The 129851-nt window shown below is 39.0% G+C and overlaps 6 protein-coding genes and 1 pseudogene across 17 annotated transcripts; 3 read left to right on the top strand and 4 right to left on the bottom strand.

The window, feature by feature from the left end:
* The first annotated feature begins 10826 nt into the window (after positions 1 to 10826).
* On the top strand, positions 10827 to 35690 carry LOC133854458 (snRNA-activating protein complex subunit-like). Of its 5 annotated transcripts, none has more exons than XM_062290679.1 (13): positions 10827 to 10967; positions 12159 to 12228; positions 15870 to 16110; positions 16227 to 16285; positions 16375 to 16441; positions 16526 to 16587; positions 23191 to 23311; positions 24006 to 24094; positions 24171 to 24261; positions 34418 to 34513; positions 34660 to 34785; positions 34870 to 35133; positions 35346 to 35690. In XM_062290679.1, the coding sequence occupies exons 3-13, from the start codon at positions 15880 to 15882 to the stop codon at positions 35628 to 35630; spliced, it is 1491 nt and encodes a 496-aa protein (XP_062146663.1). In that variant the 5' UTR covers positions 10827 to 10967; positions 12159 to 12228; positions 15870 to 15879; the 3' UTR covers positions 35631 to 35690. The 5 variants fall into 5 exon arrangements, with proteins under 5 accessions (XP_062146663.1, XP_062146664.1, XP_062146662.1 ...); XM_062290680.1 differs by lacking the exon at positions 10827 to 10967 and adding an exon at positions 14077 to 14147 and having other exon boundaries at positions 12156 to 12228; positions 16529 to 16587; XM_062290678.1 differs by lacking the exon at positions 10827 to 10967 and adding an exon at positions 14077 to 14147 and having other exon boundaries at positions 12156 to 12228.
* Positions 35691 to 36035: 345 nt separating this feature from the next.
* LOC133854017 (uncharacterized) lies at positions 36036 to 38957 on the bottom strand (annotated as a pseudogene).
* A 6580-nt stretch (positions 38958 to 45537) lies between these two features.
* On the top strand, positions 45538 to 64075 carry LOC133854401 (lysine-specific demethylase JMJ32). Of its 4 annotated transcripts, XR_009896812.1 has the most exons (5): positions 45540 to 46640; positions 46759 to 46934; positions 56247 to 56346; positions 56521 to 56619; positions 63277 to 63347. XR_009896812.1 is itself a non-coding variant. In XM_062290597.1 (4 exons), exons 1-4 carry the CDS (start codon positions 45960 to 45962, stop codon positions 63565 to 63567), a joined length of 1056 nt encoding a protein of 351 aa, XP_062146581.1. In that variant the 5' UTR covers positions 45805 to 45959; the 3' UTR covers positions 63568 to 64075. The 4 variants fall into 4 exon arrangements, 2 of the variants coding, with proteins under 2 accessions (XP_062146582.1, XP_062146581.1); XR_009896813.1 differs by lacking the exon at positions 56521 to 56619 and having other exon boundaries at positions 63277 to 63336; XM_062290597.1 differs by lacking the exons at positions 56247 to 56346; positions 56521 to 56619 and adding an exon at positions 63440 to 64075 and having other exon boundaries at positions 45805 to 46640.
* Positions 64076 to 73311: 9236 nt separating this feature from the next.
* Positions 73312 to 75335, top strand: LOC133853634 (probable carotenoid cleavage dioxygenase 4, chloroplastic). The gene has a single exon (XM_062289629.1). It carries the CDS (start codon positions 73382 to 73384, stop codon positions 75224 to 75226), a length of 1845 nt encoding a protein of 614 aa, XP_062145613.1. The 5' UTR covers positions 73312 to 73381; the 3' UTR covers positions 75227 to 75335.
* Positions 75336 to 79155: 3820 nt separating this feature from the next.
* On the bottom strand, positions 79156 to 86200 carry LOC133853633 (probable apyrase 7). 4 transcript variants are annotated; one of them, XM_062289627.1, is made up of 4 exons: positions 85931 to 86200; positions 83633 to 85787; positions 80353 to 80681; positions 79156 to 79566 (listed from the first exon to the last, which is right to left on the bottom strand). In XM_062289627.1, the coding sequence occupies exons 2-3, from the start codon at positions 85635 to 85637 to the stop codon at positions 80377 to 80379; spliced, it is 2310 nt and encodes a 769-aa protein (XP_062145611.1). In that variant the 5' UTR covers positions 85638 to 85787; positions 85931 to 86200; the 3' UTR covers positions 79156 to 79566; positions 80353 to 80376. The 4 variants fall into 4 exon arrangements, with proteins under 4 accessions (XP_062145611.1, XP_062145610.1, XP_062145609.1 ...); XM_062289626.1 differs by having other exon boundaries at positions 79156 to 79635; positions 85985 to 86200; XM_062289625.1 differs by having other exon boundaries at positions 85985 to 86200.
* A 1287-nt stretch (positions 86201 to 87487) lies between these two features.
* Positions 87488 to 96792, bottom strand: LOC133854367 (WAT1-related protein At4g19185). 2 transcript variants are annotated; one of them, XM_062290541.1, is made up of 7 exons: positions 96467 to 96785; positions 95945 to 96007; positions 95736 to 95852; positions 95297 to 95582; positions 93937 to 94092; positions 88592 to 88743; positions 87488 to 88244 (listed from the first exon to the last, which is right to left on the bottom strand). In XM_062290541.1, the coding sequence occupies exons 1-7, from the start codon at positions 96670 to 96672 to the stop codon at positions 88031 to 88033; spliced, it is 1194 nt and encodes a 397-aa protein (XP_062146525.1). In that variant the 5' UTR covers positions 96673 to 96785; the 3' UTR covers positions 87488 to 88030. The 2 variants fall into 2 exon arrangements, with proteins under 2 accessions (XP_062146525.1, XP_062146526.1); XM_062290542.1 differs by lacking the exon at positions 87488 to 88244 and adding an exon at positions 93560 to 93612 and having other exon boundaries at positions 88607 to 88743; positions 96467 to 96792.
* Positions 96793 to 101724: 4932 nt separating this feature from the next.
* LOC133854638 (conserved oligomeric Golgi complex subunit 6) lies at positions 101725 to 110636 on the bottom strand. Its single transcript, XM_062290882.1, has 10 exons — positions 110328 to 110636; positions 110103 to 110250; positions 109917 to 110024; positions 109418 to 109485; positions 108461 to 108584; positions 108211 to 108357; positions 107822 to 108085; positions 107469 to 107744; positions 106734 to 106880; positions 101725 to 102879 (listed from the first exon to the last, which is right to left on the bottom strand). The coding sequence occupies exons 1-10, from the start codon at positions 110603 to 110605 to the stop codon at positions 102358 to 102360; spliced, it is 2082 nt and encodes a 693-aa protein (XP_062146866.1). The 5' UTR covers positions 110606 to 110636; the 3' UTR covers positions 101725 to 102357.
* Positions 110637 to 129851: the final 19215 nt, after the last annotated feature.

Genomic DNA, 129851 nt, shown 5'->3' with positions numbered 1-129851 from the left:
TTGGGGGTAAATTGAACTCGTCATTCAGAGTTCGTTTCGCGGCCCCCAACCACAATTGTTTGCTTCCGAAGGCCAACATTTTTTGGCAAATCCAAAACCCCGGTTCTTGAGAAAAAGATCACAGAACGCTTCAAAAATTTACGAGGTCGTCCCCGCCGACAATATCTACCTCGGGGCAAAATTTTTTGCCGATCGGAAATTGCAAAAAAAACCTGCTATTTTTAGAAAGTGGGGTCCGATCTTGACCGTTTGCCACAAATCAGGGTATTCCGCTCACCCTTTTGGAACAAAATTTTTCGAGCACATAGATACAGTGAAGGTGATCACGTGGACTCACTGAACTCGTCATTCAGATTTCGTTTCGCGGCCCCCGACCTCAATTGTTCACTTCCGAAGGCCAACATTTTTTGACAAGTCCGGAACCCTGGATTTTGAGAAATAGGTCACAGAACGCTTCGAAAATTTACGAGGACTTTCCCGCCGACAATATCTACCCCGTGGCAAAATTTTACGGCAATCCGAAACTGCAAAAAAACCTGCTATTTTTAGAAAGTGGAGTCCGATCTTGACCGTTTGCCACAAATCAGGGTATTCCGCTCACCCGTTTGGAATGAAATTTTACGAGCACGTAGATACAGTCAAGGCGATCACATGGACTCACTGAACTCGCATTCAGAGTTCATTTCGCGGCCCCCAACACCAATTGTTCGCTTCCGAAGGCCAACATTTTTTGGCTAGTCTGGACCGCCAGATTTTGAGAAAAATATCACAGAACACTTTGAAAATTTACTAGGGCGTCTACGCCGACAATATCTACCCCGAGAAAAAATTTTACACCGATCCGAAACTACAAAAAAACCTGCTATTTTTAGAAAGTGGGGTCCGATCTTGACCGTTTGCCACAAATCATGGTATTCCTCTCACCCGTATGGAACGAAATTTTACGAGCACGTAGATACAGTTAAGGCGATCACGTGGACTCATTGAACTCGTCATTCAGAGTTCGCTTCGTGGCCCCCGACCCCAATTGTTCGTTTCCGAAGGCCAACATTTTTTGACAATTTCGGAACCCCGGATTTGGAGAAAAAGGTCACAGAACGCTTCAAAAATTTACGAGGACGTCCCCGCCGACAATATCTACACCGTGGCAAAATTTTATGCCGATCCGAAACTGCAAAAAAAAAAAACCTGCTATTTTTAGAAGGTGGGGTCCGATCTTGACCGTTTGCCACAAATCAGGGTATTCCACTCACCCGTTTGGAATGAAATGTTAAGAGCACGTAGATACAGTCAAGGCGATCACGTGGACTCACTGAACTCGTCATTCAGAGTTCGTTTCACGACCCCCAACCCCAATTGTTTGCTTCCGAGGGCCAACATTTTTTGGCAAATCCGAAACCCCGATTCTTGAGAAAAATATCACAGAACGCTTCGAAAATTTACGAGGGCGTCCCCGTCGACAATATCTACCCCGGAGCAAAATTTTACGCCGATCTGAAATTGCAAAAAAAAACCTGCTATTTTTAGAATGTGGGGTCCGATCTTGACCATTTGCCACAAATCAGGGTATTCCGCTCACCATTTTGGAACGAAATTTTTCGAGCACGTAGATACAGTCAAGGCGATCACGTGGACTCACTGAACTTGTCATTCAGATTTCGTTTCGCGGCCCCCGACCCCAATTGTTCGCTTCTGAAGGTCAACAATTTTTGACAAGTCCGTAGCCCCGGATTTTGAGAAAAAGGTCACAGAACACTTCGAAAATTTACGTGGTCGTCCCTGCCGACAATATCTACCCCGTGGCAAAATTTTACTCCGATCCGAAACTGTAAAAATACCTGTTATTTTTAGAAGGTCGGGTCCGATCTTAACTATTTGCCACAAATCAGGGTATTCCGCTCACCCGTTTAGAACGAAATTTTACGAGCACGTAGATACAGTCAAGGCGATCACGTGGACTCACTGAACTCGTCATTCAGAGTTCGTTTCGCGGCCCCCAACCCCAATTGTTTGCTTCCGAAGGCCATCATTTTTTGGCAAATCCGAAACCCCGGTTCCTTAGAAAAAGATTACAGAACGCTTCGAAAATTTACGAGGTCGTCCCCGCTGACAATATCTACCCCGGGGCAAAATTTTACGCCGATCAGAAATTGCAAAAAAACCTGCTATTTTTAGAAAGTGGGGTCCGATCTTGACCGTTTGCCACAAATCAAGGTATTCCGTTCACCCTTTTGGAACGAAATTTTACGAGCACGTAGATACAGTCAAGGCGATCACGTGGACTCACTGAACTCGTCATTCAGATTTCGTTTTGCGGCCCCCGACCTCAATTGTTCGCTTCCGAAGGCCAACATTTTTTTACAAGTCCGGAACCCCGGATTTTGAGAAATAGGTCACAGAACGCTTCGAAAATTTACGAGGACGTTCCCGCCGACAATATGTACCCCGTGGCAAAATTTCATGGCGATCCGAAACTGCAAAAAAACCTTCTATTTTTAGAAGGTTCGGTCCAATCTTGACCGTTTGCCACAAATCAAGGTATTCCGCTTACCCGTTTGGAACGAAATTTTACGAGCACGTAGATACAGTCAAGGCGATCACATGGACTCACTGAACTCGCATTCAGAGTTCATTTCGTGGCCCCCGACCCCAATTGTTCGATTCCGAAGGCCAACATTTTTTCGAAAGTCCGGACCGCCAGATTTTGAGAAAAAGGTCACAGAATGCTTCAAAAATTTATGATGACGTCCTCGTCGAAAATATCTACCCCGGGGCTAAATTTTACGCCAATTTGAAACTGCAAAAAAACTGTTATTTTTAGAAAGTTGGGTCCGATCTTGACCGTTTACCACAAATCAGCGTATTCTGCTCACCCGTTTGGAATGAAATTTTACGAGCACGTAGATACAGTCAAGGCGATCATGTGGACTCACTGAACTCGTCATTCAGAGTTCGTTTCGTGGCCCCCAACACCAATTGTTCGCTTCCGAAGGCCAACATTTTTTGGCCAGTCCGGAACCCTGGATTTTGAGAAAAATATCACAGAACGCTTCGAAAATTTACTAGGGCGTCCACGCCGACAATATCTACCCCGGGAAAAAATTTTACACCGATCCGAAACTACAAAAAAAACCTGCTATTTTTAGAAAGTGGGGTCCGATCTTGACCGTTTGCCACAAATCATGGTATTCCTCTCACCCGTATGGAACGAAATTTTACGAGCACGTAGATACAGTTAAGGCGATCACGTGGACTCATTAAACTCATCATTCAGAGTTCACTTCGCGGCCCCCGACCCCAATTGTTCGCTTCCGAAGGCCAACATTTTTTGACAATTCTGGAACCCCGAATTTGGAGAAAAAGGTCACAGAACGCTTCAAATATTTACGAGGACGTCCCCGCCGACAATATCTACGCCGTGGCAAAATTTTACGCCGATCCGAAACTGCAAAAAAAACCTGCTATTTTTATAAGGTCGGGTCCGATCTTGACCGTTTGCCACAAATCAAGGTATTCTGCTCACCCATTTGGAACGAAATTTTACGAGCACGTAGATACAGTCAAGGCAATCACGTGGACTCACTGAACTCGCATTCAGAGTTCGTTTCGCGGCCCCCGCCCCAATTTTTCGCTTCCTATGGCCAACATTTTTTGGCAAGTCCGTAACCTCGGTTCTTAAGAAAAAGATTACCGAACGCTTCGAAAATTTGCGAGGGCGTCCACACCGACAATATCTACCCCGGGAAAAAATTTTGCACCGATCCAAAAACTGCTATTTTTAGAAAGTGGGGTCCGATCTTGACCGTTTGCCACAAATTAGGGTATTCCGCTCACCCGTATGGAACGAAATTTTAGAAACACGTAGATACAGTCAAGGCGATCACGTGGACTCACTGAACTCGTCATTCAGAGTTCGTTTCACAGCCCCCGACCCCAATTGTTCGCTTCCGAAGGCCAACATTTTTTGACAAGTCCGTAGCCGCGGATTTCGAGAAAAAGGTCACAGAACGCTTCGAAAATTTACGAGGTCGTCCCTGCCAACAATATCTACCCCGTGGCAAAATTTTACGCCGATCCGAAACTATAAAAATACCTATTATTTTTAGAAGGTCGGGTCCGATCTTAACCGTTTGCCACAAATCAGGGTATTCCGCTCACCCGTTTGGAACGAAATTTTACGAGCACGTAGATACAGTGAAGGCGATCACGTGGACTCACTGAACTCGTCATTCAGAGTTCGTTTCGTGGCCCCCAACCCCAATTGTTTGCTTCCGAAGGCAACATTTTTTGGCAAATCCAAAACCCCGGTTCTTGAGAAAAAGATCACAGAACGCTTCGAAAATTTACGAGGGCGTCCCCGCCGACAATATCTACCCCAGGGCAAAATTTTACGCCGATCCGAAATTGCAAAAAAACCTGCTATTTTTAGAAAGTGGGGTCCGATCTTGACTGTTTGCCACAAATCAGGGTATTCCGCTCACCCTTTTGGAACAAAATTTTACGAGCACGTAGATACAGTCAAGGCGATCACGTGGACTCACTGAACTCGTCATTCAGATTTCGTTTTGCGGCCCCCGACCCCAATTGCTCGCTTCCGAAGGCCAACATTTTTTGACAAGTCCGAAACCCCGGATTTTGAGAAATAGGTCACAGAACGCTTCGAAAATTTACGAGGACGTCCCCGCCGACAATATCTACCCCGTGGCAAAATTTTACGGCGATCCGAAACTGCAAAAAAACCTGCTATTTTTAGAAGGTGGGGTCCGATCTTGACCGTTTGCCACAAATCAGGGTATTCCGCTCACCCGTTTGGAACGAAATTTTACGAGCACGTAGATACAGTCAAGGCGATCACAAGGATTCACTGAACTCGCATTCAGAGTTCATTTCGCAGCCCCCGACCCCAATTGTTCGCTTCCGAAGGCCAACATTTTTTCGAAAGTCCGGACAGCCGGATTTTGAGAAAAAGGTCACAGAATGCTTCAAAAATTTATGATGACGTCCTTGTCGACAATATCTACCATGGGGCTAAATTTTACCCCAATCCGAAACTGCAAAAAAACTTGCTATTTTTAGAAAGTTGGGTCCAATCTTGATCGTTTGCCACAAATCAGGGTATTCCGCTCACCCGTTTGGAATGAAATTTTACGAGCACGTAGATACAGTCAAGGCGATCACGTGGACTCACTGAACTCGTCATTCAGAGTTTGTTTCGCGGCCCCCAACACCAATTGTTCGCTTCCGAAGGCCAACATTTTTTGGCAAGTTCGGAACCCTGGATTTTGAGAAAAATATCACAGAACGCTTCGAAAATTTACCAGGGCGTCCACGCCGATAATATCTACCCCGGGAAAAAATTTTACACCGATCCAAAACTACAAAAAAACCTGCTATTTTTAGAAAGTGGGGTCTGATCTTGACCGTTTTCCACAAATCATGGTATTCCGCTCACCCGTATGGAACTAAATTTTACTAGCATGTAGATACAGTTAAGGCGATCACGTGGACTCACTGAACTCGTCATTCGGAGTTCGTTTCGCGGCCCCCGACCCCAATTGTTTGCTTCCTAAGGCCAACATTTTTTGGCCAGTCCGGAACCCTGGATTTTGAGAAAAATATCACAGAACGCTTCGAAAATTTACTAGGGCGTCCACGCCGACAATATCTACCCCGGGAAAAAATTTTACACCGATCCGAAACTACAAAAAAAACCTGCTATTTTTAGAAAGTGGGGTCCGATCTTGACCGTTTGCCACAAATCATGGTATTCCTCTCACCCGTATGGAACGAAATTTTACGAGCACGTAGATACAGTTAAGGCGATCACGTGGACTCATTAAACTCATCATTCAGAGTTCACTTCGCGGCCCCCGACCCCAATTGTTCGCTTCCGAAGGCCAACATTTTTTGACAATTCTGGAACCCCGAATTTGGAGAAAAAGGTCACAGAACGCTTCAAATATTTACGAGGACGTCCCCGCCGACAATATCTACGCCGTGGCAAAATTTTACGCCGATCCGAAACTGCAAAAAAAACCTGCTATTTTTATAAGGTCGGGTCCGATCTTGACCGTTTGCCACAAATCAAGGTATTCTGCTCACCCATTTGGAACGAAATTTTACGAGCACGTAGATACAGTCAAGGCAATCACGTGGACTCACTGAACTCGCATTCAGAGTTCGTTTCGCGGCCCCCGCCCCAATTTTTCGCTTCCTATGGCCAACATTTTTTGGCAAGTCCGTAACCTCGGTTCTTAAGAAAAAGATTACCGAACGCTTCGAAAATTTGGGAGGGCGTCCACACCGACAATATCTACCCCGGGAAAAAATTTTGCACCGATCCAAAAACTGCTATTTTTAGAAAGTGGGGTCCGATCTTGACCGTTTGCCACAAATTAGGGTATTCCGCTCACCCGTATGGAACGAAATTTTAGAAACACGTAGATACAGTCAAGGCGATCACGTGGACTCACTGAACTCGTCATTCAGAGTTCGTTTCACAGCCCCCGACCCCAATTGTTCGCTTCCGATGGCCAACATTTTTTGACAAGTCCGTAGCCGCGGATTTCGAGAAAAAGGTCACAGAACGCTTCGAAAATTTACGAGGTCGTCCCTGCCAACAATATCTACCCCGTGGCAAAATTTTACGCCGATCCGAAACTATAAAAATACCTATTATTTTTAGAAGGTCGGGTCCGATCTTAACCGTTTGCCACAAATCAGGGTATTCCGCTCACCCGTTTGGAACGAAATTTTACGAGCACGTAGATACAGTGAAGGCGATCACGTGGACTCACTGAACTCGTCATTCAGAGTTCGTTTCGTGGCCCCCAACCCCAATTGTTTGCTTCCGAAGGCAACATTTTTTGGCAAATCCAAAACCCCGGTTCTTGAGAAAAAGATCACAGAACGCTTCAAAAATTTACGAGGGCGTCCCCGCCGACAATATCTACCCCAGGGCAAAATTTTACGCCGATCCGAAATTGCAAAAAAACCTGCTATTTTTAGAAAGTGGGGTCCGATCTTGACCGTTTGCCACAAATCAGGGTATTCCGCTCACCCTTTTAGAACAAAATTTTACGAGCACGTAGATACAGTCAAGGCGATCACGTGGACTCACTGAACTCGTCATTCAGATTTCGTTTTGCGGCCCCCGACCCCAATTGCTCGCTTCCGAAGGCCAACATTTTTTGACAAGTCCGAAACCCCGGATTTTGAGAAATAGGTCACAGAACGCTTCGAAAATTTACGAGGACGTCCCCGCCGACAATATCTACCCCGTGGCAAAATTTTACGGCGATCCGAAACTGCAAAAAAACCTGCTATTTTTAGAAGGTGGGGTCCGATCTTGACCGTTTGCCACAAATCAGGGTATTCCGCTCACCCGTTTGGAACGAAATTTTACGAGCACGTAGATACAGTCAAGGCGATCACAAGGATTCACTGAACTCGCATTCAGAGTTCATTTCGCAGCCCCCGACCCCAATTGTTCGCTTCCGAAGGCCAACATTTTTTCGAAAGTCCGGACAGCCGGATTTTGAGAAAAAGGTCACAGAATGCTTCAAAAATTTATGATGACGTCCTTGTCGACAATATCTACCATGGGGCTAAATTTTACCCCAATCCGAAACTGCAAAAAAACTTGCTATTTTTAGAAAGTTGGGTCCGATCTTGATCGTTTGCCACAAATCAGGGTATTCCGCTCACCCGTTTGGAATGAAATTTTACGAGCACGTAGATACAGTCAAGGCGATCACGTGGACTCACTGAACTCGTCATTCAGAGTTCGTTTCGCGGCCCCCAACACCAATTGTTCGCTTCCGAAGGCCAACATTTTTTGGCAAGTTCGGAACCCTGGATTTTGAGAAAAATATCACAGAACGCTTCGAAAATTTACCAGGGCGTCCACGCCGATAATATCTACCCCGGGAAAAAATTTTACACCGATCCAAAACTACAAAAAAACCTGCTATTTTTAGAAAGTGGGGTCTGATCTTGACCGTTTTCCACAAATCATGGTATTCCGCTCACCCGTATGGAACTAAATTTTACTAGCATGTAGATACAGTTAAGGCGATCACGTGGACTCACTGAACTCGTCATTCGGAGTTCGTTTCGCGGCCCCCGACCCCAATTGTTTGCTTCCTAAGGCCAACATTTTTTGACAAGTCCGTAACCCCGGTTCTTGTGAAAAAGATTACCGAACGCTTCGAAAATTTACGAGGGCGTCCACGCCGACAATATTTACCCTGAGAAAAAATTTTACACCGATCCGAAACTGCAAAAAACTGCTATTTTTAGAAAGTGGGGTCCGATCTTGACCGTTTGCCACAAATTAGGGTATTCTGCTCACCCGTATGGAACGAAATTTTACAAGCACGTAGATACAGTCAAGGCGATCACGTGGACTCACTGAACTCGTCATTCAGAGTTCGTTTCACAGCCCCCGCCCCCAATTGTTCGCTTCTGAAGGCCAACATTTTTTGGCAAGTCCGGAACCCCAGTTTTTGAGAAAAAGATCACAGAACGCTTCGAAAATTTACGAGGGAGTCCCCGCCGACAAAATCTACCACAGGGCAAAATTTTACTCCGATCCGAAATTGCAAAAAAACTTGGTTTTTTTAGAAAGTGGGTTTTGATCTTGACCATTTGCTACAAATCAGGGTATTCCGCTCACCCGTTTGGAACGAAATTTTACGAGCACGTCGATACGATCAAAGAACCCTAAACCCTAAAACCCTAAAAAAAGAACTTATGGTGCGTTTGGGTATTGAATTTTTAGAATTAGAATTGAATTCTTATTCTAATTGCGAAGTTCGAGGCAAAAAGTTGTATTTAGGTGTTGAATTTTTAGATTAAAAAATATTATTTTTAATAGTAAGAAATGATTGGAAGTTTGAAAAGTTGTGTATAATGATTGGTATTTGTGAAAAGTTATGTGAAATAATGATTTAAATAATAATTATTTAATTAAAAAATAAATATTTTTTCTTTTTAAAAGAAAAAACAAAATTAAAATTAAAATTAAAAAAAAAAAAATAGAAGCAAGGGGTGGCGGCCGGTTGGCAGCCACCCCAGTTGTCAGGGGAGGCCGCGCGGCCACCCCCAGTTGTCGGGGATGGCCGCGCGGCCTTCCCCAGTGGTCGGGGGAGGCCGCGCGGCCTTCCCCAAGTGGTTGGGGAAGGCGCACTGCCACCCCCGGCAACCTCAGGGGGTGGCGCTAGGCCAACCCCTAGATTTAAAGGTGGCCGCGCGGCCACCCCCCAGTGGTCGGGGATGGCCGCGCGACCACCCCCAGTTGTCGGGGGAGGCCGCGCGGCCACCCCCAGTGGTCGGGGGAGGCCGCGCGGCCTTCCCCAAGTGGTTGGGGGTGGCGCGCTGCCACCCCCGGCAACCTCAGGGGGTGGCGCGAGGCCAACCCCTAGATTTAATGGTGGCCGCGCGGCCACCCCCGAGGTCGGGGGAGGCCGCGCAGCCTTCCCCAAGTGTCGGGGGTGGCGCCCCCGGCCACCTATGGTGGTGGCAGTGCGCCACCCCCTTTGAGGGGTGGCTACCAACCGGCAGCCACCCTGCCTTTTTTTTTTTTTTTTTTTTAAAAAAAAAGTTATTATTTTTTTAAAAAAATTAAAAAAAAAAATTATTATTATTATTTTTTTAAAAAAATAATTTATTATTATTTTTTTTTAAAAAAAATAATTTATTATTATTTTATTAAGTAAATGCGGGACCCACGCACTGTGCATGAGTCCCAGTGATCATTGAAGGTAGAATTGGATTCAGAATAGAATTTAAATTCTATTCTGAATCCAAACAGATCATTACAGCGTAAATATGGCCCAGAAGATGAATGGCATGGGCCATTGGTCCTCATAAGTAACGCCCTCTTCCGCAGCCTGTTCAGAATACACGAGAATAGATTGAGCAGATTACAGTAGTACAACTTCAGTTAATTGTTTTTGGATGGTTTAGCCTATAAAAGACAGGTTCCATTGGGCCTTAAAAATAAGGAATGAGTTATCCACTTTCAGGCGAGGATCAATGAGTTGTCCACTTTCGAGCCAATCCCATTTGCTATTAAATTTTACGGTTCTGGTATTATTTCCTTTTTTCTAATTGAGGTTTTCGAGTAAATCCTGTTTTGCAACAATGGGTTTTGGTGTTTTTGTTCTTCTATGAGTGGGGGTCTTAGTTGTATTCAGGATTTCATCTGTGGGATGGTATATTGCAGAAACAGTGCGCGGTTTCTCTGGAAATCAATACCTTCTCCAATTAGGAGAACGAACCCGAATTGGTTGCAGCCTGGAATTGGTCAGAAGCTATGGACACGAGACTACGGGGCTGTGCATGAGGCTATTCATGGTTTTGATTGGAGTGAAGAAATTCAAGGTCTTGTTTCTGCATTCTCAGGCAAGTATTTTAAATTACATTTTACAAAATAGCGCTGTTAGTATCTACATATATGTAGGCTACTATTTGAAATTGTATCTTGCGCAATGGTACTGATTAGTATCTATACGTTTATTTGTTTGTTTATAATTTTTTTGGGGGGAAAATAGTGAAATACACTTTACCCCCCCAAATAAAGTGTATTTTTTTTTTTTGGGGGGGGGGGGGAATTATATTGATTTATTTGTGAGTCAGGAATGTAACAATCCAAGAACATAAATTTGGATTTTATGGTTCTACTTGGTTTCTAAGAACTTGTCGAGGAAATGAAGGGAGTTTTGAATCTTTCTGAGTTTTTGTTTTTTTATCTAGATTACTTGTTCTTGGCAATTAAGTGGAACACATTTGATAGTGTTTGGACTTGGAATTTTTGGTTTTTGTTTTTGTAGACAATAATTGGCTGATATTTGCGTTGTGGCTTCTGTAATGCATTGGCTGTGGGGACTCCTGATTACTAAAAATATCGGGACTACTTGGACTTGATGACCATAAGCCATTTTTGCTGTGCATTTGAAAGTGGAAAGAGTACTTGAAGATTAGAATACTGCATGCTTAATTAGTGGATTATTATGGTGCTTCCTCCACTTTTTTAACCCAAGCATAGGCATATATATATATATATATACATATGTTACTGCATTAGGGAATGACTTCTAATCTTATTCATTTCACTTTTTCTCTCACGTGCTTGGCTTATTTTTCAGGAAAAGTCTGGTTGCAAACTTAGATTAATTACTAATATGAAACCTCTTAGTTGTTATATATTTAACACTTTCCTGGTGTGCAAGACAGTATTACTGTATATAAATTGCAACCTCAATAAAGAATCAAGTACTGAAGAACATTTTTTTTTTCTCTTTAATTGGGCTTTAACATCTATTGTTTATTATCTGTCATTATAAAATGTATTGACATACTGATGTACTAATTACTTCTCTATGGACCACATGCTAGCATCATTAAAGCATTTCATTTCTTATTTACAAATCTAATACTAAAATCATAAAAACAATTTAAAACTTTAAAAGATAAAAAATGTGGTCTAATTATTTCAATTACTTTTTTAGCATTTAGAAGGACAATGACAGTGTGCTCAGCGTTCAATGTAATTAGACGTAGGACAAGTTCCGTTAAAGGAAGCTCGAGACATGTGATCAAAAGTATCACCAATATATTCTTCCCTAGCTTAATTCTTTTGCTTTTCTTTTTTTTTTTTTCATGTACGTGTAACCATCCATGAAAATGTTGGTCATCAATTGAAGTTGTTCATGTATCCACATTATCTTTATATATACAGATAATCATGAGATCAGAGTCAAATTGTTGTGGTCAAGCCATGATTCCCACCCGTCTTCCCCAAGTAAAAAACGAGAATAAAACATCACCCACTTTCTATGGTGCATGCAGTTGTTGCGTTTTCATTTATGGATTACAAGACATCCATGCCTCCATAGGGAGAATTTAATTTTACTTCTCTCTTCTAGCTAGAAAGAATTTGTTCAAAAGAACTGACATTATTCATTTTTTTATTGGCATTTAAAAATTATCATTTCTGTGGCCTCGGCAGCAATTTAATATTGTTAACAACTAACATTATTGATTTTATTTTTAATAGAATCTTTGTTTTGTATTCAATATGTTATTATCTACTTCTGATGTCTGAATTATTTTATTTTATTTTGATTTTTATGTTTACATCTCTTTGTATGCAGTGTCACACTTTGCTAGATCATTTCCATTTTCTTCCATCAACTAAGTGCAACAACTAGATGGAGGACTGGGGTAATTTCTTCTGCTCTCAATTCTTATCATGCATGAGATCAATTTGGTGTGCAATAGCTATTGGAAGCTTTTTAAACCTTGGGATTGGGCAAGCTTACTTTTCAATTCATGAGAATTGTGATCTATTAGTGGTTCTGTTTTACTAATTACTAGGGTTATTCTTTTGGTCAACATCATGCTCATCTTCTTTTCTTTATGATGTGGTATGGATCGAGCAGTTTGCCATTATCCCATTGATTCCATGGTGTCAATGGTTGTTAATTTCTTAGTGGTTCTCTTAATTCAATTTATCTAAATATTTTACTTTATTTTTATCTTCACAAGTTGTAGAATGACAGAGAAGGATCAATATATATTTATAAGTTTATAACAACAACAATTGCAGCGAGGTATAATTGTTGTCAGTTTATTATTATTTATTTTTGTGGTGGTTGTTTCTATTCCTTCTGAATTTTTTTTCCCATTATTTGGCTATTGAGAGATAAATGATTGAATACTTGGTTGATGGACAAGTACGCCCAGGCTCACTATATTCCCCCCTGCCCCTTAGTGCCCCCTTTCCCAAAAAAAAAAAAATAGAAATAGAACTTACTAATCCTAAGTCCAAGGGGGTCCAGAAACTCAAAGCGACTACTTCACTGTAGTTTAATGACTTGGAGTGAGGCCTTTCTTAAGCAAAGATTGTATTGTAATAACTCCTTGATAGATTGGATTATTGCAAATGTGCTCATATTTATGTTGGAGGATGCTGTGGTAGAATCAAACAACTTTGCCTACTAGATATAGCTTGTTGAATGCCATAACTCCAATTGCCTACCTATTTGTTTAGGGACTTTTTCTGGTCTCGAAATGTTCGTCTCTTTCAATTTGGAATTGAGGGGAAAATAGTATAATCTCTGAACTTTCTGTGGTTCATCATGTGTTTACTTAGAAATACAAATTTTGTAATGTGCAAATATTTGTTTAATTTGAATGCATTAATTGAGTGCATGTTCACGTATTGATGCAGTTATGTATCTATCATAATGTTTGAGAAAAGGCTATGTTATGGCATGTTCTTAATTAGAAATTTAGAGTCATTCTTTTGGTATTTCACATAAGATAGCAGCTTTGGAATTTTCAAGTGATCTTTCTATTCTAGGACAATATAAAATTCAGGAGATGGAGCAAACTATATCTAAAGATTTAATCTCATAGTCACATTTGATTACTTAAAATTATTTTCAAGAAAAATATTTTAACGGGTTTTGCCCTAGATATTTTTTTCCTTGTCAAGTTAATAACTGGTTTAGACATTTTATCTTTATAGATGCACTTAGAGGCTAAGCGAAAGATTTTGTGTTTCACTCCATATTTCAGAAATAACGACTTTGTTTTAAATAGCTGGAATTCTATCCATACATGTTCATAGATAGGGGTTAAAAAAAAAAAGGGAGCTTCATGTTTTGAAAAAAAAAAAAAAAAAAAAAAGGAAGGTAACTTTATGATGGTTGTTAAATAGTTCTTGAAACTTCTCACGACATACAATTTTTCTCTTTTTGTGCTAAACAAGGTCTCACGGTAAAAATACTTTATTTTCAAGTGATCTTATTGATCTTGTACAATGTTTCTTAGTATAATAAGTACCAAACATGGTTTTTGAGAATTAGGAAGCATGGGTTTGGCACTATGTCCATACGAAAATGTCTTTAAAATATATAAGGTGCTATGAAGTTCTTTTTATGATACTCTTTCCGGTGATAATTACTACTTGGTACATTTGCTTATTGATACAATTGCTTATTATATATTTCTCCTCATCATAAATAAATGTATTATTTATATGTTTTGTTCTACTTATTTTCCCAGGTTCACATAAAATTGAAAGTCTCCAATTGTTATCGATGATATAATCTACATTGCCTTTGTTACCTTTTAAGGTAGATTTACTTAATCTGTTTTTCGCTTACATTATTGTTTTGCTATCTAATTTAAAAAATATCCATATACCACATGCTTGGCCTCAGAGAGCTCATATTATCTTAAATTTTGCCAACTTTGCCTTTAAGTGATGGTTCATGTTTTCCTTCGTGGTTTTACTTCTCTTTCCTTTCTTTTTCTGGTGGGTCTCATTTTTCACTTTGTAGTTGCTCATGCAAGTGCGGTAATATTTGTGAGAAAAATTCATATGTTTGTGGGTCAGGAATGTAAACAATCCAAGAACATAAATTTGGATTTTATTGTTTGTAAGTTTCTTTTGACTAAAAATGTTGGGAGTATGAGGTCCTATAGAGACTTTTCACTTATGTATGACATGTTATTATTTACAAGATGGAATTAGAGTGATATCATTAGTACTGCTAGACGGTCTTTGTGATATACACCTCTACTATACCATTTTCTTCCCCTTTTTTTTCGATAAGTAAGTAAAATTTTATTAATGAAAGTGTAAGGTGCCCCTAAGTACACAGGAGCAACCAAGACTAACCCGCAAAATCCCAACAAAACCCCTAGAGCCTAAACCCTGGAACCCAAAAAAGAACACTCAAAAACAACCCACAAAAGGACCCAACCAAAAACACAGGGAAAAAAACCCAAGGATCCGAAAGATAACCCACAAAACCCATCAAGGCACACAAACCAACATCATGTGAGCCTTGCCTTTCCTATGCCTAGAGAAAGCTAAAACGTTGCCATAATTGATGGAGCTTTGCAAATTCAGGAACTCCCTCTTGCCTTTGGTCTTCTGGCGCGCTATCATCTTGTGTCGCTAAAATTCTTCTACCATGGCATCCCGAATTGACAAGGCCTCCTCCCCAAAATCACCATCCACTGCCCAATCTAAGGGCAAACCATCCCAAAAATCAACGTCCTCCTCCCAAACCACAATCTCCCTGTTATGATCGAAACTGACAGGCCAATCCCGAGATTGGGCGAATCCATTTCCCTCAACAGATGAAGGAATTATGCAACCTCTCAGAGGGGAGGAAGGTCCTACCACCCCGACCTCGTTGATCTCCCGAGGCGAAACGGGAGATACTGACAGAGTCTTGCGAGAGTTACTGACACCACTACCTCCAAAATTTGACAGATTTAGCGTGGTTATGTAGATTTATCGCCGACTCCACATTTTCATTATGTAAGAGGAACCACGCTGAACTAGTTCTACAGTGTTGTCCTTGACATAGATAGAGAACATTCATATCTTTGCTAATTAAACAAAAGAAGCTGAATATTCCTTAAAAAAAGAAAAGAACGGAAAGAAAGAAAGAAATAGGGATTGTTGCTTAAGACTATAAAACTGTGTTTGGGAATTGAGAAATGAGATCTTAAATACCAATCTTATTTTGACAAGTTTCCAACTCATTCGCTTTGGTTATGTTTTATATATGAACGAGGATAGGTTATGGAGTAATTTGATTTGGAATAGATTGTGCAGTATTACCATATTTCTTTTTGTTGTTGATTGTTATTTAAAAAATGTTCATCATGTAAGTGTAGAACAAGTGCCATGGTTCTCTTAGGTATACTGCATTGAAACTGTAACAACCTATGAAAAGTACTAACCACATTTGTGCACACACTCCAAAATGACTAATCAATTTGGAGCTTCACTATAATCACTTATAAAAACCTCCTTCACCGTTTAAAACCCTTAACAGAGATTAGGACATGGAGAAAGATTGTAGTAATTCTAATATTGAAGAAGAGGAAGACGAAGAAGAAGGGAGAAGAAGAATGGAGACGAGAGAGGAGCGGGGTGTTAGCTTACGAGGAGAGGCAGAGGAGGAAGATGTTGAAAACCTTTCAATCCCAAGGGGTGGACCCATTTACGTTCCGAATCTGGTGGGTCCCCTCTCATCGGTTCCCCATTTTAAGGCTTCTCTTCTCCATCAACTTCAGGTAGCTATTTTTGGAGTTTTTTTTTTTTGGTCTTTCCAAACACTTTATCAATATAGTTTCATGATTCTCCTAAAAGAATAAAATTGTTGGGACGTTGTTTTTATCATTCTATGCAGAATCTAGAAGCGGAACTATGTTGTTCTAATCCATCTCAACAGTGTGATGAAGATATTTCGTACGTACGCAACATCCTTGTGTTTTATCTACACACTTAATCCCTTTTCAGCTACTACTCTAACTAAATATTTTAGTTAATAAATGCAGGGTCGATGAGCTTAAAATTTTGAGTGAAGAAGAATTAGTGGATATGGCTATGAAGGAAGCATTTCAGGTACCCTGCTGTTTTTATTTTTTATTTTTTATTTTTATTTTCATCAAACTCAAAAAGTTATTTTTCTAATTTGTAATGTTGCAGCAGGACAAAGAGGACCTTGAAAATCCTTTGCAACCTACCGAAGAGCTGTCTTCCGCTGCAGAGTGAGTCATATATGTTATATGCATTTCTTTTTCACATGACCTTGTTTTGAACCTTTTACTGTAGACATTTGATTTTCCTTTAGATGTTCCTATGACCCCAATTCATTTCATTGCAGGGTCCTTATGATATCTCTCGTCTATGGTTGTTTTGACAATATCAAAATATGATCAGATAGCTTTCTATTCTCATCTATATGCATCTATTTGTTCCATTTATCTTACTTTCTTGACACACTGCTTAACAACCTTTGTATAACAACGCCTTTTAGCCAAGTACTTGGGAAAGTTCCAGCCTTTGGAGTATGCCTATCTTAAAAATTGGTTTTGGCATTGACCATCTGAAGGGAATAAAAAATAAAATAAGGAAATTTTCTGCAGGTTTTATCTTAAAACTAGGTATTGTTAATAAAAAAATCAGGAAAGCCCGGTGAAATCTCATACCCAATGCCAAGCAAAGCCCTAGAGCCTGTTTGGCAACCTATTTTGGAAACAATTTTTTGTTTCCAAAACAGAAAATCGTGTTTGAAAACAAATTACATCTGTTTGGCAACTTGTTTTTAAAACAAAAAGGACGAAAACAATTTTGACCTGAAACATGTTTTAAGGAAACAGGTCTAAGTTGTTTTTGGAAACAATTTTCTTGTTTCTAAAGAAAACACGCTGAACCCATTCCCCAACTTAAGTGCACAGTAGAGGACTCGGTTGCAGATTTCAGCTTTGAGGCTTCACATGAATTAATTTTTCATCCATCATCTGCAACTCTCCCCATAATTTGTCATCCATCATCTGCACGCTGTTTCTTCCTCTCCATTCCTCCATCATCTGCAACTCTCTCTCTCTCTCTCTCTCTCTCTCTCTCTCTCGCGTCCACTATCCTTCACTCTTGTTGGATTGGCTACGCCTACGAACTTAGGTGTGATCGAGTAGGTTGGTGAAGGATTAGGCGTGATCAAGAGGGATCGTGAAGGACTCTAGGACGGTGAGAGAGATAGAGTGTGACCTTTGACGAACTCTTCAAGTTCGGAGGGATGAAGTGAAGCGATGTTGATGGGGTTTTACGCGTAGAGGCGGTTGTCTTCGTGCTCTTCTTCTAGTGCTCTGAGAGTCTGGGGAAAGAAGAAGTGAGGAGCCAACACCTTATCGGATTTGGATTTTGCAGTTCAGTTGTGGGTAATCATATTCATAATCTGTATGTGGGTATTCATATTCAGAATTTGAATGTGAAATCTCAAGATTTGGATTATGCATAGAAGTTGTTCGATGAAATTTCTAAAAGAGATGTTCGTCCGTGGACAACTCTTATATATCGGGCTATGCACGAATTGGGGATTTTAGAATGGCGTTGGACCTCTTCAAAGATATGTGAATGGTGGGTTTTCGTGGGAACCAATTTACACGATCAAGTGTTTTAAAGTGTGAAAAGGAAGTAGCCACTAATTTTTATGTTCAAAGTTCATTTACACTTGTCTAGTGTGATAGAAGAAAGAAATTTACTTGAACTTTGTTCTAATAATTGTTACGTATAAAATGATAAAACATAACTTTTGTTGTGTTATGCTTGAACAAGCTTGTTCTCTTATTCGTTGTTTGCTTTGAGCGCTGCTTTTGTCCTTCACTCCTTTCTACCTTTGGTATTTATTTCTTGTCATAGATATTGGTTAACTATGCTGCATCATTTTGGTATTTACTTCTTGTCATAGATATTGGTTAACTATGTTGCACTATTAACACAACTCCAATAACAACTACAACTCAAGACTCCAAATCCACTTATGAGTCTTGTGCGGCACTACATAATCCAAAGATTATTGAGTAGAGGTCTAATCCTATCTGGAGTCCTAATCTGAAGATAGAGTTCTAATCTGATGAGAGAGTTCTAAGATAAATTGTATTCTAGTTATTTGAGAGCTAGAGAAGTCCTAGATCAATTATGTATAGGAGTCCTTGTATATGTTTATCTCCTGTAATACTCCTATATATATTCAATGAAAGCTCATCTATAGAGCACGGTTTTACAGCCTAATACATTAGTTCTATCATGGTATCAGAGCCAGGTCACCGACCAACGTCTTGATCCATGGCTTCCGACTCCGAATACTCTGCCACATCGGCAGCTTCTCATGCTTCACGGCATCCCCCACCACCCGCCCAACCCTCTGTTATCTTTTCAGTCTCAAACATGAATCATAACCTCAGCATCAAACTTACCAAAGGTAACTTCATGGCCTGGCGAACTCAGATTCTTGCGTATATCAAAGGTCAAGACGCTTATGGCTTCCTTGATGGTTCTTCTCTTCCGCCTGCCCAAACGATTCCAAATCCGAGCACTGCTACTGGAGCACCCGCCACCATCGTCAACCCAGACTTCCTCGCCTGGAATCAACGGGATCAGATGATCCTTAGTATTTTAATTTCTACACTGTCCGAGCCCTATGCCGTCCATGCAGTCGGCTCTCCCTCGGCTTCCTCTCTCTGGAACACGCTGCTCACCATGTTCGCTTCTCAGGCCCGTGCTCGGGTCATGCAAATTTACTTCCAGCTCGCAACGGTCAAGAAAGGCACCAACTCGATCACCGAATATTTTCAGACTATAAAGACGCTCAGTGATACTCTTGCTGCCGCCGGACAGCCTTTCAACGATTTTGAGAGTGTTTCTTTTCTTCTCAAAGGGCTCGGCTCCGAATACGATCCATTTGTGACTTCGGTCACAACCAGAGTCGACCCACTGTCCATTGATGAACTTTACGGCCACCTCCTTGCTCACGAAATGCGACTGGAACAACAAATTCCGAGCATTGATGTTCACCCACCCGCTGCGAACATCACCACCCGCACGTCCAACTTTCGTGGTCGAGGTTTCCGTGGTCGTGGCGGCCGATCCTCCAACCGGGGACGTGGATCTTTCAACAACAGAGGACGCGGTTCCTATTTCTCCACAGATGCAGCCTCTTCTCGACCTATCTGCCAAATTTGTGGCAAGCCCGGACATACAGCAGTCCGTTGCTACTATCGACAGGACCAATCTGAGTCGTCTCAACCGCCCGAGCCGTACCAGCCCTCCAATCCCCAAGGTTATTACTCCACACCTACCTTGCCAGCTGAAGAACTGTGGTATCCTGACACCGGTGCAACTCACCATCTCACTGGCCACCTTCCGAATCTCAACTTAGCTCAAGAAGAATATCACGGCCAGGACCAAATCCGCATAGGGGATGGAACAGGTTTGAATATTTCTCATACTGGTACTGCTTCCCTTCCTTTGTCTCGTCGTAAGTTCATCTTACAGCAAATTCTTCATGTCCCCTCTATTTGTAAAAATCTTCTGTCTGTTAGAAAATTTGCCCTTGACAATTCTGTTTTCTTTGAATTTCACGCCTCTTATTTTTTGATCAGGGACAAACACACCGGGCTCCTCCTTCATCACGGGCACCTTAAAGATGGCCTTTATCAGTTGCTTCCGTCTTCTTCTAGTTCGTCATCATCAATAAATCAAGCTCTTGTTGGGGAACGCACCACTCCAGTCTCCTGGCACAAGCGCTTAGGTCATCCCGCTTTTCGCATTGTCCATCGTGTCCTATCTCAGTTTAAGCTTCCTGTTATTTCCAATAAGGCTGATCCGTTTTGCTCAGCTTGTGCTCAAGCAAAGGGACATCAATTGCCATTTTATCCCTCTATTTCTACTCATAATCGAGTGTGACGCATCCGGCTTCGGCATTGGGGCAGTTCTGATGCAAGCCCGACGTCCCATCGCATACTTCAGCCAAGCTCTCCATGGGCGTAACCTGGTCCTTTCCACCTATGAAAAGGAGATGCTCGCATTGGTCACCGCTGTCCAAAAATGGCGCCCATACCTCCTAGGCCACAGGTTTGTAGTGCGGACTGACCACCGCAATTTGAAGTTTTTATGGGACCAAACAATAGCCACAGAGGCGCAGCAGAGGTGGCTAATTAAACTTATGGGGTATGACTTTGTCATAGAGTACTAAAGGGGCTATGACAACCGTGCGGCTGATGCTCTCTCTCGACAGCAAGAAGGAGCTCTTTTGGCCGTGTCCGCACCAGTCCCTAGCTGGATCGAACCCATCCAGCAAGAAGTCCAGCACGAACCTGATCTTATAACTCTGTCCGAGAAAATCCAGCAGCAAAACATCAAGGGCCCGTGGCGAGTGCAGGCAGGACTCATTTACTTCAAGAATCGGATTTACCTTAAGTTGGCATCCCCCATTGCAGCAACCATCATCGCAAAATTTCACAACAACACTCGCGAGGGGTATCACAAGGGCCTCAAACGTATTAGGTCAGTTTTTTATTGGTCCCAAATGAAGCAACAACTCCGCAATTTTATAAAAAATTGCGATATCTGCCAACGCCACAAAGCTGCCAACACCAAGCCCGCTGGATTGCTGCAGCCCTTGCCCATTCCCGAGCACGTTTGGTCAGACATATCCATGGATTTTATCGATGGGTTGCCCTCTTCCTATGGCCGAACCACCATCTTTGTGGTTGTGGATCGCCTCTCAAAATATGGGCACTTTACACCCCTCAAGCATCCTTATACAGCGGCACAGGTGGCACAAACATTCTTTGAGGTAATTTTCAGGTTACATGGAATTCCCTCCTCTATTGTGTGCGAGAGGGATCCCGTCTTTACTGGAATTTTTTGGCGCGAGCTTTTCCGCCTTCATGGGACTAAGTTTAATTTCAGCTCCGCATATCATCCCCAAATGGACGGCCAAACTGAAGTGGTAAACCGCACCATTGAGATGTACTTGCGGTGCTTCACCAGCTCCTCACCGAAACAATGGGCTAAGTGGCTGCCGTGGGTGGAGTATTGTAACAACACGGGGTACCATTCGGCCACCAAGCGGACTCCCTTCGAGATTGTATATGGTCGCCCTCCACCCTCTCTGCTGCCTTACGTCCCTGGAACAACAAAGTCAGCTGCAGTTGAAGATACCTTGAGGGCCAGAGACGAAATTCTGCGAGAAGTGCGGCAGCATTTATTGGATGCCCAGAACCGAATGAAGCAAGTGTATGATAAAGGTCATGTGGAGCAGTCGTTTTCTGAGGGTGAATGGGTTTACTTGAAGCTACAAGGGTTCAGGCAACAGTCTATCCAGAAGGGACACAACCAGAAACTAGCTCCCAAGTTCTACGGTCCCTACCGAATTGTCAAGAAAATCAGCCCAGTGGCATACCGATTGGCTCTACCCCCCAAAGCCAAAATTCATTATGCCTTTCATGTTTCTGTTCTCAAGAAATGGGTAGGAGTTGGCATTCCGGTTCATGATGATCTTCCCCTTCTTTCCGAAGATAACAGGTTGACTCCCCAAGCCATCCTTGACCAACGACTCCAACAAGGAAATAAGGAAGTACTCGTGCACTGGAAGGAGTTTTCACCAGCTGACGCCACGCGGGAATCCCTTTCAGACTTCAAGCTTCTTTTTCCTAATTTTACCCTTGAGGACAAGGGCCATTTTAAGGGGGGAGGAATGTTACGCACCTATGTTAGGCCTAACAAAACCCTAGCAAACCCTAATGCTAATCACAGTGGCGGCTGAGGCAAATATGGAAAGTTGGGGAGAAAAAGTCTGTGCTGGAGGAGCACGACTTTTTGGTAGGAAATTCCTAAGAATAAGGGGCTGTGTTTCCCCAATTGTAGCCTAAGAATAAGGGATTATATTTCCCAATTAGTAGCTGATTTGTAGGAAGCAAATAAAGGGAATTATACTTTCCCTAAAACTGGAAATCTAGCAATTACTGCTGTATTTGTAATTCACCCTATTTATATGGGGTTTTGAAAGAATAAAGGCATGCAGAAAATTATCAAACACAACTCCAGAAGTTGTTAGGAGGTAGAGGTACCTCGAATACCTCATTATCCCTTACCCCACCTTTCACCATAGGTAAGCTCAGGAAGATAGACCCTGCGGCTTTACCTCTAGCCAAACCAGTCACTCGATCACAGACCCGGGTCCATAACATTTGTGGTGAGATGATTGAGAACAAGAAACGCGAGAGTAAGAGGGAGCATCGGAATCTACAAAGTTCTATAAATTACGGAGATATCAAAGCTTCTTCGAGGTGTAGGAGAGACAAGGCCAATAGGTCGTAGGGTTGGTTGCTTTGAGGGTTTTTTTGTTGGTTGTTCTCAGGTTTTCTTGGTGTTTTGGGTGCTGTTTGGTTTCTTTTGCGGGTAGTATTTTAGTTGGTTCTTTGTTTTCTAGGTTTTGACTTGGGGGCTGTTTCCTGGGTTTTTTTCGGGTTTTTCGGGTTAGCTGTGGTTCTTCTGTGTATACTTCCTGTGTACGTAGGGGCGCCTTACGCTTTCTTTTCAATGAAATCTACTTACTTATCAAAAAAAAAAAACACAACTATTTTCACCTTTATGTCACATCACAACCAAAAAGCATTACCAAACGAGCCCTAGATATTTTCCGTTCGCAAAAGCTCTTAGGTGGTCATCATCTGTGTTTGTGTTGACTGACATTATAGTTAGTAGTAGAATCCCTGAGCCATGATTTCAAACGTGATTCAGTTGGCTCCCTTCAAACTTTTATTCAATTTGTGTGTTATTTATAAAAAGTTAACTTCTAATTGCAGGAGATCAAGCAATCCTCTTTCGGTAACCGAATGTGCTAATGGTAACAACTCAAGGAAGAGAAAGAAAGATAACAACTCAAGGAAAGAAAAGAAAACAAAGGCAAACAGTTATGCCGTTGAGGTATCCTACCCATGCAATCATATCCATTTTGCCTTTGCATGTTTGTCGCTAACATGTTTCTTTCCGTTAGTAGTATAATGCCCATTATACTGAAATCTTTTTCTTTTCTTTTTCTTTTTCCTACATTTTAGAAAAATTCTTCATTAGCCTTTTCCAATTTTGAATTTAAGATGTTGTCTGTATGTGCTATATGATACTATTTACTTTTTACTTCTTTTGTTTGTCTGTTTTGTTTTTAAATGTTATTTTAGTATTGGAAGTGTGGTTCGATCATATTAATCTCTCTTATCTATAGAGTCTGAATTTGAATTTGTTTGGTGTAGGTTGGTTACTAGGTGAGCTCCGATTAGCATATTATTTCCATGCCTTTTTACTATTGATTTTGTGGACCCATTGACCATTTCATTTTTCATGTATCAACCCAAACTAACAAAATGGAAAAATGGTTAAGGGTTCATATTTTAGGACTTAGCATATGCATGTTGACAATGTATGTTTAAGTGTCTACATTTATTCTTGTTTGGAATAAACTTGAGTGGTGTTATGTACAAGGTATCAGTACATTGTTTAGTGGTGTTACAATTCAAAATGCTTGTCTGCTTGTCAGTGCTCTATTTTTATCATTTTCCTTGTTACATTTAGGTGTCATCTGTTCTTGATGGAATCTGATAATTTATAGCTGGTATTTGTCCAGAGTAGTTATACTGCAAAGGTGGAGCAATTTGTGAAAGTTAAACAAAAGCAGGATGAAGACAAAGCAGCAGCAAGACTGCATTCATTCAAGTTCGTATATTGACATATCTATGGAACTCTTTAATTATTCTAATTTTTTTATTATATTTCTCTTGTTTTGGTCTAGTGCTAGTTGCAAGATCAATGAATGTGCCATTACATTATCAGAAAGAACGGAAAGGATGAAATCTCTTCGGTTTACAAATTCTGCAACAAAGGTATGCTTGAAAAATGCCTATTGTACAACGCACTTGCTGGTCTTTGATTGTGGCTTGAAGAATGTATATGGAAATCAACCTTGTAGATGCTTTAAGATTCAGTTTGTATTCCAGCTGACTTCTTCTTAATATGCTATTTTTGCCTTGAATTTTATCTATATTAATACTATAAATCTATAATCAACCTCCCCGTAGCTTGTCCCACTTGCTCCCTCCTCTCTCCCCCTCTCTTTGAGTTAGATAAATTAGTATCTATATGTTTTTTATTTCTTTGAGAAAAAAAACTGGAAAAGAAAAAAAAAAAAATACCTACTGAAATGATTGAAATTTTGAAGATCGTGAGCGGTCATTGGTGGAATTAAAGGTTTTTTTTTTTTTTGATAAGTAAAAGTATATTGCAGGGCGCAACCCAAAGTGCACAGGATGCATACAAGATACCCCTAATTCAAATAGAAAGAAGTACACAAATCTAAAAAATAAAAATAAAAACAGTCAGACATAGACTGTAACGCCACTCTCCACATACACAAGGTTTGTATCACCAATTTCTTCAAATTAATCGAACCAGTCTCACAATCTTCAAAACTACGTGCATTCTGTTCCTTCCATAACACCACAACAAACACAACAGGGCCATTCTTCAAATCGGCACCAACATCCGGTTGCTCCTTTGACCCCTCGAACTCCCCAACATCTTTATCACCGTTTGAGGCATAACCCACACAACACCAAAGAACTGCAAAATCGTACTCCACAATTCTGTAGCAACCCTACAATGAAAGAACAAATAATCAATAGACTTTTTACAATTCTTACACATATAGCACCACTTCATCACAATAATATTCCTCTTGCGTAAATTATCTAAAATTAGATTTTTTTCTAAAGTCGTCGTCCATACAAAGAAAGCCACTCTTGGAGGAACCTTAACTTTCCAAATACTCTTCCAAGGAAAAGAAGAGTGCGTAGGACTGGATAAAACCTTATAGTAAGACTTCACTTCAAATGATTTCCTTCTCGAAGGAATCTAACAAATTTTATCATTTCCTTCATACCTTACTTTAATAGAATATAACTACTCAAAAAATCTAGAAACCACTTCCACCTCCCAGTTGTATTGGTCGAGTAAACAAAATATTCCACAGAATGTTACCATTTTGTCTTTGCATATTCTCCACCACCCATGTATCCTTACCACACAAAATTGTAAACAGTTCTAGAAAAAGAAGCTTTAAAGGTAATTCTCCACACCACACATCATGTCAAAACAAGACTCTAGAACCATTTCCGACCTCAAAACTCACATGAGCTGCAAAAACATCACAATCTCTCCGAATGCATTTCCACACTCCCACTCCAAAAGAACCCCCAACTTTCTTAGAGCACCAACCACCCCTCATACTACCATATTTAATATTCACCACCTTTCTCCAAAGAGCATCCCTTTCCATAGCAAACTGCCATAGCCACTTACCTAGCAAAGCTATATTAAATTGAATCATATTTCTCACGCCTACCCCCGCCCCTCGAAACCTTCGAAGAACAAATCTTAAACCAATTAATCAGATGAAATTTAAACTCATCTCCAATACCTCCCCACAGGAAATCCCTCTAAAGTTTTTCCAAACGATGAGTCACTTCCACTGGAATAGGGAAGGGGGACAAAATATGTTGGCAAATTCGAAAGAGTACTCTTGATCAAAGTTAACCTCTCACCCTTTGATAAATACAATCTCTTCCACCCCACCAATCTATTTTCTATCTTCTCAATAATGCTAGTCCACATATTAGAATCCTTATACTTAGCACCCAAAAGAAGACCCAAATACTTTATAGGAAGTGAAGCCACACCACACCCAAGAATGCTAGCCAACTTCTCCACCTCCCCTACCGCACCTACAGGAACAATCTCGGACTTAGACAAGTTCATTTTCAGCCCCAAAACCGCTTCAAAACAAAGCAGCAAGCATCTCAAATCTCAAAATTGTTCAACATTAGGCTCACAAAAGATCAAGGTATCATCTGCAAATAGTAAATGAGACACTAGCATATCCTCCTGATATCTCCAGCCCACGGAGAATCCAAAAATTTGCCCGCTTTCTACTGTAGCCGACAACATTCGACTTAAAGGCATCACCAACACAAACAGTAAAGGAGACAAATGATCCCCTTGTCGAAGACCAATGGCGACCCATTAATAAGGATAGAGAAACATACAGTTGAGATACAATGAGCAATCCAACCTACCACATATCTCCAACAAATACAACAACAACTCCTAATTTACACGGTCATAGGCTTTCTTCTTTAAGACACTTTACCATTAGGCTGCTGTCTTTGATTTTAATATTTCTAACTTTCAAGCTTTTTTAGTTCTCTTCTCTTATTTTAATTAGTTGTTTCTCTTGTATACTTCATGTGTACTTGAGTTGCGCCTTTTTCGCTTTTATATATATATATAAAGAAGATAGAAGGATTGTAGAGAAGATTGAAGTGTATGTGGGTGAGTTTGTTGTTGCCTGCTCTTTCAGAAGCGTTGCTGATAATTTCTCTTGGGCTTTTGCTGGAGTCTACGGTCCTAACTTTGACTCGTAGAAGTTCCCTCTGGGACGAGTTGGCTGGCCTTTCTTCTTGGTGGGAGTTACCTTGGTGCATCGGGGGTGATTTCAATGTCACTCGCTTTCCTGCTGAAAGATCTAGAGACGTTCGTCTTAATGCGGCTATGATGGAGTTTTCGGACTTTATCTTTGAGCAGGATCTTATGGATTTTCCTCTCGTAGGAGGGCCTTTTACGTGGTCTAATAATCAGGAGATCCCCTCTTGGTCTCGACTTGATAGATTTCTTGTTTCTCCAGATTGGGAAGTCAAGTTTCTAGGTTCTCTTCAAAAAAGGCTTCCAAGACTGTGTTCTGATCATTTTCCTATTCTTCTTGATTGTGGTGGTGTTCATTGGGGTCCCAGACCGTTCAAGTTTGAGAATATGTGGCTAAAGGCTGAAGGGTTTGTGGATAGGGTGCATATGTGGTGGGAGTCCTATCGTTTTCAAGGTTCGCCCAACTTCATCTTTTCTCAAAAGCTTAAGGCATTGAAGATTGATCTCAAAAGATGGAACGATCAGGAGTTTGGTAATGTGGAATTCCGTAAGAAAATGCGTATGGAAGAATTGTGTGCTCTTGATTTGGAGGAACAACGGGGTTTAACTCCTGAAGAAAAGGCGAGGAAATTTGGGGTCGTCAGAGATTTGGAGATTTCTATTTTACAGGAGGAGATTAGCTGGAGACAGAAGTCTAGGGCTCTTTGGCTTAAAGAGGGTGATAAATGCACCAAATTCTTTCATTGTATAGCCAATTCGAATAGGAGATCCAATTCCATTGAGTCTCTCTCTGTCAATGGTTCTATCTCTTCTGATCAGCAGGTTATTAGGGATCATGTTGCTCAATTTTATAAATCTCTTTTTGCAGAACCTCTCAGTTGGAGGCCTAGGTTGGATAACCTTGTTTTTGACAATTTGGATGTGGGTGAAGCTTCTTCATTAGAACTTCCTTTTGAGGAGAGGGAGGTCTTAGAGGTGGTTAAAGGTTTGAATCGTGATAAGGCTCCAGGTCCTGATGGGTTCACTCTTGCTTTCTACCAAGATTGTTGGGAGGTGATCAAGACCGATCTCATGGGGGTATTCCAGGACTTCCACACTCATAGTAAGTTTGTCAAAAGCATTAATGCCACTTTTTTAGCCTTAATTCCGAAGAAGTTTGGGGCTATGGATCTTAAAGATTTTCGGCCTATTAGTCTTGTAAGTGGTGTCTACAAGATCATTGCTAAAGTTCTTGCTAATAGACTCAAAAAGGTGGTGGCGAAGATTATTTCGAATCCCCAAAATGCTTTTGTGAAAGGAAGGCAAATTCTTGATTCTGTTCTTATAGCGAATGAGTGTTTGGATAGCCGCATCAAATCAGGTGAGGCTGGGTTACTATGTAAATTGGATATTGAGAAGGCTTATGATCATGTTAACTGGGACTTCTTATTGTATATGTTGAGAAGATGTGGCTTCGGGGAGAGATGGTGTTCATGGATAGCGCATTGTATTTCATCGGTATGTTTCTCGGTTTTGGTGAACGGCACCCCTTCTGGTTTTTTTAGCAGCTCTCGTGGTATTAGACAAGGTGATCATCTGTCGCCTCTTTTGTTCGTCATTGTGATGGAGGCTTTTAGTAAGCTGTTCTCTATTTCTGTTCAAAGGGGCTTTCTCTCTGGCTTCTCTATGGGCTCTAGAAGCACTGGAGTGATTAATGTTTCTCACCTTTTATTCGCAAACGATACTTTAGTTTTCTGCGGGGCTAGTCCTGATCATCTTCTCTATCTTCGAATGTTATTACTGTCCTTTGAAGCTGTTTCAGGTTTGAAGATTAATTTGGATAAGTCAGTTTTGGCTGCTGTGGGTATTGTGGATAATATAGATGATCTTGCTGGCATTTTGGGTTGTGGAGTCTCGTCTCTTCCTTTAAAGTATCTCGGTCTTCCATTGGGGGCTCCTTTTAAGGCTAAGTCTAGCTGGGATGAGGTAGTTGTGAAGATCGAGAGACGTCTGGCTAGCTGGAAGCGGTTGTATTTGTCGAAGGGTGGCAGAGTAACCCTGATAAAAAGCACTCTCTCTAATCTTCCGACGTACTTTCTATCTCTATTCCCTATTCCTTCCAGTGTAGCTAGTCGTATAGAGAAGTTGTATCGAGATTTCTTGTGGGGTGGCATAGGTGAAGAATTTAAATTTCATTTGGTTAATTGGCCCAAGGTTTGTTCCCCTATTTCAAGTGGTGGCTTGGGCATCAGGAATTTGAGGCTCTTCAATAAGGCTCTTTTAGGGAAGTGGCTGTGGCGCTATGTCCATGAGAGAGAGGCTTGGCGGAAATCTGTTGTGGATGCAAAGTTTGGACCTACTCGGGATGGTTGGTGTTCTTTAGACCCCCTTGGGTCTCACGGAGTGGGGCTTTGGAAGAATATTAGGAAGGGATGGAGTTCGTTTCGCAACCATATCAGACTCATGTTGGGAAATGGATCTAGGATCCGTTTTTGGGATGATGTGTGGTGTGGTGAGGTGCCTCTCAAGGAAGCTTTCCCAGTTTTGTATGATATTGCGCGTGACAAGGATGCTCTTGTAGCAGACCATTTGGTTGTGGTGAGTGGGTTTTATCAGTGGGATGTTAGCTTTTTCCGAGCGGCCCATAACTGGGAGGTGGATGTTTTGGCCTCTTTTTTCTCTTTGTTGTACTCTTCCAGAGTGAATTATGATGGGGAGGATAAGCTATGGTGGTCTCCTTCTCACAAAGGGAAATTTGATGTTAGATCTTTCTATAAGACTCTTGCTTGCAAAGAGGCTATTCATTTTCCTTGGAAAAGTATCTGGCGGACCAAGGTTCCTTTGAAAGTGGCTTTCTTTGCTTGGACGGCAGCGCATGGGAAGATCCTTACTTTGGACAATCTCAGGAAGAAGCAGGTCATAGTGATTGATAGATGTTGCATGTGCAAAATGGATGGGGAGTCGGTGGATCATCTTCTTCTCCATTGTGAGTTAGCTCGCGCTTTGTGGAACGCCATCTTTAGTCGCTTCAGTTTGTCTTGGGTTATGCCTCTTCGGGTGGTAGATTTATTCGCTTGCTGGTGGACGGGTGGTCGCTCCCGGAGTGCAGTTGTGTGGAAGATGGTCCCTTGTTGCCTTATGTGGTGCTTATGGAGGGAACGCAATGATAGGCAGTTTGAGGACAAAGAAAGAACTACTGAGGATCTCATTTCCTTTTTCTTTCATTCTTTGTACTCTTGGTCGGCTGCGTTCCTCGCACTCTTATCGTTTAGTTTTAATGATTTCCTTGTATTGTTTTCTACTTCCACTTAGATGTCTTTCTTGTATACTTCCTGTGTACTTGATTGCGCTTTGCGCTTTTTAATGATATTTCTCTTACTTATCAAAAAAAAAAAAAAAAAGGAAAAAAAAAACCAACTGAAACAAAGCCTCATTCTAAGTTACTCTTTTAATTAAGTAAAATGCATAGTCGTTATGAAATTGTTGTGGGCTGCGGTGAAGTAAAAGTGTTATTGAAGCTCTTGTTTAATTGTTCATGGACATGTGGGCATAACGTCAGATTGTGACAAATGATTTCCACAACTGATTATTGACAATACATAATTTCTAATTAATCTTTCAATACCTAATAATAATCGTAGATGGTCATACTAAAGTATTAGAACAGAGGAATAATACTAAGGATTGTTGTAAATTCTGACGTACTCTTCAACTGAGTATGCGTCGATATATATATAGAAGAAGAAGTGTAGTTTAGATGCAACTCTATCTCTAGGTTTAAACTAAGATAAAACTAAACAATATGCATGCTGGATATTATCATCTCAGCATGCGGTTTCAAACAAGAAGACTAATCCTATTACAAGTCTTTAGAGCTAAAGAGTTATCTCTAGGTTCAGTTATCCATAGAGTTTCGAATACAAGTGTTTGAATTGTACAATAAGTCTAGAAGCTAAGATTTATCCTTAGTGACCGAATATGTGTTAATACCCTCCCGCAAGATCAACGGGGGAGCACACACGTTGAGCTTGGAACATAGATGTTGAAACCGAGTGGAAACAAGTGGTTTGGTTAAGACATCAGCAAGTTGGTCAGAGCTTGGAATGAATAGGATCTCTAAGGATTTATCCGCAACTCGATCTCTCACAAAGTGAAAATCGATTTCCACATGTTTTGTACGGGCATGAAAAACTGGATTTATGGACAAGTATGTAGCACCAATGTTGTCACACCATAATTTTGGTGTAGACGTGAGAGAGACACCAAGTTCACGAAGAAGAGCTGTAATCCATAGAAGTTCTGCGGTGGTATTGGCAACTGATTTGTATTCTGCCTCTGTGGAAGATCGAGAGACCGTTGGTTGCTTACGGGAACTCCAGGAGATCAGATTTGAGCCAAGAAAAATGCAATAGGCTCCAGTTGAGCGACGATCATCAGGGCAACCTGCCCAATCAGCATCAAAATATGCTTGAAGACTAGTGGATTTTGTGTGATGAAGAAGAAGACCATGAGAGACTGTGTTTGAGGTATCGGAGTATACGTTTAACCGCCTGCCAATGTAAAGTAGTTGGACGATGCATGAATTGGCAGACACGATTAACTGCGAACCCCAAATCCGGCCTTGTGAGAGAGAGGTATTGGAGAGAGCCAACAATGCTTCTATAGAGTGAAGGATCTTCCATGGGATCACCTGTAAAAGCTAAGAGAACATTGGAGGAGGACATAGGAGATGTGATCGGTTTAGCCTCCAACATATTTGTCTTCTTAAGTAAATCCATGATATACCTTCGTTGAGAGAGGAGAAGACCGGACTTGAGTTTGATAACTTCAACTCCAAGGAAATAATGAAGGTCCCCCAAGTCTTTAACAGCAAAATCAACCCTGAGAAGTTGAAGTAATTCGGTAATCGCAGCAAGGGCAGATCGAGTGATGATTATGTCGTCCACATAAATGAGAAGATACATTGTGACAGAATTCTTTTGATAAATAAACAGTGAAGAATCTGCTTTGGATCCCATGAAACCAAGTTGGATGAGCTTTTCACTGAGGCGAGAAAACCAGGCCCGTGGAGACTGTTTTAAACCATAGAGGGCCTTGTGAAGCTTGCAAACATGCTGTGGATAGTTGGGATTGGTGAAGCCGGGTGGTTGCACCATATAAACATCTTCAGAGAGAAAACCATGGAGAAAAGCATTCTGGATATCTATTTGCTTGAGTGGCCAACCTGCAGAGTAAGCAAGAGATAGGACAGTTCGGATTGTTGTAGGTTTAACAACCGGACTAAATGTTTCACCATAGTCGATACCAGCCTGTTGATGAAAATCTTTGGCAACCAATCGTGCCTTGTGACGTTCAATTGACCCATCGGCCTTCCTTTTGAGTTTAAAAACTCATTTGCAACCTGCAAGGTTAGATGCAACCTGAGGAGGAACAAGAGACCAGGTCTTGTTGTGGAGAAGAGCATTAAATTCTGCCTGCATGGCGGTACGCCATTCGGGAATGATAACAGCATTTGAGAAGCATGTAGGCTCGATGAGAGTTGAGTGAGTCTCGGCCATGAGGGCCCTAGGTAGAGGATACCGGATGCGGCCATCTGTGAGTTGTCTCGGCTGGACAATGTTGTTGATAGACCTTGTGCGCATAGGATGAATCCTGGTAGACGGTGGTTCAGGAATGGAACCTGAAATTGGTACAACCGATTCTGCAGAAGTATTATGTGAGAGAGGAGCAGTTGCAGGAAGTGGGGATGCAGAAACTTGAGGGATGGACTCGGGAATTGTGTTTGGAGAAGAAGAAGAGGGTAAGACCGATTGAGTGGGGGGAGAGATGGGAGAAAAGGAGGATAAATGGGTGTAGAGTCAGGGGACTCGAGTGTAGGAGGTGCTGATTTAAAAGGAAAACTATCTTCATGAAAAATCACATCTCTAGAAATGTAGATGCGGCCGGACTCGATATGATAGCACTTATAGCCTTTATGATTTGGACTATACCCAATAAAGATGCATTCTTTAGAGCGAAGAGAGAACTTGTGAGTGTTATATGGACGAAGATTAGGAAAACATACACAACCAAAAACTTTGAGAAAATTGTAGTCAGGTGTGCGATTGAAAAGTTTTTGATAAGGAGATTGATTTTTCAACGAAGGAGTGGGAAGTCTATTGATTAGAAAACAAGAAGTGAGACAGGCCTCATCCCAAAAGGTTTTGGGAAGTTGGCTGTTAGCTAGAAGAGCGAGTGTGGTGTCTATAAGATGTCTGTGTTTGCGTTCAACACATCCTTGTTGTTGATGTGTGTGAGGGCAAGACAGACGATGAATGATACCAATGGATTGAAAATATGTGTTTAGACTAAGATATTCACAACCCCAATCAGTTTGAACACTCTTGATCTTTGTGTTTAGAAAGCGTTCGATCATAACTTGAAATTTTAGAAATGTGGGTTTAACATCAGATTTGGATTGAATTGGAAAAACCCAAGTATAACGACTAAAGGCATCAATAAAAGAAACATAATATCGATTACCATTAATAGAAAGTGTTGGGGAAGGACCCCATACATCAGAATAAACTAAATCTAAGGGTTGACAAATAGTAGGAATTGAAACTGGAAATGGCAATTGATGGCCTTTTGCCTGAGGACAAGCAGTACAAGGAGAGGAAGCCTTATTGTTGATGACTGGAAGCTGAAACATAGAGAGGACTTTGTGGACTGTGCGGAGGGCGGGATGACCTAAGCGCTTGTGCCAGTGATCAGTGGAGGTACGTTCACCCACAAGAGCTTGTTTATTGATGGAAGATGATGAGGAAGGATGAAGTTGGTAAAGTCCATCCTTAAGAGGGCCTTGATGAAGAGTGATCCTGGATTTGCAGTCCTTAATCACCAAAAAAGAAGGGTGAAATTCAAAAAAGACATCATTATCACGTGAAAACGGTTGAACTGAGAGAAGATTTTTACAAATAAGAGGGACAAGGAGCAATTGAGTGAGGATATAACGACGACGAGTAAGAGTTAATAGAGCAGAACCAATATGAGTGATAGGCAAACCTGAACCATCGCCTACACGAATCTTATCATGAAGTAATTTTCAAGATTGTTTATTCTGATATATTACGTTTCTTTTACTAGAGGTTTGAACTCTTTTTTCTTCTTTTTTTCGTGACGAATGAAGTTTGAACTAATAATAAATCCTCCTTGGCATTACTTTTATGTCTACATCTCCATATAGCTTGGATAATGTTTCATATCACGACCCTCAGCTTTACATTGAGAATCCATGCTGCCTTCTAGTTCTTGATATAAAGAACAAAGAAATTAAACTTGAGGGGTTATGTCAATTGACTTTGACCACTGAAGCATACATGTACTTTTTGGTAACGGAGCCCTTACTTTCTTTCTTTTTTTCTATTTTTTTTTTAAAAAAATTATTATTTTTTCTCGTAGTTATTCATTCATATTCTTACATATAATATCCAATTGTTGAATCTGACTGTTCAAAATGGTTGAGATTTCGTATTTACCCTCTATGCTTTTATACAAATGTACTTTTTTTAAAAAAAAAATTGCTTTTATACAAATGCTCTACAGGTGAAATCAGCAAGCACTGGGGAACACATTGCTGTGCAGTATCCAGATGTTGTTCTTTCTGTTGAGATTTATCATAACTCACGGAAGTGGGTAAAGGTATATCACTTTCAAAACAGGCAATTGTTGGGCTTTGTTTGTTGGTTGTATTTGGTTCAACAAGTCAATATCATTTATAGGCAGAAAAATCATGTATCGACCTATAACATATCTGCTATTGACGTTTATGTGAAACTTTTTTGTAGACTCAAGAATTTTTGGTCCTAGGACGACAAAGCTTGACTGAACTGAGGGATAAGATCTATTGTTTAACTGACCAGGTGATGCAAAAGGCTGGGCAGTATGATCCTTCTGGATATTTTCTTGTAGAAGTAAGAAGCACTATTTCTTCTCTGTTTGTTTTCATGAGGAACATAGTTCGTTACCAAATCTAATAGAATGCTAATCTTTTGTAGGATGTATTCTGTAATGATTTGAGGGATCCCTCTGCTATAGATTATAGTGAACCTATATTTGATTGGCTCAGAAACTCTAGGGGTGACGCTCTTAAAAAATGGGAATGCATTATAACAGGGGAATTACCACAGAAGCAGAGAGCAATTATAGGTGATGATGTTACATGCCTACAATTGCCTCAGTTCAAAGCTGTTGACATGCACAAGATACGGTTTTGTGACTTGGGATTTCGACTTGGTGCTGGATATCTCTACTGTCACCAGGTAAGATTTTGTTTGCAATGTATTCATTTTTTTGATGGTATGAACATCTTTGTTCTTCATGCTTTTTTTCCCCATATGTTGCACTTGGTGATAGAAATGGCTTCATGTAATTTGTATGGCATGATTTGGCTTTCATGACATGAACTTTGTTGTTAGCAAAGTTATTATAGCATGCCCATATAATTCTTTTGTCTGGGAATTGCTTGTCACAGGGAGATTGCAAGCATACAATCATTATAAGAGACATGAGATTAGTTCATCCAGAGGACGTGCACAACCGAGCTGGTTATCCAATAGTCGTATTTCAATTAAAATTTCGTGTGCAGAAATGCGATGTTTGTAATATATATAGAGCTGTAAAGGTGACGGTTGATGACAAATTGGCCCCGGCGAACCCGTGCTATTTTTGTAAGGACTGTTATTTTCTTCTTCACTATGGAAATGATGAGTCTCTGCTGTATAGTGACTTCTCAGTTTACGATTATCAACATGATTGATGCTGATTTTCAGCTGAAGGTCAACCTCTATTTGTTGCATTATAAAAAGTAGTTATGATACATGTTAGTGTCATACATGTGAAGTGGACCTTATTGTTATTTGGAATGGGTTGGTAAAGCCGAAGTACCCAGACATGCATCATCAATCCCAACAGTAACTGAAGTATATATCGTCTCTTATACAACTGGATGAGAATAAGAAGAAAATAGAGAATTGACAATTCAAATCCTTCGTTGTAATGGTAAGGGTATGTATTGCACATCCTAGTGGGGTTTTAAGCTTAGCAGCTCAATTAAGTAACCGGGCTTAACATTGGCCCTGGATGACTGAAATCATCTTCTAAATGGTTGCTAATTCGTGTTGGCATATAACATCCAAATCTCTGTTGGTTAAGTTGGATGAACTCAAAGCCTATAGCCATGTAAATGCTTAGCCCATCTTGTAGCCATGTTAGGATCGTGGTAATCCCAACTTTCGACCCTACTAGTCCTCCCACCAATGCTCACATACCTCCTTGCAATTGCTGTCGCATTACTTCTATCCCCTACACTCACTACAGTTTCCCATGTTATAATGCATTCGTCAACTTCACCCTACACGTAGCTATATCCCACATGAACATCTCCATACTCTCCCAAGTCTAATGAGATCCTCCTTTCTTCACCACCTTTTAGTTCTCCAATCATTATGATTCTGCAATGAACTTCCTCCCCAATTCTCAAATGGATATCTCTAATGACGCCTCCTAGCATTCTTAATAGTTCTCCTAGCATGACAAACCCATTTAGAGTGCCAAATTCGAACCCCACATGAAACCTATGGATTGGAATGGGCAAATTCCATATTGACGGCATGGTAAGATCTTGTTAGACTATCAGACAAATGCAAGATAGAGGACTGGATGTTTGTGGACACGATCTTCATGTATCTTAATCCCATTTTTAAGCCTTTCAAATGGATTTGCTTGCCCCATATAGAATAGACGATCAATGACTTGTAAGGCAGTTTGCTTTCCATAGGATGTCATGCGCCTAAGGGAAAAGGCACGTGCTGCAGCCAATGAGTAGGTAACAATGGCTAAACGATCAATGGGTCCAAGGGAGAAAACTACCAATGTCATCGACTGCTTGAGCAGCCTCAGGCGTGGCCCATTGGGGCTTGCAACCAAGACCAAGTTGGTTGCTTGTTGATGTGCTAACTTCACTTAAAGAAAAGCTCCAATTCCATAATTTCATGACAACTTTCTAAAAGAAACCCATAAAAGTATCATATTCTAAATGCTAATGGCATGAGATTATACACAACGATTTCACTGTATAATGATTCTATAGAGCAAGTGATCTAGGATGTTCTAGTGAAGTACTACAGAAATTGTTAATAATTGGGAATATAATGATGGTTCATTTACAACCACACCCCCCCCCCCCCCCCCCCCCCCCCCCCCCCCCGGGGCTCTCTTATTACATAAATAAAAAATAATAATAATAATAAAAGTAATGAGAAAGGCTTGGCAAGAAAATTAGCTTTCAGCAAAAATGGCCAGAGGGATATGATTACAAGTTTTTCTGAGATAGGGACAAATTCTTTTAAGTTGGGGGGTTATGTTTTGTGGGGTACTGATCCACGACAATTGTCCCATTTGTTTGAAGGCAGAGGACTAGTGCAAATTCTACTTATATGATGGAGAAGAAATAGTAAAACTTTAGGTTTGGGCACTCAAGGTGGAGTTTTGTGGTTGGTAGATTCAAAATTCAAGACAATCATATTGAAAGAGGTAAATGTAAAATTGGTAGAAGATGGTTCTTCTTCTTTCAAGCCCATCTTGAATGTTGGGTTCTTGCTCGATAAATTTGTAAACTCGGCCCAGGTGGATTGCACCAATCCTTGCATTGCTTCCATGATCTTTTTAGCTCTTGACCTTGTGATTGGCCCATCTGGAACTTGCAATGGATCTTTAAGATTCGATCCACCATGGTGCCCATCATTCCCCCTCTCCTCAAAATGATTTGACCTTGAATCGTCACCTGCATCAAAGGGAGAAAGATTAGAAACATTGAAAGTAACAGATACATTATACTCATCTAGACAATCAACTTTATAAGCATTATCATTAATTTTCTCAAGGATTTGGAAAGATCTATCTCATCGAGGACGCAATTTAGTCATTTTATGGGTTGGGAATTGTTCTTTACGCATGTGAACCCAAACCCAATCTCTTGGTTCAAAGATGACACGCCTTCGCCCTTTATTGGCTTGGGAAACAAACTTTTCATTCTTCTGCGCAATTTGAAGACGTACCCTCTCATGAATTGACTTCACCAATTCGGCCTTCTTGTGTCCATCCAAACTACTCATTTCATCAATAGATAAAGGCATCAATTCTAAATGAGTAGGTGGATTAAAACCATAAACAATTTCAAATGGAGAATGAGAAGTAGTAGTATGTATAGTCCTATTATATGCAAACTCTATAAATGGTAAACAGTCCTCCAAAGTTTTTAAATTCTTTTGAATGACAATGCGTAAGAGTTGAGTTAGAGTCATGTTGACCACTTCAGTCTGTGGATGACAAGTGGTGGAAAATAAAAGTTTGGTCCTAATTTTTTCCACAAAACCTTCCAAGTAACTAAGGAATTTAACATCCCTATCAGAAACAATACTCATAGATACACCATGGAGTCGCACTATTTCCTTGAAAAACAAATCAGCTGTATTTGTAGCATCGTCTGTTTTATGGCAAGGAATAAAATGTGTCATTTTACTAAATTTGTCCACTACCACAAAAATAGAATCTCTACCCTTTTTTTTTTTTTTTTGTCTGAGGCAATCCCAAAACAAAGTCCATAGATATGTCTAACCATGGCTCACTAGGAACAGGTAAGGGTGTATACAACCCATGTGGTAAAACCTTAGATTTGGCATTTCTACCACATATTCAAGTGACGTCTTTTCTCATCTTAGGCCAAAAGAAATGTTTATGTAAAATTTCTAAGGTTTCCCTAATACCAAAGTGTCCCATTAATCCCCCACCATGTGCCTCACACACCAATAATTCACGCATTGAACAATTTGGCACACAATTTGCTTTCTTTAAACAAATAACCATCATGCTTGTAAAACTTACCAAATGCCGCTTTATCGCACGCCATATACATATCAGAAAAATCAGCGTCATTGGCATACACGTCTTTCAGATATTCAAAACCAAGCATTTTAGCAATCATAGAAGTAAAAAGTACATACCTCCGTGAAAAAGCATCAGCAACAATGTTTTCCTTACCTTGCTTGTAACGAATGACATAAGGAAAAGTATCGATGTATTCCATCCATCTAGCATGTCTCTTATTTAATTTACTTTGACCTTTGAGATGCTGGTGTGGATCACAAACTCCTTAGGCCAATGGTAGTGCTACCACGTCTCTAGAGCGCAAACAAGAGCATAAAGTTCTTTAACATAAGTGGGGTAATTCAGGGCCGCCCCACTTAGCTTCTCACTAAAGAAGGTTATGGGCCGCCTATCCTGAATCAAAATGGCTCCAATTCATATACCTGAGGCATCACATTCAATCTTAAAAGTTTTGTTAAAGTCGGGTAATGCTAACACAGGTGTAGAACATAACCTTTCTTTAATTGTAGCAAATGCATTCGCTTGATCAATCCCCTAATGAAATCCAACATTCTTTTTAATTATTTTAGTGAGTGGTGCAGCATAAAAGCTAGCTAAACCATGAAAGCTTCTTACCTCAGTGATACCTTTAGGCGTTGGCCACTCCTTGATAGCCTTGACTTTCTCTTCAGCCACCCCAATACCTTTTGCACTAACAACATAACCAAGAAAAACAACTTTTTCCATACAAAAGATACATTTTCTTAAAATTAGCATACAACTTTGCACATCTCAACACATCAAACACACATCTCAAATGCTCAATATGTTCATCTAAGTTCTTGTTGTACACTAGGATATCATCAGAGTACACGACTACAAATTTGCCTCTGAATGCACATAATACATGGTTCATTAATCTCATGAAAGTACTAGGCGCATTTGTAAGTCCAAATAACATAACCAACCATTCATAAAGTCCATATTTAGTCTTAAAAGCAGTTTTCCATTCATCTCCATCTTTCATTCTAATTTGATGGTATCCACTTTTAAGATCTATTTTATTGAAAATACATGAGTCATGCAATTCATCAAACATATCATCTAATCTAGGAAAGGGATGACGATACTTTACTATAATATTGTTGACCGCTCTGCAAACAACGCACATCCTCCAAGTCCCACCCTTCTTTGGCACTAGTAGCACTGGTACTGCATATGGGCTCATGCTTTCTCTCATGTACCCCTTGCTTATCAAATATTCAACTTGCCTTTGAATCTCCTTGGTCTCCTCCGGATTACTTCTATAGGCTAGCCGGTTTGGAATAACGGCTCCAGGTACGAAATCAATTTGATGCTCAATGCCTCCAATGGGTGGCAACCCATTCGGCATCTCCTTCGGAAATACATCATCGAACTCCTGTAACAAAGAAATAGCCAAACTAGGAAGAGATTGGTTAGTTTCATCAAGATTAAGATAAGATTCTTTGTAAACAAGAAAAATCTTAGGTTGATCTGCTAAGAAGGCCTTCTTAACCTCATTTTCCTTTGATTAAAACTCATCTTTGTCTTTCATTTTCTCTCTGCAAGTTCTCTTTCTTTTTTCTCTCGTGGCTCCACTCTATTTTCTTTATTCTCAGCCATCTCTCTATTTTCTTTTGAACTCTCTCTTTTTCTTAAGGTTTCGGCCTCACCGTCATTTTTATTTTCTCTCATTTTTCTTTCTTGTGTTTCGGCCTCACCCTTTCTTTTTTGCTTAATCTCATGTTTCAGCTTCAGTTGATCCTCATAGACCTGTTTTGGGGGGTTAAAGGAGCAAGCTTGATTGTTTTTCCATCTTTTACGAAGTTGTACATGTTCCTAAACCAATCATGAATCACCCTCATATCATACTGACACGGCCTCCCCAATAAAATATGGCTAGCATGCATAGGAATTCATCACAAAGCACCTCATTACTATACCTCTCAATGGTAAAAGCCACCAAAACCTGCTTATTGACATTGACATCCTCACATTTATTCAACCACTACAACTTATAAGGTCTATGATGCATCAGTAAAGGTAAGCTCAACTTCTCAACTACGGTGGTACTAGCTACATTGGTGCACCCCAAATTCCAGCGACCAGAATGGTCGTATTCTAGCCATCTGGTTAGAATGGCTGGATTTCGGCCAGTAGGCCAGAAGCCAACCTTTCTGGCCGGAATCCCGTCAGAACGACTGAAATCCGGCCGTTCTGGCCAAAACCTGGCTGGAATCCGATCATTCTAACCAAATCCCGACCAACTGGCCGGGATTCGACCGTTCTTGCCAGATGGCCGGAATACGACCATTCTGGTTATCAAAACCTAGGTTGATCGGATTCCGGCGAAGGTGGCCGGATTTCGGTTGCCAGAATCCGGCGACAGTGACAGGACGTTGTCAGATTCCGGCATAGGCTAGATTTCGGCGATGGTCGACTACTTGAACGTGAAGGTCGACTGCGTCGTTTAAAAGAGAGTCAAATGCGTCTGCCGTCTGGAAAAAATGATTTACGTTTTTAAAAAGCATAAATCAGTTTTCGAAATTTACTAAGCATTTTTTGTCAAACGGAAATCATTTTTCGGTTGATATTATTATCGCCCCCACCAAACACTGAAAAATGCTGAAATCATTTTCCAAAAACCATTTTACACCAAAACAAACGAAGCATTAAACGCCGAGGGTTTTGTGAAGAAATAAGTTGAAATTGTAGAAAATTTGAGGAAGGCAAAATTGCAGGGTTGAGGAAAACCGGATCTGAAAATCCCAAATATTTCTTTGGTCGAAGCAACCTCAATTCCCTCATTCTCTCGCGGACTTCCTCTGAAGAAAACAAGAGACTGACGAGATTTGTGGATGCATTTAGTAGGAAAATCTTCGGCTTCTCTCGAATAACAAAGAAAAACAATAAAGAAAGAAGATGCTGGAAGAAAAATAAAAGACGTGGAAAATGTCTACAAAACCAAGAAAAAATCTGATCCATATGAAAACCAATAAGGGCCAAAATGGTCAAAGCGCATGCAGGAAAAAGCAAAAATAAAGAAAAGACAAAAAGGCCCCGGCAGAAGAAAAGAAAAGAAAAAAAAAACCCGCTCTAACAACAAAAAGGGTAGTACAATAATTTACAATTAAAAGACCAAAAAGCCCATATTTATTTTGAAGTCAAAAGATTTAAAGGGGTAAAAACGTAATACTAACGCATGATAAAAAGACCAAAACCTTTCTTCAAAAAAACTCAACTCTATATAAACTTAGAGGGTAAAAAAGTAATTTCAATGTAAAAGACAAAAATGTCCAACAGATTTCTTTACTAGCCGAAGGATATCAGGGGTAAAATAGTAATTTTTTAAAAAAAAAGTTGAAAGACAAAATACCCATGCTTGATTTAGATCCAATGAAGAAAACTGAAGAGTAGAATCGTAAAACCACACCATTAAAAAAAAAAGGGAAGCACTGTTCACACGTTCGAATAAAATTTACGGTGCACAGATACTCTAAAGTACAGAGTTCTATAAGATAAATTAAGTGAGAGGTTAAAAGAAAAAGGTTGGGTATGAAGCAGGTTTATTCGATTGTTGTGTTGTTAACTTGGGTTTGTGTGCTCTCTATCATTTGGGATTTTTCATTATTTTGAACTTGAAGCAGGAGATGCGTATGATATTTTCAACCTTTAGCAAACCTCTAATCATCCTGTTACAGTAAAATATTTTGATTATGTAATCTGGGTGTGGAGATACTCTAACGTAAAAGACATAAATGCAAAGAGAGTAGTGATGAGAGAAAAAATAGGGGGTTGATTTCATCACTCACCGCATAACAATGGTCAATCATAAATTAATAAGGAAAATTCATACTATGCATGATATATGGCTTGTCTCACTCGAGTAGTCAAGAAATTACCTCTAAATAATAAGTATAATCCATCTTCGGTTGGCACAAACCGTCCACCTAACCACTAAGATGCGGTACGACCCATCTTACTTAGGTATAGATTAGCTACGTCTTTAATAGGATACACATAATTAATGGAATAGTATAAATCATTTTCAATTGGTACGAACTGTCTACCTAGATTATACTAAACTAGGATGTAGTATAATTTGTCTTCCCTAGGCATGGCCTATCTAACCTTCTTGATCATATATCAATTAAACCCGTTGTATAAAAATCATTCACATAATCACAAAAAATATGAAGGATTGAGTTCCATCAATATAAAAGACTTTTTAAAACAAGATAAGAAATTCATAATGATTGAATATAAACATTAAAATCAATTCTCACAGTTATACAACTATCATAAATATAGAAAATCTCAAATTACAATACAATTAAACCATTGTTATTTGGAAAGGACTACATCAACATCCTATTACGAATTTAGCAACTCATCGTGGTGTTGGGATGACCTCTTGCCATGTTCTTCTCTTATTCAACTTGTCAAGCCTCCAAGAAGAATTTTCTGTCTAAAGCTAATCACACCTTCTTTTAAAGCTTATGAGTCTATCTATAGAGAATAGGAGAGGCCTAAAAGCCATGGGAATTTAAGAAAAATCGGAACTAGTCTCTTAGTCCAAGTAGGAGATTGAAAATTCAATCTAAGTAGGAAAATGATTCCAAATTCGTCCAGATTTGCAGTTGTTTATTACGAGGTAATTTTGGCATAGAAAAAGTCCGAATTAGGAAAAACCTATTTCAGAAATATTTGTTTCATTTTTTATTAGCTTTCCAATGCCATCAATTTCATTGCAATATGAGATTTGAACAGAAAGTTATGATTAAAACACTGAGATATGTGCATAATTCAAATTTGAATCCAATCCGATTTTGACTTTTATTGGAGAAATTCCAATTTAATCATTTCCTTGATTCAATTAAACTTAACCACATTATATAGGTCCTCTATTATTATTAGTTAAGTTTAACCATATCTTCTAGGTCTTCTCAAAGTATGCTTTAAGCTCAAAATTAATGAAATGTTTATTTAAAACCTGAAAACAATAAAACAACACAAAATCAAACAAATAACAATGCTAATGAATTAACATATGCAAGTTAAGGAACTTGAATGTGCAACATTCGACGCTTATCATTAAGTATTTCATACCATGCCTAAACATTTAATCTTGCGACTTCACAATTCCACTCGTGCATATGGATATTAATAGTAGCCGTGTAGCTCATACCATCTTTTAACAACGGAGGTTAGTTTGTCACATGTGTATCAAATATATTAAGGGGTTTAGAACAACTCAATCATGATGAAAAGAATAATGAGCATTTTACATGTGGCGAAAGTGCATTTAGTTGTTTCCTTGATCAACTCACCCTTTTCCACATTCATGTATGGTAAATGATGCTACACACGATATAAGGACATGAGAGACCTATACAAACTAATGGCACCCTACATGACCAAAGATGTTAAAATAGTGGAGGAAGAAGGGCACACAAGGAATCTTTTATATAATTAGACTATCACATAGGTTAAAAGATGAACCTGTAAATGCAAATATGCATTGATCCAATGAAACGAAGACACTTGCTATCCTAAGACATCTTTTTCTTTCGCAATGAATATGTAGGTACCTCAAATATTTTTCACACAACAAAAATAGCTCACATCATTGCTCGAAGTAAGTAGAATAATGGATTAGAATGCTAAATATTTCATATCATGCCTAAACATTTAACCTTGCGACTTCACAATTCCACTCGTTTATATGGATATTAACAATTGCTGTGTAGCTCATACCATATTTTAACAACGGAGGTTGGTTTGTAACATGTGTATCAGATATATAAGGGGGTTCGGAATAACTCAATCATGGTGAAAAGAATAATGAGCATTTTACGTGTGGCAAAAGTACATTTAACTGTTTCCTTGATCAACTCACACTTTTCCACATTCACGTATGGTAAATGATGCTGCACATGATATAAGGACATGAGAGGCCTATACAAACTAATGGCACTCTACATGACCAAAGACATTAAAATGGTGGAGGAAGAAGGGCACGCAATGAATCTTTTATATAATTAGACTATCACATAGGTTAAAAGATGAACTTGTAAATGCAAATGTGCATTGAACCAAAATGTTGCTATGGCTGGTAATTTTGGACTCAACACGAACCAAATACGAAATTAAAAGGTTAAGATTTAGGAGTCTGACCCTTTTAATTAAATGGGTTAGGTTAGAGTTGACCTATATAGTTTTATACTCATGCATTGACACGACATAATAACTAACAATTTTTTACATAACTTGCAAGCCTGACACGAACTCAATACAAAATTAAAATGTTAATGTTGAAGGGTTTGACCTGTTAATTAAATTGATCGAGTCAAAATTAGCTTTATACCCATCCTTATAGTTCTTCAGTTCATAAATGAAGCCCAAATAGACTGTCCTATTGCACAAGAAGTCCATCCAAAATAAAGGGCATGCTACATTTGGAACTCTCCCTAGTGTTGAATAAAATATAGCCCAAGATGGATGATAAACGGTAGTTGGGCAGCCCAACTGTTTGACAAGGCTAAGGCCAGTTGTTTAGTGGGGTTTCAGGTTTACTTTTGATTCAATTTAAAATAAAGTCTTGGAAGCCAATGAGACGCAGTGGATCATCAACATGAGCATCGGAATGGACACGGACTAGAAAAACAAAGGGACGAGGTAGTTATTATTTATTCGCCCACTCATTCTTAGCCATCTCATGACATAAATACAACAAAAAAGAAATCCAGAGATGTTACTTTTCAAAATAAGGTAAGAGGAAAAGGACGAGATTGTCGGAACATTTGTAATTTGTTTAGGACAGTGGACGGAATACGACGGAGCAGATTCCATCGAAGCCAGTCATCATGTAACGTTAATGTCACTTGAGCTTGAGACGCTGTCCCTAACACTGGAATAGTAATGAAAGTTGTAATTGTGATGATAGATGGAATGATAAACGATAATGGAATTGAAATCTGGATTGAATTGAAATAAGCTGTTCAAGGGAGATACTGATCGGCTATAGGCAAACCAGAATACTATATGATAAGAAAAAAGAAAAAAAGAAAAAAAGAAAAAAAAGAAAAAGGTGTCTGGGCCTCCAAATAAAAACGATAAGAATCTTGGGTAATTTCTTAGATGAGATCACAATTGTAGAAGTTCTATGACTTGAGAGATTACATCGCATCCCAAAAACAGTATGAAGGAGATTGAGGAATTGTGGAGGGAAGTGAGGGAGCTGAGTCTGGGGAACTCAGGGAGAGTGGAGCGGCTGGACTCACCCCCAACCCCTCTCCAATTCCTCAGAGACTTCGTGTCCCCTAACAAGCCCTGCGTCATCTCCGATGCCACTCTTCACTGGACCGCCCTCTCCTCCTGGTCCGACGATGCCTACCTTGCTCGAGCCCTCTCCTCCGCCCATGTCTCCGTCCACCTCACCCCCAACGGCCGAGCCGACGCCCTCGTCCCCTTAAATTCCGACGACTTAGCGTCGTCATCATCATCTTCCCTCTGCTTCGCCTCCGCACACGTAATGCGCATGCCCTTCCCAGAAGCTCTCAATCTCATCGTCAATCCCAACTCCACTAAATACGTGGCTTACGCGCAGCAGCAGAACGACTGCTTCCGCTCAGAGTACTCGGCGCTATCGCCGGACTGCGAAGCTCATATCCCATGGGCCACCGAGGCCCTTGGGTGCCTCCCCGAAGCTGTTAATCTCTGGATTGGCAACCATCTCTCGGAGACCTCCTTCCACAAGGATCACTACGAGAATCTCTACGCCGTCGTTTCGGGCGAGAAGCATTTCCTGCTCCTTCCTCCCACTGACGTTCACCGTATGTACATCTGCGACTACCCGGCCGCTCATTATTCTTATTCCCAGGTTTTTAAACCTTTAGACCTGAGATGAGATTACCATACATCCTAACTGTATAAGGAGTACACACACACACACACACATATATATCAACTTTTTATGACAGCGTGTTTTTGATTTGCAGGACACTGGAGAGTTGACATTGGAGGCAGAGAAGCCAGCGAGATATGTGCCTTGGTGCAGTGTGAGTCCTTATCCTTCACCGCAAACTAAACACACCCAGATGTCCAAATTCCCTTTGTATTTTAATGGCCCCAAGCCCTTTGAGTGTACGGTCAAGGCCGGAGAGATTCTTTACTTGTAAGCTCTGCCACTTCTTTATCTATTTTTGTTAACCAACCTTATATCTGCTTAAATCAATGTAACTTCATTTGAAGGTTGAAACTATCCCTGGACCAAGTGAATTGACTTCTAAATGTTATCAAAATCTGAAATGAACAATATAATGGAAAAGTAATGCAATTTGCAACTCAAGTAATGGGACATTAGTCAATCATCAAATCTAGATTAATTATATTAGAAAATCAGAGCCTGGATTTTATTTTGGAGCATTTTCTTGTAATCGTTAGTATTTGGACTCTCTCTCTCTCCGGGTGTGCTGGCATTTCTCTTTTCTTATGGGGTTATCAAGGTGGTTTCGTATTGAGTCCAAATTGTTTGAGTTGGTGGTGGTTAGGTCTCCGGTGTGTAGGATTTTTGAGAGGAGCAGGGGTATTGTCCGATCTTTATGCTTGGTCAAATTTCATTTTTCTTGGCTGTTAGCCACCGTGGAGGAGTTGGTTCTAGAGGAGGGGACAAAGGAGTTTTGGAGATGTTCCACACCAGTGCTCCAATAAGCATTGGTGATTCTTGTTGGTGGCAGAGTATGAGGGAGGTAGACAGAGGGGCTTCATCCAAGTGTCGGAATGGAGAGATGGTAGGGGCTGGAAGTCTTTCGCTGCTGAGCTGCTATTGGTTATGCAGTTCTTCCAGTCGCGAGCTGGTGCTGGTGGTGGGTGAACTGGGCTTCATTCTGACAGTCGCTTAGCGTCGGGCATGGGGAATAAGTTGTTTGCGGAGGTACTGTCGGGACCGAGGAATACTCCAGCCATTCCCTCATTGTTGAAGGGTTCATCTGGTAAGTTTGAGGTGCCTGCACCGAAGGGACAAGTTGCGGCTTGGCTGTCTACCTTTGGTTTAGCGTTTGGGCCTAGATGATGTAGAAAGTAAAATAGACCCAGTGGGTTTTGGCCCGCCTCCAGCAGCCCACTCTAATCAAGACCCTAAGGGTAAGGCTTGATGGGCTCTGGGGTTGCTTAGGCTAACTACTCCTTCAAGCCCAAGACAAGGTTATTGCATAGATGGAGAAGGATTACGGATCCTGGGCCTTCGGGCATAGGTCTTTCTAGGTTGGGCTTGGACGTGACAAAGGGCTCAAGAGCATGCTTGGGTAAGCTCGGAGCTCATATCGGGTCACGCAAGGATGTCGCCTCGGCCGATGAACCCTAAACTCAGATGTGACGACTGTAAACCAGTTGAGCTCACACAAGCACAACTCGCCCAAGCTCGTCTCATTTACAGACCTAGGGTTCACTTCTCCCCTCCCTATGGTAAGCATTGACCCTATTCAAACCTGGCAAGAAAGGTTTGTTGGTTCTTTTTCTTGTGAACCCAAGTTTAGTGCGGATAAGGTGCAAGGGGGAGGTGTCGGGAAGGGAGTTGGATTTGGTTTGGAGGTGGTTTTGTTCTCGGTGGTGGAGCCCACCTCATTGTTATGCTGTCCAGTAGCAATGTATAAGGGGAAGGTTGGGTCACGGTCTTCAGACTAGGTTCTGCAGTTAGTAGAAGACTTTAGACACTTTGTGGGGCTTTCGTGTGATGGTTTTGAAGGGAAGCTATCAGCCTTGTTTGCGGATATTTTAGCTAGCAATGCTGAACAAGGTGCGGGTTCTTCCTCGAACAAAGGAAAAAAAAGGTACGAGGGAACTTAATAGTTTATTCTGTTCCATTAATTATGATGAACACAATGGCAGTGCTTCATGTGGTAGGAACAAGGGGAGGGTTCAAAGAGGTTTTTTATGAAGCCTAAATTGCTTTCATGGAATGTGAGGGTTAAATGAGAGTTGCAAGCGGTTGAGAGTCAGAAATCTCTTAAAGCAATGGAAGGCGAACATTATTTGCTTGCAAGAAACTAAGTTGGAGCTTATTTCTAGCTGTGTTGTGAGAAGTTTATGGGGTTGTCAACATGTTGATTGTTGTTATTTAGCTTTATGAAGGGCTTCTGGTGAAATCTTACTGATGTGGGATAGGAGGATTGTGGAGAAGATTGGGGTGTGTGTGGGGGAGTTTGTTGTTTCCTGCTCTTTTAGAAATGTTGAGGATGACTATATTTGGGCTTTGGCGGGGTTTTAACGGACCTAATATTGATAGTGTCAGAAGGTCTCTCTGGGAGGAGCTGGTTGGCCTAATTAGTTGGTGGGACTTGCCTTGGTGCATTGGTGGTGATTTCAATGTCACCCGTTTTCCTTGTGAAAAATCGGGGGAAGCTCGTTTTTGCCTTGCAATGATGGAGTTTCATGACTTTATGTTAGAGCACGATTTCATGGATCTTTCCCTTACAAGGGGGCCGTTTACGTGGTCTAATAATTTCTCTTTGTCAAGAATTGATAGGTTTCTTGTATCCTGGTTTGTTTCAGAAGAGAGTTTATAGATTGTGCTCTGACCATTTTCCTATTCTCCTTGAATGTGGTGATATTCAAGAGGGCAAAAGACCGTTTAAGTTTGAGAATATGTGGTTAAAGGCTGATGGGTTTGTGGATAGGGTGAGGCACTGGTGTTCGTCTTATCACTTTCAAGGCTTTCCTAGCTTCATCTTTGCTCAAAAACTTAAAGCCTTAAAGGTTGATCTAAAAAGGTGGAACAAGGGGGTGTTTGGTAATGTGGAGTCCCTAAAAAAGGCTCATTGGGAAGAATTGAGCGCTCTTAATAGATTGGAGGAAGAGAAAAGGTTAGTTCCTGAAGAATAGTTGAGGAAAAGCTTGGTCATCTGTGAGCTGGAAAAAACTACTTTACAAGAGGAGATTTGTTGGAGACAAAAGTCAAGGGTTCTTTGGCTAAAAGAGGGCGACAAATGCACAAAGTTCTTTCATCGAGTAGCCAACTCGAACATGATGTATAATTCCATAGAGCCGCTGTTTGTAAACAACTCAGTTTCTTCCGACCAACCTCTTATCAGGGATCACATTGTTAAGTTCTATAAGACCTTAATTTTAGAACAATATAGTTGGCGGCCTAGGCTGGCTGACCTTGCTTTCGACTCTTTAGATGTGGAGGAGGCCTCTCGGTTAAAGCATCCATTCGAGGAGAGGGAGGTTTTAGAGGTGGTGAAAGGTATGAATAAAGATAAAGCTCCAGGTCCTCATTGCTTCTCTGTGGCTTTCTTTCAAGAATTTTGCGAGTTAATCAAGACTGATATCATGGGGGTTTTCATTGACTTTCATGCTCGTAGTAAATTTGAAAAAGGCCTTAATACCACGTTTTCCAAAGCAAGTTGGGGAGATTAATCTTAAGGACTTCCGGCCTATTAGTCTTGTGAGTGGTGTCTACAAGATCATTGCTAAAGTTCTTGCTAATAGATTGAGAAGGGTTGTGGAGAAATGTTATTTCAAAGCCTCAGAATGCTTTTGTTAAAGGTATGCAAATTCTGGATTCAGTTCTTCTAGCAAACAAATGTTGGGATAGTTGAATCAAATCTGGTGAACTAGGGGTGCTTTGCAAGCTGGATATTGAGAAGGCCTACGATCACATCAACTGGAAGTTTTTATTGTATATGTTGAGAAGATGCAATTTTGGAGAGAAATGGTGTTCTTGGATAGCGCATTGCATCTCTTCGGTGTGCTTCTTCGTCTTGGTTAATGGCACTTCGTCGGGCTTCTTCAGTAGCTCTCGTAGTTTGAGGCAGGGTGATCCTATCTCCTCTACTATTTAGTAGTCATGGAGGATTTAAGTAAAATGATTACTGTTACTGTTGACAGGGGTCTTCTCTCAAGCTTCTATGTGGGATTTAGGCTCTTTGCTGTGGTAAATATTTCACACTTATTGTTTGTGGATGATACTTTGGTATTTTTTGGGGGCCAACCCTATTCATCTTCGCTATCTGCGAGTTTTATTCTTATGCTTTAAAGCTGTTTTTGGTTTAAAGGTTAATCTGGCCAAGTCAGTTTTGGTTCCTGTGGGTAATGTGGATGGGTTGGCTAGCATTTTGTGTTGTGGAACTTCCTCTTTGCCCTTGAAGTATCTTGGTTTTCCACTAGGGGATTGTTACAAGGCCAAGTTTATTTGGGGTGGCATGGTGGAAAAGATTGAGGTCGCTTAGCTTGTTGAAAAATGATGTATCTATCTAAGGGTGGTAGAGTTACCCTTATAAAGAGCACTTTTTACCTACGTACTTCTCGTCTCTTTTCCCCATTCTTGCTAGTATGGCAAACCGTATAGAGAAGCTTCAACAAGATTTTTTATGGGGTGAGATAGGTGAAAATTTTAAATATCACCTGGTTAGGGATAGGGCCCTTTAGGGAGGTGGTTGTGGCATTATGTGCATGAGAGAGGAATGGTGGAAAGTTGCTGTGGTCGCTAAATTTGGAAGTGCTTGGGGCGGGTGTTCTATTGATCCCCCATGGGTCGCATGGGGTGGGGCTTTGGAAGAATATTAGGAGGTGGTGGAGATTGTTTTTTAGCCATACCATATTGCTGGGAGATGGGTCCAAAATCAGATTTTGAGATACGTGTGGTGCGGAGAGTTGACCCTCAAGGAAGCATTCTTGGTTTTATATAATATTGCTCATGTGAAGGATGCGCCTATTGTAGGTAATTTGGACTTCTCTAGTGATTCCTTTCAATGGAATGTTATCTTTATTCATACAGCTCACGATTGGGAGGTGGATATCTTGGTTTCCTTATGCACCTTGTTGTATTTCCATAGAGTGAGGATGGAAGGGGAAGACAAGCTATGGTGGGCCCCGTCTCACAAAGGGAAGTTTGTTGTTAGCTCCTTTTACAAGATCCTTGCTTGTAAAGATGATCTTCCTTTCCCCTGGAAGAGTATTTCACAAACCAAGGTTCCTTTGAAAGTTGTTATTGTTTTTTTTTTTTTTTTTTTTTTTTTTTTTTTCACTTGGTCGGCAGCTATAGGAAAGATTCTTACCGTGGACAATCTTAGGAAGAGACAAGTTATTGTGGTTGAAAGGTGTTGTTTGTGTAAACGGAATGGGGAGTCCACAGACCATTTTCTTCTCCGTTGTGAGGTTGCCCGTGTCTTATGGAATGCTATCTTCAGTCGCTTTAAGATGTCCTAGGTTATGCATAATCAGGTGGTTGATTTGTTTGCTAGCTGGTGGACAGATAGTCACTCTCAAATTGTTGTCGTATGGAAGATGGTGTTTTTTTGCCTCATGTGGTGCTTGTGGAGGGAACGTAATGACAAAAATTTCTAGAACCAAGAAAGGACACTGGAGGAGCTCATGTCCATTTTCTTTTATTCTCTTTTTACTTCGATTCCCTTAGTGATTAGTTTTACTAATTTTCTGTACTTTTTTCTCTTCCTTTTAGGCATTATCGTATATACTTTCTGTGTACTAGGATTGCATCCTTCTACACCTTTTGATTTACATTTCATTACTTATCAAAAAAAGCTTTGTTGGAACCCCTCTAAGAAAGGGTTGTTTGATGTCAAGTCGTTTATAATGTCTTGATCCCCATGACAGTCGTCCCTTCCCTTGGAAATGTATTTGGCTGAGCAAAGCCCCTCTAAGGGTGGCTTTCTTTGCTTGGTCTATCGTTTTAAGTAGGATCATATAGTGGACAACCTAAGAAAGCGGAATACTGTTGTAGTAGATTGGTGCTGCAAGTGTAAGAAGTGTGGGGAAACTGTTGACCATCTCTTACTTCATTGCGAGATAGCTAGTGCCTCATGGTACTCTATCTTTGGGTTATGCGGCCCAGCATGGGTCATGCCCTGGCAGGTGAGATCTCCTCGCTTGCTGGAGAAGAAGGATTGGTAACTCTCAAAGTGAAGCTTTCTGGAAGATGATCCCACTTTGTTTGTCGTGATGCATTTGGAGAGAAAAAACTTACTGGAGTTTTGAAGACAAGGTGTGGACGGTGACGGAACTAAAGGCTTTATTTTTTTATACCCTATTTTAGTGGATAGCTACTTATGATTTTTTTCACATTTCTAGTTTTCATTACTTTTGTGATCTCTTTTTTTTTTTTTTTTGGTGTTTCTCTAGTATACTTTATGTGTACTTTGGTGTGCCCGTTGGGCTTTTAACAAAATCCATTTGCTTATAAAAAAAATACTAGTCATAATTTTTGGATGAACTAGGATTTCTTGCATGCTTGAAAACATTATACTTTCCTTAACGAAATTAAAACAAAAATTCCCCTGCTACTATGAATTTTATTATGTAAGATATAAAGTTCAGCTGAGTGACATTTGTCACAAAGCCAATGGAAGAGATTTGTTAAGGTACCTGATCCTGCAAAGGTCATCTCTTTTTAGAGGACTTTAAAGAAGTAGTTTCCAATTAAGCATCCTGAGTTGGCCTTTTAACCTAAGTGCTGGCTCATAATCATTAGTGTTTTGTACAGCAACTAGCTTTAAGCTAGACATACCCATTAAATATGTTTTGTATGTTTTTGTTTATAACCTCGAAGATTGCTTTTTTAAGTTATTGTAGGCGAGAATGGGTCAAATGTTATGGGGATGTTCGACCAAACTAATTGCTAGATACTTCTGAAATATCAGAAATAGGGAACCTCAAGGGGTTGGCTCAAGTGGTAAGGACCTTGGTCTTGGTGGCATTTCCATCAAGGTTTAAGGTTCGAATCCTCTTGAGTGCAAACAGTTCTTTGGGGTCAGCCCACCGGCAAAGCTGGAGTATTACCTGATTCGTGTGGAGGAGATATTTTCACAGATCCGAGGTTTATCCAATAGGGATAGATACACAAAGTGACTCTGCCTTGAAATAGGAGACTCTTTAATGGTTTCAAAGGTGATCCCTAATTTGGGGAAAATATTTTTTATGGATGTCATCCTGTTGGATTTCCCATCATAAAGGTAAATGGAATTCTAATTTTCCATAGCATAAGGGATTGGAAAACTGTTGGCTTGTTAGTGCTTAATTATATCACTACAATGCAAGCTTGGGAGCATAGAGAATCAAAGAGAGATTGTGCTTGCTTTTAGAAGTACTGGTGGCATTATGGTCTATATCTTTTCAAAACCCTGCATGCTGGAGTGAAAATATCAACCCTGAAATTGGTGTCTCCAGTGGGCAATTTCAGGTTTATGAGGTGGTTGGGAAATTCGGAAACTCAGCAGGTAAATATTTGAAATATAAAAAAGAAATTCTAGGCTTTTTGCATTTTATTAATGGTGGCCTCTCACCAAAGAAAACCACAGTCAACCTGGCCGCCCTTTAGACTAAATTCCTGCTTTCATCCCTGGCTTTTAACTAAGTAGGGGTTATCTTTTCTCTTTATCTTTTATTTGCCATTTCTGTCCTGCAGGATTTTTGTTATATTCTCTGGTCATTTCTTTGCTATATAATTACTTGATCCTGTTTTTCATTTCAGTTTGTTTTTTGCTGCTTAATTCTTTTCCCTCTCTCTTCAAAAAAAAGTCTTCAACTTTTCACTAGCTTCAGTAATATTTAGTGCATATTTGATATTTGTCTCTCCCGTATTACTACTTAAATTTACCTACCTAGCATTGACCACCCTAGATTGTTTCTAATTTACATAGAAGGAGCCAATGCTAGACATTTGCTATTTAGTTTTAGAAAAATCAGATTTGAAAATGAGGCTGGGCACATGTACAATTTGGTTCTAATTAGATTGTTTTACAAGGTGTTTGTTCATAATTCTGAAAGACAGTGCTTTTTAAGTCAGCGATCCCAACTGATTCCAAGGCCTTGAAAATTTTCTAGAATACAATTTATTTTCTAAGACATGTTTTTTACACAAAAGGGATATGTATTGCAGTGCTAGTTTTTAAATCTGTGCTGTTCTTTGTCCTTCAAAGTTTGTACATAAATTAGAAGGTTGGAAATTATTTCCTTCATCTAGTATGATACAGTAAAGAGATTAAACTGGAAAGTTTGTAAATAAATGTTACGGACCTCCGTAACGGGGGATAGACGATAGTAATTTGGATGGGGAAGTGCGTGGGATAGTAGGGTATTCGAGGTACCCTGAGTCTCTTAAGGTTAGGATTATTCGAGAAACCCTAAAAACTCCTAAGCAACCATAAGAGTTGAATAATATTTTTCTGCTTGATTATTCATTCTTCAATACCCTATTTATAGGGTTACAAAGCTAGAATTACGGGACGATAATTAAATAAATATTACAAATCCTAAATAATAAATATTAATTCTAAAGGGAGACAAATCCCTTATTTTCCTATTAGAAATATTGTTTTATGAGCAATACTCCTTATTTACCTAATAATAATAATAATCTACGACTTTTACCTTATTTAAAAATCTAACCTAATTATTCTATTAAAGAGGGGCATTAATATAATTCCAAGAATATCCTTGTCACATACCCTAGGTACGTAACAATAAATCTTGTAACTGAGAAACTTTCAACTTATTGGTTTTTCCAAGCTCTTCTCTCTCTCTCTCTCTCTCTCTCTCTCTCTCTCTCTACTGATCAGTCATCAACAAAACACAAAATGCACAGAACTGTTTCAATGGATAGAAAAAGAGAAGGAAATAAAAATAAACTTAGATATGAGGTTTTTGCAATATACAAAAACAAAACAAAGATGACAATACAGAGAACAAAGAAAAGCTAAAAGTAGACATTACTTCTAACTGCAAAGTCTGCCAACCTAAATTTCTATGTTTCCAATGGTGTGCCCTTCTTTTCTTTTCTTTTTTTCTTTTTTTTTTGGGGGGAGGGGGGTGGGGGGTGGGGTCTCAGTATATTGTCAAATGCGTAGCCTGAGTGCATTAATTAAGTTTGACCATGCCTGATGGATGGTATTTGTGTTAGAGAAGCTATTTTATGCGGAAGAAAAGATGGTGCTAGAGGTAGAAACTAATATAGATTAAGTTGTGATATCGAATTGGTTGCCCAATCTGAATGAAACAATAGAGGAAAAGAGAATTGAAGGGTTGCTAGTTAGCAATAGCACATCAACAGTTTCTGTCACATGTACACTTCATAATGTGTAAAGTACTCATGTTGGACCCAGAACAGCATCAGTGTTTGTGTAAGCTGTTCTTTGAGAGGCATCAGGTCAATCAAGGTTGTTCTATAGGATTTGAGTGGTTTTAGGAGTAGAAACCAGGGTAATTTAATTGGTCTAAACAGCAAATCAAATCTCCTTTTCTTGGCAAATGCTAGATGAGGTATTGGCTTGCATGGACTTAAAACGGTTTGATTGACCATTCTAAACAGAACAATGAAGCAAAAATAATTGACTGCTGGTGAAAAAAGATTAAGTGACCAGTGCAGCAATGGTTCCCTGACAGTTTTTGTCACATGCACACTTCTTTATGGGTGAAGTACCTATGTTTGACATTGCTCAGCATTGATACTGCATTGGATATTGTTGGACAGGTCTTCAGTGTGGATGTTCGTGGTATAGGTTTGTGTGGACTGGCTTGCTGCCTTGCTGGGACAAAACAAGCATGTCCTATAAAAGAAAAAAATTGAACAGGTGTGGTTTGATGGAATATGAATTATCCTCTCTATGGCAAGTTGTGGCATGTTAAAACTTCTCCCTCTTTTTTCTTTTTTTTTTTCCCCCTTCTTTGTTCTTTCTTATTATTATTTCGGTTAATGCATGTCTAGGTTAAGGATTGATGATTTAGTGTCAATGTGATCTATGCAGTCTTCCTGATTTCATCAATGCATCATGAAACAATGGGATATTCTCTTTGGATCTTAAAGAGAAGCACAAGTTTGTGCCTTATTTGAGTTTTTGTACATGGTAAGTGTTGACATGTGTATGCCTTGAAATCATCAAGCCAGTGTTGGCCCCATTATCTTTTACTTTTCTATTGGGTTTTGGAGACTCTTCAGCGGACTTTTATTTAGAGTTGGAGACTGACTTGTAAAAGTATTTGTTGCTGATATAGTGTTTTATAAAAGGACAACTTCACTCTCAATTTTGTAATACATTAAAAGCGGTGCCCGAGAGATTGAGAGAAGAGTATAGCACTGCATGTCATTCCTCTTGGTTTTTTGAGGCGTTGCACAAGAGACTGAAAGTGAGTGCGCCGCAGCAAAAAAATAAGATGGAAAGATCTTCGCAATGAGAGAGAAAAAGAGAAACAAGGCTGCTATTTGTCTCAAAAAAAAGAAAAGTTTTTCTTGTCTTTTCTTTTCTTTTCTCCTTTGGAGAAGAATCAATAGTGGCATTTAGATGTATTGGGACTTTGGGTTCTGAGTGATTTTCTCTTCACTATTTTTTTGTATTCCATCTTTTATAATGAATTTATTCGTGATTGCTTCCCCTGGTAAACGTACCTCCTAACATTGAGGGAACCACAAATTCTAGTATTCCTGTGTGATTGTTTTGTCTTATTTACCGCAATTGTGGTCTTTTGCACAACAAGTAATATCAGAGCTAAGGTTTGGTATTCAGATTGATGATTATGGTAAATATGACGAGTACTATGTATGAAGTGGAGAAGTTTAATGGCAATACTCTTTTTGGCAAAGAAGGATGAAAGAGTTTTTGATTCAACGAGTTACAAGGCATTATTAGGAAAGGCGAAGAAACCCCAAAAGATGGACGATGATGAGTGGGAAGAGATGGATGCCAAGGCTGGCAGTTTGATCCATCTTAATTTTTCTGATGAAGTTATTCATAATGTGATTGATGAAAAGAAGGCATAGACAATTTGGCAGAAATTGGAGTCTGTAAATGGCGAAAAATTTGATGAATAAGTTATATGTGAAGAAAGAGTTATATGGATTATAGTGGAGGAAAATACTAATCTATTTGAGCACCTCAACAAGTTTAACATGTTGGATACAGAATTGTTAAACTTTGGAGTGACGATTGAGGAAGAAGATAAAGCAACACTTTTGTTGGCATTGCTTCCCTTTTTGTATGATCACCTTGTTACAACATTATTGTATGGGAAAGAGACTCTAGAGTTGGAAGAGGTGATTGAAGCTCTCTTGTCACATGAGACGGAGAAAATTTGCCAATGACCAAGCTGATAGGTGTGTGGCGAGGTTTGAGCCAAAGCGCAGAAGGGATAAATATAAGTGAAAGAATGACAAAGGTAGGCAGTCTCGGTCTAAGTCACATTCGGCAAAGGATGAAGAATCTCGGTCAAATGAAAAAGATGTGGAGTGCTATTATGACGCAGGGTAAGCGCCACAAACATAGAACAAGAAGTTTAACTCGATTACAAGGAAGAACTTAGAGTAACAAATCACCCTTGAGGGTGAGAAATCGCATCTCAGAAGCAAACAAAATTCTTATTCAAAACTGACTTCCGGAATTACAAAAATATGCTTAAATACTCAATAGCAACCCTAAACCTAGAGTGCATACCACCGAGCTTGAGCCCATTATTAGAATAAACCTTAATAATATAGTTTATGTAAAATAAAACTCCAAGCATAAAATACTTATTTGTTTCCTAATAAAGCAAGGACTACTGACGCCGTCATATTATTGTCATAAGAAAGGGCACAAAAGAAGATTTTGTAGCGTGTTGAAACGGGATTTGGAAGATAAAAATAATCAGAAAAGTTCTGCATATTCAGTTAGTGTTGCCAATGATGAGTCAAATGATAGTGATGTTAGTGCATATCTTCTCTCAGCTTCCTCAGGTATTGATTCTCTTGTAGATGTTTTGGGCTTTGGATTCTGCATGCTCATATCAATGTGTCCAAATGGGCAATGGTTTGAGGCATTTAAATCCTATAATGTTGGTACTAATGTTAGGTATAAAGCTGTTGGAATAGGTGCCAAAAAACTTAGGATGTCAACAAACAATCATTTTTAAGGTGGCGTCTCATACAAAGAAATGTGTTCTCGACTATATTCACTCAGGTGTTTGGAGACCAATGGCAGTATCTTCAAACGGAGGTGCGTATGATTTTGTTAGTTTTATTAAATTTTTTTTCAAGAAAGCTCTGAGTTTATTTTATGAAGCATATGTAAGAGGTTTTCACCATCTTCAAGCAGTGGAAAGCGCAAGTGGAAAATCAGATTGGAAGAAAAGTGAAAAATTTGAGATCCGATAATGCAGTGAAGTACAGGGACTCTGATTTTTTGGAGTTTTGCAAAACATAGGGTATAAGTCGTCACTTCACAATCTTGATCCTATCCTTATTGCGAATGAATGCCTTGATAGTCGTATTAAATCAAGGGAGCCGGGAGTCATTTGCAAAATGGATTTAGAAAAAGCTTATGATCACGTCAATTGGGACTTTCTGTTGTATATGTTGAGGAGATGCGACTTTGGGGGTAAGTGGTGTTCGTGGATAGCTCGGTGCATTTCTTCTGCAAAGTTTTCGGTGCTAGTTAATGGTTCACCATATGGCTTTTTCAGCAGCTCGCGAGGCCTTAGGCAAGGAGACCCTTTGTCCCCACTGTTGTTTGTGTTTGTTATGGAGGCGCTGAGTCGGATGATTACTGCGGCAGTGAGTGGGGGTGTGTTGGATGGTTTCAGAGTGGGCGAAGCTTCTTTTTCCCACCTTTTGTTCGCTGATGATACATTGATTTTCTGTGATGCAAGCTCCTCAAAGATTCGGTCTTTGCGAGCTCTCTTGCTCTTATTTGAGGCTGTATCGGGTCTTAAGGTTAACTTGGCCAAATCCAGCATTATTCCAGTGGGGAATGTCGCTCACGTGGGAAGGTTAGCCGAGATTTTAGAGTGTGAAGTTGCTCATTTGCCTGTGATGTATCTGGGTCTTCCATTGGGGGCTCCCTACAAGTCTATTCGTATCTGGGATGGAGTTATTGAGAAGGTTGAAAAACGGTTGGCTAGTTGGAAAAGGTTATACCTCTCTAAGGGAGGGAGAGTGACCCTTATCAAGAGTACGCTCTCTAACTTGCCTACGTACTACATGTCTTTGTTCCCTTTACCGGTGAGTGTTGCTTCTCGCATTGAGAAGTTGCAACGCGATTTTCTTTGGGGTGGAATGGGTGATGATTTTAAATACCATTTGGTGAGTTGGGAGAAGGTTTGTACTCCTATTTCGAAGGGGGGACTGGGCATTAGGAAGTTGGTTCAGTTCAATCGAGCATTGCTAGGTAAATGGTTATGGCGCTATGGCATGGATAGAGATGCTTGGTGGAGAGTCGCGGTGGATTCCAAATATGGAAGTTTGTGGGGTGGGTGGTGCTCCCGAGAGGTGACTGGGGCGTTTGGAGTAGGGTTGTGGAAGTTTATAAGGAAAGGATGGGAGAATTTCTCCAAATTCCTTAGATTCGAGATGGGGGATGGGAGCAGGATTAGATTTTGGCATGACTTGTGGTGTGGAGATTCGATTCTAAAAGAAGTGTTTCCTGATCTCTTTGGCATTGCTCGAGTGAAGGATGCGTCAGTGGCTGATAATTTGGAGAGTTTGGGTGGGTCCATTCATTGGAATGTGAGCTTTGTTAGAGAGGCTCATGATTGGGAAGTCGATGTTTTTGCCTCTTTCTTCCAGGTACTGGGCGCTATCAAGGTGAACTTTGAGAGGGCTGATTGTCTCAAATGGGTCCCGTCCAAGAAAGGTGTGTTCGGGGTGAAGTCATATTTTGGTTCTATGATGGGTTCTGGAGGAACGTGGTTCCCATGGAAGTGTGTGTGGCGGTCTCAGGCTCCCCCGAGGGCAGCCTTCTTCACTTGGTCTGCAGCTCTAGGCAGAATTCTTACCTTGAACAATCTTAGGAAGAGGCACATTATTATTGTGGATAGATGCTGTCTTTGCAAGAGGGATGGGGAATCAGTGGACCATATCCTTCTGCATTGCGATCTAGCCTCTTCTCTTTGGAACAACATTTTCTCCCGCTTTGGTATTTCGTGGGTCATGCCTAGGAGTGTGCTTGACTTAGTTGCTTGTTGGTGGAAGTCTGGGAGATCTGGGAGCGCTACTACATGGAAGATGGTGCCTATTTGCCTTTTTTGGTGTATTTGGAGAGAGAGAAACCTTAGGCATTTTGAGAACCTAGAGAGCTCCCTAGAGGAGGTGCTAGAGTTATTTCTCCATACCTTGTATGTCTGGTCGATGGCTTATCTGTACCCTTTATCTATCAGCTTTGCTGATTTTCTTGTTTCTTTTTCGCTTTCTAGTTAGGTGTTTCCTGTTGTATACTTCTAGTGTACGTAGGGGCGCCTTACGCTTTCAATAAAACTATCATTACTTATCAAAAAAAAAGTCGTCACTTCACAATTAAAGGGACTCCACAACATAACATAGTTGATGAAATGATGAATAGAACACTACTAGAAAAGGCGAGATGCATGAGGTTGAATGGAGGATTGCCAAAGAGCTTATGGCTTGAGGCAGTTAATTATGCATGCTTTGTTGCCAACGAATCTCGATTTGCACAAATTGATTTCAAGGTTCTAGAAGAAGTATGGTCAGGTAAATCGGTTGATTATTCAGTTTTAAAAATATTTGTTTGTCCTGCATACGTTCACATGCAAAGTGGAGAGCAGTCGAAATTATATTCAAAATCAAGAAAGTATATATTCCTTGGTTTGGAAACTTATGTTAAGGGCTATAGGTTATGAGATTCAGATTCAAATAAGAAAATTGTTAGCAAAGATGTGTTTGATGAGGCCTATATGCTAGGAAAAGGTGAGGATGGAGCATCAACTGACAGCCAGAAAGGGAAACTGTTACGGACCTATGTTAGGAGGCCTAAACGAGTGCAGCAACATGATGAAACCCTAACTGTTGCACACTCTAAACCTAATCCAAGTGGCGGCTGATGTATTTTAGGAAAGAAGTAAGGCACAAGTCTGTGCGTGGGGAGCAAGACTTGTGGGAGGGAAATTCCTACAAATAAGGAATTATGTATTCCAATAATTAAGGGATTGATAGCAGGATTTTTAGGGAGAGAAATAAGGGAAGGATTCCTAAAAATAAGGCATTAGCCAAAACAGTATTGATATTGTATTCTATAAGTAGTGATTCTGAATAAGAAGAATACATGCTGAAATTTATCAAAAAACCACAACTCTTGTAGTTGAAATTGGGAGGCAGAGGTACCTCGAATACCTCATATCCATTCACCATCTTTCACCTTCCACCATAGGGAAACTCAGGAAATCAAATCCTGCAGCTTTACCCATCCACAAACCCATCACACGATCCCAAACCCAGGCCCACAACAGAAACAAGTTGTGGAGGTGGAGTTTGATGATCAAAGTTCACCCATGGATAAATTTGATGAATAGTTTTCAAGAGACTCAGTGCTAAGAAGAGCCTTATTATTTGGCAAAAGGAAGAGAGAAATGTAATCGAAAAGCACTGGAGATGTATGGATTTGAGGATATGGTTTTTTTTTGCTTTAGTAGCTGACAGTGGATATCTATTAGCTGTTCAGGATGGTATGCCGAAAGAGGTGGAGTCATTACAGAAAATAAAAACTTGGAAGCTAGTAGAATTGGCAAAGGGAAAGAAGGCTATAGAGTGCAAATGTGTCTACAAGAAGGCAGAGTTAGCTGAGAAAGCTTTGTGGCCAACAAGATTGGAAGAGAATTGTGGTGTTATGTCTAAACCAAATCCTATGCTCAAGTTCAAGCGATGCTTGAGTGACACTATGGACCCTTAGGGGCTTTGATGAAGACATCTTGAGAAAATAAATATCGTTGTGACTTAAGAAATTTAAGTCAATGTGGAGATTTGTAAACCTACATATAACTTGAAATCATCAAGTCAATGTCGGCCCCATTATCTTTTACTTTTCTATTGGGTTTTGGAGATTCTTTAGCTGACTTGTATTTGGAGTTGGAGACTGACTTGAAAAAAGCCTTTGTTGCCAACATAGTGTTTTATAAAAGGACAACTACACTTAGTTTTATAAGGCATTAGAAGCAGCTCATGAGAGATTGTGAGAAGAATATAGCGCCGCATGTTTTTCTTCTTGGTTTTTGAGGCGTTGCACAAAGAGACTGAAAGAGAATGTGCTGCAGCAAAAAAAAAAAAAAGAGTGAGAGCTTCACAGTGAGAGAGTAAAAGAGAGAAAAGTTGTTTGTCCCTACAAAAGAAAAGTTTGTATTATTGCTTTTTCTTTTTGGAAAAGAATCTTTTTTGTATGATAGTGAGATTTGAGTGTATTAGGGCTTTGAATTTTGAGCGCTTTTATGTTCACTATTTTTCGTATTCCATCTTTTATAATGAATTTCTTTGTGGTCACCTCCGCCGGTGGGCGTAACTTATATTGAATGAACTACGTAAATTCTGGTGTTGGTGTGTGTGATTGTTGTCTATATTTACCACAATTATGGTCTTTTGTACAACAGTAAGCATAAACAAATAGGAGAAGAAAAAGAGAAGTGTGGATTTTATATGGTCATTAAGTTGTGTTCTTAATATTTGATCCTATTGTTTGACGTGGCACTTTCTGCTAAATATAACTTAATTGATGAATAGTAATTTTAAGGCTATGGTGGAGTTGATGCAGGCCAAGTATGTGGTTTCATCACGTTAGACAGAGTCCAGATGCTGGAGGGCGGACTATTGCAATTAACTACTGTAAGGATCATGTCCCTCCTTCCCCTTTAAAGTTTCAGCTTTTATATGATTGTTAGATGCTAAGGTAAAAACACGTTTGTTGCAACTTGCAGGGTATGATATGCAGTTTGACATCAAATATGCCTATTTTGACTTCTTGCAATCAGTTCATTACCGATCAACCCATAGTCCAACATTGCCTGAAACAGTGTCTGAGGACTCGAAATTGGAAGCAGACTGACTCAGTTGCATAGGGCTTAAGGATAAATTAGGTGCTGATGAATCTGTGACGAATTTAGCCGAGGCTAGTACTGAAGAAGGATGAGTTCTGATTTGTCAGCCTGGGTGCTTAATTTTGTTCATGCGTGGGATTCTTCAGGAACTGTGATAAAAGTGATTCTAAAAAGAAGAGATTGTGGGATTTTGAAGGCTGGAGAAAGCATAATAATCTGTTACGTGGCTAGAAGTGCTAGAAGGTGGTAGAAGTCAATTAAAGCAATGCAGAGTAGTCATTATGTTAGGTATCTATTAGTAGTTATCAATTGTTAGTAGGAGTGAGTGGTTGTTAGCTATTATCTAGTAGTAGTTATCAATTGTTAGGAGCGAGTGTTTGTTATGTATTCAATATCCATTGTTGGTAGTAGAGTTGGGTTCACCTTGAGAGTTGTTCTCGTGGGACTCCTACAGTGTAGTACATTTTCTATATAAGGCATTGCTTTGGAATAAAGGTAACAAAGAAATTATTCAAACTTTATGTTTGTGAGACGTGAGCTTCTCTAATTGCTCAACCAAAGAGGCTCGGATTCCTTGAAAATTTTACCGGTAGAGTTGTTTTCCATTACTTCTCCCAAAATAGGAAAGCTAAGGAAGAACGATCTTAGTCATTTTTCAGTTCATAAACCAGTTACAAGTTCAGTCACACAAGATCATAACATAATCTGAGAAGATGACGAGATCTTGCATATGTACATAGGATAAAAGTTTTAATGGACCAGTTAGAAAAATGCTTGAAGATGATGGCTACATGGTCAGGTTGGCCTATCAATATCAATGTTAATGGATTTCCCATAACGGAAAAAATTTGGAGGACGAATACCATTGTGTTAGAAACACTGAATAATTCATCCAAAAAAAAAAAAAAACACACACACACACACACACAGAATTAATTGTTTTTTTTTTCTCTCTCTCTCTCTCTCTTTTTTTTTTTTTTTTTTTAACCACAGTTACTACTTAAAACAATGGGAAGTGGCTTCCTTATTTATAGTGGATTGTTTCCTCCCAAAGATATCCGTAGTATATACCAATTATCAGTTCCATCTATTACGTGACTCTCCTCACTTATGTCATTTTCCTTCTGTTAGTGATTTTTATGATCACTTTGTCAAGAAATAGCTATTACCTACGTCCTTTCTTTTTTCTTATAGTCAAGACATGCTGCTGTATCGAAGAAAGGTGTGTTTATTTCTTCGCCCGAAAGATCTCTCTAGACCGTAGGGCTGAAGGTGTGTTTCTCCGGTCTTTGTTTGGACTTGGAGATGTTGTGGTGTCTTATTGATTGTGAAGCTTGTACTTGTTTTGGTGTTTTCTTTACTGTGAGCATGGATTCCGTTGTGGAGGAAGATCTGTCCTCTATGTGGGGGAGAGAAATGCTAGATATTCAACACTTTTTTTCAGAATTTAGTTCCAACCTGATGTGTCACAATCCTATGAGATTGTGACATACTTCCAAAAATGATATATCTTATAGGATTGTGACACATTAGATTGAAATCAAATCCTAAAAAAAAGTGTTTGGATGTCTAGCATTCCTTTGTGGGGAAAGTTCTCTCTTTTAGAGGACGAAAACTCTGGTGTCTCTTTGGATGCATCAGAGATCCAACCACAAGTGACCAGAGAAAACGGTTGTCTGATTGGAAAACTATTGGCAAATAGAGTGGTGACTAAGGATTTTCTAAGGACCCCTATGATGCGTGCATGGCGGCCCTCGGGTGAGGTAGCTTTTTGTTCAATTGGAGATAATATGTTCGTCACCAAATTTGAAAATATAGGCAATAAAATGCGAATATTGGAGGGCAAGCCCTGGCTTTTTGATGGAAATCTAATTTTGTTAGCAGAATTTGATGGCTTAACCTCTCCGGCAAATATGAATTTTGATACGACGACATTTTGGGTTCGCATGTACAACTTGCCTCTCGCATGCATGGCCAGAGATGTTGGGTTCAAGATGGGAGCCTTAGTGGGGAAGGTAGAGGATGTTGACGTTATGGAGGGAGAAGCAAGTTGGGGGGAGTTTCTTCGGGTTAAAATCTGGCTTGATCTGATTAAGCCTTTGCCAAGGGGGAGAATGCTTCATGTTCAAGGTCGGTCCATTTGGATCCCTTTCAAATATGAAAAACTACCCCGATTCTGTTTCTTGTGTGGAGTGGTGAAACATGGGCGACTGGGATGCAGCCAAATAGGTGTACGTCAACCTCATGGCTCTGATGAAAATTATCCTAACAGCAACTGGCTTCGTGTCTCGGCTGTTATTCGACAGGGTCCAAGTATTGATACAAAGTTTGGTCGTCGGCGAACAGAAGGTGATAAGGGGATGACTGATCAATCTCCAAATGAAGGAAGGGGGACCTACTCCGACGAGGCAGCGGCTAGCTTCGACAGTGAAGGAAGTCTCTCCAGCCGCAACCCTAGCCAAAAGAGGAAGGAGGCTGTTTTAGGAAGTTTCCTAAAATTACGAGAGTCTCCTACAACTATGGTAACACCGGTGATCTCAGAAACGGACGAAGTTATTAAGGAAAAATCTCGATTATAATGCCATGCAATTGAAGTGGAGGACACCAAATGTGGAAAGAGGAAGAAACAGGGTAAGGGTCAAATTCACAAAGCGTATCCTGTGTGTTTTTGGAAAAGATAGCCATTGCCAATCCAAAAGAGGAGAATACGGGACCACAAAGGAAACTGAATATTCAGCAGCTTGATGAGCTGGAGGGTTTAAAACTCTTCTAAAATTTTCCATGCAGACTGAAATCAGTCTTTCGGTAGAAAACCTAAACATTTGAAAAAACCATAAGATAATTCAAAAAAATTGTTTTGTTAAAGTATTTTTAACTTGGGTTTGGTAGATGCTTTGTTGGAAACCCTTTCTATGCAAATTGAACAAAGGGTCTTGGTTTTGCAAATTATCATAACCGTTTAAATAAATATATTTATATATGTATTTATTTTTGGGGTACTACAGCTGAAATCTGCCGATGAAGAGAAACTCAGGCTAAAGTCTGTTGAGGACAAGAACCTCAAGCTAAAGGGCCTTTTGAAGGAACAAGATGCGGAGTTGGTCGCTGCAAGCCTGCAACTCAAAAGGCATCTTCCTCAGATGAGATGGCTGCCGAGCTCGCGGCTGTGCGTGCTGAACTTGCTACCACTTTCCAAAAGGCATCTTCATTGGAAGCTCGAAGCCATGCATGCCAAATTAATTGATGAGCTTCTTAGTGTCAAAGATGAGGCAAAGGTAGCTCAGAGTGCCTTGGATGCCCAGATTCTACCTTAGCGGCAGAAAGAGCAACCTTGAGCTCGAACCTGTTATAGGTTTGGCAAGACAAAGAGGAAACCTTACAGAGCATGGGCAAGGCTAATGCCTTGTGCCGACAGCTTGAGGGTCAAGTATCTGAAAAGTGCTCTAAGAGCCATCAGCTAAAGAAGAAGTATCACTCCTGCAAAGGTAAGTCTCAAAGGTACTTGAAGCAGTTATCTTTCATGGCCTTGGTCAGAGGTAAGGCTTGGGTTTACAGCTTTTCCTGGGGCTTTGAAAATTTCAAGGGGTTGTGGCTAAACCCCCCCCCCCCCCCCCCCCCCCCCCCCACGGGACTTGATAGATTTTCACTAGGTTTCCCTTAATGCCTACCCACCAAAACCTGAGGCTATCCAAGAGCTCATTGCTTTAAGTCAGGAAGAGATGCCTGATGCCCAAGCAATAACCACTTATGGCGGGTCCACCAACACCGATGCTTATAATCCTTGTGAAATGTACAATGTTTGTCTTGGTTAGACAGGACAAGAGGAATTCATCTTTCCTGACCATCGTAGTCCCGAATAATCTTATATCTGCATCGGACTTCCAAGGCCTTGGCATTAGGAGTAAGACATGAAGCTTTGGGGCCTAGTTCTAACCCGCGCGCTCCCTTGCTTCCCGCTATCCTTCAAAGGACGTACGCCTTTCTCCTTTCCTGTCCACTCGGCTTTCTTTTCTCTTCTTAATAGAAGAGCCTTCTTCCTCGTAATTTGGTTCGATTATGTGAGGGCTCGGATAGTGTCCTCAGCGTTCATGAACTCTTCGGCTTTGGCCATAGACTCCTATAGATTGGCTGGAGTCTTCCAAGCCAATTCGGCCATAATTGTTCCACTCGCCTACACTCCACTGAGGAGGGATGCGAGGATGATGTTTTCCACTAAATCGTCTACAATCAACTTCTCCTTGTTAAACCGTAGCATGTAGTCTTTGAGAGACTCGAATTCCCTCTGCTTCAAAGTCAGTAAATTTGCCGACCAACTCCACCCAGCTATGAGTTGGGTCAGAAAAAATCATTCCAAATCATCGAAGCTTCCCACTGACTTCGATGGGAGGCTTGCAAACCACCTCCGAGCTGCTCCCTTAAGGGTAAAGGGGAAAGCTCTGCAAGCTATCTCGTATATATGGGATCCTGTGAAGGATCAAATGCGCACAATAAGTTTCAATGTGTCCGACTTGGTCTTTGGTCCCGTCATACATTTCAATTTGTGGGACCTTGAACTTCTCAGGTAAGAGAAATTTCATCACTGCATCTGTGAAAGGTATAGTAGTATTATGCAACAAGCTCCCCACTGCATACTGTTTTCCTTTCATTTTCTAATTCATTTATGCTCTGTTTGTTTCGGCGTAAAATGATTTTTGATATTTTATGGTGTTTGGTAAGGGTGAAAATAATGGTTAACGGAAAATTATTTTCAGTTTGACCATAAAAGCCTTCTTAATTTTTTGATCAAATTTAAGTATTTCGTCTTTGCACGCACATTTGTGAAAATCTACTGCCGTCAAGCATCGGAGTTTGTTCGTAGCTCGAATATACTGCTAAAAGTCCCAAATTTTGATATCCAATCCAGACACCCACCAGATTCCGGCAATCGTTAGCCTTCGGTGACGAAATTCAGCGATGGTGGTCCGGTCGGATTTGGCCAAAATGGCTGAAATCCGGCCGGATCTAGCCAAAATTGTAGAAATTCGGCCGGATTTAGCCAAAATTGCAAGAATTCGGCCAGATCTGACCGGATCCGGCCATTGATCTGGCCAGAATTAGGCCGAATCTGGAGGAGCTCGGCCAGAATCCAGCCAAACTGGCTAGCCAAAATTCGGTAACAGCGACCGACAATACCGAATTCCCACGGCAGTTGTCAGATTCCATTTTTTGTCATTCGTAATTTTTTCGTACGAGCCAAACGCCACACCTGGGCGCAATATGCGACCGTGCCGATCCTCTCCATTTTTTTCTTTTCTACTTGGTTCGGTTCGGTTGAACCTTCATTTTGAGAAAGTTCATCTCTCAAATGATGTGGAGAACGCTGCAGGATCTGATTCTCCTCATTTTGTTCTACCAGTTTCTCCATTTTCCGAGACATTTGTAGCATTTGCTCCTAAAGAGAAGCAATACACTGGTTCGGATCATTCGAGATTCTACCTCCTCCCCTGGGGACCTTCCCTCTAGGAGTTACTCCCCCAAGAGCCCCTCTACCAAGGGCTCCCCCTCCAAGGACCTCTCCACCGAGGGCTTCTCCTCCTTGGTGGGTGGTTTCTCTTCCATTGTGTCTAGTACTCCATGACCTAGTATTCAACATGTTGGATTGTCTTAGAAATGAAGAATCATTCTCGCAAATGGCACCAAATTGTTGGAATAGTTTCGGGTTTCCTAGCGTCGTATAATGGGTCAATTTGTACCTGTAAAATAAAGAAAATGTAGGCACAAGAGCATGTCGGTAGGTGCCGATGGGAAATAGATATGATGCTTAAGTAAGTGTGATGTTTGAGTTAGGGGCCAAAAGTCCTCTTTTACCTAGTTTGAACTTTCCTTTTACAGTCATCGCGGTTTAACCATCTTCGTGCCTCCATTTACTATGTGGGAGTATTTCCGTTAGTGCCATTTTTTAATACCCGATATCCCTTGATTTGAGGAAGTGCCACACATTGTAGGTTTGTGCACAATTACGTTCATAGAGCTGGCAAGTTTTTATACGATTAGTTATAAGATTTGAGTTTAGGCTAAACAGATTCGGGTAAAAAAAAAAATACAAACTGTTTATAAACGAGTGAATCCACTTGACCTGTCAACCCTCTTTTTTTTTTTAAAAAAAAAAAAAAAAGACATATACAAAAGTCGAGACACTCCTAGCATCCTTTCACATTTCTTCGCTCCAACACTCAATTCGAGCGTCCGAAAGGGTAGCTCAATCGGCTATTGGGGACCACGCCTCATGAAAGGAAGGTCACTAGTTCAAAATCTCCCTCCACTCTTATGAAAAAAAAAAAAAAAAAACACTCTGTAGCGCCGCTCGTGAGTCACTGCCCAAATTCGAGTTGAAACCATTTTGTTCTAAGATCCTTCTGCACTCCATCACTCTCCAGCGCCGCCAAGCCCGTCGTGATCCTTCTGCACCTGATTTTTCTCTCGTCCAAAAGGTACCCTGCTGATGAACAGAACCTCTCACAGTTTTTCGAAGAAGTGGCTGGAATTAAGGCTGACATGGAAGAGATCATCAATCTTCTTCTCAACGTTCAAGACCTGAATGAAGAGACCAAGTCTGCTCACAGTGCTAAAGTTCTTCGAGGGCTAAAGGATAGGATTAACTCAGACATGGTCTCCGTTCTTCGAAAAGCGAAAAATATTAAATCAAGATTGGAGTCGCTTGATCGGTCTAATATTGTTAATCGTAAGTTATCTGAGGAATACAAAGAAGGAAGTCTGGTAGATCGAACGAGGATTTCGGTGACCAATGGTTTGAGACTTAAATTGAGGGATATGATGAATGATTTTCAATCTTTGAGAGAACGGATTTAGAAAAGAAACAAAAAAAAATCGGGTGAAACGGATCGTGTAAGTCAACCCGACACGACAGTTAGTTAAACGGATCAGTTGTATCGTGTCGAGTTATCTGGAAAATAAGCATGTCATGCTTGAGTTGATATCAACCCATTTACTTAATTATATTGGATTCAGGTTAATCCTTAACGAGTTGGCGGGTCAACCCAAACCCGTTTTACAGGCCTACTTGCTCCTGGATTTGGGAAAGGATCCCTTACTGTGTGTGGAAGCTAGGATCGAGGTTCATGGATTCATTATGGGCCTACGGGCTGGTCTTCTATATAAATTCCATGGGGTGTGTGACTTGGGTTGGCCCTATTACCAACATAACGTATACCTATAGTTTACCTTATTTGTCTATTATCAATAGTGTGCTTTCAAACCTACATAAAAAAAAAAAAAAAAAAAATAGTGTGCTTTCAAAGATACGGAGAAGAAGAGCAAATATGCAATACAATGATTGAAACTTTTCTAAATCCCAAAACTGTAATATCAATGCCTAGCACCTACCAAACGCCAACTCAAAAATGTTTCATATGAAAGATCTTGGTTCTCTAACCGGGATTGAAGTTTTTCGGTCTCCGGGTATATATGCATCTAACTCAGCAGAATTATGCCATGGATCTTCCTTGCTCCCCTCAAACTTAACACACAAGAAGCTAGCCAACAACTACCAACCAAACAAGGCCAACAACAAACTATTTGATCATATATGTATTACAAATTACAGTAAAGGGGGAGGATGTTCTAGAGCAACTAGAAAGAGATTATTTAACCATAAAGAATTCCGGGCAACATGTGTAAAGACAAGAGATCACATAAGGTAGCTATAATGTGTTCTTCCTTTAAATTCAAAAAAGAACAAAGAAATGAACAACTCAATGTTAAGTGGGGGAGTATGCCTAACAATTCAGTGCTAGCAAGGAGAATACGACTAGCAAATTATAAAATAAAATGAAAAGTTTGTTAATGTTTAGCATGTTTTAATTTAAATGTTGTTTTCTATATATTATTATCTAATAGCTACCGAGTTTACTTTCAATATATATATATATGCTATGATACAATTAATTATAGAAAAGAAAATGCTAAGGAAATTACATTACATTTCTATATATATATTCAGTCTAGTGTTTTGATGTTCAATTTACGTTTATGTAAAAAGTGAGTTTGTGATTTGTTTTATTATTTTTATTTTTATTTTTATTTTAAATAAACAAAAGACTGTCATTTTCCGATGCGTTATTGAAATAATAGTATTTAGTAGCGCCACATGAAATATGTGAATATAGTAGCGTTACATGGCATATATAGTTTGATTGGTATGCCGTGACCTATTGTTAATTAGTTGGATAGTTAAACAACGAAATAACTTATTTAAAACCAAAGAAAAACATAAAGATTTAGCTATCAAAATTAAAAACATAGACTTAATTAACGTCTCATGCAAACTTAAAGAACTAGATTTGATTTGTCTCAAACAACATTATGTACCGAAAACATAATATACATTATCTAATTTACCTTCTTTGTTCATTATCTTTCATTTTCTTAATATATATATATACCTAGTTTACATGTTTTGCCTACAAGATGTATTTGGTATCCTTCTTTTTACACATATTTTTTTTGTAAATTTATCATTGAATTTGTGGAATCCACGTGTAGTCCTATATATTCAAGTTTGAATATCCTTTTCCCTCAAAAGCTTACTTAGCAATTAGAGTGAAATCTGCTCTGGCAACCCCAATGCATTTTCTTAACAGTGTTAGTTTTTTTTGCAATGAAACGGAAATTTCAAAGACATGAAAAATATAAATGATCGACAGCTCATACTACAAAGAAAACTGTACCAACACAAACATTTCTCTTTTGAAAAATGTTTTTTTTTTTTTTTTTTTTTTTTTTTTTTTTTCATGATCTTTCTTTCATCCTTTTATTTTTTAAAATTATAATGAGATCTGTGAGGCCCATATGTAGGGCTCACATCGACTCTACTGATCTAATAGTAATTTTGAAAGGTATAAAAATAGAAGAATAATTAATTAAAAAAAATGTATAGCACATCTTCTTCTTCTTTTTTCCTTTTTTTTTTTAAAAAAAAAAAAAAAATCCCAATTTACACTACCAATGCGATCCTGAAATTTTTTTTCTTTTTCTTTTTCTTTTTTCTTTTTTTTTTGGGCCAATGGTCCCCTAGTTGAAAGTCGGAAGCTGAGTGAATGATTTTTTTTTTGGGATGGGGTATTAGTATTATTGCTCACTCAATACTTAATAGGATGGTCCCTGAGTGCATTAATCACGATTCCCATAGAAAATATCTCGTCTTCAGAATCTTTTCCACCACAGAATTGGAATTCCCGTTTGATCATATATCCTTGCTTCTAATTTCAGGAATCGATGCATGCCTTGTACATTATCAGGAAGAGAATGCACACGGTCCTACCAGCTGAACAAGCGTAAGGTTCCCACTTCCCCACGTCCCATTTCTTGTGCACAGAGAGTGGTGGACCCACCCTATCTTTGAATCATTAATTTGATTGCTTTATTTTTCACTCCATGCGAAAAGAGGACGATGGTTAGTTTTCTGGAATCTTCTTTTTCATTGCCTTCCAAGGGTCGCGCGTACTCATCAAACACTTGACATATCTGGACGGTACGTACTCATACAGTTCTTGAGAGTTGAGAGAGGCGGGCCAGGCAGGTGACTTGAGCGAAAGATCTCTTTAATTTCGGGGCATTAGACGACGGATGTTGGCCTAGTATTACTTGATAGACCCTGGAATGCAACCAAAATAATGTCGGGGTCAAACTGTGTGGCTCTGCCTCTCTCTCGCTTCGCTTTCCTCCAATGCTCATTAATAGTCCCAACAGCCGGCCTACCCTCCCTCACCGCGTCCTCTCACCATTTCTGTTCTGTTGTTCTTAACTTCTTTAGGAAACAACAACATGGATGCCTTCTCTTCTTCCTTCGTCTCTACTATGGCCACCAAAATTCATTCCTTTACCATTACCACGCCCAAAGCCATCCGAGCACCACCACTATTATCACCTTATAATTCTCCAATCCTCAACGTATCCTCCGTTGGGATTGACGAAAAGGCCCAGATGCCAAGAGCAAAAACAACTACGCCCACCACTACCACCACAACCACATCATCGAAAAGATCTTCTGCTACACCAGCAGCTACGCCACTGGCCGAGAGATCTCCGTTGGCAGCAGAGGCAAAGAAACGACCACAAGCAGTGTCAGTACCTTCAGTGATCTTCAACGCATTGGACGACATCATCAACAACTTCATAGACCCTCCCCTCCGTCCTTCCGTGGACCCAAGAAGCGTGCTCTCCAACAACTTTGCCCCGGTTCTTGAGGAGCTTCCCCCAACAGAGTGCGAGGTGATACAAGGATCCCTACCACCGTGCCTTGATGGTGCTTACATTCGCAACGGCCCCAACCCACAGTTCCTGCCTCGTGGGCCTTACCACCTCTTCGACGGTGATGGCATGCTTCACTCCATTCGGATCTCCCAAGGCAAAGCCACCCTCTGCAGCCGCTACGTCAAGACCTATAAGTACACCATCGAAAGCGAAGCTGGCTGTTCACTTCTTCCCAATGTCTTCTCGGGCTTCAATGGCCTTACTGCATCGGCAGCGCGGGGTGCTCTCTCCGCTGCCCGAGTCTTCGCTGGTCAATACAACCCTGCTAATGGCATCGGTCTTGCCAACACCAGCTTGGCTTTCTTCGGTAATCGTCTCTACGCCCTCGGTGAGTCTGACCTTCCTTACTCGGTGCGATTGACCTCCAACGGAGACATCGAGACTCTGGGTCGCCATGATTTCGATGGCCAGCTCTTCATGAGCATGACTGCACATCCCAAAGTAGACCCTGAGACGGGCGAGGCGTTTGCCTTTCGATACGGCCCAATCCCTCCATTTCTGACCTACTTCCAGTTCGACGCAAAAGGGACCAAACAGGCAGACGTGCCCATTTTCTCCATGGTCCGTCCCTCTTTCCTCCATGACTTCGCAATCACAAAGAAGTATGCCATATTTGCGGACATACAAATAGGGATGAACCCCATGGAAATGATAGTGGGGGGAGGGTCTCCGGTGGGTTCGGACCCGTCCAAAGTGCCTAGACTCGGAGTCATCCCTCGATACGCTAAGGATGAGTCGGAGATGAGATGGTTCGACGTGCCGGGGTTCAACATCATACACGCCATTAATGCGTGGGATGAAGAAGACGGAAACGAAATAGTGATGGTGGCACCAAACATATTGTCAGTGGAGCACACGTTGGAGAGAATGGATCTCATCCACGCGTTGGTGGAGAAAGTGAGGATCGACCTTAGGACAGGGATTGTAACAAGGCATCCGATTTCAGCAAGAAATCTTGACTTTGCGGTGATAAATCAGGCATACGTGGGGAAGAAGAACAAGTTTGTGTACGCGGCAGTGGGTGATCCAATGCCCAAGATATCGGGGGTGGTAAAGCTGGACGTATCTAAAGGTGAGCGCGAGGAGTGCACGGTGGCGTGCAGAATGTACGGGCCACGTTGCTATGGGGGAGAGCCATTCTTCGTGGCGAGGGAGCCGGGGAATCCAGAGGCAGAGGAGGACGATGGGTACGTCGTGTCGTATGTCCATGACGAGAAGGCAGGAGAGTCCAAGTTCTTGGTTATGGATGCCAAGTCTCCCAATCTTGACATTGTGGCGGCCGTGAAGCTGCCCCGCCGGGTGCCCTACGGCTTTCACGGAATATTTGTGAGGGAAAGCGACCTCAAAAACCTCTGATCCCTACAATATTACTTCATTAGCACAAGCAGCTTTACACGAGTGTGTATTTCCACCACAGATGGATATGTCGCTTCACATAACATATATACGAGAAATTTCTCAATTACGAACTGGCTTTTAGAAAAATTACTCAAACTAATCTCTGAAAGTATATGTAGGTATTTCTCAGCCAGAATCACGTATTTTTTTAATGGCAGCATTAATATAAAAAAAGAAAAGAAAAAGGAAATATATATATTAAAAAAAAAAAAAATCAATGAACAAACAGTTGATTTTAGAATAGTCTCTAAATTTTCAAGTGTATTAATATGATCCATCTAACTACCAAAATATGCCAAAAATGCCACTTTTGTCAAAATATTCCTATAATACCCTTATGCTTTAAAAAAAATTAAAAAAAAAACTAAACAAAAATAATAATAATAATAATAATAATAATTGTAAAATCAATCCATGTGATTTGCCTAAATTAAAAATTGTTCATTGCAATATAAAAAATAATTCAAATATCTTTTATGTATGCAAAAAATAATAATTTAGTCATTGTAGTCAAATTTCGTCAAAATACTTTATGGATTCTATTAGTTTACTAGTTGGGGCTCGACTTTGAGTAATTTCTCCATTTAAAAACACCTAATGTGGCCCCAGGAAAGGTCCGGTTTGTTTATGATTTTTCTAGAATCATAGATGATTACTATTGCATTGCCTGCTATTACCAGTTTGTATTTGTTTTTTGCTACCTTTTCCATTGTGGCTCGATTGGTTTGTAGTCTGATCCCCTTTCCCTTTTCCCATATTTGAATAGAAAGAAAAAAAAATAAAAAAATCAAGATCAATAAAATGGTGACATGTGTCACTCTTACTAATATATATATATATATATATATATATATAAAACCAAATCATTCACTGCAGTCAAATTTCCTTCAAAAAGCTTGATAGATTCCGTTAATATGCCACGTCAGCATCAATAAAATGACGACACGTGTCATTGTTAATATATATTTTTTTTCTTTTAATTAAAATTTTTTAATTTCTTTAACTTTTTTGTTTTATATTAATATTTTTTTAAAATTTCTTTTTTTTTTTTTTAAATAGTTCTTTTATTAAATTTTTATTTTAGTTTTTAAGAGAATAAGGGTTTTATAGGAATATTTCAACAAAAGTGACATTTTTTGCATACTTTGGTAGTTTGATGGGTCACATTAATGGTCAAAATTTTCTACAAATCGGTTTGTAAGAATTTCATACAAACCATATATAAGATTGACATGTGTCCCTTGACATGTGAGAATCACATGTTGTTTTAATGACATGTGAGAATCACATGTTGTTTTAATAACATGTGCTTCTCACATGTCTTTTTAATAACATTAATAAAAAAAATAAAAAAAAATATGTGATTCTCACATGCTTAAATAACACATGTTACTCTTATATATGGGTTATAGAAAATCTGCAAATTAGTTTATAAGAAATTTCTGTCTCACATTAGTGCACTTGAAAGTTCAGGGGGCTATTTTAAAATTTGATATTAGTTCAGGAGACTTTATTATATTTTTCCTTAAAAAACATAAATAAAGATAGAATCTATATTGATTTTATTAATAAATAAAGATAGTTTTATGTTGAACATTATCTGCCAATAATAGAGTTTGATTGTGTCTCACAACTAAAGGAAAAATGAGTTGCACTTTCAAAAAATCGAGAAGTCTATTATCTAACAAGAGTATCTCACTCTCAAAGAATATAATTTTCGATTACTTAAATAGATTGACAAAAATATTAACCCTAATTAACTAATTTTGAGCCAAGTTTGTCATAAAATTATAAAATAACTTATATATAAAATTAAATACCAAGAGTAATTTATTTAAGAGGAAATTGGTTTCTGACCCGTTATGTCTCAGACTTAAAGCAGAGACTAGTGGCCATGCTTTATGGTCGTGTGATGCAGCCCGACTGGTGTGAGGAATCTGCGGGGGACCCATTCAGAAGAGCTCCATAGTGGCGGAGGATTTCTTCAGTATTTTTAGTTACCTCTGTGACAGGTTGAATAATGGGGGGATGGAGCTGTTTGCCATGATTGCCCACAAGATCTGACTTCACCGGAACAGGTTGGTTTTCGGAGGCTCGGTGCAATCCCCTTCCTGTTTGTTGAAAGGCGCCACAGAGGAGTTGGATGAGTTTCGAAAATCCCTCATAGATGTTGTAGCCCTGTCTAATGGTGGTCAAAATGTTTCCTTTTAGTGGACTAAACCAACTGTGGGCAACATTAAGATAAATTGGGACGCGGCCTTGGATGGGCGGAAGAAGCTCATGGGGGTGGGGATTGTTGCTAGGGACTCAACGGGCAAAGTGATGGCGGCGAAGTGTTCAATTTTGCCTTATATTAGGGATCCAACCGTGGCTAAAGTTATTAGTGCTCGGAGGGCTATCGAATTTGAGAGCAAGATGGGTTTCCATTCAATCGAGTTGGAAGGCGACGCTCGGGAGGTTGTCCTGGCTTTGAGGAGTCCAGAGGAGTGCTGCAGAATTTATGGGAACATTATTATGGAGACACGGTTGCTGCTAGGGATGTTTCACTATTGGAGGGTTGGTCATGCAGGGCGTGGAGGAATCATGCATGGTTGCTTACCAGCTAGCCAAGGTCGTTGTAGCCCAGCATAGTTAACATGTTTGGGTCAGTGTGTTTCCCTCTGTTGTAATGGATGTTGTATGTGCCGAACAGGTTTGTTAATGGAAAGCTACAATTTCTCTTCAAAAAAAAAAAAAATAGTGAAAAAAAAAAGAACCTATTGGAAACGGAAAACTGAAATCTTAAGGCTTTGTTTGGCAACACAAAATTTTTGGATTTGTTTTGGGTTTTCCAAAAACCCATGTGAGTTATGTGTTTAGGCCATTTAATGTTGAAACCCATGTGAATCTGTCAGAGCTATAACATTTGATGGTTGTTTGTGTGGTGGTTAAATTTTTAAATTCAACATTATTTGGTGTACACATTTATCCTTCCTTGTAAATGCTTGCAATCTAGACAGTCAGTTAAACTATAGCAAATCTTCTATATTAGAACTCCAGGAGGTAAGCCGAATCATCTAGCACCATTTTTTCAAAGCTATTCAGGTAATATTTATATAGAATAGGTGTGCATGCAAGCAAATGTTAATCACAAATATTTGTTATCTGTAATTATTTGTTATCCATTATCCGCACATACGAATGCAGATAACAAATATCACTATCTGCATATATGGATGCAGATAGCAGTTTAGAATATGAGGATGTGGTTAATAATCATAGATACGTCCCATTTCTATATCATATATATTTTATGTATTTCTTTTAAATATATATATATACACACACAACAAATACACCAAAACTACGCCGTTTAGGTGTTTAATACCAAAATAATGTGGTTTTGGATTAGGTATAAGTTATGTTTATATTTATTTGGTTGGCTGTATTGCTTTCTTATGTAACACTTGAACAAAAATATAAAAATAATGTTAAATCAATATATTTTCAAAAGATTATGACTTACAAAAATTAAAATAGCCCAAATTACTAAAACTCAGTCTAAATTATTTTTTAAAATCATTTAAAATAGGTCTTAATAAAAACCCAAAGAAGGCCCAAAAGTCTCATTGTCTAATATGTGAATAACAGATCATAACCGCATTTAATAACTGTAATAACCACTCGAATGCGATTAGTAAAAACATGATACGAATGCTATTGTAGATATTACAAATAACCACGTTTGCATCCACATATACATCCCTATATAGATGGTGTTAAAAAGCCAGTGCAATAATCTACCACTGAACCTTAATTAGTTTGTATCCAAATTGTTACCCTTAAACTTCTCCAAAAAGCAGGTGGAATTTGTTAATAATGAAATTAAACAATGAATATCTCACGTATAAGAGGTGATTTGTGTATATCGTTATTAAATGATTGCTCCCCAGGATACATCTCTTCAATGAATTCGTCTCATCACATGCTTAACCAAAGAAAGGAAGAAGTGACATCTTACCCTGGTCTAGACTAAAATGATATGAAGAAAATATGTTATGGAATCATTAATCTCAGTCGTCCAGCAAATGTTTCCCCTAATACTTGTCAACGGCTTGCTCTGATTGACTGTTAATACTTGAAAATTTGGGGGGCTTCCAAAACTTGATCGATAGGAGTGGCAGAACATGGACTGATAACATAACCACTGGTGCAGAAAACCATGGGCCAGAATCCCATCCCAAGGCAAGCGTTTAAACTGGGTAATTTGTGAAAGAATCCAGTTAACAAGTGTTAAAATCTCTGCCGGCCAGAATCTGCTGAAATCAGTGACCAGACCAGCTCATCATTAGCCCCACAATAATCCTTCACAAAACTACTTCTACACGCTGGTAACATGGAGAAAAATAAAATAAAAAAAGACAAAAACTTATATAATGGAAAGCATGAAGACAGTAAAATATGAATGAAAATTTAGGGCTGGCTTGGCAACACTTTTTTCTTACTGGTTTTTGCCTTTTAGTAAAGAAATCAAAAGTATTAACAAACAACTCAAAACACAAAATATCCATAAAACACTCATAATAACTTTCACCTTTATGTAACATCACAACCAAAAAGTAATCTCTAAAAAGCATTACCAAACAAGCCTTGAGCCTTGATAGTTAAAGTTTATGAAAGGGCAAGAGGTTCAATCCTCAAATTTAAAAGTCAAAATAAAATCTGGACGAAGCAATAGCATCATTGTTGGTGTTAGTTGAAGATGGAAATCTTAAATTTTGAAAGCTCTGTTTTGATAGCTATAGGTGAGCTAACAGATATTCTCCTCTTACGCAATTTAGGCTTTACGAGATGATGAGGGAAGTTCAAGCAGTCATCTTTGATTTCATATTTGGAGGATGCAGCGAAAAACATGGAACTAACGAAAAAAAATCATAAATCAAAACTCTCTGCTGAACTATTTCTCAGCTGAAGTGGGCTCTATATGGTACAAAAAAGAAGGGTCAGAATTGAATAGGTATAGCACAACTTCTACGGAGATTTTGATATCCCTTTCCCCTTTTTGTAAGAAAAATGTAAATTGGAGAAGAATTAAGTGAGGATACCAGTGTTTCTGGAAAATCACAGCCTTAGACCTTCACCATGTGTGCCTCAGCTAGTGAAGAATTAAGGTCTTCTCGAGATTGTGATCTTCGACTTTGAAGATGCATCTGACTTCTGTGAGGGGACCTGAAGGAACCCATCGTTGTACTGCCATCAAATTGCATCTGCCCCAAATTATTTGAGGAGTAACTATGTGAAACACTACTAGCTGACGGGTATAAGGAAGACTCTATGAGCTGGATGCTGCTGCTGCTGCTGCCACTGAGACCCCGTCCAAAGCCAAATGGTATTTCTTGGGCTGTTGGACTCAGCGGCATCTTCACTCTTCCATCTGCCGAAATAGGATATTTGGCATTACCTTTGAGGTTTATCAAGTAAGAATAAAATCATCTATACAAACAGAACGTAACAGTACAAACAAATGGTAATATCCGGTCTAAGACAAATAACCAAATCAACTGAAAATAACAGGTTTTTAAGAAAAATAAATAAATCCCACAGAAAAGACGAGCATTATTCTAATGGCTGTGACACCAGATATCTAAAAAGAACAAGTAGGACCGTAATTAAAAGTATGCTTAAAAACTCTTTGCAGAAATTTAATAAAAGGTTAGGCCTAGCCATGGCTAGTGGGAAGAGTTATGAAAGTGAAAAACAGAATTTTGGATGGAAAAAGATAGCAAAGATTTCAAGCCAGGTAACTACGCGCAGCCTAACTGTCAATCTCCATTTCATCCTCCTTGTGAGTAAGCACTGCCTAACGTGCATAATCACCAAAGAACCTTCTTCTTAGAGAGACCTCAATTTCTCAAGTTTCCAAAAGAAAATCTTAAACAGTCACATAAACATGGCAAGCAGACTTCTTCCATTAAACATGTCATTATCTTTGCCAGGTACATGGTGCCAACTTTAATGTAAAATTAATAACTTCTCCCCTTCAGGTATTGCTACACAGATATTTGACCAATAGAATGACATAGCAGTTCAGAAGAAACTTTAAAACATTAAAAACTAAATAGAATGAAGATGGGATTTCCACAGTTCTCTATCGAAATATGAACAATCACCTTAGAACTTATCCTAAAATAAATATATCTACAACTGGCAGAGTGGGAAAGAAAATTAGGAGGGATAATAGTCCACCCAATAAGAAACAAAGAAAAAGAAAAGGATCATAGACATAAGGCTGATAAAGGGAGTTGACTCATGATTTCCACTGACCAGGATAACTGGATGAGGGAAGACATCATATTCTATATGGAGCAAGGAACTAACTTCAAAAATAAAAAAACTATAGTGCAGTCAAAAGCGTAGTGTTCCATTTGATGATATATCCAACTAGTTTAAAACCAAGGGAAAATATCAAACTAGCTCCCCGTGTTTTGGGCCATCATCAAACAGATCCATGGACAAATTATCAAATAACTCCTAGCTGTTTGAGCCAGTATCATACTTTCATCCATATCCCATCCATTTTTTAACAAAACTCTTGTGAAATACTAATTATGCACCAAAAAAATTGTCAAATAAAAAAAGAGCCATGTTACACATCATTCTCCATCCCATCTCCCAACCATCCCTTTTGCAACTTCACCATTAGATTTGTGGGACCCACACTATACGAAGATGGGTGAAAGATGGGATAGAGAATGATTTTTATCATTTCTTTAAAAAACAAACCCTAGAAAAAAGGTGGGGTGGAGGGAGAGACCCTCCCCTTTCAAAGGGGTTGGAGCTGAGGTCACATGGTAAACCAATCAACGCCATAGCAGTCATGCTTGTCCCCACTGTAGGAATTGCCTTCTTCACAGAGCCTCGCATTCTTGCCAACCTCCTCTCACTGGTGTTGTCACCTCACTAAAATAGTAGTACCTTACTACTATTTTAGTGAGGTTACAACGCCAGTGAATTGTATCAAGCTCATTGTGTTTCTTGAGCCTGTACTTGGATCTTCAATTGGGACTGCTGCTTATTAGGACGGAAGTGATGATTGGATTGGATAATAAATAACTGGGCCAATTTGGCTCAATTGATCCCTGGGAGTTTGGCTTTTCATTCCATGAAAGAAATCCAAAACTTTCAGGAGTACCACCGGTTCCATGGCTCCCATCAGCATTGATTGTCATTAACATTTTTCTTCTTGGATCGATAGATAAAGCGTCTCATAAGGTTTGATATATGGACTGCAAATCTCTTGGTTTACTATTTGTTATTCAGTTATTTGCTTCCATTTTTTATTTTTTTTTTATAAGTATTCAGTTATATGCTTCCTATGACAAGGAAAAGGCATTGGAAATCCAATGAACTATTTGATAACAGCCCAAAGCACAAGGAGTTAGTTTGATATTTTCCCTAAAGTTAATATCTTAACCATATCATCATTTAAATTTCTCTAAGGTGCTGGAGAAGATCTACTTGTCCTAGAGACTACAGATATAATGCTGATAAATAGAATTGATTCATGATTTTGTTTTTGTGGGCTGTATCGTTTTTTGCTTTCTTGCTGGGCGATTCCTTTGTAAACTGTCAGTGAACTTATGGGCGCCTTACGCATTTAATAAAACCAATTTATTACTTATCAAAAAAAGAAAGAATTGATTCATGATTTCCACTGACCAGGATAACTGGATGAGGCCCGACATCATCTTCTACATAGAGCAAGGAACCAACTTTAAGAATGAAAAACACTAGTGCATACAAAAGTGTAGAGTGTCGCTGAACCAGGCTAGCTTGAAATTAATATCTTAAACATATCATTGTTCAAATTTCTCTCAGGAGTTAGGAAGATCTACTCATCCTAGAATTACTTTCAGATAGAAATGGTCTGTCGTATAATTCTACACTAGTAAGTTTGAACAGAATGATTCAAAAGTCACGAGACAGCATAAGGCAACTTCTATCATGGTTTTTATCCATGTCCCCAAATACTTTCATAACAAATCTTTTTTTTTTTTTTATAAGTATAACAAATCTTGAGACATGCAAAAGAATTTAAATAATTTGGATAACCTCTATTTCATGTAATTGTTATCTTACTTGAAATTAATGACCAATGACACTGTCCATGATGTCAAGTATTCGAAGATTCTCTCAAAGGAAGATCAACAAATGCTAGAGAAAGGGAACATAATTTTTCTCTTCAAAGAAAAACATAACAATAACAAAGTGATAGTCATAAACAAAAGGTCATATGTTTCAAATATGTGGCATATATATTAATAGTCAAAATATTAGAAAATTGAAGAATTATACACAAATCAGAAATGTTGTAGAGGAGCTTACCGGAACTGATAGGACTCCAACGCTGGAATGCAAAAGGAGATGGGATGTTAAGAACAGATGTGTTCGACGCACTATTATGCCTGAAAAGTGGGAGATATGACCTCCTAAAAAATCTTGGCATCCAATTTCCAAAAAATGATAATGCACAAACTAGGAGCACCAACGAAATAAACAAAATGGCAATAAGGATTATTGGGTTTATCTTCATTTGGAGTATTTCATAACTGCGAAGCCGCATTCTAGATGAAAATGCCTTCCCAGCTTCCAAAAGGGCAACTCCAAGAGTCCAAGTAATACTTCCAGAACCAATAATGATCTGGCTATCTGTAATATGCAAGCCTTCTCTCAACAGTAATACAATATATGGTGCCCTAAAGCAATACTGTTCAATGAAAGGCTGAGGTGCAACACTATTTCTTGCAACTTCCCAAGTTCTTTCACAGAATTCACGACCCTTTTCCAAAACATCCTCTAGTGTGGCTTCTGAAGTCAAATTAAAAAACCGATACACCACAAAAAAGCCAGACATCGCATAGAACTGGCCATAAGGACGAGGAAAACTATCAGTAAGAGCACAAGGCTGCAAATCACAGTCAATGCCTGGGTTTTTACTTGACCATTCAGATAAATTAACAGCAACTTTTGCCAGCGCACTGCATTCCTCCCAGTTCGGAGCACCAAGCAGCTGCACAGCAATGCCTGACTTTCCTCCTTTACCCAGATTTTTTCCTGCAATCACAGGGCTCTCACCTTCCTGGTAATTCGAAGCACACTGTGAGCAAATATATTGCTCCTTGTACCCAGAATGCAAGCAAGGATGCTTCAGTTCTGTTTTCCCATTAACTATATCTCTCTTACTGGTTTCTGGAACCGTCTTAAAAAGATGAACCACAGACTTGTCAAACGCATCATTCAAACCGTAGCCCGAGAGAGAATAGGCAGTGAGATGATGCTTAGCAGCTCCTATTCTAAGGTTTAAGCTAGTCTCATTATGTACATGCTCCTTGCTCTCAAATGTAACCTGCAACGACGACCCACCTAAGTCAAGCGCACCAAAGGTTGGTTTTCTTGGTGTGGCCCCCAACATACCTGTGCGATGATTAAGTGCTATCCATCCGTAATAAGCTTCCTCTGGGCCACTGATAATCTTCACCCACTCTCTTTGGCACAAGAAGGGTGAAGTTTTTTTGAGAATGGACCACGCATTGTCTAGAAGCCATTTCGAGTCGGCAGTCGGCAGCTTGCGAACCCCAGCTGTGGCATACAAGAAGAGAGAGGTGGTCTTATGTGCATGCTTGGGGATTTGCTTCGCTGCCCACTGAACAAGCGGCTTAATTGCGGCCCCCAAGCCAGACGCATTGCGCACTAACTTATGAAACCCAGGCTCAGTCTCCATTCGATCATAAGCACGCCCATTCTGTGAACTAGGCTTCTTGCGAAGACCTTCCGCTAAAGAACTCAAGACAATAGGAAGAGTTCCAGCAATGTTGTGATCGATAGATGCTCGATATACATAAACTCGAGTTCCGGTACTTCCACAATCGAGCACAACGTAGAATTTGGATGCTCCTTGAGACCAATAAGAATAAACATAAAGCGAAATCATATAAATTAGAAGACCCAACAGCAAGAGGCACAGGATAAGCATGAGAAGTCGCACCCACTTGGCGCGCTTAGACGGGGTTCCTCCCGGCAATGCCTTCTGTTTCGAGAAGCTAGAGCCAGCATTTTCTCTCTGCAACGAATGTGGATACTTTAAGTGGTTGACGAGATCACTTCCTTGTGGGTCAAGTTGACGATAAGCAGAGAAGTCCTGGAGAGAGGAAGAGTGTCTGAGATTGTTGTTGTTGTTGTTGTTGGCGAAACCAAAAACATTAGCAGAGGGCGGTAGAGGCGACATTCCGACCGCTACATACGGTACTGTAGAAGAAGAAGAAGAAGACTGTGGGGCCAACAAACGACTTGATGCAGCGGAAATAAAATCCACAATTCTACCCAGCACCATTTTCTTATGTAGTTGTCTTATGTAAACAATTCCCTCCAAAGAGGTCGATTGGCGCTAACAGAGAGCATCCTTCGCGTTATATTTATGGTAGCGACAGCGATTGCAAGCCCAAGCAGTAGCACCACAAGTTTACGGAGGTTTCCACGAATCCTGATCAAAATGAAAATAAAAATAAAACATAGTTGACAAAGTCCAGATCAGACTGACACTTTGTAAAATAGAAACGATTAATGCCCTGAGCATTTCCAGGGATGGATCGGATTATGTATCCGACAATCACTGAGATTCCTCACCTGATAAATTCACGGAGGCACAAGGAAGGAAGGAGTTAGGTGGGCTAGGGTTACCTGTTGCGTTTTTTCCTCTTCTTGGAATACTTCTGATGATCTCCTCCTTCTTCTCCTTTTCCTCTTTCCCTCTTTGTTTACAGATTCAGATCCAACGAGAACGACCCATACATTTACATGGTCTCTACCAAAACAGAACCACCCCCTTGTTTACTTCTTTCCTTCCTTCCTTCTTCCACAGTTTCGTTTTGTCTCTACTTTCTAGTTTTTGATAGTGCATGTTACTTTTATCCAATACGAGTCCCTACAACTTTTCGTTTTCTGATTTGGACCCTAATGTTTCTTACTTATTTTCCTCTTACCGCATCATCTAATATTGTTAATTCTACAACCCAAAGCCTCTAAACCAACAAATCTACTCGTTAATTTGTTTGGACTCGGTTCGGTCAAGTTCGGCTCGAGCTCGATTCAGTTATTAAACAAGCTGTTTGTGAAGATGAAATTATATTTGAGGATAAGAAAAACACAACAATTTCAATACATATTTGAAGATATAAATTTGGATGATGACTATGATTACCGAGGAATCTTTAAATGCTTAGTAAATTAAAAAAAAAAAAATCATACTCATACTCTTACGCATGAGCGGGACTAGGGGTGTAACGTCAGCCGGTTATAACCGACCGGTAACCAACCAATCAATATGGTATCCGGTTGGAAATAACCGATAACCAGCCTTACCGGAGCGGTTACCAGTTTTAGAAAATATTGAAACCGGTTATATATATATATATTTCAAAAAAATTGAGTGTAGCTCGAGCTCGAGTTGACTTGAGCCATTTGATTACCCGACTCGACTCAAAATTGCGTTCTGTACAAGCCCGAGCTCGAGCCCGAGCCCGAGTCCGAGCTAGGGTATGTAACCAATGAGCTGAATTCGAACAAAAGTTTCTCAGCTCGACTCGAGCTCGGCTTGTTTAGAGGCCCAATAAAACAAGCTAGTCTAAGAATGTCAAAACTCGACTCGAACCAGCTCGTTTATAGCCCTGATAAATTGATAATGAGTCTTATAACTGAGTGCTTAAAGGAAGCCAATTTTGAGCGGTACAAATTAGTAAAAAAGGCCTCTGAACGCAGCAAAACAAAAAAAAAAAAAAAAAATAAATAAATAAATTTAAAAAAAAAAACATTGATGATTGAAGCTACAGTTCTTGCAGTACCAGATTTCGAGAAACTTTTTATTGTTGAGTTGATATGCTTTGCACATGGGAATAACTAATAAGAGTTGTCCTTGGTTAATAAGGAAGGCTAGTGGAGTTCTATGGTGAGAAATCAACTTATGCTAAACGTCGTCATTCAACATATGGCTCGGAGTTCTATGCTTCGGTGCGAGCAATTCATGATTGGCAATACCATTTGGCTTGATGTTTATTCTGATCATTAAGCGTTGAGGTATTTGAATTCTCAGAAAACGCTTAATTTGCATCATGTATGGTTGAGCTCATTCCTTCAAGAGTTCATTTGAGTATGAATTTTGTGTTGGGCTACCAAAGACTACAGGAATAAAGACAAAAAAAACCATTCATGAATCAAGAGGATCATATTCTTCGTATAACAATAAACAAGTAATAATAATAAAACAAATACGGAAAAGATAGAAGAATCCTCCAGTGTTGACCGTTTTTAGCCTTATTCCTCTTCCGTTTACATAGCCTTCCAATAGCCAGCAAGTTTTAATCTAGCACATGCAGCAGAAGCTAACATTGAGGATTCTTCCTTTTCCCGTGTAAGCCAAAATAATAAATACTGCTCAGGTGAAGTGGCTAAGACAAGGCCATCATTCAATGCTATTAATCTATTTACCAGGAACGTCAAACCCCAAAGCTGAGGGAATCAAAGGACAAAGTATATGCAAAGAAACTGAATTTTTGAAAGACAAAAAACCCTATCGAAATAGAAAATATAGAACAGCGTGTCTTCTTTGGACTTTTGAGAGAGACAATAAATAGAAAAGACATGACAGACGATGCTATTTTATGCAAGCAGAGTCTACAGTAAAAAAGATGGAATTATGAGGACTTCACATCAAATCCTATCATATGTTGGTTAATCTGAGGATTTTGGCAGTGAGGCGGAGGCTCCTGAGAAAATGTGACCTCTCTGGTATGGTATCTTGTTAATCAATGCATCTTTGTGAATGAGCGGTTCAGAACTCCGGATAACATGAGGAGGAATAACCACCAGAGCTGCTTGTCTTTCTCTATGAGACGCCCAAGTGACCAAATAAAGACCGGCAATAATTAAAAATCCCCCTAAAACACTGCTTGCACATGTAAAAACACCAAGTAAGCATCATTCCAACAAAATGCCAATCTCAAGTGCTATAGAATTCCATACAATTTCAATTTTCATAATTTGGAATGAAAAAGGAAATTCTATGGTGGAATATTAAGAGAAACATATTACTAGGGAAGGGGGGGAGCAAACAAAATAAAACAAAAAGGACAGATTAAAGATCCTTTTGCATTCTATGACTGTAAAAGGAAAATTTCATATGGTTTGATTAAGTATATCAAGGCATCTTCATATCTGTTATATTACATCCATTGGTACATCAACAAATAAATTAAATGAGCAATATTGTACAGGGAGTGATTGGAGCAAAACCTTCCCAAATAGATAGGACTTCCAAGAAATATTCTTGACAGGAAGGCAGAAGCTGCAGGTTGGAGTGGATTGTAGAGAGCAACCAAAGCAGGGCCCAATATCTTGTTGCTCCATGTTAGGAGTCCATAATTAAGGGCAGACGCAATAGTTCCCTGAGAAAATAAGGAGTAATGCACTTAACCATACTTTTTCTCACCAAATAATAAATAAATAAAAATGTGAAGTTGCAAGGTGAAATATGTACATGCATACATACACGTGTCACACACACAGAGACGGGAAAACACATACATATCAGATTATTTACCCAAAAGGAGCTACAACAATGTCGCTGTATACTAAGAAGCATGTTGTAGGAAAGTGATGGCAAATTTCTATCATTCTATTGTTTGCAAGAAGTTTATATTGACTACCCTACATATACGTACACGTCAGAGTCATCATCCCTTATAAATGGCATTTAGTGCATTATGTCGAGATCTAATTAGAGTAGGCTCCTGCTTCACCGAGTCCCAATAGCTTGTGATTTTTTGTTAAATTATCAAAACCCTCACAGTTAAAAAAGTCAATTGTTTTTAGTCCATACATAAACATTAAAAAAATACAATAGTATCAACATTTCTATAGAATTATACCCTACCATCTACTGGATAAGCTAAAATAGAAATAAAGCAAGCATACAATAATACGTATGTGAGGTTTAAGCCCTATCAACTTGGTAAGCTACAATAGGTGCCTATCAATGATTGATGGATTCTGTCTTCCTGTATCTAAGGATTCATAAAAGTAATAACAAAGCATACAATAATATCTAAATTTAGTAGAAGCTTTCCATCTTCCTCTATAATTTATGCCCTAGTGTGTAATGAAGAAACATAAAGTATTTTTAGCTAAAGGCCAGCATGTGATAAAATGAGATATTTCAAAATTCAGATGCATGTGCGTTTAGATTCAAGGTTTCATTCCATTGCCTGCCAGCCCGTGTGGTGTCAACGAATCTGAGGTGTTATGCCTAAGGACACTACAATGGTGCTAGGTTCTTTGTATTCTCTTCTATTTTCTTTTTTCTTTTCTACTTTCCTTTTGTTTACTTTCCACCAGATTCTAGCTTCCAATCAGCATTCCCGCCACCAAACACAATAAAACCCTAATCTTTGCAATTTACTCAAGTATCCTAACCCAGTCCCCTTAACTAGTCTCAAACTCCTCATCTTCTTGGACCACAATGTTGATGTAAATATATTTGAACATTTTTTTTTAATAGTAATAAACCAATCTTATTAAAAGCGTAAGGCGCTCCTAAGTACACCAAGAGTATACAAAAGGAAACATCTAACAAAAAAGAAAAAAAAGGAATAAGAAAATCATCATAACTAATCGACAGAGGGGACACAAAGGCCACAGTTTAAAGGTACAAAGTATGGAACAAAGATGATAGAATATCCTCCAAGGACTTCTCTAAATCCTCAAAGATCCTATTGTTCATCTCCCTCCAAAGAGTCCAAAATGGGCGGGCGGGCACTATTTTCCACACCGCATCACTCTTCGGCCTTCCAGAGAACCACCAACACGCAAACAAGTCGATAACTCGTCTAGGCATAACTCAAGACATCCCAAAACGGCTGAAGAGAGCACTTCACAAAGCAAAAGCCACATTACAATGAAGAAGAAGATGGTCCACGGATTCCCCATCTCTCTTACACATGCAACATCTATCCATGACAATAACATGCCGTTCCCTAAGATTATGCAAAGTAAGGATTTAGGGTTTGAACATTAGAATTGAATTCTTATTCAATTGTTTGCAATTAATCAAAACATGTGCATTTTCTTTTTGGATAAGTAAAACAAATTTATTAAGAGTGCAACCCAAGTACACACGAGGTATACAAGAGAAAAACACCCAGCAAGATCAAGAACAAGGAAAAAAAGCACAAAAATCTACAAAGTTAGAGACATCAAGAAAGGTATTAACATAGATCCACTTGAAAAAGGATTTAAGAAAACAAAGTTGTAGATCCGAGCTTGTCTTCTTTCAATTATTGAAACTTCGAGCATTCATTTATTTCCAAATGTACCACATTAAACAAAACGGGATTACATTCCAAACAGAATTAAAATCATTCCAACTAAACCTTCTTTTTCAACACACCAGGAACTCCAATACTCATCTAGGGATAACCCATTCTACACCAAACGTCCTAAAAACCAAATTCCACAAGTCTCTTGCAGTATCACAGCGAAGAAAAAGGTGATAAAATCCACCTTCCAATCATGCACCAATATGATAAAATTCATCTCCCAATGCACCTCATCATAGTGAGCAAACATATCGTCAACACCAGAGCATATTTGTCCCTTGCAATGCAAGATAGCTTCGGAAAGGACTACTTCAAAGTACAATCCCCACAACAAATGTTGTGACAAAACTTGGTCCGAGAGCCCTCACCCACCTCGATAGTAACAAAACTAGAGAAGGTATCCTGGCCCTCCTAATAGGTTTCCATAGACTCACACCACAAGGCCCAGTGCCAACTTTAGAGCACCCCCCGCCCACCAAACTGCCATATTTTTTATCCACGACCTATCGCCAAAAAGACCCTCCCTCTATAGCATACCTTCATAACCACTTTGCAAATAGAGCCTAATTGAAATCGAGCAAACTCCTAATCCCCAAACCTCCAAGATTTAGGGAAGTATAGATCTTATTCCAATAAACAAGATGGAACTTAGACTTGTTATCGAAGCCACCCACAAGAAATACCTTTGCAATTTTTCTATCTAATTAGCAACACTGACTGAGATAGGGAAGCGAAAAAGGAAATATGTAAGCAGGTTGGAACCAGTGCTCTTGATCAATATTAACCGACCACCCTTTGATAGATAGTCTTTTCTACCTTGCTAATCTTCTCTCCATCTTTCTCAATAATTGCATTCCGAATAGATTTAGCCGGAAAGGAGCACCCAGAGGGAGTCCCACGTATCTCAAGGGCAAGACGAAACCCTACAACCCACAATAGGAGCCAAAGCATTCACATTGGGCACATAAACAAGAAGAACCGATTTATATTAGCCATTTTTTTTTATAAATAAAGCAAATTTATTAAAAGTGTAAGAGACGCAATCCAAGCACACAAAAAGTATACAAGAGAAAACACCTACCAAGATCAGGAATAAGAAAAAAGAGCACAAAATCTACAAAGTTAGAGGCATCCAAAAGGGTATTTATAGAGATACACTCGAAGAGGGATTTAAGAAAACAAAGCTGTAAATCCAAGCTCATCGTCTCAAAGTCCTCAAAACTCCGAGCATTCATTTCTTTCCAAATGGACCACATTAAACAATGGATTACATTCCAAACAACATTAAGATCCTTTCCACTAAACCTTCTTTTCCAACACACCAAGAGTTCCACCACTCATCTTGGCATAACCCACTCTACTCCAAACATCCTAAAGACCAAGTTCCAAAAGTCTCTCGTAATATCACAGTGAAGGAGCTGATCAAAAGTTTGCCCACTCTTTTTACACATACAATACTAATATATCACTACGATGTGCCGCTTGCGGAGATTATCTACAATTAGAATTTTCCCTAATTATGTTGTCCACGTGAAGAAATCCACCCTCAAAGGTGCCTTGGAACGAAGATTTCTGTACCAAATTAATCTTCAACCCTAAAACAGCTTCAAAACAAAGTAGAAGACATCTCAAATACCAAATATTATCCTCTGCAACCCCACCAAAAATACGGATATCGTCAGCAAAAAATATGAGAGACAAATAGTGTATCATCATTCCTAGCCCCCACCGAAAACTAGAAACAAAACCCTTAGTCACAGTGGCAAACATCATTCTACTCAGAGTTCGCATAACAATCACAAAAAGGAAGGGGGACAGATGATCACCATATCTCAGACCATGAGAGCTATTGAAAAAGCCACTGGGAGTACCATTTACCTCAAAATGATACTTCCTTTGTTTTAAGGTAGAGGGCGAGGTCATGGGTTCAAGTCCCACCAGGTGCATGTAAATTACCAATAAAAAGAATAGAGAACCAAAGAGTGGATATGCAGTGCACCATCCAACTTTGCCATTTCGTCCCAAAGCCACATATCCTTAACATGTATGACTCACTTCAAAAAAAAAGAAAAAAAAACATGTATGACATAAAATCCCAACTGACGTAGTCATATAAGCCTTTTCTAAGTCCAAAATCTATAACACTCCCGGGATTTAGGCACACATTTTGTTTCACTTAATATCACGTAAGAAACCCTCAAAACTGCAATTTTCTCTTCTAAATGCCGATGCATGGTTCACTACAACCAAAATTTCAATACCCATTTCAATCCAGCTCAGCCTACAAAATAGGGCTGTTGGTGCAGGCTAGGCAGGATTTGAGCCCAAGTCCAATTACATAGAGTAGGGTCCAATTCAAATGAAAATGAAAATCCAAAAAATCTGATTTGATTCTAATCTGAAATTTTTTAATATATGCATGATTGTACTTTTTTCTTGATAAATCATAAATATTTTTTAGAAATTCTTATTACTTATAAATTATAACTATTATATTAATTTTTTAATCAGCTTCAGATCTTAATTAAATCAAATCACACGATTGCGAAATGTATCCAATTATAACCAAACCTAGAGAACCAGATTTTCAATTTGAGCCACTAGATTCATTCGGTTGGGCATTAGACTCATAATTGGTTTGAATTAGCATCAGATTCGAATCTTTGGTCTGATCCATTGACAGCTTCACATAAGACCAGTTTAGTTTATCGCCGAGCACTCCACTAGGCCAAATGACTTCACAGAGCATAATTATAACACTTGAAAATAAAGGTCCCAAGTTCACTCCAGTTAAGGAGGTGCCACTCAATCAACAAGAAACTCTAATCCTTCAAAGGAAGTTAATAATTGTAGGATTGAATCTAAGCCAACCACTGAAAGTTGAGACCTGTTTAATGGATGAATATGTTGGCACAGAGTGCACAGCTAAATCCCATCAACCTACAAATCAAGGAGATGAATAAGCAAATAGCAAGATTAGAAAAACCTAAACTGTGCTCCACCTTACATGGTTAGTGAAGGCTGACCCTCACAACATTGACTATAATAAATGTGAAGTGAGGACAGTCCTTTTCTAGAAAAACAGAATTATCACCATATATTGTCTACAAAAGTTATAATAACCAGCACATCACACATGAACCCAGAAGATCAAAAACCACCAAATAGTCTTTGAAGTCGAATCGAGCTATAGCTAAGACTGGCAACAAAGCGGCATGGAGAATGTCAGATTCAAGACAAACATATCATTAGCCAAAAACTTACAGCATAAATGACAGCAAAAAACTCAGATTTTGTCAAACTCCAGTCTGTTGTCTCATTGGTCATAAAGAATGCCGTCGTCACCATCAATAGAGTACCAAAGAAGTACGAATATGCCGTGACTGATAGGCTGGCAGGATACTTTGCCAGAAGTGGAGCCTGAACGTTTTCACAACAATAGATTCAATACACTCAAATATCAACTAATTAACTAAAAAGAGAAATATCATACTAGAATATTGTGGTTTTAAGAATTCAAGCAGCTTTCTTTATCTGGAAATACATGCATCAAGTCTAATCAGTAAAAAGCTAGTTACAATTTTTTGATATAGGGTGTTTTCCTTCTGCTATTATGAATCCTTCTTTTCATTATCATCCTACTTACTAGTATCATCATCTTTTGGATAACAGTATCATATAGACCTAATAAATAACCCTTATTCAAGGACACACAGAACAACCAGCAGTTGATGCTTGAGGATTCTTGTCGGTTTTATTATTCGTTTATTGAATATTAAGTACTGGGATTTTTCTAGATTTGCATGAAGTAGCAGTACGTTACCAACGTGCAAAGCAGTTCGCAATGGAAGCAACTTAATGGAGAAAAAGGGTGGCTGCCCTAGCTGTCAGCTGCTGTACTTTGAATGATCATAGTAACTTGTGAGTCGTCTACTTTGTTTTTCATTGGACTATGTGGATACTTCCTAGGGATGTAATCTTTTGTTATAGAAGGATCAACCTGTGCTCTTTTGGAGGTGATGACTGAATTGAAGTTGAGTTTGTTTAAGTTTACTTGGAATCCCCCCCTCCCCCCTCTCTTCCTCCATAGTCTTTTCTCTATTCTCTCTTTGTAGCTGATATTTTCAGAAGCTTTTTCTCCCTTTCTTGCTGATATTCCCACTAGTTCATTCATTTTCCCTTGCTGAAATTCAGAGACTTCCCATCTCATAATCTCTCCTAATGAGATTTCCAACAAAGTCAGGTTATCTCCCCTATACATAACCACCCCAAGCTTCTCCTCTTATATACATAACCACCCCTAGCTAATCACAAGAACTCCCAGGCTGTTCTGCATCAACAAGGATCCTAATTCAAATTTTAATGGGAATCCAATGGAAAGATATTGGATCTTTGATCATGAACTCCCCTGAAATGTGGTACAAAAAGGGATTTCCTCCCTCTAGATTGGCTAGTAGTTCAACATCAGAACCTCTCAGAATATATCTAATTTTTCCTCATACATATATATTTTAAAGTAAATGAGTTAATAATGCAGCCGGCAAACAAAAAACTTCAAGAGCCTTATGAGTGCAAAAAATACTCTCATCTCATTATTTAAAAACCAAAATGTATAGTCCTGTACCTGAATGGCTAGAAACGCAGCCATGCACATACAGTTCCCTAATAAGCATAAGACTCCAAGGTGAAAATGGTCGAGCCCAAACTCCAGAAAACTAGACATTAACCATCCAGCAGGCTCTGGCTGACCCTTGGCACTTATTTCACTATGTGCTGAGAAGTCTGGTTCTGCAGTTCCAACCAAAGCTGGGCCACGGAATAGAACCATTAGTATGGCACCAGATACACATATGAGTGTACCTCCAACCTTGGCCTGACCTTCAGTTCTGAGCAAGTTCACTCTTTCTGTGCTGCATGAACAAGTCCAGATATGATATTGAACAAGTAAAATCCATTGAAATGCGTACTGTGTGTGCATATGTGCATGCAAACAAGTGCGTTTATGTGTATGCCTCAAAAAAAAGGGGCAAAATTAGAGCAAAGTAAGAATTCTTCAAACTGACCCCATCATTGTAGCCAATAGAAAAGTAAAGACTGGAATAGAAGGCTGTATGGCAGCAGCATAAGTTGGATTTGTGTAGCCAAGACCAATAAGAAACAAAAGCTGGTTCCCAAATATCCTGATTAAATACCAATAAATAACAAAATGATATAAGTAATCTATGAGTAGACCATTAAGATGGGGATTAAACATTAAAGCATCCTAACTTACCCAGTTAACCCAAGAAAGAAAAATGACACGAGGAGGCGTCTAGTCATTGGTAGTCGAACCCGTCTACAAACAGGAGAGAAGAAATGTTACAAGACGCAGTGTTTTGTCCATTTATACAACTAACATAAACTGCGGAAGGATATGTAAGTGGTTGAGGGTCAAACTGCATATCATATATAAAACATTGAATCAACAAATTTTGTTCTGTAATCTGTCACGTGATATCATGAATAGATCCATCATCATTTACGGGGCCGTTAAATAAATTGGCAGGATCTCATAAATAACAGTGAAAATATGAAATGGTGACATTCCAAGATTAATAAGAATTCTAACTCAATTCCAATTGTTTGCAAGTGGAAATCTTGGAAACCAAACTGGATGTTCCATTCGGTTACCATGCAGCATCAACCTCATAAATGCATATAGCATAATCGTATAGATAAATGGAACATTTTTTTTTATCAAAAAACAAAACAAAACAAAAAGAAGAAGAAGAAGAAATAAAGGAATGCGTAGTACTTTTCACGGACATAGGCGATGGGGGCAAGGATGGAAAGGGCAAGGAGGTCGCGAAAGACACAGAAGACGAGCTGGTTGATCCCAACATTAAGGGCCACTTTGGTTATCACATGGTACCCTCCGTTGAATAACTGAACCAGCGCCATGGACGCATGCGCCCTCCATATGTCTCCTGCAACGACACCGCCTGCCGCTGATGCCGCCATCTCTCTCTATCTCTCTTGTCTGTCGACTATGGACTATGAGATATAGAAGGGAACAGAAAGAAAGAAAGAAAGAAGAGACTTAAAAGAATGAGATGATGATTTTTTATTGGGTTTGGGATCGTTGGTTAATAGTCAATGGTTAACGATCGGTATAATATATTTTATATATATATATATATGTGCGAAGATGGGTGGGTTGGGCCTCACTCTCTGTCCCATTCACTCTCTAATCCAGTTGTGCATCCATTCTTGGTTTCTAAGGCAACGAAATTGGAAGCATTCTTATTTGGAGTAATTGGTGCATCACTCTATAGACATGGAATGGGACTCACATGAAAGACCCGTTCTATATTTCTAAGGCCTTGCACAATAATTACATAACTATTATGCAGAGTCATTTTCTTTTTATTTATTTGTCGGGATATTTACTTTTGAAAATTATTGTACAAGGTCTTAGAGATATAAAGTAGGTTCTATGTAGTAGGTTTCATTACATAAATCTCACGTGGAATCCATCTCATGTATCTATAGGGTTCACAAATCGCTCCCCTTTGCTTTTTCATATCAATTATTTGTTTTAGGTCTTTTGTTTGCGTCAACCATCTTAGCAATTAAAAAACTTTTTTGCTTTTTTGTTTGCAACTCCCGAGTCTACAGTGAATAGGAATACCTGAGCTATACCTAAGTCCCCGATAAAATTTTTACTTCAGAATACTGCCACTTGTAATAACATAAATTGACAAAATAGCTTCGTGGGAATTTGAATTGGAACAAATTATAGATGCGAATTTCGTAAAATCAGAAATTTATCCTATTGTTTCCCGGGGGAATGGGACTAAATAGTACTTAAAGGTGGGTTTGTTTGGTAAAAAAATTTATTTTTTTTTTTAAAAAAAAATAAAAAAAAAAAAAAAAGATTGAGAACTATTTTTAACCATAAAAACTTTGAGTTTGTTTGGCAAATAAGTGGGTCGAAGAATATTTGTGTATTGTATAGTAAAAAGTAATTGATGCAATATAAAATTTAAGAAATTTCCTTCGAACAGACTTTTAGTCATCAGTCTCTCCGACATCCTTTTTCTCCAAACGGGATATGTCGTGTAGAAACGCTTGCCCACAGCATTTGCTTGAGCAAATAGAGTTCGATTTAGCTTCTGGGCTGCGGTTTGGTTTGGTTTTGCTTTGACCAAGAATTCTACAGAAATTCCCTTCGGTCAAGGAGATGCCGAACAAGCCTGAAAATGACCTTAAAATAGATACCCATAAAAGGAAATTGACTGATTGCACTTCCCTCTTCCTAAGCAACCAATAAGTTTGGTGTACCAAGTCTCGGTTGGATGGAAGGAGACCTTTACACAACGCCAAAGATGGGCTCTTTTGAAAATAAATAAATAAATAATAAAATAATAAAACATGTTCTCTCTCTCTCTTTCACCTTTGAGAGAGAAAGAGAGAGAACTTTTTTTTTTTTTTTTTTCCAAACACCATACGAAACAGGGCCCCTCCAATTCCATTTATCTTTTATTTTGTTTCTTTAGCTATATATATTTGAGCAGCTATGTTTCAAAGCACAACACGACCAAACCATTGAACCTCTGTAAGGAGAGAGAGAGAACAAGGGTAGCATTTAATTTCGTTGTAAGTAAATTGAATATTTGATTTTCTATGCAATCATTTTATTTAATCAATTAATGGACTTGATTTGTGAGTGAACGGTTAATGGTAAATGAAATTATGCATGTCCAATAGTATTTACTAATTTAGCATTGAATATTGAATAGTTGGATATTGAATTAAAAATAATAATAATAAATAACAATGTGTGAAAACCGATTTTTAATAACCGAATAATCGGCGGTTGACAATAACCGCAACCGGTATCTGTTGCAGTTACGGTTATTTAAATGTGAATAACCGGATAACCTGTTGCGGTTATGAGAAAATAACCGCAACCGCAACTAGTTGTACATTCATAGGACTCAATCCTTCTTTTTATAGTGCTAGATTCAAATAAGCAAGTCGGCAATAGGGGGATACCTTTCCTTATATAGTCTTCCTACTATGTACATGTCTGTCGATTAGGCAACCATCGATTCAGAAAACTCTTGGGGGACTGTCAGTCACTTGAGGGTCCATCGGTAAACCAACTCCCTCAAGGGTTGTCCATTGGCTGGGGTTTAGAAACATCCAAGAGATCCCACGCTAATGGGACACTCGGTCCCTCCAGAAGGCGAATGGACCTCTATGGGCCCACTAGCCTTATTGGGCTTTAACAGTCCCCTAGTGAGCTTGTAATATTTCTTAACACTAGTTGCTCCCCAATTCTCCCACTCGGTTAGTGTTCCTCACAAAACGGTGGGAATTTAACTTCTGGGCTCCAATTAATGATGGGGGCTAGGTGAAGCTGATCATCATGTGATTGTGTCAAGCGGGTCATTTGAGGCGAGGCGAGGCGAGGCGAGGCGAGGGAGGGGGGGGGGGGGGGGGGAGAGAGAGAGAGAGAGAATTGAGGGATCTCAACTGATTGTTCACCGGCTATTGCAAATCACGTCTCGGAAGGTGAACCATGAAGGCTTCCCAATTGCGGCTAATTGATGCGAGCTGTCAACTCAGCTTGCCTTCGGAGAGTAATGATGAGTAGCCTTCACGGTTCGACTTCCTAGAGCAATGATTTAGACATTAATGTCACATCGTATGACACACACTCTGTCCAAGTGGCAAGCTTCGTGCCACGTGTAGTCGATAGTCGAAGGGGGGTCTCAATTTTGAAAAATTTAATTTTTAAAATTTTAAGCTCTCCCTACAGATAGTATACGGACACTATATGAAGGCATCTTCTCATACAATCTTCATTCCTTTCCTCTTGCTTCCTGGCTTCTTCTCCTTCTCTGTCAATTGTTCTTTCATCGAAGTTCCACCCCTTTCCCAGCTGCTTCCCCTCAACCTCATATAATGGCCTTTTGTGGTGCATCGACAACAGCTATCTGGCATTCGAAGGTGTAGGAACGCGAGTTAGAGTCATCTGGGAGCGCTCTTCTGCATTCCGGCCTCCGTTGTCTTGCGGTTGCCTAGCAAGGATGAGTCGCCTGTCACGGTCGGATGCCGATGAGGTTTGTGTGAATGAGGAGAATGAGGAGATTGCCAAGGTGTGCCTCTAATTGCCCTTTCCTAACCCCATTCGGGAGGTGTTGTCGAGGCTTAACCTTGACCCCAACAGTTAAAGCCAAACAGTTAGTAGATCCTAGTTTCTTGCTCCATTTTGTGGCTGATGAAGTTTAGCGGCCTTAATCTTACGGCCAAGGAGTTTATCTTCTTCTATTCTCCAATTTCCCAAGCCGACGACACCTAGATAGACTTTCTTAGACACAAAGGACGCTCGATCATTTCAGTCCCAGATAGATTTTCAAGCAATAGAGATGGAAGTGGTCCTACTTCTTCATCTCGGGCAGTAACTGGGAGTTTTGCCATTAGGATGATGTTACCCCAGCTGATCGACTCCCTGCATGGTGAATCGCCAGTGGGGGCGACCTGGCGACTGTACTTTTTTGAGCCCAACTTGACTGCTGAGGAAAAAGCTCAAAAAAGTATCAGTCGTCAAGTCTCCCCCACTAGCGATTCACCATGTAGGGAGTTGATCAGTTGGGGTACTTTTTCAAGCCCAACTTGACTACCGAGGAGAAGGAGTGAGCCAATGTACTCTTAGAGTGGGCAACCAAGGCTAAGGAGTCTGTCGATCAATCCAACTCCAGTGATATCCTAATCACCACGGAGAACCAAGGAGGAGTTTCTCCTATACGAGAGACTCACTGTCACAAGAACTAGTCAACCCTTGAGCCTTGGGAAGGGTTCAAAGGAAGCTTCGAAGAACAAGGGCGGTCCTTCGGCGAGCAAAGGCCTGAAGAAGGCCTTGAAGAAAAGTAAAGGGGGATTGTTTGTCAGTAAGGGTCGAGAGAAGGAGCCTCGTTGGCCAATTATACGCCTACGGGAAGCCATCGTCGAGGAGGAACCCGTGAAGAGGGCAAAGGTTGACACCCCCTCGGCTTGCTTTGCTTCCCTCATGAGGGAGTAGTGAGTACAAAGCAAGTTCATCGTCCCTACCTAAGTTAGGCTTGGACGGCCTTACACTAACGGCACCGGTTGGGATCCAAGAGACTGTCGTGGTCTCAGACTTCAATGACGAGTAGCCAAAGGCTTTGAGGTGCTTCAAAGGGCCACAACCAACAAGGGTAAAGCGCGCATTACCCTGCTTATACATCAAAATTATACATAACATAGATCCTTCTACAACAAGCCTGGAAGTGCTTGTACCGTCATGTGAAGAAACTAAAGTGACTTCATAGCCATAGCCCGCTGGTAGGCCCTCAACCTTCCCAACTGCTTGTCACCCCTGCTAGGGAGCCTTCAGCTGCATGAATTCGAAAGTCTACCTCGGTTGATGATCCCCCTTTTGTTGTTCCACCTGAGACCCCTCAGTCATCGGCAAGTCCATCGGTGATAGCCCAAGAACCTTCTCATCAACAACCTTCGGCTGGTGCTCCCCAGCTGGGCCAAACCAGAAGGTGAGCTCCCTATGTTTTTAACCCGATTGATCTCCTGTGCCAATGCCTTCTTTCAAAGTACCAAAGGAGTATTTCTCGGCGGGTGTCCGGAGACCACCTCGATGGCACGAGGGAAATCATGGTCAAGGACAAGGTGAGCTTTGGTTTCACACAAGCATTATGGGTTTGCATATGCGTTTCACATATGATGCCTATAGGCTATAGTGCTATACCACCATAGACAACCAAAGCAACTAAAGCCATCCCTTCACCGTCACGCTTCCAAGTCTATCCTCATTATGTGTTCTTAATTATACATGAATATTTACGCTCAAATATTAATGCTACTACAGCTGGAAGGTATAAATAAAGAGAGAGCTATAGCTTATTATTATTAAAGTAATGCTACATAACACAAACATTCCACAAATGCTCCATAAAGCTGACGTAACAGAATTTAATAGCCACTGAATCAACCATTTTTTTTTTAATAAAAAAAAAAAAAAAAAAAAAAAAAAAAAAAAAAAAAAAACCCCATATGACACTGGACGACCTCCAATGATCACTCCAGGAAGTGAATTATCGGTCTTACGTAACCCATTCTCCAACTATCCCGACAGGAAGGGAACTGTTGGTCTTACCTGATTATGCAAGAGCAATTTCTAGTGGCAAAGACCATTACTTATCTTTGTTCTTCTTTTCGTTGTTTTCCGAGAATGTTCTGGGACAATCTTTTCTTTTATATGCATCGCTAATGTTTAGTTGGAGAATTCGCTAAGAGAACTGGAGTGACCAAACGGAAATGAAAGGGGAGAAGGCTCCAACCAAGTCCACCGAAGATGAATGTCTACAGTCACTATGTTATCCATATACCAAAATTTACACTGGAAACAGCAGATCCATCAGTTTCACATAAAAAAGAAATAAAATAAATGACCAATTTATTCGTTATGTGCAAACAACTCATCTATAAACTGCCTACAAAAGAATAGTAACACCAAGTCAAACGGACAATATGACTTGTTTGTTTGGAAAAAGGGTTGTTCCGTATGAACTATGAACCAGGTAATAACACGAAGCAAATTGCATTTTTATAACTTCAAAAACCAATAAAGAAGTAAATGGAAATTTATGGTTTTATAGAGCTTCATATTCCTAAAATGGTCCTTATCTGATCTGGAGGATGCCTCGCCAGTGACTTAGGGTCTGGGTAGCCATTCTCAGGATCCATGATTGCCTTGTATATAAGCTCATAAGCCTCTGCCAGTGATCTAGCCACCTGGATACAAGCTTCCGAACGTAGCTTAGGAACCTGCATCTGCTCAAATTCTGGAAGAGAACTCTCACTTCCCAAAATAAGTCCAAAGAAAGTCTTCAAGCACTCTGAAAGAGAGGCAGGAGATGTGTCCTCTAAGTCTGCTAATGGGCCCCCAATTACCACATTGCCAGCCTCCTTGTTGAGTAAACTGTGGAAGTGATGCATCTTTAGTGACAAGCCACATCTTCTTAAGATGGCATCAACTTCTTTTTCCACAAGCACATGCAAGTGATTATCTATCATCACCCCCAGGTTCTTCACATATTCAGCTGCAACCTCATGTCCATATAATGGTTGTTGGATCGCACACAAGCAGTTGATTAGGAAGATCTTGGAAGGAGTTTCGTTATTCTGCACAAATCCATGATATCAGGCACTACAATACAGAAGTAATCAAGAAGAACATCACATTATTTTAAACATTTTTTTTTATATAAGTAATAAATTTTAGGGAAAACTTCACAAAAGGATATCAAACTATAGAGTTTTTTCACTTAAGGGTACCGATGTAGCAAAACGTTCAATTGAGTGTATGTATTTATTAAAATCATTCAATGTCGGGTATTCTGTCAACCTCCGTTCTAAATCGATAACGGAAGTGGAGTCACGTGACTTCCATGTGATTTTTAAGAGCGTTCTTCCTATTATGCCCCTTAAGAAAATGCTTAAATACACATAAAGGACAAAACTTATAAAATGCTCCCAGACGACACCGTATTAATAGCATGCTTATTAATAAAACACCATGCACCATCTCCGGCACAATTCTACCCGTTTTTTTTATAAGTAAAAAATTTTTTTTGATAAGTAATTCTACCCGTTGAGATTCGAATACGCCCCTGGGCCGTCCATGGCAGGAGTACTCGATCATGGGACTCGACTCCACCCAAGGACGTTGACATGAAGGATGGCTTTGTACATAGCACCGAAGATGCTGGACAATCGACGGCGATGACCAGCCTTTGTCCTCCTACGATTTTGTGTATCTCCCCATTGATTTCAAGTAATCTATCTACCTGTTATTCCTCTAATCAATATTATACTTTAAATATAATTTATTACAAGCTTTGATCCCATATATATACATGGAATGGACCACTACCTGCCAGTGGTGTTTTCACCACCTCAAGACGAGAGGCAACTGACGAAGCCTCTCCCCATAGTTGGCCAGAACAAGCAACCCATCTCCATTGGTCTCTATAGTCCAAAAGCTCATGAGATGGACGGTCCCAATACGCTAGGAGATGACGGCAACAATGTCCAAGACTGTTAATAAGCTTCCTTTGTTTTAACTTCCATAAACAGAATAAAACAGAGTATATGTGATGGAAGTGAAATAGTTCCTCTGTTTTAGCATTAGTTCCTTGTGAATCCTCTTTAACACGAGGAATAAACTTCTTGGCAAATGAGAGGTCATTCTTGGTTCGAAGTGAATGTATTGTAAGAGCATCAGCTGCATGTAGGCAAGTGTTTGAACTGAAGCTTCACAGTGTTGTCTGTGTCCTTATCGGATGAACACATATATCCTTGATGCTGAAATACACTTGCTTACTGTTAAGCCTATGTCCTTTAATCAATTATGCAAATTCTTATGTCCTTATTTGGCCAATTGCAATGACAGTGAGCAGACACGGGTCTTTAGATCCACCTCATGGTTCCCACATGCAACAAGGTCAACATTCAACCAATTCTGCAAACAATCTCAATGAAGATCACGATTCTGAGACAACCAAACTTCAAAGCAAAACAAGTGCTGACAACAAGAAATGTGGGACTTCTTCTCTCCCTAATTTCAAGACGTGTCATTCCTCAAATCTGCATGCCATTCCTCTCAGTAGCTAACGTGTTTTGTTTTTCTGATGTTTACTTGTTGTATCTTCTGTAGTTAACGTGTCCTTCAACTGATGTTTGTATTTTATTTATTCTCCTCCTCTATAAATTGACTTCTATAAATAGTGAACAAGTGTGGTCGTGTGGGTGCTGAGTAAGACAATTACAACCAATCAAATAGTGTCTTCAAACTTCTTATACAGAGAATCTTACTTATCGGTTCTTTGGCTGGTTTTTGCAGTTCTAATCATGGTGCTCGACGTGAAAATATACAGGCAATGGTTTACGACAGAAAAGCGGTTTCTGTCAATGATGGCGAAACCTCTGCAGTAGAGCTCAGAGCTCAGAGAATACTTCGGATCGATCGGAGAGTACATGTCACACGAAGAGGCTCAAGACGGGTCCATATGGAGACCTGGAAGTTGGGTTTGATAGGCCGACTATGGATGCAGAGGCGTTAACTTTGTCATGGGTAAGAGTTGGAGCTAAAGGTTGAAGCTTGAGAATGGCGAGGTAGAAGAGAAGTAGTATAGTGCAGTCTAGCTGGAAGGCATTTTGATGGGCTAAAACGGTGCGTGGAGATGTCCCAACCGTATCACTCACTCAGTCCGCAAACAAAAGCAACCACCTGAGAGAAGATCATAAGGTAATAATGTTTCACTTCGTCAAGAGAAAACGGGATAGAAGCTATCACCAAGCTTAATTAAAGACCTAGGAATTATGAGGTTTGAGGAATTATGATCTAGTAGTGCATGAGCTGGTTTGTTGTTGGTGACCGTGTCTTTTGGTGTGAGTTGTTTGTCTTTTATTGTGAGTTGTTGGTCATATAGAGTCCCACTTGAGGATGAGTTTCACGTGGAGCTGGAGGTTTTGACATATGTAAGCACTTCATGGCTGGAGGTTTTGACCGAAGCTACGGGACATGCAGTAGCTTAGGATCATGGGCATGCATGTGCAGCAGATGTCTCAAAAGTCATCTTCACTGTGTTTTGGCCGACGCAAGGGACGCATGGGGAGAGGACTGGAGAAGGTAGGCGAGCTTTAGGGACAACGAGTTGGGTTCGTTCCACTTGCAGAGGTTGAAGATGGACTCGGCCTGGGAGCGAAGCTCGTTGGACGATGAAATCAGGTGCGATATTAGGGACTCAAAGAGGGCCGAGTTGGTTCCGCGTTCCGAGTGGGAAGTTTTGAGAGAGAAAAGGGAGCTGAGGGGCATAAAGGGATGATTTGCTTAAAAAATCACATGGAAGTCACGTGACTCCACTTCCGTTATCGATTTAGAACGGAGGCTGACAGAATACCCGACATTGAATGGTTTTAATAAATACATATACTCAATTGAACGTTTTGCTACATCGGTACCCTTAAGTGAAAAAGCGCTATAGTTTGATACCCTTTTGTGAAGTTTCCCCTAAATTTTATATTAAAAAAAAAAAAAAAAAAAAAAAAAAAAACGTAAGACGCCCCTACATACACTAGAACAATCAAAACTGCCCACAAGAAGAAACCCAAATAAATATTCAAAAGAAAGGGAAGAAAAAAAAATGAAAAATGAAAAGGTCGTCTTATTCAAAACCCCAATTAGAAGTTTCATAATCGGGTCTATTTTTATAGCGTCTCTTTAAAGTGGAATTCATCCTTTGTTTTTTCCTTTCCATTCATTTAGATCTCTTCTGTTTCATCAATTTTGTCCGGATCCTCCTTTTCTTCTGGAAAAAGAGACTGACAGAGTAAGTGGAACTCCCTGACATTGCATATTAGAACTCATTAAAGCTCGATTCGCACTTTACATACTGATATTGCATACCACAAGGAAGGCCTAATTGCACCACTCCTCCTTACCTTCCGCCTGCCGCCCCCCTCCTCTTTGCTTTGCTAGCATCTTTTGATAAGCAAGTTGAATGAGCCTAACTGGTTACAGAGTGACCGTTTCGTTTTTGTAGGTTGGTCCGGTCTATTGCTCTTTCCTTGTGCCTATTTCACCTTAGGGGGTTGGTTTACAGGTACAACCTTTGTAACTTCATGGTATACACATGGATTGGCGAGTTCCTATTTGGAAGGCTGCAACTTCTTAACCACGGCAGTTTCTACTCCTGCTAATAGTTTAGCACACTCTTTGTTGTTACTATGGGGTCTAGAAGCACAAGGAGATTTTACTCGTTGGTGTCAATTAGGCAGTCTGTGGACTTTTGTTGCTCTCCACGGCGCTTAGCGATGCATGTTAATTCAGAAAATAGCATGCGTGTTCATTCATATCCACCAAAAATCATGACAGGAGAAGAGTTGAAAACCACACACTAAAATTGGCAAAGGAGAATTTTGAAGCTGACAAGCAGAAACACTAGGAGAGGAGACGAACACAGTCAAGCACGAACCTGGGAAGATGAAGCAGAGCTGCTGTTCGACAAGATAGCGTCAACTGATGATTTACTTATTTGACCTAAGTCAGAGCTCATTCTACTTCTTCTTGATGAGTAACTGGCGCCCTTCGATTTGTGTGCCTCTGCTGCTTGCTCACACATCTGCAGTGATCACAAGTAATAAATTTTGTTTCAAATATTGCCTATACCAAAGAAGACATTACAACAGTCCTGAAATGTGATCTGAACTGATAAGACTTATAAGTGAAGAACAAATAGTATTTCAATATGTTTTAAATTAGCAGACCAGTTTTTGAAAGACTGACCGACTTAGTTTAACCATATCAAGTCCACAAATATGAGTTCATCTAAGGAAGGCAATAATAAAATAAATTGCTCATTGCGACATTTGCATTCTGGTAGCATAATAGAACAGGTTGACTCCACAAGTTTGGCTTACAAGGCTCTGCATATTAACCTGAACCTCTTAATTTAGTGAACTATCCTATTCATAGGCAGCACTTGCTTACAGGATTATGCTATCCCATAGTGATATATGCACCTGTACAGTTAATTTTTTCTTTTCTTTTGATAAGTACACCTGTACATTTAAAATGCTCTCCATCTAATGACATTTTATTGAAACATCAAGCATGCTTGAAAACTTCTGCAACTTTTGTTGTAGCATCCTGCAAATCATGAAGCATATCTGCATATGACATTTACCAGAAAATATCAAGCAAAAACAACCTGAATAATAGGATCAAGTAAAGCAGATATCACTGGATCAAAATGCCCTGACGCGGGAACCATCATAATGTTGTGGGTCTCAATTATTTCAAGAAGCACGGAAACTCCTTCTCTTACTGCTGGTGGAGGGGAAAGATCAACTGCAACAAGGGGAGGATACCGTAAAAGCTTTTCTCCTCGAGTTTTCAGAATATCGAAAAATGTTTTCTGAGCTGCATCCTTGAGTGCCCAAAGTGTATTACAGAGAGCTGTTTCTCTCCCAAGTAAATCTGATATCTAGAAGTCAATAAATAGTTAAAACCTGGCAACTAAGACATTCAGTAATATTGTAACAGAAAAAGAGCTCAACTCACTGTGTAACTGTAGAACTCTAGGGTATTACTGAGTTTATATGAAATTATAAGACTAGGTTGAGACTGTAAAACTTGTTCAACTCTCACTTTAAAAGGCCTACAAACTCCTTCAAAAATTCTATCCAGAACAAACATCAAGTCAGACTCAGTCTTCCCAGAATCACCAGCCGGGCTCTTTAAAAATCGGTTTGCGGTTGATCCAGTATCTACCACAGCATCTGGATCCAGTAATCCAAGAACAAGTTCTCGTTCAGATGCTAAGGCCTGCTTAGAGAGCAAGAAAACACAATTAATAGACACACACACACATAACAAATTAATAACTAAATATTTAAAAGGCAGCATTACAAAAGGCAAGAACCAAAAACCAGAGGGAATTCATGTCACACCTGATGTAGCCACCCTAGCATGTCCCCCACATATCGTAAGGGATCATGAGCATGTACTTCAATTGGTCGAGGCAATCCACCAGGTCCTCCACGTGTAAGGGCACTTATAAACCTTCTAAACAATGCATTATGCCTCATATTTGCCACCTGTAAGATTAATAAATAAATACGTTATTACAAGCTACAAGAAAAACCATGAGGCAAGACACATGTTTGAGTTTATCGATCATCAAGCTATCCAGTGAATCACCTCTTCTGCACAATACTTGAAAAGGATGGGCCGTTCCTTGAGGCAGCGAACTGCTGTTTTCAAAAGCTCACCAACTTCGGGATTATCATTGTCACCTAATTTTCTACACTCTGCCTGAACCCACCTAGGTGGGGGGGAAAAAAGAAAGAAAGAAAGAAATAAGAGCTGCATATGATTGAACGAATCCAATCACAACATAGCTAAAAAGATTGAATGAGACATTAAATTGAAAAAAAATTAGGAAAGAGAGGGAAAAAGATTTGGCTTCAAAATTGATATATAGTAAACCAGTAACATATGACAGTCACAGTCAGCCTAAGAAAATCATATTGCAGAGCAAGACTAGCAGTTGAGAGAATGCCTTTCGGGTCCAAGAGTAACCAACCACTGTTAGTTAAAACAAAAGGATAAAAAAAATAGATCAACAATGAAGAACCAGTCTCTTATCAAAAAAAAAAACAATGAAGAACCAGTCTCAAGTCTTACTAACTAATTTAGGGATTTAATTCACAATCAAACAGGAGAAGAATCTTGATAGTTCCCCCAAACTGCAACTGCAAAACTGTGTCCTGCAGATTGAGGGCACTTTCTTCTGGAAAAGATCCACACCATTGACTAGAGAAACTCACTCCAGTTTAGGAGGATTAGGTCACCCATGGTCAACCACAACAGCAATAATAATAACTTTAAATGGTTTTCAATAAAATGATTGTGCAAATCATAATTATTCCGTGACATTTTCAAGAGAGTAGTCACACATTTAATGCACCTAAGCAAAGGTATACCGATATGATGATGCAGTAGCTTAGTTCAATGAACTAGAGGTATAATATTTATAAAAAATAAAAATAAAAAAAGGATCAGATCTAAGTTTATTTATTCTGCCAGTTTGGAAGTGGAGAAGAAGTGGAAACTAATATATATCTTGAAACTTCATTTATTTAAGAGAAGAGCCACCTGCACAAGCGCTCATAGGCTCCCTCTTGGTATACAGCCATCATATCCATGAGCTCCAAGCCTGCCCGCTGTAAAGAAGCCCTCATATGAATGGTACTTATCAATTGATTCAATTTCAACAAAAGCAGGAAAAAAAAATTACAGTTACTCTCTCACAATACTACAATAGAAAGAAGCACAATAAATAAAAAAATTAACCAACACAAGAACCATATCTCAAACCATTAAGATCTATCCGTTGGCACGCCCTAATCTGAAATCAATTATACATGCCACATTAGTCTTGTTACGGTGACAATCCTTATGGATGACAAAAACAAAGACCATTTTTAGGCTTGACACCAGGCATTAGGCACAAGAAACCGTTAAGACAAATGCACATAGAATAAGTGCCATACATTTCCCTCTTTCTTCCTTAATAACCAAGAATAATTTGGAGATCCAGGTGATATATCTCACACAACACACACACACACACAGACCGAGAGAGGTATATTACCTGGTGGTGTGTCCTCAGCAGCATCTTGCAGTTGGCATGAATTTCTTGAACATGAGAAAGTGCCTTGAAAAAGTTTTCATTGAGGTCTTCATCCCTCAGTGCATTTATCTACAAATTGTAAGAACCGCTAGAAATTAAGTATAAACAGAAGAAAGAATTTATTGAGTTCAATCCACAAAGACAAACCTCGTCGTTAGAGAGCTGATAATCACGAAGGAAGCATGAAACGATCTCTTGTCTTTGTGTAGTAATTTCAAGTTCCTGTTTGAGCCTCTCTGTGGTACTGATGATGTCTCCCGTGCTGGCGCTGCAACTGTTCAATGCCTTTGCAATCCTGCCATGATGCAACACTCAGTCATTTATGGCGAGATCCCATCTCATCTCCTCTTATGCAAATAGATGTTGCCTTACCTGTCGCAACAATCGGAGAGGGCATTGACCTCGTCCTCAACGCGATCGAGGACCTGCTCGGCGGCGTCAGAGGCTCGGAGGAACTCGAGGTTGATTTGGAGGGCGCGGGTCTCGATGGAAGACTTGAGGTTGCGCCGAGACCGAGGGGCGTTCTCCGAGTAGAATGTCGACAGAGTATTCAGGGACGACACCAGATCCGGAGAGTCCGTCCGACACTCCAACACCTTCTTCAGCTTCCGAGATAGCCCCGGCGCCAATCCCACCCCCGACGTCCCCATCTCTCTCTCTCTCTCTCTCTCTCTCTGTGAATAAGCTTCACAGTAGATTAGTTTCAAGTTGAAACAACGATCAAGGAAGAGCGTTGGGCCTACACGAAGCCTAGGCCCAATTGCTTATTTTTATGGGGATGGTCGTAGTATTTGTTTCTTTGGGCTGGATCATCATCGGAAGATCACGCACTACTGAGCGGGCTAGACAGAACTCATCACAACACAAGATGTTGAGTTCAAGAGTAATGCTAGATGTCATACTCTTATCCTTCTTGTGTCTCTCAAAAAATGAGGTAACTTTTAAAATTACCATTAAATTTGTGATTGATCAAAATTGAATTTTGATCACATGGTAATTTTAAAAGCCACATTATTTTTAAAAGGATACAAGAGGGACATAGGTATGGCATTTAGAATTACTCAGAGTTCAGGCTTTATTTTCACGCATTTAGCAGTTTCGAGTTTAGGGTTTTTTTTTTTTGGTTTTTTTTTATTATTATTTTTTTAATTCAAAGTTCAAGGTTTAGTTTCAACTAAAGTAAGAATAATGCTACTTTTTATACCCATTTATCACATCGATTTTATATCAATTGACGTAGCGTATTTTAAGTGGTGTTTTTTTTTGTTTTTTAAGTGACTAACATTGAAAGCCACTTAAAAAATATCCAACATCAACTAGTGTAAAATGAGTGTAATAAATGGGTATGAATAATAATATTACTCTTTAAGTAAGTCATTATGTTGGTTCGACTCAACTTACATTCTCAATTGTTTGTGTATATGACTGTCAATTGGATATGGCCAATGCAGTTGCTTTCAAGTAATTGGTTGATACAAGCCAGCTAGAGTTTTTGAAAAATACGTGGGCCTACTAGTGATGGTGGGGGGAAATCAAGGAAGAACGTTGAATAACGTTAAACACAAAATCTAGAGTAGGATGAGTAAGTAGAAGGTAAAATTTATGTCACAAGCAGGGAATGAAATCTTATTGAAAGCAGTAGTTCAAGCCATCCTTACTTACACTATGAGCATATTCAAGCTACCTAAGACCTTATGCATGGATTATGGATATTAATTCCATGATGCAACAATTCTGGTGGGGACGTACATCAGGAGTAAGAAGCGAAGATCCATTTGGTGAATTTGACTAAAATGGGGACCTCAAAAAATCAAGGGGGGCCTAAGTTTTCATGGCCTGTAAAGCTTCAATAAAGCATTGCTAGCAAAGAAGTGTTAGCAATTACTTCAGAATCTTCAATCCTTGGCCTCCAAGATTGTAAAGGTAAAATTCTACCTACATGGTTCTATTCTTGATGCAAGGTTGGGACATGGACCATCTTTTGTTTGACGAAAATATGGTCAGCTAGGGACTTACTAAAGGAGGGTCTTATGTGGAGGGTTGGTAATAGATAAAAACTAAATATAGGGAAGGATAGATTGTTGCCCAAACATACTTCCTTCATTGTCCAATCACCAAGGAGAGTGCTAAATGAAGAGGCAGTGGTGAAGGAACTTCTAGACAATGACACTAGAGGGTGGAACACTACTTTGATCAAAGAGGTGTTTGGAGAGGCTGATGTAGCAGTCATTTGTCAGATCCCTATTAGTTCTTATAATAGCAGTGACTGGCAAATACAGAAATGTACAACAAATGGAGAATTTACAATGAGAAGAGCCTATCATGTAAAAAATGAGGTAATACTGTCTAGTAAAAGGGAGTGTTTCTTTAGAGGATGGCAATGCGATGTGTAGAAGATGAATGCTTTGCCTACAAAAGGAAAATAGATGAGGATCCGTTATGCCCTATTTGTGGGACTGAGGCGGAGACTACGGGGCATGTCTTGTGGTGTTGGCAAATGGCAAGAAATCCATGGAGTGGTAAGTAGATACAATAAAAAGGTGTATAGAGCATGAGGAGTTTGTCCGTTTTGTGAAGGCTCTTCATAATATCTTGAATAATGAGGAATTTGAGTTAATGGCGCTAGTGGGAAAAAAAATCGTGGTTTAGAAGAAACGTTGTGTTACACAGGAGAATTTTCAACCACCCTACCCAAATTGTTAGGGAAGCAGAGAAATCAATTGAAGCTTTCAAAAGTGCAAATAGAAGGCTACACAGAAGGAGAGAAGAGGGTAATACAAGGATCCATACATGAAAAGCTCCTACATGTGGGTGTGTGAAGGTCAACTGGGATGTTGGTGTGGATAAGGGCATTGGAGTGATTATGAGAGATCATATGGGGAAGGTGTTGGCGACATTGATATCTCCAAAAAAAATACATTATTGATCCGGTTGTAGCTGAAGCTACGGCAACATTAAGGGTAGTTGTATTTATTAGGGAATTGAGAATGCAAAATGTGGAATTTAAAGATGATTCTGTATAGGTGGTGCAGGCTTTGTGGAATGACGAAAAAAATTGAAGCAAGTAAGACCAATTGATCAACGATGCTAGAGGCCGGTGTGCTGAATAGTGTGCAAAAATGGAGGGTGACTTACGTCAGGAAAGAAATTACTATATTTAGATGAGGGGGTTGGGAATAAATAGTAATTTCCTATGTATACATGTCTATTATTCCTTCCCTATTTATTATTTTAATATAAAATAAGTATAATTAATTGATATAGGGAAGAGAGAAAAAGTAGGAAAAAGAGAAAAAGAATAAAATAAGAGTAAAAAAATAATATTTAATTGATATAGGGAAATGTAAGGGAATCTATTGTGGGGTATTTTTTTTTTTTATAGGGAAGTAAAAAATAGTTTTGTTCCCTAAATTTAGAGAAAATGGTTGGGAATCTGCTGCTAGTGCTCTTATATACATAGTACTTTATATCATGCGCTTCATGGTTTGTCCATGTTTGTTATAAATATTTAAGAGTAATGCTAAAAACCACATTTGGATCACATAATGCTAATGTATCAATTCAATTACTCTTGAAAAACAATTTTGTTTCTAAACTAATTAAATCTTAACCTAGTTCCAAAAAAGATTTGATTTTGATAAATAAAATAAAATCAAAAGGAAACAAAAGAAAAATACTAAGGTTTTAGAATCCACACTCACCAAATCATAACAACATACTCCATGTTCATCAATATTAATCCGAAGTTCTCACAATTAAAATCTTAAATATGTTTTACTATGCTTCAAACAGTTAATCAAAACATCTCATGTATCCATTCTTTACATAAATCACAAAAGATATCCGGTTTAAACCAAATCATCAAATGTATCCGTAGAATAAATCACAAGGAATATCCAATTGTTTTGTAAATAAAAACTAAGCAATCAATTATGTGAAATTATCTCAAATCATCAAACGTATCCTTGAATCATAAAAGATATCCAAGAATCATTTTACACATTGAAAAAAAGTAAAACATTGAAAAAATTAAACCAAATAAAATCAGATAATAAAGACTTACATGGAAGTATTGTTATTTTTCATTGATGAGGCTTCATCCTCAACCTTAGTTGAGGAATTAGTTACACATAATTATGAAAAATAAAACCTAACCTAAAGAAAAACTAAACTAAAAAGATGAAAATATATTTGATCTCTAGCTTTACCCTCTTCTTGAGGTTTAGAGGTCTATTTATAGGGAGAAAACAAATTCTAGAAGCCCTAGAAATCAGAGAAGAATCGGAGGTTAGCCTTCTAGTTTGAGTAGGAGACTTAAAACTCAATCCAAAAAGGAAAATGATTCCAAATTCGTCCAAATTTTTGGTCTTTTATTATGGGGCACTTTTGGCATAGCAGACGTCCGAATTAGGAAAATCTTATATCACAATGATTTGTAGTATGAGTAATACTACACATCATCCCCTTGTCCTCCTTTTGTCACCCCAAAATTGATGTGGCTCTTAAAATTACCATTGGATTTATGATAGATCACCATTGGATTTTGATCCAATAGTGATTTTAAGAGCCACATCAATTTTGGGGTGACAAAAGGAGGACAAGAGGATGATGTGTAGCATTACTCTTGTAGTATTTTGAGTTATTCCAACACCACTTGTTTCACCTTAATCCGATACTTGAACGGAAAGTTATGACCAAAATACTATGACATGTGCAGAATCTGAAATTTAATCCAATCCGATTTTGACTCTAATTAGAGAAATTTCGATTTAATCATCTCCTTGATTTGGTTGAACATAACCACATCATCTAGGTCCTCTTAAAGTGTGCTTTCTTTCACCTTAAAGCTATTGTTTTCTCTCAATGACCTGCAAAATACTAAAATACCAAAACTAACAAAAAAATTTAGAAAATGACAAAACTAAAGGTTTAGTAAATGCAAATTAAGGGGTCCACATATGCAATATTTGGCACTCATCAAATACCCTCAAACTTACATTTTACTAGTCCATTAGCAAACAAAACAAAAAATAAAACGAAAGCTTGAAACATAAATCCTCTTTCGTGAGAGAGACAATTGCATTTAGCATATGCAACAAGCCTTTTAAACCCCTAGGACTCCCCAGAGGACAAGTGAAGTCTCGTGAGGGTTTGCCAGGAATGATACCCACAAACATTTTAAAGCACTATGTTGTTGATAAAATAGAATTTCCATATAAACAAATGGTTCACACATCATGAGCCAGCTTAACAAGATGAACATCACACTCACATCATTAGGATATCAAAAATCATTCAACTCATAGTTGGAAAATTGAGACAACTCATGCTCAAATAAGTGTAAGGTGTGATTAACATAGACTCTTGAGGTTTCAATTTTTTTCAAAGTTTATGTACCCCAAAATTCATAGAAATCTCATCAGATGAAAATAACTAAGGCTTAAATCAAAATGTGCAATTTTTTTTTTTTTTTTTTTAGGCTATGCAATGTCTTACTCCCTTAAGCTTTCTAATTGACCTATGTAATGAGTGTTGGTCCAGTGATTCCCAAACCAGATGGTTTTATGGCACTAGATATAGAAACATCCTTAAAAGCTTAATTACTCAAGTCAAAAATGCTACAAAGCCAAACTAGCCATACAATTAACCAAATTGAATTTATCATCTTTTGACGCGAACACTCAATGCTTAGTGAGGCAAAAGGCCCGGTTACTCAATGAGAACTCAAACTGATGATATTTTTTTTTTTTTTTTTTTTTTTGAATTTAAGCCAAAGTTTCATCAGCAAATCATCCTACAAATCTTAAGACCTACATTTCTCAATTCAAATCTCATACTTCACAGAACCAATGCTAATGTGCTTGTGAGAATCAATTCAAACAAGTGAAGTCTCTCTAATCCAACATGTGTGTTAGTTTGTGATTGGCCTCATTCTGATTAGGACAAAATCATTTGTATGTAAAGATGTTTTTCACAGGGATTCCACTATTTATAAGTATTTAAGAGATTCTACACTGGTTACAAGTCAGAGATTTCGATTCCCTGTCAGCCGTCCGGACTACGTGTCATCTTGTCCGGACGCTCATCTGTCCACAGTTCTAGCCGTCCGGACGACGTGCCATACCGTTCGGACACCCGACAGACAAAGCATCATCCTTCCAGACGATGTGAATTTCCGTCCGGACACTCATCTGCATCGAGAAGCTTCTGTTCCAGCTTGCATCTGTCTGGACGTCTCAGCAGCCCGTCTGGACTACGTCCAGTGATCGATCAGCTTCAGATTTTCTTTCAAGTTCAAATAAGGGAAGATTGATGCAACCGTCCGGAGACGTGGATTCCCGTCCGGACGCACTCATACATAAGGCAAGAATCGCAATTCAAATACAACCGGCTGGACGTCAGTCAGCTTGGTCCGGACGCACATTCAACAGATATGAAAATTACGTATTCAACTTCAACCGTCCAGACGCCTGCCTATCATGGTCTGGATGCGCGCTAAATAGATATGGAAATTGCGTGTTGAAGATCAACAGTCCAGAACAGCCATCCCCTTGGTCTGGACGCGCGAAGCCTTATATGAAAATTACTTGCAGCGAACGTGCGACCGTCCGGACGACAGTGCCTCACCTTCCGGACGCGGCTCTCAAACAGGAAAGATTTTTAGCAAAAATCTCAAAAATTCTGTCGCACAGTTGTCCATCCGGACGGCTCAGGTCCATCGTCCGGACGGCGTCCATACTTATCACAGCAACCCTCAGCCTATAAATAGAGGCCACTGGGCATTGAGAACTGCAAGAATTCGGTATTGAATTCCATCAGAGCTTAGAGAGTTATTTTGTGAGGTTATTGGAGCTGATTTGTTCTCTCTCAAGCCATTGCAAGTGTGCTGTTGCTGCGCTATAACTGAAGTCTATCTTAGGGGTCAGCCCTAAGATAAAGGATTCAATTGAAGACCCCTTCAGGTAGGTGACCTGGTTGGGAGGCGTTCGTGTTGGGTTACATGTTAGAGAGCAAGGTACGACCACTGCATTAGGGGTATGTGAGTGTTACTATCATGTATCTAGTCTTGTCTTCTGAATAGTGGATATCCTGGGTTTGACTGCCCCAGAGTGGTTTTTCTCATCTTGAGTTTTCACTTCGTTAACAAAAATACTTGTGTTATTTATTTTCCGCATTGTTAACACGATAAGCACACACTTGTCTTATTTTAGAAGTCAATTCCATTTTTCAATGTGAGTCAAAAGATTCAGATTTCTAATGATATACAGTACTGTTCACATGTTAAACAAACCAATGACATAAAAACCATAGTTGCGATGTAATCATGCTCAATCAACAACATAACACAACTTCTTCTTTTTTGAACTATTTCTATAATAAAAAGACAAATAAACAAACAAACAAATAGACAGAGCGTTTTTCCATACCCTCAAACTTGAATTACACATTGCCCTCAATGTGTAGTATAGAAATACATTACCAGAAGTAGGAAAACATCACGGTGTGAAAAAGGCTAGGGTGTCCCCAAACTTAAACACGAAAACACATGTCAACAACACTAACATCAATATTTTCTAATAGAAACAAACATTAAAAGGTTAATTGCTGACAGAAACAAAAATAAAACAACAAGAAATTAAATGAAAAAGTGAAAAGAACTTAGAAATTAGATGCAGAAAATAAAATAAAATAAAAGAATTACCATACCTGCCCCGATCATGTGGATGTCCAACCAATCCTTTCCACCATTTCTTCTTTAAAATTTGATAGCACTCTAGGAGGATGTTTTGCCATCAGAGGAAGCCAAATTGCGTGCTTGGAAATATTTTCTTGGGATAATGATTCCTAGATTTATGCGCTTGTCTGCATAAATCATTGAGAATCTTGGCATACGATGGCTCTTTGAGACATTAAAGAATTGAAACTTTGGGTTCATGATGTGTCTCAATGGGGACAATGATGAAGGAATGAGCTTCAGTACTCACTTCCTTGTTATGGACAGACTTGTATCTGCTGGGGGTTCAATTTTCTCTTTATGCTCGACTTTCTCTCTGTGCTCAATTTGGTCTATGTGCTCAACTTGCTCCTCTTTGTACTCAACTTGTTCTATGTGCTCAACTTGATCCTCTTTTTCTTCCTCCTCATTGTTATCCACAATATCCTCACTCGCATGTATGGTGGTGGACATGCTCATGACAAGAATGGCTAGCATCATCCTCATCAATCATGTAGTGCCTTTGAGCCATCAGCTAACTTTGAAGCTCTTCTTCCTCTATTCTGTTGAGTTCAGCAACCATATAATCGATTTGTCCTTCCATCTTGGCAAAAGCTTGATGTGTGAACTGCTTAAGCTCTTGTAGATTCTGACTATTGCTCATAATGACGTTCTTAAGCTCTTGCATATTTTGGCTACTGCTCATGGTGACCTTCTGAAGCTCTTGTATATTCTGGCTGCTTTCTTGTATGAAAGCTTTGAGTGTGTCTTCCAATGATAATTCTTGTGCTGGATAATTGTAGGATGAATGATGGGAAGATTGATGATCGAACTGCGGATATTTAGGTTGGTGTAGTTCATGCCATGGCTTGAGCTTGTCATGAGAAATCAGGATGGTTGCTCTAATCCAGTTTGTAAAAATTGGAATTTGAATAAAACCTTGGGCTGGAGAAATTGGCTTTGACACTCTTGAGCTCTTGTATATTCTGGCTATTGCTCATAGCGGCGTTTTGTAGCTCTTATATATTGCTCACAGTGGCGCTTTGAAGCTCTTGTAAATTTTGGATGCTTTCTTGTATGAAAGCTATGAGAGTGTCTTCCGATGATAATTTTTTAGGAAGGGGATCATATGATGAAGGATTGAGAACTTGGTTTTCGAATTGCGGATATTTAGAATGATGTAGTTCTTGAAATTGGGGAGCACGATTTCCCATGGTTTGAGCTTGCCACGAGAAATCATGATGGTTGCTCCAGTCTGGGTTGTAAAAATTGGAATTTGATTCAAATCCTGGGCTAAAGAAATTGGTGTTCATTTGATCATATGAAAAATTGGAGAATTGTCCCCAGGATGGACAATTACTAAAACTATGATAAGGATTTGAGCAATATGAACATGGTTTATGTGGGTAAAAATTGTGAGTGTAGTTGGTAGGAGCAGGTGTCCTACCACTAGGCCAAGTATGTTGTGCAGAAAAATTGCGATAATTGTCAAAATAAAAATCCATACTTCACTCACATCCTATAACATGCAAATATCCAATATAAAATATGAACCAAGTTTTTTCTTTTCTTTTCTCTTTTTTTTTTTTTAATTTAAAAAAAAAATGCAAGTGGGGTAGACAGAATTCTCCAAGGACCCAGGTTCGTTCCCAAGAAAGTAAGGGGGGTCACACGGACCCCTTAAGTCCCTAGACCTTCCTAGGCAGAACTTGCCTAGACACTTAGATAGCGCCGTAAGACCACATTAGCAAAATTTATTTATTTTTAATTCTTTTATTTATTTATTTTAGAAATAGAAATAACAAAAAAAAATTGCAAACAAAAAAAAAAAAATCCCAATTATAACTAGTAAAAAGATAAAATAAATTTAGAAATAAATTATTTTAAAAAATCAAACAATTCTCCGGCAACGGCGCCAAAAACTTTCCGCTCGCGTATTGGATTAAGATATGGCCAAAATACTATGACATGTACAGAATCTGAAATTTAATCCAATCTGATTTTGACTCCAATTAGAGAAATTCAGATTTAGTCATCTCCTTGACTTGGTTGAACATAACTACATCATCTAGGTCTTCTCAAAGTGTGTTTTCTTTCACCTTAAAGCTATTGTTTTCTCTCAATGACCTGCAAAATACCAAAAATATCAAAACTAACAAAAAACATTAGAAAATAACAAAACTAAAGGTTTAGTAAATGCAAATTAAGAGGTCCACATAGGCAATATTTGGCATTCATCACACATCAATCCCCAAATGGTTGTTAATGCTATCAATAAGAAAAATTATTCCCTATAAAGAAATTATGCACCATTGACACTAATGTTACCATGTTGGAGAAGGGGTCTCTGTCAAACCCTCAATTTGGGGAATTAAAAGGGTGCGAACTTCGACATGCATGATCAAAGCATAAAATCTTAAAATAAATATTCCCAAGGCAAAATGAATACATCAGGAAATCTACAATTGTTATATTTACTATATATTTTTACTCACAAACGATACCAGAATTTTGTGACACCGTTCATCCCAGATATACCATATGAAAAAAAAAAAAAAAAAAAAAAAAAAAAAAAAACCTGCTTGAATAAGATTAGTATTACAAGTCATAATAGATTCTGCAAAACTTATTACTTTAAAACTTGCAATAAAAGAAAAGTAATCCAATCTTGAAACATAAACTCATGATTATCATAACTTTAAATCGTTTAAGAATTTTTATACAATTCGATTAAGACTTCTTTCAAGTGGGGGGGAGGCAATTTCTTGAAAAAAAAAATTCTAAAAAAATTTAGTTTTAGCTCATTGGTCACTTCTCAACAAATTATGTTGGCCCAACCCAATAAAAACTTTAGCCCTATTCACTAAATTTTTTTGGCCTTAATTAAATCTAAAAGCCCTCTGGCCAAACAAAAATTCCTCTACTACAATCCACAAAAAAATTAAAAATAAAAATAAATTAGAGAACAAAATTTGAAAAAAATCAACCTCACAGTCCTCACCTAACCATCTCCGTCACTAGATCTCATATGTGGTCTGTGACTGTGATTCCCACCGGCGATCGGCCAGTAGCCGTAGGCAGACTACTTCTGCTTTGTTTTATCTCCGTTGGTGACGGGGGGCGGCCTAATGGACGGATCTCTCGTCTCAGAGACTTGGACAGTCAGATTATAACTTTGTAAGTTCTCAAAACCCTAACTTTAACGTATTTTCTTCATTTTTTCCTGTCTCTGTCCCGGCTTTTTGCACCGGTAAAGGGAGCTTGTTTCTAGCTTGAAAGTGGTTTGGCCGTTTGGGAGTGGCCGAGTGGGATTGGGATACAAAAACAAGGGAGGAGAAAGGAAGGAAGATCATGAGAAGATAATGGCAGAAAGAAGGCGCCATTGGTGGAAAAGGAAGATTTGAAAATTGCCGAATTGGAAAATTGAAAGTGTGTGGAAGATTCTAGAGAGTCGGAAGAGAAAAAGACGAGAAAACTGATAAATAAAGAGGAGAAAAAAAACATCATTGAAAATTTGAAACAAAGTGAATACACTATAGAACAAATCCTAATAAATAAAGTTTGGAAGAGTCCATGTCCATCACCACTAACTCATCACACGTGAAATGTGAATATAGAATACATTAGTCCTCTGTCCTGACTTGTGAATCATGAGAACAGTGAGAGTGATTGTGTAGATGGTGATTTGTGTTGTTGATAATAATGTTTAAAGTGGAATTTGAAATTTGAGAAAGTTTTAACCTTTTTAAAAAAAGGTGTAAATGTGGAATCATTGTCAATTTGTCATATTGTGATTTGTAAGTGAGTTTTGTCTCTTTGAATCATGATATTCGTGAATGTTGTACAAATATCCACCTAAATAATGGGCAAATAAATGTACGTTTTACTCGTAAGGGTACAAGATCAAAATGATATTATAAAGAGTAAGTACGAGATCATTCCCATAAGGATTGGTAAATTGTGTTTATAGAGAATTTTCTAAGATAAATATTTTGAATGAAGTAAAATATGATTGCAATGGACTAATGTAAGCAACATAACTAAAATCAATAAATTAAAGGTAAGGCCCCGATATTCACCATTAATCATACTCTTTTTAGGAAACGATATGCGCAATGCTACAAACCATATTACGATGCTTAATGTTTACCAGCCATAAGGGCATGACATCTACTCCTGAAGCTATTGATTTTCCTATGCACCGAGTTAAGCATGACATCTACTATAACTCTTTTCTTCCTTACAGGATTTAACATGGCATCTACTATGTTGTTCTTCAAGAAAGCATCAAATTGTGGAAATCAGTAAACACACTCAGGCTGGAACATGGTATCTATTCTAGCTGTCTTCATGTTGATTAATCCAAGAACCTATGATGGGGTTCTTTCCTTACTCTATTATGCTCAGGACTCGGCCATCCAAATTAACTGGCATAAATAACAAATCCATACCACATACATATGATGATCAAGCATAAACATGCGATGAATTCAAGAAAATCGAAAATAATCAATTAAGAATCACAAATAATTGTAGCAAGGCAAATCAAAATCTTAAACAAACATGATAGGTCTTCAATCAAGGCCCAACAACAGTAATTAACTACAACTAATTCAAACTAAAGTATATACATACAAAAAATAAAGAAAGGAAGAGAGAAAAACCAAAACCCTTCTTGATCTAGCCTCCAATTCCTCTCCCAAAGCTTGTGTGTTTTTTCTTTAATGTTTAGAGGTCTATTTATAGGGATTAGGAGACCTCTAGAAGCCCTAGAAATCCCAGAAAAATCAAAATTTAGTCTAATAGTCCAAGTGGGAGACTGAAAAACCAAATTCGTCCAAATTTTCGGTTATATATTGTGAGGTAATTTTGACATAGTAAACGTTTGAAATAGGAAAAACCTATTTCAGACCTATTTGTTTATTTTTGTATTAGCTGTCCAATGCTTCTAATTTCACCACAACTTGATGCATGAGCAGAAAGTTATGATTAAAATACAGAGACATGCTCATTCTAAAATCTTTCCAAAAATAACAGATTTTGCCGATTTATCTTTTTTGCAGCAAACAGTCCAAAATTGAATTGGATTCGGATCTTCCAAGAATGAGTATACAAATTTAGCTTCTTGCAAACTTTGTTTTAAGTTTAGAACTTGATAGATTTTGAGTGTTTTTCTTCCAAAACCTACAAAATACAAAAAAACACAAAATATCAAAATATAACAAAACTAAAAGATTAACATATGTGAATTAAGGAGCTTAAATGTGCAACATTCGACACTTATCAAACCCCAAACTTACATATTGCTAGTCCCTTAGCAATATAAAACTGAAAAAATAAAAATAAAAAAATAAAAGTTACTCTACCTCCTCTATCCTGGGAAACACAATTGCATTTAGCGAATGCAACAAACCTTTTAAATCCTTAGGCACATCCCTAGTAAGATAAGTGAAGTCTCGTAAGAGTTTAACATGAATGATACCAACAAACCTTATGCAAAAATTCATGTTTATCCAAAAGAATTAAGTATCACCAAAATTATAATTCTCATTCATTAGCAAGCTTAAAAGGATAAACTCTATCTTCAAAATGAAATGGAATTCCAAAGTTTAATCACTTACAAATGACTAGCTGAGGCATCATAAGTTCAATTCAGTGTAAGGTGAACTAGCACATAATCATGAGGCTTCAAATTAATTTCAATGTGTAATAACTCAATATCTCAAATTTCACTGAGGTTCCCATCGGATTTAATAACCATGGCATAACAATGAGAGCATTTTTTTTCTTTCTCTTTCTTTTTCTTTTTGGTCAGGCTGTGTAATACTTAGTTTCCTTAAGCTTTTTAATTGACCAATGTAACTAGTGTTAGGTTTGAACCAAAAAAAAAAATGTAACTAGTGTTAGGCCAATGCTTCCCAAACCAAATAGTTTTAGGACACTAGATGTAAAAGTACCCCTATGGGTTTACTAACTCGAGTCAAAAAAGACTACGAAACTAAACTAGCCAAGACATTAACCAATCCAAACTTATCACATTTTGACGTGAACACTCATTGCTTAATATGGTAAGAAATCTAGTTACTTAGTGAAAATCTTCAAAATGGTCTTTTATATATATATAATGTCAAGGTATCCATCCAATAAGTCACCCAACTTCACCCAAGACATTGAAAACATACACACTCAGGTTCACATATCATACCTCACAAACAAGATGCTAATGTGCAGTGGTAAATCAAATTGAAATAAGTGATTATCAATTGCCAAATATAAGTAACAAAACTTAGAATCTTAGTCATATGATCATGTGTTAAGCATTCTAAGCTTGCCAATGAAATTTAAATCACAGTTCCAGATCAACCAAATTCTTAAAAATAACAAGAATATGCATTTTCAAAATTTTTGGACAAAGTGTGTGTGTCTTTTCCAAACCCACAAACTTAAATTACGCATTGTCCTCAACGTGTAGAAAAAAAATTGAAAGATCATACCAGGAAAATAGGAACTCTGAATGGAGAGGCATGGCTCATAGCATACCTCAAAACTTGAATAAAAGAACACTTGTGCCTAAAAAAATCAAATGAGCCATGCAGGACATGAAGTGGCCTCAGTACCACTATCTTGGAAGATATCGCTCGGGCACAGTGTCCCGTGGCTCTAACGCCAGTTTTGTGTAGTGGCCAAACCTAAAACGAAAACAAAGAAGAAAACACACAAAACAAAATTAAAATATGCATGCAGTAGCATCAATACTACTGTACACAGTGTTAAAACAAAAAATAAAAATAAAAACAAAACACAAAATAAATAAAAACCAAAATGAAGAAAAATTGATGTCATTGCATTCAGCAGCATCAGTGCTGCTGTCTAGGATGTGGTGCTTGTGCTCTATTCTCCTTTTGGGCTACCTCCCAAGTAGTGCTAACTGCTAAGTTTATAGTCTTCAGCCAAACAAAACAGATGAGAATAATTTTTAATTTTTTTAATGGGTTAAATACAATTCACCCCCCAAAGTAGTCAGCCATTTTTAATTTGGCTACCAAAGTTTAAAAATTTGCAATGTATCCCCAAAGTTTCAAAAAATTTCAATTCAAGCATTTCGTATGGTTTGATCGTCAAACTAGAATGAATTTTGACCATGTGATTGTCACATGACCTTTTTTAAGCAAATTTGTCCATTTTACCCTCACTCCAAAACGACGTTGTTTTTCCCTTTATGAGTGACACGCCACACCCAATAGAAAGCCGACACGTGTACATTAAAAAAAAAATTATAAAATCTAATAAAAATAAATAAAATAAAAATATTTGTTTTTTTTTTAAAAAAAAAAAAAAGAAAGAAAGAAAATGCTAAGGGGGTGGCTGGCCAGGCCACCACTAGGGATGGCGCGCGGCCACCCCCAAAGGGGTGGCTGCCGATTAAAGGTATTTTTTTTTAAATATATATATTTAAAAATTTGTAATTTACCTCACAAAGTTTCTAAAATTTTCAATTTACCCCCTAAAGGGCAAAACGACGTCGTTTTGGAATGAGGGTAAAACAGCCAAATTTGCCTAAAAAAAAATCATGTGGCACGCACATCGTCAAAATTCCGCCTGGTTTGACTGTCAAACCAAATGGAATGGCTGAATTGAAATTTTTAGAAACTTTAGGGGGGTACAATGTAAATTTTTAAATTTTGGTAGCCAAATTGAAAATGGCTGACAACTTCCGGGGGGGGGGGGGGGGGTGAATTATATTTAACTCTTTTTTTGTTTTTAAGATGAACATAAACACAAATAACTAAAATAAAAGCAAATACTATAAAAAAAATATTAAAAAATAAAAAAAATTAACACAATCCCCAGCAACAACGCCAAAAACTTGTTGTACAAATATCTACTGACCTAAATAATATGTGAATAAATGTATGTTTTATTCGTAAGTACATAAGATCAAAACGATAGTACAGAGAACAAATACGAGATCATTCCTATGAGGATTGATAAATTGTGTTTAAAGAGAATTTCTTAAGATTAATATTTTGAATGAAGTAAAATATGATTACAATGAAATAAAGTAAACAACATAATTAAAATCAATAAATAAAAAGGTAGGGCTCCAATATTCACCATTAATCATACTATTTTTAGGAAACGATATGCAAAATGCTAAAAACCATATTGCGATGCTTAATGTGTACCAGCCACAAAGGCATAGAATCTACTCCTAAAGCTATTGATTTTCCTAAGCAATGAGTTAGGCATGGCATCTACTCTAACTCTTTTCTTCCTTGAAGGATTTAGCATGGCATTCACTAAGTTGTTCTTCAAGAAAGCATAAAATTGTGAAAATTGAAAAACACATTTAGGCTGGAACATGACATCTATTCCAGTTGTCTTCATCTTGATTAATCCAAGAACCTGTTATTGGGTTCTTTCGTTAATTTATTATACCCAGGCAGGGACGGAGCCAGAAGTTCTTATGGGTAGGGGCCAATGGCCGAAATTTTTTTTTGGGTAGGGGCCAAATAAGCTAAATTTTCTTTTTTACCTTAAATTTTTTAATTTTTTAGATTATTTTTTTTTTCTCACCTTAAATTTTTTTTTTTTTTAAGAAATTGGGGGGGGCCATGGCCCCTGCCAGCCCCCCCTTCCCTCCGTCCCTGTACCCAGGACTCGGCTATCCAAATTGACATAAATAACAATTACATACCACATGCATATGATGATCAAACATAAACATGCGAAGAATTCAAGAAAACCGGAAATAAACAATTAAGAATCACAAATAATTGTAGCAAAGCAAATTAAAACTTTAAAGAAACATGATTAGGGCTTCAATCGAGCACCAACAAGATTAATTAACTGCAACTAATTCATACTAAAATTATATACATAAAGAAAATAAAGAAATGAAGAAAGAAAAACCAAAACCCTTCTTGATCTAGCCTCCAATTCCTCTCCCAAAGCTTGTGTGTTTTTTCTTTAATGTTTAAAAGCCTATTTATAGGAATTAAAAGAACCCTAAAAGCCCTATAAATCCCAAAATAAATAAATTGAAATTCAGTCTCCTAGTCCAAGTAGGAGATTGAAAACCCAATCCAAGAAGGAAAATGATTTCAAATTCGTTCAGATTTTTGGTCCTATATTGCGGGGTGATTTTGGAATGGTAATCGTTTGAATTAGGAAAAATCTATATTATACATATTTGTTGATTTTTGTATTAGCTGTCCAATGCTACTAATTTCACCACAATCAGATACTTGAGCAGAAAGTTATGATTAAAATACAAAGACGTGCTCATTCTGGAATCTTTAAAAAAATAACGGATTTTGCCGATTTCTCGTTTCTGCAGTAAACAAATCCAAAATTGAATTGAATCTGGATCTTTCTAAGAATGAGTCTATCGACTTTAACTTCTTGCAAACTTTGTTTTAAGCTTAAAACTTGATAGATTTTGATTGTTTTTCTTCCAAAACTTGCAAAATACAAAAACAACACACAAATATCAAATTATAACAAAACTAAGAGATTAACATATGTGAATTAAGAGGCTTGAATGTGCAACGTTCGACGGTTATCAGTGAATGATGGCTTGGAAGTTGGGGGTTGGAAAAGTGGTCCAAGTAGAGTTAAAGGGTTAATTTTTTTTTTAAAAAAAAAGGGTGAATGTGAGAATTATTAAATAGCTTAAAGGTTTGTTCAGTGATTATTAAATGCATTGTTGACGATTTTTTTTTTTTATCATTTTTTTTTTTGACACGTGAAAGCTATTATATTCTATTGTTCTTTATGTGAATTTGTTAATTGCTAACTTACAAATATTTTTTCTTACTTTTCTAGAGACTCCAATATAACCATATAAATTTATTTGTAAATGATGGGAAAGCCAAATACAATACTTGAATTTTTCAAAAGACAAAATACACAAAGTTCAAATGTCAATGTTGGTGATGCATTATCGCCAACTTTTGATATCATAGTTTCTAAAAATTCTTCGAAAAAATCTTGAAGAGTTGACGTCAATGAATTTGAACGGGATGAAATTTGACGAGCTTACATGAAAGCTGGTATGTACCAATATATTCTTCCAAAGTACTCAAAATCTAGAGATGAAAATCATTTTTGTAGCTTTCAACCTTTGTGGTTCAATCTATTTCCTTCATGGCTTGAATATTAGCGCGATAAAGATGCAACATTTTGTCTACCATGCTTTCTCTTTAATAAGTTATTTGGGCATCCTACACAACATGTATTCACTATAGATGGGTTCAAGAATTGGAAGAAAGTTAGAGATATAAAACATTGTACTTTTCTCAATCATATAGGAAAATATCCTAATTCATTTCACAGAATTGTTGAGAGGTCATACGAAAACTTGATGAACTAGTCTCAACACATACAAAATGTGTTTGAAAATTTCACTTCTGAACAAATTACAAACAATCTACTGCAGTTAAAAACCTCAATTGATGTTGTTCGAGTGCTTGCATTTCAAGGTGTTGCTTTTAGAGGTCGAGATGAAAATGTGGATTCAACGAATCGTAGAAATTTTCTTGCAATATTGAATTTGATGGTTTCATATAATTAACAGATTGCTGAATTGATAGCCAAAGCTCCAAAAAATACCTTTTACACATCACCAGTGATACAAAAATAAATTTTACATATTTTTTCAACCAAAGTGAAGGAAGCAATTCGCAAAGAAATTGGTAATGCAAAGTTTTGCATAATTGTTGATGAAGCTCATGATGAGTCAATGAAGGAGCAAATGACTATAGTTTTAAGATTTGTCTAAAAAGATGGTTTGGTGCGGGAACTTTTTTTGGGCTTATTCATGTCTCTAATACTGCGGCATTAACCCTACAAAATGGTATATATTTTGTATTGTCTCAACATAAGTTAGCCATTGAAAATATTCGAGGGCAAGGATATGATAACACAAATAACATGCGAGGTGAGTGGAATGGGTTGCAAGCTTTGGTTTCAAATGATTGTCCATATGCCTTCTACATTCATTGTTTCGCACATTGTTTGTAATTGGCATTAGTGGCGGCATCAAAAGAAGTTATTCTTGTTCATCAATTTTTTATAAATTTGCGTTCTATTGTCAATATTGTTTGTGCCTCATGCAATCGATTTGAAGAATTGCGGATTGCCTAAACTGCTTAAATTGCTACCTGATTGAAATTGATGAGATTGAGAGTGGAATGGGACTTAATCAAATTAGTACTTTACAATGAGCTGGAGATACTCGTTGGAGTTCTTACTTGAGATCAGTTTCTAGTTTGATAAAAAAAATTTAGTCCAACTTGTGAAGTTATTCTTAAAATCATTGATGTGGGAACTACTTCTTCCCAACCAGCAGAAGCATATTCAGTTCATCAGGTAATGACTTCATTTGAATTTGTCTTCATCTTACATCTCATGAAAGAAATGATGCAGATCACTGATCATCTATATCAAGAATTGCAATCAAAATCTCAAGACATTTTAAGTGCCGTGGATCCTTTTTTTTTTTTTTTTTTTTTTTTTTTAATGAAAGATTTGAGAGTATTTCATTGATCAAAGATTACAAACATAAAGCTCTTACATCACAAAGTATAAAGCTCTGCAAAATCATAATTACATGCTATGATGTTACATATCATAAATACAAACAAAATTCTTATAATAAAGTGATATCTATGACTTTTATTTTCCGCTAACTCATGTACAAAAATAGTTAAAGAGCAGATCTGCTCCGAGCATACTAGATCTAAGACAAGGTTAGCCAAATATCCTAAAAAAAAATTATTTAAACCGGCCATGAGAAATAACCCCTCACACTGAACTATCCAGGCCGTGAGAGATAAGCATTCACACCTGACTAACCTTCATCCTATAGATCGCCCATGAGGGCTGATATAAAGAGAATAAAACTCTTATTCAAAGCAAAAATACAACCAGCAAAAAGTAGTAGCAGCCAAGGAGGAGATGAACGGCACAACACAGAGGTGGATGGATGGATGCATAGCGGAGAGGCCAAAATTATTGATCTGATCGGAGAACACCTACAAACAATAGAAAAAACCAAAATAGGAGAGGGAAGGTAGGAGCGGGGAGTAGAAACGAAAAGGGAGAGGAGGAGGAAACAGATTTGCTCCATCCTCCTCTCAGGTCTGTTTTTTGAGGGGTGAAGTCTAAGGCCGACTTCA

Source organism: Alnus glutinosa, chromosome 13 (assembly GCF_958979055.1).
Source record: "Alnus glutinosa chromosome 13, dhAlnGlut1.1, whole genome shotgun sequence".
NCBI classification, from domain to species: Eukaryota; Viridiplantae; Streptophyta; class Magnoliopsida; order Fagales; family Betulaceae; genus Alnus; species Alnus glutinosa.
This window is presented reverse-complemented; position numbering and strand designations above follow the sequence as displayed.

What these genes read in the sequence shown, in the direction of transcription:
- LOC133854458 (XM_062290679.1), top strand. Translation starts at nt 15,880, where the DNA reads ATGGAGAAAGATTGTAGTAATTCTAATATTGAAGAAGAGGAAGACGAA. An exon ending in GAGCTGTCTTCCGCTGCAGA is followed by an intron (nt 16,588 to 23,190) that starts GTGAGTCATATA and finishes TTCTAATTGCAG; the next exon opens with GAGATCAAGCAATCCTCTTT. An exon ending in ACTCACGGAAGTGGGTAAAG is followed by an intron (nt 34,514 to 34,659) that starts GTATATCACTTT and finishes ACTTTTTTGTAG; the next exon opens with ACTCAAGAATTTTTGGTCCT.
- LOC133854401 (XM_062290597.1), top strand. Translation starts at nt 45,960, where the DNA reads ATGAAGGAGATTGAGGAATTGTGGAGGGAAGTGAGGGAGCTGAGTCTG. An exon ending in GCCGGAGAGATTCTTTACTT is followed by an intron (nt 46,935 to 63,276) that starts GTAAGCTCTGCC and finishes GAGTTGATGCAG; the next exon opens with GCCAAGTATGTGGTTTCATC. An exon ending in GACTATTGCAATTAACTACT is followed by an intron (nt 63,348 to 63,439) that starts GTAAGGATCATG and finishes TGCAACTTGCAG; the next exon opens with GGTATGATATGCAGTTTGAC.
- LOC133853634 (XM_062289629.1), top strand. Translation starts at nt 73,382, where the DNA reads ATGGATGCCTTCTCTTCTTCCTTCGTCTCTACTATGGCCACCAAAATT.
- LOC133853633 (XM_062289627.1), bottom strand. Translation starts at nt 85,637, where the DNA reads ATGGTGCTGGGTAGAATTGTGGATTTTATTTCCGCTGCATCAAGTCGT. An exon ending in TTGGAGTCCTATCAGTTCCG is followed by an intron (nt 80,682 to 83,632) that starts GTAAGCTCCTCT and finishes CTATTTCGGCAG; the next exon opens with ATGGAAGAGTGAAGATGCCG.
- LOC133854367 (XM_062290541.1), bottom strand. Translation starts at nt 96,672, where the DNA reads ATGGCGGCATCAGCGGCAGGCGGTGTCGTTGCAGGAGACATATGGAGG. An exon ending in ATCGCCTATGTCCGTGAAAA is followed by an intron (nt 96,008 to 96,466) that starts GTACTACGCATT and finishes TCCTGTTTGTAG; the next exon opens with ACGGGTTCGACTACCAATGA. An exon ending in CTGCGTTTCTAGCCATTCAG is followed by an intron (nt 94,093 to 95,296) that starts GTACAGGACTAT and finishes GAAAACGTTCAG; the next exon opens with GCTCCACTTCTGGCAAAGTA.
- LOC133854638 (XM_062290882.1), bottom strand. Translation starts at nt 110,605, where the DNA reads ATGGGGACGTCGGGGGTGGGATTGGCGCCGGGGCTATCTCGGAAGCTG. An exon ending in TCAAGTATTGTGCAGAAGAG is followed by an intron (nt 108,358 to 108,460) that starts GTGATTCACTGG and finishes TTAATCTTACAG; the next exon opens with GTGGCAAATATGAGGCATAA. An exon ending in GCTCTGCTTCATCTTCCCAG is followed by an intron (nt 102,880 to 106,733) that starts GTTCGTGCTTGA and finishes GGATTTGTGCAG; the next exon opens with AATAACGAAACTCCTTCCAA.